The 144179-nt window shown below is 43.7% G+C and overlaps 1 protein-coding gene and 35 non-coding genes across 36 annotated transcripts; all 36 read left to right on the top strand.

The window, feature by feature from the left end:
* Window positions 1-9963: 9963 nt before the first annotated feature.
* Trnal-caa lies at window positions 9964-10079 on the top strand. The gene is made up of 2 exons: window positions 9964-10001; window positions 10034-10079. It is a non-coding gene; the product is annotated as a tRNA-Leu (tRNA).
* A 702-nt stretch (window positions 10080-10781) lies between these two features.
* Window positions 10782-10897, top strand: Trnal-caa. The gene is made up of 2 exons: window positions 10782-10819; window positions 10852-10897. It is a non-coding gene; the product is annotated as a tRNA-Leu (tRNA).
* Window positions 10898-11599: 702 nt separating this feature from the next.
* Window positions 11600-11715, top strand: Trnal-caa. Its single transcript has 2 exons — window positions 11600-11637; window positions 11670-11715. It is a non-coding gene; the product is annotated as a tRNA-Leu (tRNA).
* A 702-nt stretch (window positions 11716-12417) lies between these two features.
* Trnal-caa lies at window positions 12418-12533 on the top strand. Its single transcript has 2 exons — window positions 12418-12455; window positions 12488-12533. It is a non-coding gene; the product is annotated as a tRNA-Leu (tRNA).
* Window positions 12534-13235: 702 nt separating this feature from the next.
* On the top strand, window positions 13236-13351 carry Trnal-caa. Its single transcript has 2 exons — window positions 13236-13273; window positions 13306-13351. It is a non-coding gene; the product is annotated as a tRNA-Leu (tRNA).
* A 702-nt stretch (window positions 13352-14053) lies between these two features.
* Window positions 14054-14169, top strand: Trnal-caa. Its single transcript has 2 exons — window positions 14054-14091; window positions 14124-14169. It is a non-coding gene; the product is annotated as a tRNA-Leu (tRNA).
* Window positions 14170-14871: 702 nt separating this feature from the next.
* On the top strand, window positions 14872-14987 carry Trnal-caa. Its single transcript has 2 exons — window positions 14872-14909; window positions 14942-14987. It is a non-coding gene; the product is annotated as a tRNA-Leu (tRNA).
* A 702-nt stretch (window positions 14988-15689) lies between these two features.
* Window positions 15690-15805, top strand: Trnal-caa. The gene is made up of 2 exons: window positions 15690-15727; window positions 15760-15805. It is a non-coding gene; the product is annotated as a tRNA-Leu (tRNA).
* Window positions 15806-16507: 702 nt separating this feature from the next.
* Trnal-caa lies at window positions 16508-16623 on the top strand. The gene is made up of 2 exons: window positions 16508-16545; window positions 16578-16623. It is a non-coding gene; the product is annotated as a tRNA-Leu (tRNA).
* Window positions 16624-17325: 702 nt separating this feature from the next.
* Window positions 17326-17441, top strand: Trnal-caa. The gene is made up of 2 exons: window positions 17326-17363; window positions 17396-17441. It is a non-coding gene; the product is annotated as a tRNA-Leu (tRNA).
* Window positions 17442-18143: 702 nt separating this feature from the next.
* Trnal-caa lies at window positions 18144-18259 on the top strand. Its single transcript has 2 exons — window positions 18144-18181; window positions 18214-18259. It is a non-coding gene; the product is annotated as a tRNA-Leu (tRNA).
* Window positions 18260-18961: 702 nt separating this feature from the next.
* Trnal-caa lies at window positions 18962-19077 on the top strand. The gene is made up of 2 exons: window positions 18962-18999; window positions 19032-19077. It is a non-coding gene; the product is annotated as a tRNA-Leu (tRNA).
* A 702-nt stretch (window positions 19078-19779) lies between these two features.
* On the top strand, window positions 19780-19895 carry Trnal-caa. Its single transcript has 2 exons — window positions 19780-19817; window positions 19850-19895. It is a non-coding gene; the product is annotated as a tRNA-Leu (tRNA).
* Window positions 19896-20597: 702 nt separating this feature from the next.
* On the top strand, window positions 20598-20713 carry Trnal-caa. The gene is made up of 2 exons: window positions 20598-20635; window positions 20668-20713. It is a non-coding gene; the product is annotated as a tRNA-Leu (tRNA).
* Window positions 20714-21415: 702 nt separating this feature from the next.
* Window positions 21416-21531, top strand: Trnal-caa. The gene is made up of 2 exons: window positions 21416-21453; window positions 21486-21531. It is a non-coding gene; the product is annotated as a tRNA-Leu (tRNA).
* Window positions 21532-22233: 702 nt separating this feature from the next.
* Window positions 22234-22349, top strand: Trnal-caa. The gene is made up of 2 exons: window positions 22234-22271; window positions 22304-22349. It is a non-coding gene; the product is annotated as a tRNA-Leu (tRNA).
* Window positions 22350-23051: 702 nt separating this feature from the next.
* On the top strand, window positions 23052-23167 carry Trnal-caa. The gene is made up of 2 exons: window positions 23052-23089; window positions 23122-23167. It is a non-coding gene; the product is annotated as a tRNA-Leu (tRNA).
* Window positions 23168-23869: 702 nt separating this feature from the next.
* On the top strand, window positions 23870-23985 carry Trnal-caa. Its single transcript has 2 exons — window positions 23870-23907; window positions 23940-23985. It is a non-coding gene; the product is annotated as a tRNA-Leu (tRNA).
* A 702-nt stretch (window positions 23986-24687) lies between these two features.
* Trnal-caa lies at window positions 24688-24803 on the top strand. Its single transcript has 2 exons — window positions 24688-24725; window positions 24758-24803. It is a non-coding gene; the product is annotated as a tRNA-Leu (tRNA).
* Window positions 24804-25505: 702 nt separating this feature from the next.
* Window positions 25506-25621, top strand: Trnal-caa. The gene is made up of 2 exons: window positions 25506-25543; window positions 25576-25621. It is a non-coding gene; the product is annotated as a tRNA-Leu (tRNA).
* A 702-nt stretch (window positions 25622-26323) lies between these two features.
* Window positions 26324-26439, top strand: Trnal-caa. The gene is made up of 2 exons: window positions 26324-26361; window positions 26394-26439. It is a non-coding gene; the product is annotated as a tRNA-Leu (tRNA).
* A 702-nt stretch (window positions 26440-27141) lies between these two features.
* On the top strand, window positions 27142-27257 carry Trnal-caa. Its single transcript has 2 exons — window positions 27142-27179; window positions 27212-27257. It is a non-coding gene; the product is annotated as a tRNA-Leu (tRNA).
* Window positions 27258-27959: 702 nt separating this feature from the next.
* Window positions 27960-28075, top strand: Trnal-caa. The gene is made up of 2 exons: window positions 27960-27997; window positions 28030-28075. It is a non-coding gene; the product is annotated as a tRNA-Leu (tRNA).
* Window positions 28076-28777: 702 nt separating this feature from the next.
* Window positions 28778-28893, top strand: Trnal-caa. Its single transcript has 2 exons — window positions 28778-28815; window positions 28848-28893. It is a non-coding gene; the product is annotated as a tRNA-Leu (tRNA).
* Window positions 28894-29595: 702 nt separating this feature from the next.
* On the top strand, window positions 29596-29711 carry Trnal-caa. Its single transcript has 2 exons — window positions 29596-29633; window positions 29666-29711. It is a non-coding gene; the product is annotated as a tRNA-Leu (tRNA).
* A 702-nt stretch (window positions 29712-30413) lies between these two features.
* On the top strand, window positions 30414-30529 carry Trnal-caa. Its single transcript has 2 exons — window positions 30414-30451; window positions 30484-30529. It is a non-coding gene; the product is annotated as a tRNA-Leu (tRNA).
* A 702-nt stretch (window positions 30530-31231) lies between these two features.
* On the top strand, window positions 31232-31347 carry Trnal-caa. The gene is made up of 2 exons: window positions 31232-31269; window positions 31302-31347. It is a non-coding gene; the product is annotated as a tRNA-Leu (tRNA).
* A 702-nt stretch (window positions 31348-32049) lies between these two features.
* On the top strand, window positions 32050-32165 carry Trnal-caa. Its single transcript has 2 exons — window positions 32050-32087; window positions 32120-32165. It is a non-coding gene; the product is annotated as a tRNA-Leu (tRNA).
* A 702-nt stretch (window positions 32166-32867) lies between these two features.
* Trnal-caa lies at window positions 32868-32983 on the top strand. The gene is made up of 2 exons: window positions 32868-32905; window positions 32938-32983. It is a non-coding gene; the product is annotated as a tRNA-Leu (tRNA).
* Window positions 32984-39781: 6798 nt separating this feature from the next.
* Window positions 39782-39897, top strand: Trnal-caa. Its single transcript has 2 exons — window positions 39782-39819; window positions 39852-39897. It is a non-coding gene; the product is annotated as a tRNA-Leu (tRNA).
* A 701-nt stretch (window positions 39898-40598) lies between these two features.
* Window positions 40599-40714, top strand: Trnal-caa. The gene is made up of 2 exons: window positions 40599-40636; window positions 40669-40714. It is a non-coding gene; the product is annotated as a tRNA-Leu (tRNA).
* A 701-nt stretch (window positions 40715-41415) lies between these two features.
* On the top strand, window positions 41416-41531 carry Trnal-caa. The gene is made up of 2 exons: window positions 41416-41453; window positions 41486-41531. It is a non-coding gene; the product is annotated as a tRNA-Leu (tRNA).
* Window positions 41532-52982: 11451 nt separating this feature from the next.
* Window positions 52983-53098, top strand: Trnal-caa. Its single transcript has 2 exons — window positions 52983-53020; window positions 53053-53098. It is a non-coding gene; the product is annotated as a tRNA-Leu (tRNA).
* A 701-nt stretch (window positions 53099-53799) lies between these two features.
* On the top strand, window positions 53800-53915 carry Trnal-caa. The gene is made up of 2 exons: window positions 53800-53837; window positions 53870-53915. It is a non-coding gene; the product is annotated as a tRNA-Leu (tRNA).
* Window positions 53916-54616: 701 nt separating this feature from the next.
* Trnal-caa lies at window positions 54617-54732 on the top strand. Its single transcript has 2 exons — window positions 54617-54654; window positions 54687-54732. It is a non-coding gene; the product is annotated as a tRNA-Leu (tRNA).
* A 32900-nt stretch (window positions 54733-87632) lies between these two features.
* Window positions 87633-138654, top strand: LOC124777923 (hemolymph lipopolysaccharide-binding protein-like). Its single transcript, XM_047253475.1, has 5 exons — window positions 87633-87665; window positions 113645-113808; window positions 113884-114019; window positions 124664-124918; window positions 138166-138654. The coding sequence occupies exons 2-5, from the start codon at window positions 113653-113655 to the stop codon at window positions 138336-138338; spliced, it is 720 nt and encodes a 239-aa protein (XP_047109431.1). The 5' UTR covers window positions 87633-87665; window positions 113645-113652; the 3' UTR covers window positions 138339-138654.
* The last annotated feature ends 5525 nt before the right edge of the window (window positions 138655-144179 follow it).

Genomic DNA, 144179 nt, shown 5'->3' with positions numbered 1-144179 from the left:
TGCTACACCACGAAGATGACGTGCTACATACGCGAAATTTAACCGACAGAAATAAGATGCTGTGGTATATGCAAATGATTACCTTTTCAGAGCTTTCACACAAGGTTGGCACTGCTGGCTACACCTACAACATGCTGACATGAGGAATGTTTCCAACCGATTTCCCATACACAAACAGCAGTTGATCGGCGTTGCCTGGTGAAACGTTGTTGTGATGCCTCGTGTAAGGAGGAGAAATGCGTACCATCACGTTTCCGACTTTAATAAAGGTCGGATTGTAGCCCATCGCGACTGCGGTTTATCGTATGGCTACATTGCAGCTCGCGTTGGTCGAGATCCAATGACTGTTAGCAGAATATGGAATCGGTGGGTTCAGGAGGGTAATACGGAACGCCGTGCTGCATCCCAACGGCCTGGTATCACAAGCAGTCGAGATCAGAGGCATCTTATCCGTATGGCTGTAACGGATCGTGCTGCCACGTCTCGATCCATGAGTCAACAAAAAGATGGGGACGTTTGCAAGACAACAACCATCTGCACGAATAGATCAACGACGTTTGCAGCAGCATGGACTATCAGCGCGCAGACCATGGCTGCGGTTACCCTTGACACCGCATCGCAGACAGGAGCGCCTGCGATGGTGTACTCAATGACGAACCTGGGTGAACGAATGGAAAAACGTCATTTTTTCGGATGAATTCAGGTTCTGTTTACAGCATCATGATGGTCGCATCAGTGTTTGGCGACATCGCGTTGAACGAACATTGGAAGCGTGTATTCGTCATCGCCATACTGGCGTATCAGCCGACGTGATGGTATGTGGTGCCATTGGTTACTAGTCTTGGTCACCTCTTGTTGGCATTGACGGCACTTTGAACAGTGGAAGTTACATTTCAGTGGCTCTACCCTTCATTCGATCCCTGCAAAACCCTAAATTTCATCAGGATAATGCACGACCGCATGTTGCAGGTCCTGTACGGCCCTTTGTGGATACAGAAAATGTTCGACTGCTGCCCTGGCCAGCACATTCTCCAGATTTCTCGCCAATTGAAAAGGTCTGGTCAATGGTGGCCGAGCAACTGGCTCGTCACAATACGCCAGTCCCTACTTTTGATGAATTGTGGTATCGTGTTGAAGCTGCATGGATGGTTGTACCTGTACACACTATCCAAGCTCTGTTTGACTCAATGTCCAGGCGTATCAAGGCCGTTATTACGGCCAGAAGTGGTTGTTCTGGGTACTGATTTCTCAAGATCTATGCACCCAAATTACGTGAAAATGTAATCACATATCATTTCTAGTATAGTATATGTGTCCAATTAATACCCGTTTATCATCTGCATTTCTTCTTGGTATAGCAATTTTAATGGCCAGTAGTGTAACAACGATTCGTATCTAGAAATACGGAATGATAAAGACAACGTGGAGAAAATAAAACAATACAACCTGCCCAGTATTTGAGATATATCTCGATAGAAAGATCCCTGCTCTCTGCCTCATCACTGATGTCCTTAACTGAAAATGACCAGGCCTATTCGGAAAGTTGGGTAGGATCGGGAGCTAAATGGAAACCGCAGTGGACATCCGATTCAGCTTTTCACAGATGTGTTGGGCACTGTCTCTAGTACGCCCGTCGATCTCGTGACGTCCCTCTTTTCAATTCCGAGAGCACAGAGTTCACGTGAAGGTGCCTAGAAAATAGTGCCTCCCGCCAAGTATAAGGGCCTAGTGAGAGATTTCGCCTGATGTCATGCAGCCCACATAACACTAATGTCATGCGTCTCCTTTTTGATGACAGTTCTCCATTTTGGCACAGACAACGAGCTGCAGACCAGCATAGAGAATTCGCGGTAAGCACAGGCGGCTACCTTCTATGACGAGAGTATTGGAAAGTTGATACAATACTACGACAAATGTCAAAGTCGGAGAGGTGACTATGTAGAGAGGTAGCTGGAAGGTGTAGCAAACTGTTGTAAATAAAACATTTTCGATTTTCGCAATTGTTTCCATTTCGTGACCGATCGGACCTTACTTTCTGAATATCCCTTCTAATTTAGAACAAAATGTATTGATTGTTGTGACTGTATGGACTAGACAGTCTGATCTGGTGGTACATTCTGCGCTACATTCGTGCGGCTGCGTCTGGCGAAGGTCGAAAGTCTGCGGAGCTCACGCCTGCTTACTGTTGTATGGATGCGACAACGATATGAACTGTAAGTACAGTAAATGTGGTAAATAAGAAGACCGTAATGGGGTGTCATGATAGTCGACCAGTTCCGCTTGAAAAGTGGTAGACTAAGGAGCTTCCTGACCGCTCCGAAACAGCTGCATTTATTTATTTAGTATGCGTGGTGTTATTGTGTTTCGTGCGATGTTGTTCAACCGTGAGCTGGCGTTAATGCTCGTCTGAGTCCTAAGAAATTAGCCCACGTGGGTTAATCTACACTATGTCCCGTATGTTTCCCACAAAAAGACAGGCTGGAATTTAAGTTTGACAAGGATACAAGTTCCGTTCAAGCCAACTCTCTACAAGTACACCCTTGGCTAGTAGACACCACTGTATTAACCATTGATTAAGGTCAAAATCTGGAACAATACCGATTCTTCGTCAAGCTATCGAACCCTGTATTGAGGTAAAATACTACTGCTATAGTATCCATAAAAGGCTGAATTCCACTGCCGAAACGGAACGGAACGGTGAGTACTGTTGACATTTCGAATACTGACGTTGAATATGATAATGTCCGTAATTTCAGTCAGACTCCTGAAAGTGGAAAACTATTTTTTGTTAAAGGAACCTTGTTGCAGTACGGTGACGTCAGGAGTATTACGCACGAAACGTACCTATTCAGCTTACATTACAATGTTTTAGTAGAGTAAAGTAAGTTGAAATCAAATTAAGTTATATATTCCTTCGGATATTACGGTTCCCGGTTACAGGGTGTAAGAAAGGTATTAAGCAACAAGACTGTCGAAAACGGGTAACAGTACTCAGAACAGCCCTCCAGCAACGTTAACTGTTCCGCACATGGTCACTCAGAATCAAACAGTAGCCAGCACGCTACCAGGTCCCGCAGTTACCCAAACCAAGGAGGGTAGACAGAAATTCCCCAATTGCCTTGTAAAACGGAGGCGGATCGCAAACCCTTTAAATGTTTCTTACCTGTAGCAAGAAACAAGAGACGCAAGAACTGTGATGGAAGTAGCACTCTTTACTAAGCAATAAACTGGACCAGTTTAAAAAGACAGACTTAATAGAACGGAGAGTGACATACCTTTGGCCAGTAATACCGCCTGGAATCACACGACATAAGGCCAAAGTTCACAGCCCGAACAGCAGAATGTAGTGTCCCATTTATCGTGCGTACTGCAATCAAACCCTCAGTGGCAGGTACCACATCAAACTGAACAACACGCAACGCCAGTAGTAAACATACACAACAGGGAAGTGAGAGAGCGTCAGTAATCTGTGTCATGGCAATACGAGACAGAAGACAAACTCAGCAAAGCTGAAGCTATACACAACCAACCAGTTGTCATAAGTTCTTATTCTGAAAGTTTAAGAGTAAAATTATAGAAGAATTCATTTTTTAATTATTAAAAGTATAAGACTATAACAAGGGAAATATAAACAGTATAACACCCCTTGGCCCACACTTGCTGCCCGAAAAGAATGGAGGGAAGCGGCAATAAACGACCTGAAATCGAGAGTGTACAAGCAACAAATGCGAGAGTAAACGCAGGAACTCACAGAAATAGAAACACGATAAGGCGGGCAAACAAGACGCTGCGAAAGGGAAGCCGAAAGGAAAGTGAGTCAAAGAATTCTACAGAGAAAGTGACCAACCATGGGAGAACGAAATGAAGATGCAACCAAATGTAAAACGTAATAAGAAACAAAGTAAAGAATCGACGAAGATAACGAAAGCCAAGAAATTGACTCTGAAGTTGAAACAAAAATGGACTAGTGTTGAGAGAGTGAAGGCCCGTTATGCTTAAAATAAGCACTGTAAGTGCGTGAATCAAGAATATAAACTGCTGATCGTAAATTAGCAAGCTGAAACCTAACTTCAGACCAGTAAGACTACGGCAAACGAGGACGGGTTTGAGGCTGACGTACCCATTACTACTGGAAGTCATAACTTCCAACCTTGTCTTACCCGGTTTCCAATCGATAGTAAACGTATCCCACGAAGTAAATGCAGGCAAGGCTGTGGTGTCACCGCCAGACACCACACTTGCTAGGTGGTAGCCTTTAAATCGGCCGCGGTCCGTTAGTATACGTCGGACCCGAGTGTCGCCACTAACAGTGATTGCAGACCGAGCGCCCCAGTTGTACAGCCGACTTTACTAGCGACGGTTTACTGCCTACATGCGCTCTCATTTGCAGAGACGACAGTTTAGTATAGCCTTCAGCTACGTCATTTGCTACGACCTAGCAAGGCGCCATATTCAGTTACTATTGATATTAATATTGTGAATCATGTACCTTCAAGAGCGACGTTCATCATTAATGGATTAAAGTTAAGTATCAAAGTAATTACGTCCGCTTTCTGAACTCTAATTCCCTGTCATGTTCTAGACCTCACGTCAGTATAGTCCTCCCTCCTCATACCAGCCTGCGTGAGCTAAACGCGTGCATTTCGGCCTCCAATAGTAACCCGGTGTTGGCTCTTCAGCCAACACAACAAAGGCCATTTTGTTCATGAAGGCCTTCCCATAGCAGAAGAGGAAAAACTAGAATCCGTTGTAAATGTGTACGCATCTTTAAAAAAGACATCATCCAACGTCGTGATAGGAGGGGATTTTTATTGTGCTGTTCGCCAGAAAGATCAGAGGCCATATTTCAGTTACTGTAAAGAACTATACGACCTTGTTAAAAATTAGACTCATGAACAAGTGGAAATTGTTTCACGTTACTGATATGAAATTTACATTTTTTGCCCTCCGTATCAAGTACCTGCCTCGACAGATTTTTTGCAGCGTCTCACATAAGCGAACGTGTCATCTACCACTGTGCCTATGCCGTGACAGTAAATCTAGTTAAGCAGCCAACAAAACGGCTCAGAGGGATAGTGCATGCTAAATATTATACACTTCCAAACCACAGACTTTGATGAAGTCGTTAGAACAGCTTGCACCGTTTGTTTGCCCTCTATAATCATACACCGGACTAAAATTGAGTGCTGGACCACCGACGCTAAAAAAATTGAGATTATTTAATCACACACTATAGCCAGAAAGCGAATTGTCAAAAAGGGACAACAGAATTTTGTTACGCCGTCTTCAGAAAATTATATGAAATTCAATGATAGAAATGTATGAAAGCACAAATAAAGATGATAAAGGAAAAACTGATTAAAATTAAGCCAGACCACTAGACGCCTAAAACGTAAATCGAAAGTTAAATCTGTTAATGAAGCAGAAACAGATCGTAGTTCCACCTAATCAAAGCTCGTCCAGCCATGCACGTACTTTCATTAGAAAATTAAATACGACGAAAGGTGACCAATTTATTGCAAAAAAAAAAAAAAAAGCCGTCGTGCAAGAATTTCATTGTTACTATGACAACATGAACTCCGCGCACCCAACTGACAAAAGTCTGGCGTCTGAAATAATTCAGGTGCCAATTGCAGACGACACTGCAGAAGAAAGCGACGAAATCTTGGCGGACTTTGCAAGTGAAGAAATTTTATGATTAATCACCGAAGCCCAGCAAAAATATCCCTTCAAAAAAATGGCTCTAAGCACTATGGGACTTAACATCTATGTTCATCAGTCCCCTAGAACTTAGAACTACTTAAACCTAACTAACCTAAGGACATCACACAACACCCAGTCATCACGAGGCAGAGAAAAATATCCCTTCAGCCGGACGGTCTTCCTACAGCATTCTTTTTCAAATTCTTTTATATCATTGTGCCCATCCTTACGAAATCTTGAGAGGCACAGACTATCAGAAAAACTGAAATAAGGTAAAGTAGTCCAAGTACCAAAAACGCGAGGCCAACACATAAACTACAGCTTCCGGCATATAACACTGTTAAAATTTTGATTACAACATCATAACTAGGGCAATAAATACTGGAATGACGCTGATAGGTTGTAAGGTAATAAAAAATCACTGCCGCGCGAGGTAGCAGTGCGGTCTTAGGCGCCTTGTCACGGTTCGCGCGGCTCCCCTCGTCGGAGGTTCGAGTCCTCCCTCGGGCATGGGTGTGTGTGTTGCCAATATCGCAAGTTCGTTTAAGTAGTGTGTAGGCTTAGGGACCGATGACCTAACAAGAGAACCTCCCCATCGCAACCCCCTCAGATTTAGATATAAGTTGGCACAGTGGATAGGCCTTGAAAAACTGAACACAGGTCAATCGAGAAAACAGGAAGAAGTTGTGTGGAACTATGAAAAGAATAAGCAAAATATACAAACTGAGTAGTCTATGTGAAGATAGGCAACATCTGGAGAATGTGAGCTCACGAGCGCCGTGGTCCTGTGGTTAGCGTGAGTAACTGCGGAACGAGAGATCCTTCGTTCAAGTCATCCCTAGAGTATGAAGTTTACTTTATTTATTTTTGATCTGTCCGTTCGTTCACTGTAGTAAGTTTAGTGTCTGTGTTTTGCGACCGCACCGCAAAACCGTGAGATTGGTAGACGAAAGGACCTGCCTCTCCAATGGGAACCGAAAACATTTGATCGCAAGTTCATAGGTCAACCGATTCCTCCACAGGAAAACAAGTCTGATATATTCTTGTACACTTGGCGAATGGGTAAAAGGATTCTTCTACCTTGCCCGATTCAGGTTTTCTCGTGGATGTGATAATCACTCCCAAAAAAGTGATGAAAACATAAGAGTTTGTCACATAAACTGCAACAAATGAATGCAACAGTTAACAGTCGCACAGTTTTCCCTGTGCTCTGTCAAAACATATGTTTCTTTAGGTGGAGCGTCCCCATACTAAGGCGCAGTTACCTCGCATCGGACGGACGGACGGACGGACGGACGGACAGATAATAATTGTCTGAAAATAAAAAATTAAACTTTTCACTCAAGGGAAGACTTGAACCAAGGACCTCTCGCTCCGCAGTTGCCCACGCTAACTGTCTTTGATCTTGCCTGTCTCATGCATGGACTCCTCAGTTTGTATATTTTGCTTACTTTTTTCATAGTTCCACACAACTTCTTCCTGTTTTCTCGATTGATCTGTGTTCAGTTTTTCAAGGCCTATCCACTGTGCCAACTTATAACTAAATATGAGGGGGGTGCGATGGGGAGGTTCCCTTGTAAGTAGTTTGGTTCCATTAGACCTTAGTACAAATTTCCAAAAATTGCCTGTCACGTATCACATTTAGAAGCATCATGACCACAAACACATAAATCAGGGGCATAAAAGCCATCGCTGCATCAATCAAAACCACATGTTCGTCGACTTTCCTAAGACCTTCGATCTAGTCAGTCATTAGTACACGAAACGGATTGTTCTAGATTACAGAGCAGTTAAAGTGATCCGAAACATCATCACATGTATTACTCCAAGATTCTTTATCAACGGGCAAATGACGGAAGCAATCAACCTCAGCAGAGTGGTAGCATACAGCAGCACTCTTCCAATGTTGATCTTTGCGTGTTGGCTACTCTAAAAAGTGGAGTGTAAATTACCAGGTGTATCTGTATCAGGCGCAGCTTTGCACTAGGAAATTATAAAATGATGATGTCACCGGAGTCCTACGAGTGACGATGAAACACAAAGGTCCAAATGGAGATCAACATGTACACTAACATGTTTCCTGCGGTGTAGTCGCGCGGTCTTTGGCGCCTTGTCACGGTTCGCGCGGCTTCCTCCGTCGGACGTTCGAGTCCTACTTCAGGCATGGGTATGTCTGTTGTCCTTAGCGTAAGTTAGTTTAAGTTACATTAATTAGTGTGTACGCCTAGGGACCGATGACTGATGGTCCCACGCAACCTTAACCCAAAATTTCAAGGAATCTGTGAAGGATAAACAGTAAATTAACATGCGAAGGTTCCAATATCGAACAATACCATAGGCCCACAAAGTGGACAAAATAAAACGCTTCTCATCATCCCTAAAAATGCCCATTTAAAATGGCGGCAACAAAATTGGAAGGAAGTAACGAACAGTACACAGCGACTCGTAGTAGAAATAATCCGGCGAGCCGTGAACGTAACACGAAAAATCAAAACTGTTAACATATGCATCTTTTACAAAGCCTGCTACCAGAAACGAGTATTCTAAAATGATAATGAAAGGCGAAAAAGCCGGCCGCAATGGACGAGCGGTTCTAGGCGCTTCAGTCTGTAACCGCGTGACCGCTACGGTCACAGGTTCGAATCCTGCCTCAGGCAAGGATGTGTGTGACGTCCTTAGGTTAGTTACGTTTAAGTAGTTCTGAGTTTTTGGGGACTGATGACCCCAGATGTTAAGTCCCATAGTGCTCAGAGGCATTTACAGGCGAGAAAGATGATGCAACTAGCCAATAGATTTGTGTGGAAATGGAACTTAATTTAGCTGGTTGTAAACGCTAACAAAATCAAGGACGAACGGCGGCCTGACCCTAACTGACGTCCAATGAAAGGCTACTGCACTTCTCCTGAAATGAACCTCCAGACTCATACCCAACCACCCACAAAACATAACCGCATGACTTTTCCATCTAGTTTTCTTCGAACGTATTCATCGCCCGACTGACACAAATAATATAAACTTCCAAGTAAAGTATATAACCAACGTGAATCTTACATCTTAGCAAGTTATGTAAGCGAAGCCAGGTTGAGAAAAACGCTTTTAACAACCAGTGATTTATTGCTGAAATGCCATTAAACGGATAAATCCAACAATGCTGAATCAAAATTCCCATCTTGTAACTGAAAGTTTATTTGGGAGAATGTAAGCACAAAAAAACAAACAACGTGGCATACGGTGGAGAACAATACGGTAGCCACTATTAAAAATTACGTCCAATTTCGTTGCATGCTACTGATAAATGTCTTCAGTGTGGTCTAGTCGACAAATTTCATCACGGATTCACCGGGTGCGGTAATTTGTACAACAGGAGATGGGGGAGGGATTGACATCCATTTTTAAGCGGTATAGGGATGCTTTCTGACGGACGTCGTGAAATTCTATCAAACTGGCGTGTTAGATCCTTACGATATTACATGGCTCTTATTGCTAATCAAAACGATGGAAAGTACTTTGGACGTAAATGAATTTCAGAAAGAACAGGTACTGCGGCATATACAGCCGAACCATAAAACAAGAATAAAAAATTTTTACGACGACAGATTCTCACAGTCATTTCTTACACAAACCAAGTACATAAAAGGCGAAATGAAAGCGTCACCTTTCGCGTCAGTCGAGCTAAGTCGGCCAAGTCGAAACACAGAGGAACACGAAGCGTAGCATAATAGGATGGATGCCGAAGGAGAATTTAAACAAAGATATTACAACGTCATAACTCTCGAAATAGTACCAACTGCGAAACAGGGACACTTGTGGTATGAAAACGACTCTTGTCTGGAGATGCAGAGTGCTAACGACAGTGTGAGGAAACAGTGCAGGCTGACCAGTACATCCTCTGTACAATAACAGTCGCTGATGAAATACAGAGAGCTCGAAATAAATTCATATACTCAAAATATTACTTTATGGAGATTACAACGTGACCAAAACTTGAGATATTATTCGACAGATAGACCTTTGCATTCTGTCTAATCTCTGATGTCTGTAACAGACGACTAAGTTTCGAACAAAATGTATTGAGTGCCGTGATTATACGGATTTGAGAAACTCTTTTGGTGGTACATTCTGCGCTATATTTGTGCGGCTGCACCTGGCGAACGTGTAACGGGTGCAGAACTCATGCCGGTGTACTGTGGCAACGTGGATGCGACAATTACATCAACTGTAAGTTCTCTAATAGAACAAACGAGGAGCATCAAATCAAGTGTCAGGATGGCCGAGCGGTCTAAGGCGCCAGACTCAAGGAAAAACCTTGGCTGCAGTAGCAGCTAGAGCCTTCTGGTCCTCGAATGAGGGCGTGGGTTCGAATCCCACTCCTGACACAGATTTTGTCGCTTCTCTGGAGCACCCTGTGTATCATTGAGATCCTTTGTAAAGTGCAACAGCACGATTCTGGCCGTGTTCTCCTAAGTGAAACCAAAAATTTGTATCAAACACAAGCGCACCTACGGCAACCAAACTGTTTCTTCGGTAGTGTGAGCTACAAACAGAGAGTGTTGGTTGTAAATACGACGTTCCCTCGTGAGGTTACTTCCGCGCCACAGCCGCAAACACGTCAAAAGGGACACTTGTGGTATGAAAACGACTCTTGTCTGGAGATGCAGAGTGCTAACGACAGTGTGAGGAAACAGTGCAGGCTGACCAGTACATCCTCTGTACAATAACAGTCGCTGATGAAATACAGAGAGCTCGAAATAAATTCATATACTCAAAATATTACTTTATGGAGATTACAACGTGACCAAAACTTGAGATATTATTCGACAGATAGACCTTTGCATTCTGTCTAATCTCTGATGTCTGTAACAGACGACTAAGTTTCGAACAAAATGTATTGAGTGCCGTGATTATACGGATTTGAGAAACTCTTTTGGTGGTACATTCTGCGCTATATTTGTGCGGCTGCACCTGGCGAACGTGTAACGGGTGCAGAACTCATGCCGGTGTACTGTGGCAACGTGGATGCGACAATTACATCAACTGTAAGTTCTCTAATAGAACAAACGAGGAGCATCAAATCAAGTGTCAGGATGGCCGAGCGGTCTAAGGCGCCAGACTCAAGGAAAAACCTTGGCTGCAGTAGCAGCTAGAGCCTTCTGGTCCTCGAATGAGGGCGTGGGTTCGAATCCCACTCCTGACACAGATTTTGTCGCTTCTCTGGAGCACCCTGTGTATCATTGAGATCCTTTGTAAAGTGCAACAGCACGATTCTGGCCGTGTTCTCCTAAGTGAAACCAAAAATTTGTATCAAACACAAGCGCACCTACGGCAACCAAACTGTTTCTTCGGTAGTGTGAGCTACAAACAGAGAGTGTTGGTTGTAAATACGACGTTCCCTCGTGAGGTTACTTCCGCGCCACAGCCGCAAACACGTCAAAAGGGACACTTGTGGTATGAAAACGACTCTTGTCTGGAGATGCAGAGTGCTAACGACAGTGTGAGGAAACAGTGCAGGCTGACCAGTACATCCTCTGTACAATAACAGTCGCTGATGAAATACAGAGAGCTCGAAATAAATTCATATACTCAAAATATTACTTTATGGAGATTACAACGTGACCAAAACTTGAGATATTATTCGACAGATAGACCTTTGCATTCTGTCTAATCTCTGATGTCTGTAACAGACGACTAAGTTTCGAACAAAATGTATTGAGTGCCGTGATTATACGGATTTGAGAAACTCTTTTGGTGGTACATTCTGCGCTATATTTGTGCGGCTGCACCTGGCGAACGTGTAACGGGTGCAGAACTCATGCCGGTGTACTGTGGCAACGTGGATGCGACAATTACATCAACTGTAAGTTCTCTAATAGAACAAACGAGGAGCATCAAATCAAGTGTCAGGATGGCCGAGCGGTCTAAGGCGCCAGACTCAAGGAAAAACCTTGGCTGCAGTAGCAGCTAGAGCCTTCTGGTCCTCGAATGAGGGCGTGGGTTCGAATCCCACTCCTGACACAGATTTTGTCGCTTCTCTGGAGCACCCTGTGTATCATTGAGATCCTTTGTAAAGTGCAACAGCACGATTCTGGCCGTGTTCTCCTAAGTGAAACCAAAAATTTGTATCAAACACAAGCGCACCTACGGCAACCAAACTGTTTCTTCGGTAGTGTGAGCTACAAACAGAGAGTGTTGGTTGTAAATACGACGTTCCCTCGTGAGGTTACTTCCGCGCCACAGCCGCAAACACGTCAAAAGGGACACTTGTGGTATGAAAACGACTCTTGTCTGGAGATGCAGAGTGCTAACGACAGTGTGAGGAAACAGTGCAGGCTGACCAGTACATCCTCTGTACAATAACAGTCGCTGATGAAATACAGAGAGCTCGAAATAAATTCATATACTCAAAATATTACTTTATGGAGATTACAACGTGACCAAAACTTGAGATATTATTCGACAGATAGACCTTTGCATTCTGTCTAATCTCTGATGTCTGTAACAGACGACTAAGTTTCGAACAAAATGTATTGAGTGCCGTGATTATACGGATTTGAGAAACTCTTTTGGTGGTACATTCTGCGCTATATTTGTGCGGCTGCACCTGGCGAACGTGTAACGGGTGCAGAACTCATGCCGGTGTACTGTGGCAACGTGGATGCGACAATTACATCAACTGTAAGTTCTCTAATAGAACAAACGAGGAACATCAAATCAAGTGTCAGGATGGCCGAGCGGTCTAAGGCGCCAGACTCAAGGAAAAACCTTGGCTGCAGTAGCAGCTAGAGCCTTCTGGTCCTCGAATGAGGGCGTGGGTTCGAATCCCACTCCTGACACAGATTTTGTCGCTTCTCTGGAGCACCCTGTGTATCATTGAGATCCTTTGTAAAGTGCAACAGCACGATTCTGGCCGTGTTCTCCTAAGTGAAACCAAAAATTTGTATCAAACACAAGCGCACCTACGGCAACCAAACTGTTTCTTCGGTAGTGTGAGCTACAAACAGAGAGTGTTGGTTGTAAATACGACGTTCCCTCGTGAGGTTACTTCCGCGCCACAGCCGCAAACACGTCAAAAGGGACACTTGTGGTATGAAAACGACTCTTGTCTGGAGATGCAGAGTGCTAACGACAGTGTGAGGAAACAGTGCAGGCTGACCAGTACATCCTCTGTACAATAACAGTCGCTGATGAAATACAGAGAGCTCGAAATAAATTCATATACTCAAAATATTACTTTATGGAGATTACAACGTGACCAAAACTTGAGATATTATTCGACAGATAGACCTTTGCATTCTGTCTAATCTCTGATGTCTGTAACAGACGACTTAGTTTCGAACAAAATGTATTGAGTGCCGTGATTATACGGATTTGAGAAACTCTTTTGGTGGTACATTCTGCGCTATATTTGTGCGGCTGCACCTGGCGAACGTGTAACGGGTGCAGAACTCATGCCGGTGTACTGTGGCAACGTGGATGCGACAATTACATCAACTGTAAGTTCTCTAATAGAACAAACGAGGAGCATCAAATCAAGTGTCAGGATGGCCGAGCGGTCTAAGGCGCCAGACTCAAGGAAAAACCTTGGCTGCAGTAGCAGCTAGAGCCTTCTGGTCCTCGAATGAGGGCGTGGGTTCGAATCCCACTCCTGACACAGATTTTGTCGCTTCTCTGGAGCACCCTGTGTATCATTGAGATCCTTTGTAAAGTGCAACAGCACGATTCTGGCCGTGTTCTCCTAAGTGAAACCAAAAATTTGTATCAAACACAAGCGCACCTACGGCAACCAAACTGTTTCTTCGGTAGTGTGAGCTACAAACAGAGAGTGTTGGTTGTAAATACGACGTTCCCTCGTGAGGTTACTTCCGCGCCACAGCCGCAAACACGTCAAAAGGGACACTTGTGGTATGAAAACGACTCTTGTCTGGAGATGCAGAGTGCTAACGACAGTGTGAGGAAACAGTGCAGGCTGACCAGTACATCCTCTGTACAATAACAGTCGCTGATGAAATACAGAGAGCTCGAAATAAATTCATATACTCAAAATATTACTTTATGGAGATTACAACGTGACCAAAACTTGAGATATTATTCGACAGATAGACCTTTGCATTCTGTCTAATCTCTGATGTCTGTAACAGACGACTTAGTTTCGAACAAAATGTATTGAGTGCCGTGATTATACGGATTTGAGAAACTCTTTTGGTGGTACATTCTGCGCTATATTTGTGCGGCTGCACCTGGCGAACGTGTAACGGGTGCAGAACTCATGCCGGTGTACTGTGGCAACGTGGATGCGACAATTACATCAACTGTAAGTTCTCTAATAGAACAAACGAGGAGCATCAAATCAAGTGTCAGGATGGCCGAGCGGTCTAAGGCGCCAGACTCAAGGAAAAACCTTGGCTGCAGTAGCAGCTAGAGCCTTCTGGTCCTCGAATGAGGGCGTGGGTTCGAATCCCACTCCTGACACAGATTTTGTCGCTTCTCTGGAGCACCCTGTGTATCATTGAGATCCTTTGTAAAGTGCAACAGCACGATTCTGGCCGTGTTCTCCTAAGTGAAACCAAAAATTTGTATCAAACACAAGCGCACCTACGGCAACCAAACTGTTTCTTCGGTAGTGTGAGCTACAAACAGAGAGTGTTGGTTGAAAATACGACGTTCCCTCGTGAGGTTACTTCCGCGCCACAGCCGCAAACACGTCAAAAGGGACACTTGTGGTATGAAAACGACTCTTGTCTGGAGATGCAGAGTGCTAACGACAGTGTGAGGAAACAGTGCAGGCTGACCAGTACATCCTCTGTACAATAACAGTCGCTGATGAAATACAGAGAGCTCGAAATAAATTCATATACTCAAAATATTACTTTATGGAGATTACAACGTGACCAAAACTTGAGATATTATTCGACAGATAGACCTTTGCATTCTGTCTAATCTCTGATGTCTGTAACAGACGACTAAGTTTCGAACAAAATGTATTGAGTGCCGTGATTATACGGATTTGAGAAACTCTTTTGGTGGTACATTCTGCGCTATATTTGTGCGGCTGCACCTGGCGAACGTGTAACGGGTGCAGAACTCATGCCGGTGTACTGTGGCAACGTGGATGCGACAATTACATCAACTGTAAGTTCTCTAATAGAACAAACGAGGAGCATCAAATCAAGTGTCAGGATGGCCGAGCGGTCTAAGGCGCCAGACTCAAGGAAAAACCTTGGCTGCAGTAGCAGCTAGAGCCTTCTGGTCCTCGAATGAGGGCGTGGGTTCGAATCCCACTCCTGACACAGATTTTGTCGCTTCTCTGGAGCACCCTGTGTATCATTGAGATCCTTTGTAAAGTGCAACAGCACGATTCTGGCCGTGTTCTCCTAAGTGAAACCAAAAATTTGTATCAAACACAAGCGCACCTACGGCAACCAAACTGTTTCTTCGGTAGTGTGAGCTACAAACAGAGAGTGTTGGTTGTAAATACGACGTTCCCTCGTGAGGTTACTTCCGCGCCACAGCCGCAAACACGTCAAAAGGGACACTTGTGGTATGAAAACGACTCTTGTCCGGAGATGCAGAGTGCTAACGACAGTGTGAGGAAACAGTGCAGGCTGACCAGTACATCCTCTGTACAATAACAGTCGCTGATGAAATACAGAGAGCTCGAAATAAATTCATATACTCAAAATATTACTTTATGGAGATTACAACGTGACCAAAACTTGAGATATTATTCGACAGATAGACCTTTGCATTCTGTCTAATCTCTGATGTCTGTAACAGACGACTTAGTTTCGAACAAAATGTATTGAGTGCCGTGATTATACGGATTTGAGAAACTCTTTTGGTGGTACATTCTGCGCTATATTTGTGCGGCTGCACCTGGCGAACGTGTAACGGGTGCAGAACTCATGCCGGTGTACTGTGGCAACGTGGATGCGACAATTACATCAACTGTAAGTTCTCTAATAGAACAAACGAGGAGCATCAAATCAAGTGTCAGGATGGCCGAGCGGTCTAAGGCGCCAGACTCAAGGAAAAACCTTGGCTGCAGTAGCAGCTAGAGCCTTCTGGTCCTCGAATGAGGGCGTGGGTTCGAATCCCACTCCTGACACAGATTTTGTCGCTTCTCTGGAGCACCCTGTGTATCATTGAGATCCTTTGTAAAGTGCAACAGCACGATTCTGGCCGTGTTCTCCTAAGTGAAACCAAAAATTTGTATCAAACACAAGCGCACCTACGGCAACCAAACTGTTTCTTCGGTAGTGTGAGCTACAAACAGAGAGTGTTGGTTGTAAATACGACGTTCCCTCGTGAGGTTACTTCCGCGCCACAGCCGCAAACACGTCAAAAGGGACACTTGTGGTATGAAAACGACTCTTGTCTGGAGATGCAGAGTGCTAACGACAGTGTGAGGAAACAGTGCAGGCTGACCAGTACATCCTCTGTACAATAACAGTCGCTGATGAAATACAGAGAGCTCGAAATAAATTCATATACTCAAAATATTACTTTATGGAGATTACAACGTGACCAAAACTTGAGATATTATTCGACAGATAGACCTTTGCATTCTGTCTAATCTCTGATGTCTGTAACAGACGACTTAGTTTCGAACAAAATGTATTGAGTGCCGTGATTATACGGATTTGAGAAACTCTTTTGGTGGTACATTCTGCGCTATATTTGTGCGGCTGCACCTGGCGAACGTGTAACGGGTGCAGAACTCATGCCGGTGTACTGTGGCAACGTGGATGCGACAATTACATCAACTGTAAGTTCTCTAATAGAACAAACGAGGAGCATCAAATCAAGTGTCAGGATGGCCGAGCGGTCTAAGGCGCCAGACTCAAGGAAAAACCTTGGCTGCAGTAGCAGCTAGAGCCTTCTGGTCCTCGAATGAGGGCGTGGGTTCGAATCCCACTCCTGACACAGATTTTGTCGCTTCTCTGGAGCACCCTGTGTATCATTGAGATCCTTTGTAAAGTGCAACAGCACGATTCTGGCCGTGTTCTCCTAAGTGAAACCAAAAATTTGTATCAAACACAAGCGCACCTACGGCAACCAAACTGTTTCTTCGGTAGTGTGAGCTACAAACAGAGAGTGTTGGTTGTAAATACGACGTTCCCTCGTGAGGTTACTTCCGCGCCACAGCCGCAAACACGTCAAAAGGGACACTTGTGGTATGAAAACGACTCTTGTCTGGAGATGCAGAGTGCTAACGACAGTGTGAGGAAACAGTGCAGGCTGACCAGTACATCCTCTGTACAATAACAGTCGCTGATGAAATACAGAGAGCTCGAAATAAATTCATATACTCAAAATATTACTTTATGGAGATTACAACGTGACCAAAACTTGAGATATTATTCGACAGATAGACCTTTGCATTCTGTCTAATCTCTGATGTCTGTAACAGACGACTAAGTTTCGAACAAAATGTATTGAGTGCCGTGATTATACGGATTTGAGAAACTCTTTTGGTGGTACATTCTGCGCTATATTTGTGCGGCTGCACCTGGCGAACGTGTAACGGGTGCAGAACTCATGCCGGTGTACTGTGGCAACGTGGATGCGACAATTACATCAACTGTAAGTTCTCTAATAGAACAAACGAGGAGCATCAAATCAAGTGTCAGGATGGCCGAGCGGTCTAAGGCGCCAGACTCAAGGAAAAACCTTGGCTGCAGTAGCAGCTAGAGCCTTCTGGTCCTCGAATGAGGGCGTGGGTTCGAATCCCACTCCTGACACAGATTTTGTCGCTTCTCTGGAGCACCCTGTGTATCATTGAGATCCTTTGTAAAGTGCAACAGCACGATTCTGGCCGTGTTCTCCTAAGTGAAACCAAAAATTTGTATCAAACACAAGCGCACCTACGGCAACCAAACTGTTTCTTCGGTAGTGTGAGCTACAAACAGAGAGTGTTGGTTGTAAATACGACGTTCCCTCGTGAGGTTACTTCCGCGCCACAGCCGCAAACACGTCAAAAGGGACACTTGTGGTATGAAAACGACTCTTGTCTGGAGATGCAGAGTGCTAACGACAGTGTGAGGAAACAGTGCAGGCTGACCAGTACATCCTCTGTACAATAACAGTCGCTGATGAAATACAGAGAGCTCGAAATAAATTCATATACTCAAAATATTACTTTATGGAGATTACAACGTGACCAAAACTTGAGATATTATTCGACAGATAGACCTTTGCATTCTGTCTAATCTCTGATGTCTGTAACAGACGACTTAGTTTCGAACAAAATGTATTGAGTGCCGTGATTATACGGATTTGAGAAACTCTTTTGGTGGTACATTCTGCGCTATATTTGTGCGGCTGCACCTGGCGAACGTGTAACGGGTGCAGAACTCATGCCGGTGTACTGTGGCAACGTGGATGCGACAATTACATCAACTGTAAGTTCTCTAATAGAACAAACGAGGAGCATCAAATCAAGTGTCAGGATGGCCGAGCGGTCTAAGGCGCCAGACTCAAGGAAAAACCTTGGCTGCAGTAGCAGCTAGAGCCTTCTGGTCCTCGAATGAGGGCGTGGGTTCGAATCCCACTCCTGACACAGATTTTGTCGCTTCTCTGGAGCACCCTGTGTATCATTGAGATCCTTTGTAAAGTGCAACAGCACGATTCTGGCCGTGTTCTCCTAAGTGAAACCAAAAATTTGTATCAAACACAAGCGCACCTACGGCAACCAAACTGTTTCTTCGGTAGTGTGAGCTACAAACAGAGAGTGTTGGTTGTAAATACGACGTTCCCTCGTGAGGTTACTTCCGCGCCACAGCCGCAAACACGTCAAAAGGGACACTTGTGGTATGAAAACGACTCTTGTCTGGAGATGCAGAGTGCTAACGACAGTGTGAGGAAACAGTGCAGGCTGACCAGTACATCCTCTGTACAATAACAGTCGCTGATGAAATACAGAGAGCTCGAAATAAATTCATATACTCAAAATATTACTTTATGGAGATTACAACGTGACCAAAACTTGAGATATTATTCGACAGATAGACCTCTGCATTCTGTCTAATCTCTGATGTCTGTAACAGACGACTAAGTTTCGAACAAAATGTATTGAGTGCCGTGATTATACGGATTTGAGAAACTCTTTTGGTGGTACATTCTGCGCTATATTTGTGCGGCTGCACCTGGCGAACGTGTAACGGGTGCAGAACTCATGCCGGTGTACTGTGGCAACGTGGATGCGACAATTACATCAACTGTAAGTTCTCTAATAGAACAAACGAGGAGCATCAAATCAAGTGTCAGGATGGCCGAGCGGTCTAAGGCGCCAGACTCAAGGAAAAACCTTGGCTGCAGTAGCAGCTAGAGCCTTCTGGTCCTCGAATGAGGGCGTGGGTTCGAATCCCACTCCTGACACAGATTTTGTCGCTTCTCTGGAGCACCCTGTGTATCATTGAGATCCTTTGTAAAGTGCAACAGCACGATTCTGGCCGTGTTCTCCTAAGTGAAACCAAAAATTTGTATCAAACACAAGCGCACCTACGGCAACCAAACTGTTTCTTCGGTAGTGTGAGCTACAAACAGAGAGTGTTGGTTGTAAATACGACGTTCCCTCGTGAGGTTACTTCCGCGCCACAGCCGCAAACACGTCAAAAGGGACACTTGTGGTATGAAAACGACTCTTGTCTGGAGATGCAGAGTGCTAACGACAGTGTGAGGAAACAGTGCAGGCTGACCAGTACATCCTCTGTACAATACCAGTCGCTGATGAAATACAGAGAGCTCGAAATAAATTCATATACTCAAAATATTACTTTATGGAGATTACAACGTGACCAAAACTTGAGATATTATTCGACAGATAGACCTTTGCATTCTGTCTAATCTCTGATGTCTGTAACAGACGACTTAGTTTCGAACAAAATGTATTGAGTGCCGTGATTATACGGATTTGAGAAACTCTTTTGGTGGTACATTCTGCGCTATATTTGTGCGGCTGCACCTGGCGAACGTGTAACGGGTGCAGAACTCATGCCGGTGTACTGTGGCAACGTGGATGCGACAATTACATCAACTGTAAGTTCTCTAATAGAACAAACGAGGAGCATCAAATCAAGTGTCAGGATGGCCGAGCGGTCTAAGGCGCCAGACTCAAGGAAAAACCTTGGCTGCAGTAGCAGCTAGAGCCTTCTGGTCCTCGAATGAGGGCGTGGGTTCCAATCCCACTCCTGACACAGATTTTGTCGCTTCTCTGGAGCACCCTGTGTATCATTGAGATCCTTTGTAAAGTGCAACAGCACGATTCTGGCCGTGTTCTCCTAAGTGAAACCAAAAATTTGTATCAAACACAAGCGCACCTACGGCAACCAAACTGTTTCTTCGGTAGTGTGAGCTACAAACAGAGAGTGTTGGTTGTAAATACGACGTTCCCTCGTGAGGTTACTTCCGCGCCACAGCCGCAAACACGTCAAAAGGGACACTTGTGGTATGAAAACGACTCTTGTCTGGAGATGCAGAGTGCTAACGACAGTGTGAGGAAACAGTGCAGGCTGACCAGTACATCCTCTGTACAATACCAGTCGCTGATGAAATACAGAGAGCTCGAAATAAATTCATATACTCAAAATATTACTTTATGGAGATTACAACGTGACCAAAACTTGAGATATTATTCGACAGATAGACCTTTGCATTCTGTCTAATCTCTGATGTCTGTAACAGACGACTTAGTTTCGAACAAAATGTATTGAGTGCCGTGATTATACGGATTTGAGAAACTCTTTTGGTGGTACATTCTGCGCTATATTTGTGCGGCTGCACCTGGCGAACGTGTAACGGGTGCAGAACTCATGCCGGTGTACTGTGGCAACGTGGATGCGACAATTACATCAACTGTAAGTTCTCTAATAGAACAAACGAGGAGCATCAAATCAAGTGTCAGGATGGCCGAGCGGTCTAAGGCGCCAGACTCAAGGAAAAACCTTGGCTGCAGTAGCAGCTAGAGCCTTCTGGTCCTCGAATGAGGGCGTGGGTTCCAATCCCACTCCTGACACAGATTTTGTCGCTTCTCTGGAGCACCCTGTGTATCATTGAGATCCTTTGTAAAGTGCAACAGCACGATTCTGGCCGTGTTCTCCTAAGTGAAACCAAAAATTTGTATCAAACACAAGCGCACCTACGGCAACCAAACTGTTTCTTCGGTAGTGTGAGCTACAAACAGAGAGTGTTGGTTGTAAATACGACGTTCCCTCGTGAGGTTACTTCCGCGCCACAGCCGCAAACACGTCAAAAGGGACACTTGTGGTATGAAAACGACTCTTGTCTGGAGATGCAGAGTGCTAACGACAGTGTGAGGAAACAGTGCAGGCTGACCAGTACATCCTCTGTACAATAACAGTCGCTGATGAAATACAGAGAGCTCGAAATAAATTCATATACTCAAAATATTACTTTATGGAGATTACAACGTGACCAAAACTTGAGATATTATTCGACAGATAGACCTCTGCATTCTGTCTAATCTCTGATGTCTGTAACAGACGACTTAGTTTCGAACAAAATGTATTGAGTGCCGTGATTATACGGATTTGAGAAACTCTTTTGGTGGTACATTCTGCGCTATATTTGTGCGGCTGCACCTGGCGAACGTGTAACGGGTGCAGAACTCATGCCGGTGTACTGTGGCAACGTGGATGCGACAATTACATCAACTGTAAGTTCTCTAATAGAACAAACGAGGAGCATCAAATCAAGTGTCAGGATGGCCGAGCGGTCTAAGGCGCCAGACTCAAGGAAAAACCTTGGCTGCAGTAGCAGCTAGAGCCTTCTGGTCCTCGAATGAGGGCGTGGGTTCGAATCCCACTCCTGACACAGATTTTGTCGCTTCTCTGGAGCACCCTGTGTATCATTGAGATCCTTTGTAAAGTGCAACAGCACGATTCTGGCCGTGTTCTCCTAAGTGAAACCAAAAATTTGTATCAAACACAAGCGCACCTACGGCAACCAAACTGTTTCTTCGGTAGTGTGAGCTACAAACAGAGAGGGTTGGTTGTAAATACGACGTTCCCTCGTGAGGTTACTTCCGCGCCACAGCCGCAAACACGTCAAAAGGGACACTTGTGGTATGAAAACGACTCTTGTCTGGAGATGCAGAGTGCTAACGACAGTGTGAGGAAACAGTGCAGGCTGACCAGTACATCCTCTGTACAATAACAGTCGCTGATGAAATACAGAGAGCTCGAAATAAATTCATATACTCAAAATATTACTTTATGGAGATTACAACGTGACCAAAACTTGAGATATTATTCGACAGATAGACCTTTGCATTCTGTCTAATCTCTGATGTCTGTAACAGACGACTAAGTTTCGAACAAAATGTATTGAGTGCCGTGATTATACGGATTTGAGAAACTCTTTTGGTGGTACATTCTGCGCTATATTTGTGCGGCTGCACCTGGCGAACGTGTAACGGGTGCAGAACTCATGCCGGTGTACTGTGGCAACGTGGATGCGACAATTACATCAACTGTAAGTTCTCTAATAGAACAAACGAGGAGCATCAAATCAAGTGTCAGGATGGCCGAGCGGTCTAAGGCGCCAGACTCAAGGAAAAACCTTGGCTGCAGTAGCAGCTAGAGCCTTCTGGTCCTCGAATGAGGGCGTGGGTTCGAATCCCACTCCTGACACAGATTTTGTCGCTTCTCTGGAGCACCCTGTGTATCATTGAGATCCTTTGTAAAGTGCAACAGCACGATTCTGGCCGTGTTCTCCTAAGTGAAACCAAAAATTTGTATCAAACACAAGCGCACCTACGGCAACCAAACTGTTTCTTCGGTAGTGTGAGCTACAAACAGAGAGTGTTGGTTGTAAATACGACGTTCCCTCGTGAGGTTACTTCCGCGCCACAGCCGCAAACACGTCAAAAGGGACACTTGTGGTATGAAAACGACTCTTGTCTGGAGATGCAGAGTGCTAACGACAGTGTGAGGAAACAGTGCAGGCTGACCAGTACATCCTCTGTACAATAACAGTCGCTGATGAAATACAGAGAGCTCGAAATAAATTCATATACTCAAAATATTACTTTATGGAGATTACAACGTGACCAAAACTTGAGATATTATTCGACAGATAGACCTCTGCATTCTGTCTAATCTCTGATGTCTGTAACAGACGACTTAGTTTCGAACAAAATGTATTGAGTGCCGTGATTATACGGATTTGAGAAACTCTTTTGGTGGTACATTCTGCGCTATATTTGTGCGGCTGCACCTGGCGAACGTGTAACGGGTGCAGAACTCATGCCGGTGTACTGTGGCAACGTGGATGCGACAATTACATCAACTGTAAGTTCTCTAATAGAACAAACGAGGAGCATCAAATCAAGTGTCAGGATGGCCGAGCGGTCTAAGGCGCCAGACTCAAGGAAAAACCTTGGCTGCAGTAGCAGCTAGAGCCTTCTGGTCCTCGAATGAGGGCGTGGGTTCGAATCCCACTCCTGACACAGATTTTGTCGCTTCTCTGGAGCACCCTGTGTATCATTGAGATCCTTTGTAAAGTGCAACAGCACGATTCTGGCCGTGTTCTCCTAAGTGAAACCAAAAATTTGTATCAAACACAAGCGCACCTACGGCAACCAAACTGTTTCTTCGGTAGTGTGAGCTACAAACAGAGAGTGTTGGTTGTAAATACGACGTTCCCTCGTGAGGTTACTTCCGCGCCACAGCCGCAAACACGTCAAAAGGGACACTTGTGGTATGAAAACGACTCTTGTCTGGAGATGCAGAGTGCTAACGACAGTGTGAGGAAACAGTGCAGGCTGACCAGTACATCCTCTGTACAATAACAGTGGCTGATGAAATACAGAGAGCTCGAAATAAATTCATATACTCAAAATATTACTTTATGGAGATTACAACGTGACCAAAACTTGAGATATTATTCGACAGATAGACCTCTGCATTCTGTCTAATCTCTGATGTCTGTAACAGACGACTTAGTTTCGAACAAAATGTATTGAGTGCCGTGATTATACGGATTTGAGAAACTCTTTTGGTGGTACATTCTGCGCTATATTTGTGCGGCTGCACCTGGCGAACGTGTAACGGGTGCAGAACTCATGCCGGTGTACTGTGGCAACGTGGATGCGACAATTACATCAACTGTAAGTTCTCTAATAGAACAAACGAGGAGCATCAAATCAAGTGTCAGGATGGCCGAGCGGTCTAAGGCGCCAGACTCAAGGAAAAACCTTGGCTGCAGTAGCAGCTAGAGCCTTCTGGTCCTCGAATGAGGGCGTGGGTTCGAATCCCACTCCTGACACAGATTTTGTCGCTTCTCTGGAGCACCCTGTGTATCATTGAGATCCTTTGTAAAGTGCAACAGCACGATTCTGGCCGTGTTCTCCTAAGTGAAACCAAAAATTTGTATCAAACACAAGCGCACCTACGGCAACCAAACTGTTTCTTCGGTAGTGTGAGCTACAAACAGAGAGGGTTGGTTGTAAATACGACGTTCCCTCGTGAGGTTACTTCCGCGCCACAGCCGCAAACACGTCAAAAGGGACACTTGTGGTATGAAAACGACTCTTGTCTGGAGATGCAGAGTGCTAACGACAGTGTGAGGAAACAGTGCAGGCTGACCAGTACATCCTCTGTACAATAACAGTCGCTGATGAAATACAGAGAGCTCGAAATAAATTCATATACTCAAAATATTACTTTATGGAGATTACAACGTGACCAAAACTTGAGATATTATTCGACAGATAGACCTCTGCATTCTGTCTAATCTCTGATGTCTGTAACAGACGACTTAGTTTCGAACAAAATGTATTGAGTGCCGTGATTATACGGATTTGAGAAACTCTTTTGGTGGTACATTCTGCGCTATATTTGTGCGGCTGCACCTGGCGAACGTGTAACGGGTGCAGAACTCATGCCGGTGTACTGTTGCAACATGGATGCGACAATTACATCAACTGTAAGTTCTCTAATAGAACAAACGAGGAGCATCAACTCAAGTGTCAGGATGGCCGAGCGGTCTAAGGCGCCAGACTCAAGGAAAAATCTTGGCTGCAGTAGCAGCTAGAGCCTTCTGGTCCTCGAATCAGGGCGTGGGTTCGAATCCCACTTCTGACACAGATTTTGTCGCTTCTCTGGAGCACCCTGTGTATCATTGAGATCCTTTGTAAAGTGCAACAGCACGATTCTGGCCGTGTTCTCCTAAGTGAAACCAAAAATTTGTATCAAACACAAGCGCACCTACGGCAACCAAACTGTTTCTTCGGTAGTGTGAGCTACAAACAGAGAGTGTTGGTTGTAAATACGACGTTCCCTCGTGAGGTTACTTCCGCGCCACAGCCGCAAACACGTCAAAAGGGACACTTGTGGTATGAAAACGACTCTTGTCTGGAGATGCAGAGTGCTAACGACAGTGTGAGGAAACAGTGCAGGCTGACCAGTACATCCTCTGTACAATAACAGTCGCTGATGGAATACAGAGAGCTCGAAATAAATTCATATACTCAAAATGTTACTTTATGGAGATTACAACGTGACCAAAACTTGAGATATTATTCGACAGATAGACCTCTGCATTCTGTCTAATCTCTGATGTCTGTAACAGACGACTTAGTTTCGAACAAAATGTATTGAGTGCCGTGATTATACGGATTTGAGAAACTCTTTTGGTGGTACATTCTGCGCTATATTTGTGCGGCTGCACCTGGCGAACGTGTAACGGGTGCAGAACTCATGCCGGTGTACTGTGGCAACGTGGATGCGACAATTACATCAACTGTAAGTTCTCTAATAGAACAAACGAGGAGCATCAAATCAAGTGTCAGGATGGCCGAGCGGTCTAAGGCGCCAGACTCAAGGAAAAACCTTGGCTGCAGTAGCAGCTAGAGCCTTCTGGTCCTCGAATGAGGGCGTGGGTTCGAATCCCACTCCTGACACAGATTTTGTCGCTTCTCTGGAGCACCCTGTGTATCATTGAGATCCTTTGTAAAGTGCAACAGCACGATTCTGGCCGTGTTCCCCTAAGTGAAACCAAAAATTTGTATCAAACACAAGCGCACCTACGGCAACCAAACTGTTTCTTCGGTAGTGTGAGCTACAAACAGAGAGTGTTGGTTGTAAATACGACGTTCCCTCGTGAGGTTACTTCCGCGCCACAGCCGCAAACACGTCAAAAGGGACACTTGTGGTATGAAAACGACTCTTGTCTGGAGATGCAGAGTGCTAACGACAGTGTGAGGAAACAGTGCAGGCTGACCAGTACATCCTCTGTACAATAACAGTCGCTGATGAAATACAGAGAGCTCGAAATAAATTCATATACTCAAAATATTACTTTATGGAGATTACAACGTGACCAAAACTTGAGATATTATTCGACAGATAGACCTCTGCATTCTGTGTAATCACTGATGTCTGTAACAGACGACTTAGTTTCGAACAAAATGTATTGAGTGCCGTGATTATACGGATTTGAGAAACTCTTTTGGTGGTACATTCTGCGCTATATTTGTGCGGCTGCACCTGGCGAACGTGTAACGGGTGCAGAACTCATGCCGGTGTACTGTGGCAACGTGGATGCGACAATTACATCAACTGTAAGTTCTCTAATAGAACAAACGAGGAGCATCAAATCAAGTGTCAGGATGGCCGAGCGGTCTAAGGCGCCAGACTCAAGGAAAAACCTTGGCTGCAGTAGCAGCTAGAGCCTTCTGGTCCTCGAATGAGGGCGTGGGTTCGAATCCCACTCCTGACACAGATTTCGTCGCTTCTCTGGAGCACCCTGTGTATCATTGAGATCCTTTGTAAAGTGCAACAGCACGATTCTGGCCGTGTTCTCCTAAGTGAAACCAAAAATTTGCATCAAACACAAGCGCACCTACGGCAACCAAACTGTTTCTTCGGTAGTGTGAGCTACAAACAGAGAGTGTTGGTTGTAAATACGACGTTCCCTCGTGAGGTTACTTCCGCGCCACAGCCACAAACACGTCAAAAGGGACACTTGTGGTATGAAAACGACTCTTGTCTGGAGATGCAGAGTGCTAACGACAGTGTGAGGAAACAGTGCAGGCTGACCAGTACATCCTCTGTACAATAACAGTCGCTGATGAAATACAGAGAGCTCGAAATAAATTCATATACTCAAAATATTACTTTATGGAGATTACAACGTGACCAAAACTTGAGATATTATTCGACAGATAGACCTCTGCATTCTGTCTAATCTCTGATGTCTGTAACAGACGACTTAGTTTCGAACAAAATGTATTGAGTGCCGTGATTATACGGATTTGAGAAACTCTTTTGGTGGTACATTCTGCGCTATATTTGTGCGGCTGCACCTGGCGAACGTGTAACGGGTGCAGAACTCATGCCGGTGTACTGTGGCAACATGGATGCGACAATTACATCAACTGTAAGTTCTCTAATAGAACAAACGAGGAGCATCAAATCAAGTGTCAGGATGGCCGAGCGGTCTAAGGCGCCAGACTCAAGGAAAAACCTTGGCTGCAGTAGCAGCTAGAGCCTTCTGGTCCTCGAATCAGGGCGTGGGTTCGAATCCCACTTCTGACACAGATTTTGTCGCTTCTCTGGAGCACCCTGTGTATCATTGAGATCCTTTGTAAAGTGCAACAGCACGATTCTGGCCGTGTTCTCCTAAGTGAAACCAAAAATTTGTGTCAAACACAAGCGCACCTACGGCAACCAAGCTGTTTCTTCGGTAGTGTGAGCTACAAACAGAGAGTGTTGGTTGTAAATACGACGTTCCCTCGTGAGGTTACTTCCGCGCCACAGCCGCAAACACGTCAAAAGGGACACTTGTGGTATGAAAACGACTCTTGTCTGGAGATGCAGAGTGCTAACGACAGTGTGAGGAAACAGTGCAGGCTGACCAGTACATCCTCTGTACAATAACAGTCGCTGATGGAATACAGAGAGCTCGAAATAAATTCATATACTCAAAATGTTACTTTATGGAGATTACAACGTGACCAAAACTTGAGATATTATTCGACAGATAGACCTTTGCATTCTGTCTAATCTCTGATGTCTGTAACAGACGACTTAGTTTCGAACAAAATGTATTGAGTGCCGTGATTATACGGATTTGAGAAACTCTTTTGGTGGTACATTCTACGCTATATTTGTGCGGCTGCACCTGGCGAACGTGTAACGGGTGCAGAACTCATGCCGGTGTACTGTGGCAACGTGGATGCGACAATTACATCAACTGTAAGTTCTCTAATAGAACAAACGAGGAGCATCAAATCAAGTGTCAGGATGGCCGAGCGGTCTAAGGCGCCAGACTCAAGGAAAAACCTTGGCTGCAGTAGCAGCTAGAGCCTTCTGGTCCTCGAATGAGGGCGTGGGTTCGAATCCCACTCCTGACACAGATTTCGTCGCTTCTCTGCAACACCCTGTGTATCATTGAGATCCTTTGTAAAGTGCAACAGCACGATTCTGGCCGTGTTCTCCTAAGTGAAACCAAAAATTTGTATCAAACACAAGCGCACCTACGGCAACCAAACTGTTTCTTCGGTAGTGTGAGCTACAAACAGAGAGTGTTGGTTGTAAATACGACGTTCCCTCGTGAGGTTACTTCCGCGCCACAGCCGCAAACACGTCAAAAGGGACACTTGTGGTATGAAAACGACTCTTGTCTGGAGATGCAGAGTGCTAACGACAGTGTGAGGAAACAGTGCAGGCTGACCAGTACATCCTCTGTACAATAACAGTCGCTGATGAAATACAGAGAGCTCGAAATAAATTCATATACTCAAAATATTACTTTATGGAGATTACAACGTGACCAAAACTTGAGATATTATTCGACAGATAGACCTCTGCATTCTGTCTAATCTCTGATGTCTGTAACAGACGACTTAGTTTCGAACAAAATGTATTGAGTGCCGTGATTATACGGATTTGAGAAACTCTTTTGGTGGTACATTCTGCGCTATATTTGTGCGGCTGCACCTGGCGAACGTGTAACGGGTGCAGAACTCATGCCGGTGTACTGTGGCAACATGGATGCGACAATTACATCAACTGTAAGTTCTCTAATAGAACAAACGAGGAGCATCAAATCAAGTGTCAGGATGGCCGAGCGGTCTAAGGCGCCAGACTCAAGGAAAAACCTTGGCTGCAGTAGCAGCTAGAGCCTTCTGGTCCTCGAATCAGGGCGTGGGTTCGAATCCCACTTCTGACACAGATTTTGTCGCTTCTCTGGAGCACCCTGTGTATCATTGAGATCCTTTGTAAAGTGCAACAGCACGATTCTGGCCGTGTTCTCCTAAGTGAAACCAAAAATTTGTATCAAACACAAGCGCACCTACGGCAACCAAACTGTTTCTTCGGTAGTGTGAGCTACAAACAGAGAGTGTTGGTTGTAAATACGACGTTCCCTCGTGAGGTTACTTCCGCGCCACAGCCGCAAACACGTCAAAAGGGACACTTGTGGTATGAAAACGACTCTTGTCTGGAGATGCAGAGTGCTAACGACATTGTGACTAAACAGTGCAGGCTGACCAGTACATCCTCTGTACAATAACAGTCGCTGATGGAATACAGAGAGCTCGAAATAAATTCATATACTCAAAATGTTACTTTATGGAGATTACAACGTGACCAAAACTTGAGATATTATTCGACAGATAGACCTCTGCATTCTGTCTAATCTCTGATGTCTGTAACAGACGACTTAGTTTCGAACAAAATGTATTGAGTGCCGTGATTATACGGATTTGAGAAACTCTTTTGGTGGTACATTCTGCGCTATATTTGTGCGGCTGCACCTGGCGAACGTGTAACGGGTGCAGAACTCATGCCGGTGTACTGTGGCAACGTGGATGCGACAATTACATCAACTGTAAGTTCTCTAATAGAACAAACGAGGAGCATCAAATCAAGTGTCAGGATGGCCGAGCGGTCTAAGGCGCCAGACTCAAGGAAAAACCTTGGCTGCAGTAGCAGCTAGAGCCTTCTGGTCCTCGAATGAGGGCGTGGGTTCGAATCCCACTCCTGACACAGATTTCGTCGCTTCTCTGCAACACCCTGTGTATCATTGAGATCCTTTGTAAAGTGCAACAGCACGATTCTGGCCGTGTTCCCCTAAGTGAAACCAAAAATTTGTATCAAACACAAGCGCACCTACGGCAACCAAACTGTTTCTTCGGTAGTGTGAGCTACAAACAGAGAGTGTTGGTTGTAAATACGACGTTCCCTCGTGAGGTTACTTCCGCGCCACAGCCGCAAACACGTCAAAAGGGACACTTGTGGTATGAAAACGACTCTTGTCTGGAGATGCAGAGTGCTAACGACAGTGTGAGGAAACAGTGCAGGCTGACCAGTACATCCTCTGTACAATAACAGTCGCTGATGAAATACAGAGAGCTCGAAATAAATTCATATACTCAAAATATTACTTTATGGAGATTACAACGTGACCAAAACTTGAGATATTATTCGACAGATAGACCTCTGCATTCTGTCTAATCTCTGATGTCTGTAACAGACGACTTAGTTTCGAACAAAATGTATTGAGTGCCGTGATTATACGGATTTGAGAAACTCTTTTGGTGGTACATTCTGCGCTATATTTGTGCGGCTGCACCTGGCGAACGTGTAACGGGTGCAGAACTCATGCCGGTGTACTGTGGCAACGTGGATGCGACAATTACATCAACTGTAAGTTCTCTAATAGAACAAACGAGGAGCATCAAATCAAGTGTCAGGATGGCCGAGCGGTCTAAGGCGCCAGACTCAAGGAAAAACCTTGGCTGCAGTAGCAGCTAGAGCCTTCTGGTCCTCGAATGAGGGCGTGGGTTCGAATCCCACTCCTGACACAGATTCCGTCGCTTCTCTGCAACACCCTGTGTATCATTGAGATCCTTTGTAAAGTGCAACAGCACGATTCTGGCCGTGTTCTCCTAAGTGAAACCAAAAATTTGTATCAAACACAAGCGCACCTACGGCAACCAAACTGTTTCTTCGGTAGTGTGAGCTACAAACAGAGAGTGTTGGTTGTAAATACGACGTTCCCTCGTGAGGTTACTTCCGCGCCACAGCCGCAAACACGTCAAAAGGGACACTTGTGGTATGAAAACGACTCTTGTCTGGAGATGCAGAGTGCTAACGACAGTGTGAGGAAACAGTGCAGGCTGACCAGTACATCCTCTGTACAATAACAGTCGCTGATGGAATACAGAGAGCTCGAAATAAATTCATATACTCAAAATGTTACTTTATGGAGATTACAACGTGACCAAAACTTGAGATATTATTCGACAGATAGACCTCTGCATTCTGTCTAATCTCTGATGTCTGTAACAGACGACTTAGTTTCGAACAAAATGTATTGAGTGCCGTGATTATACGGATTTGAGAAACTCTTTTGGTGGTACATTCTGCGCTATATTTGTGCGGCTGCACCTGGCGAACGTGTAACGGGTGCAGAACTCATGCCGGTGTACTGTGGCAACGTGGATGCGACAATTACATCAACTGTAAGTTCTCTAATAGAACAAACGAGGAGCATCAAATCAAGTGTCAGGATGGCCGAGCGGTCTAAGGCGCCAGACTCAAGGAAAAACCTTGGCTGCACTAGCAGCTAGAGCCTTCTGGTCCTCGAATGAGGGCGTGGGTTCGAATCCCACTCCTCACACAGATTTTGTCGCTTCTCTGGAGCACCCTGTGTATCATTGAGATCCTTTGTAAAGTGCAACAGCACGATTCTGGCCGTGTTCCCCTAAGTGAAACCAAAAATTTGTATCAAACACAAGCGCACCTACGGCAACCAAACTGTTTCTTCGGTAGTGTGAGCTACAAACAGAGAGTGTTGGTTGTAAATACGACGTTCCCTCGTGAGGTTACTTCCGCGCCACAGCCGCAAACACGTCAAAAGGGACACTTGTGGTATGAAAACGACTCTTGTCTGGAGATGCAGAGTGCTAACGACAGTGTGAGGAAACAGTGCAGGCTGACCAGTACATCCTCTGTACAATAACAGTCGCTGATGAAATACAGAGAGCTCGAAATAAATTCATATACTCAAAATATTACTTTATGGAGATTACAACGTGACCAAAACTTGAGATATTATTCGACAGATAGACCTCTGCATTCTGTCTAATCTCTGATGTCTGTAATAGACGACTTAGTTTCGAACAAAATGTATTGAGTGCCGTGATTATACGGATTTGAGAAACTCTTTTGGTGGTACATTCTGCGCTATATTTGTGCGGCTGCACCTGGCGAACGTGTAACGGGTGCAGAACTCATGCCGGTGTACTGTGGCAACGTGGATGCGACAATTACATCAACTGTAAGTTCTCTAATAGAACAAACGAGGAGCATCAAATCAAGTGTCAGGATGGCCGAGCGGTCTAAGGCGCCAGACTCAAGGAAAAACCTTGGCTGCAGTAGCAGCTAGAGCCTTCTGGTCCTCGAATGAGGGCGTGGGTTCGAATCCCACTCCTGACACAGATTTCGTCGCTTCTCTGCAACACCCTGTGTATCATTGAGATCCTTTGTAAAGTGCAACAGCACGATTCTGGCCGTGTTCTCCTAAGTGAAACCAAAAATTTGTATCAAACACAAGCGCACCTACGGCAACCAAACTGTTTCTTCGGTAGTGTGAGCTACAAACAGAGAGTGTTGGTTGTAAATACGACGTTCCCTCGTGAGGTTACTTCCGCGCCACAGCCGCAAACACGTCAAAAGGGACACTTGTGGTATGAAAACGACTCTTGTCTGGAGATGCAGAGTGCTAACGACAGTGTGAGGAAACAGTGCAGGCTGACCAGTACATCCTCTGTACAATAACAGTCGCTGATGAAATACAGAGAGCTCGAAATAAATTCATATACTCAAAATATTACTTTATGGAGATTACAACGTGACCAAAACTTGAGATATTATTCGACAGATAGACCTCTGCATTCTGTCTAATCTCTGATGTCTATAACAGACGACTTAGTTTCGAACAAAATGTATTGAGTGCCGTGATTATACGGATTTGAGAAACTCTTTTGGTGGTACATTCTGCGCTACATTTGTGCGGCTGCACCTGGCGAACGTGTAACGGGTGCAGAACTCATGCCGGTGTACTGTGGCAACGTGGATGCGACAATTACATCAACTGTAAGTTCTCTAATAGAACAAACGAGGAGCATCAAATCAAGTGTCAGGATGGCCGAGCGGTCTAAGGCGCCAGACTCAAGGAAAAACCTTGGCTGCAGTAGCAGCTAGAGCCTTCTGGTCCTCGAATGAGGGCGTGGGTTCGAATCCCACTCCTGACACAGATTTTGTCGCTTCTCTGGAGCACCCTGTGTATCATTGAGATCCTTTGTAAAGTGCAACAGCACGATTCTGGCCGTGTTCTCCTAAGTGAAACCAAAAATTTGTATCAAACACAAGCGCACCTACGGCAACCAAACTGTTTCTTTGGTAGTGTGAGCTACAAACAGAGAGTGTTGGTTGTAAATACGACGTTCCCTCGTGAGGTTACTTCCGCGCCACAGCCGCAAACACGTCAAAAGGGACACTTGTGGTATGAAAACGACTCTTGTCTGGAGATGCAGAGTGCTAACGACAGTGTGAGGAAACAGTGCAGGCTGACCAGTACGTCCTCTGTACAATAACAGTCGCTGATGAAATACAGAGAGCTCGAAATAAATTCATATACTCAAAATATTACTTTATGGAGATTACAACGTGACCAAAACTTGAGATATTATTCGACAGATAGACCTCTGCATTCTGTCTAATCTCTGATGTCTGTAACAGACGACTTAGTTTCGAACAAAATGTATTGAGTGCCGTGATTATACGGATTTGAGAAACTCTTTTGGTGGTACATTCTGCGCTATATTTGTGCGGCTGCACCTGGCGAACGTGTAGCGGGTGCAGAACTCATGCCGGTGTACTGTGGCAACGTGGATGCGACAATTACATCAACTGTAAGTTCTCTAATAGAACAAACGAGGAGCATCAAATCAAGTGTCAGGATGGCCGAGCGGTCAGTTCCGCTTTAGACGCCGTGCAGTGTGGACGTGCCTAGTCTTCCGCTCCGCCGTAGCGTTACGTATAGTGGACTATCGTTTTTGTTTACGTGTTGTGTTGCAACTTCTGTGAGTGTTTCTCCGTCGTTGTTTCGTACCTTGTGTTACTTTCTGTCCTTATTTCCGTGTTTTTTGTGTAGCGGTTTCGACCGCATATTTTGAAAATGTCGTCCCAGGTTATTCCTCGTCAGGCTACAGTTAGTTTTGCTTTTGACAAGTCAACCCGCCATGTGGAACCTAGTTCTCTTGAGATTCATGATTGGTTGGTAGATACCTTTGGTGTTCATTCGGTTCAGGTGCACACTGCTTATTTTGATACCGAACTGTATGTTTTCTTTGTTAAGTTTATGGACCCACTTCAGGTTGATAAAATTCTTTCTAAATACGGTCATCAAGTTCTCTTTCGGCATCGGGATGATTCTGTAAGTACTGTGCTGCTTTCCAATGCTTCCATTACGTACACCAGTGTTCGTGTTTACAACCTTCCACCGGAGGTGGATAATGTCTATCTTAAGGAGGGTCTACAGAAGTATGGTGATGTAAAGAGCATTCGCCTTGAACGCTGGTCAAGCCAACATCGCCTGCAATGTTACAGTGGTATTCGTTCAGTCGAAATGCACGTTAAGCAGAATATTCCATCTCACCTGCAGATCGGTGGATATCGTGTCCATGTAACATATAGTGGTCAGGTTGGCACCTGTTTTTTGTGCAATGAAAGTGGTCACGTGCGTACCGACTGTCCGCGGAGAGTTTTTGTTTTAAAAAATTCTCTCGAACAGCGTCGCAAGTTAACGGTCGCTGACCTCGTTGCAGGTGGTTCTGCTCTTGGTGTAGCACAGTCCAGTGGTAGTAGCGCTCCGCCACAGGTTTTGCGCACCCCTGACACAGAATTTCCTCCTTTGCGTGCTAAATCTGATGTTGTTCCGTCTGTCCCTCAGGTGGGTGTGCCACTTTTGAATAATAAGAGGCGTCGCCCACACGATGGAAATAGTACGGATGAGGATCTCCCTGAGATGCCCCAGTCCGAGCGACCGGCATCCTCCGAGCCACTGTGTACTGTAGCTGCTCCCTGCCCTCCTGAGGTAGCGGTTCCGGTGGCGGCTGCTGGCGCCCCTCCGGCCTCCGACGCAGCTTCTCTCGAGTCGGGTCGTCGGTCGGACCTGTTGGCGCCGTCTTCCGAACCGACTTCGATGTCACAACAAGTGGAGCCGCGACAACTTCCTGCTTCGCTGCCCCATACCTCTGCCAGCGGAGCTGCTCCGCTTCCTTCCAACTCTGCGGCCTCCGACCTTCCTGCTCACGTTTCGCCTCCGTGCAGTCCATGTTTGCCGGAAGCTAGTGCAGGTGTTGACCATTCCGTTTTGTCGGATGTTTCCCCCGCGACCCCGGATCCCGCATGTGGACCGGCGCGGGTGGTGTCGGATACAGAACTTGACCCTCCTACGTCACCGGCGGCTGAAGCTTCCTTGCCCGTCAGCCGACGCAAGTTACGCGTTCAGCCGAACGTTAATGCTGTTCTTAAAAAACCGAAACGTAAGGGATCCGCGGAACGGGGTAGCAGTCCCCCTCCCTCGGAAGCCTCCGTCACCCCTGCTATGGACTGTGACGCTGGTGCGTCGGTGTAGGTGATTTGTTTTCTCGCTTTTCTCTCTATGGTTCAAGCATACACCTTTCTTACCTTAAATGTTAACCGTATTGAGTCCGACGTTCGCATTGCCTCTTTGCGGCAGTTTATTTACGACGCCTGTGCGGACGTAGTGTTTTTGCAGGAAGTGTTGTTTTCTGATCTCTCTCTACCTGGATTTCAAACTGTTTTTAATGTCGCGCCGGAATATTCAACAGGAACTGCTCTTTTCTTTCGAGAGGGCATTCCTATTACTGACATTGAATTCCGTGACTCTTGCCGTGGGATTGGTTGTCGTCTTTTTGATCTCCGCCTCGTTGTTTTGGATGCCCCCTCTGGTTCGGGTCACACTGTGGCTCGATCGCGCTTTTATAAAGAAGAGCTTATTTATCTTTTGCGCCAGAGTCCTCGGAGTCTCCTGCTCGGAGGCGATTTTAATTGTGTTTTACGCCCTGAAGACCAGTCCCCCAATTTTAATTATTGCCGTGATTTACATGACATAGTACGTACGATGCATCTGCGTGATGTTTGGGAACACAAATATCCAACCCTGGTGAAATATACGTTTTTTACCGCGTCCTCATGCAGTAGACTCGACAGATTCTATTTATCTGATTTTTTATGTGATAAAATTCTTTCTGTCGATGTTATTCCTACTAGTTTTTCTGACCATTGTGCTTTTACTGCGACTGTAAATCTTAGTCACCAACCTGCAAAACTTTATCGTTCCCAGTGGATGTTAAATGTTTCCCACCTTGCCGACAGTGATATGGATGATGTTATAAGCGGCGTGTGGGAGCGATGTCTTCGCTCTGTCCCGCGATACCCCTCCTTGCTGGTTTGGTGGACTGCGTTTGCCAAGCCCAAGATTCGTCAGACTTTGATTTTTTACTGTTCTGCAAGGGCGCGTGATTTTAAGAACACGCATGAATATTACTACTCTGTCCTGCGTGAACTGTATGACGCGGCGGGTACCTCTCCTCTGCGGATCCATGATGTTCGTCGTATTAAAGCCAAGCTCTTGAGCCTTAAACGACGACAGATGGATGGTCTGCGAGTTAAGTCGAAACCTCACTCTCTTGTTGAAGGTGAACTGACATCCTTGTACCACCTGCTACGGCATCAGACTCGTCGTCGTCGCTCCTTCATCTCTTCTCTTACGGTGGATGATGGACGACAGCTTATTGCACAGGAGGAAATGATTCGTACTCTTCACCAATATTACACTAGTCTCTATTCTGCCGATGATTCTGGTGAGTCTCTTTCGGAAGATGTCTTTGGGGATCTAACTGCGACGATCGCGCCTGACGCGAACGGCGAATTTCTCCGGGAATTCCAGGTAGATGATGTTTTCGATTTTATTGCTCGCTCTCCGTCCAGTAAATCGCCGGGTCCAGACGGCCTGCCTAAAGCATTTTATCTCCGTTTTTGGCCTCTTTTGGGTGGCATTTTTACGCAGATTTTAAATGAGATTGTCAGGGGGATGGATGTGCCTGCCGATTTTAAAGTAGGGAAAATTGTTTTAATTCCGAAGTCCTCTGGTCGTTTATCTGCTGCCAATCTTCGTCCGCTCACATTGCTGAATTTTGACTACAAGACAGCTGCTAGAGCGCTCAACAGCCGGTTGTCTTCTCTGCTTCGGGGTGTGATTGGTGCACATCAATGTTGTTTTCATGATAGATCTATTCTGACACCAGTAGCCGAATATCGGGATGTTGTCTCGGTTGCGGCGGTTACAAACGTACATTGTGCCTTTGCCTTCCTTGATTTTTATAAGGCTTTTGATCACGTCAGTCATGTGTTTTTAGATCGTGTTTTAGGTACAATAGGTTTTAACGCTTCATCACGTGGTGTTCTTGGCAATTTGTATAGGGGAATAACAGCTCGGGTGTCAGTCAATGGGCAGCTGACGCCGCCCATTGCTATCCGCCGCGGAGTGCCTCAGGGTAGTCCGCTCTCTATGTCTTTATTCGTATTGTCCCTGGAACCGCTGCTTCGGACTATTGCTCTCAAGCTTCAGGATATGTCCCTCTCTGGTGGGAAGCTCTCTGTTAAGGCATATGCGGATGATGTCGTTGTTCTCCTCCGTCAACGTGATGATATCCCGTTGTTAAAAGGGGCAGTTGATGCATACTGTCGTGTCTCTGGAGCGCGTCTCAATCAGGGTAAATGTAAGTTCCTTGATATTCGAGGATTTCGCGATGCTGACGTCCCTTGGGCCACTTTTGTCGATCGCCATACGTCCTTGGGGATTATCATTGATCGGTGTCCTCTAAAAATGGCGGCTCTCAATTGGAAATCTGTCACCGAGAAGATACAGGGGGCTCTGATGGTCCATGAGCAGCGCTCTGCTACCATTTTGCACAAAGTCAGAATTTTAGACACCTACGTTTTATGTAAAGCTTATTATGTTGCTCAGCTGTTCCCACTTCCCATGATGGTGGCGAAAAGGTTGCGCCAATTGTCTAGCAGGTTTATATGGAAGGGCCATCTATTCAAGATGCGTTACGAGGTAATGACGAAACCGCGTATCTCCGGAGGCTTGGGCCTCTCTGACATTACTCGCAAGGCGTCTGCTTTGTACGTCCGCCGAACGACTCTAATTGTTACGCAAGAAATGACTTCAATTACATCCAGGCTTTTTACTGTTGTGCGTCCGGCGAGCCTTGCTCCACCTGTCGATGTCGGACGCCTAAATTTTAAGTTGAAACACATTCGGGAATTTTACATTGCGGTGAGTTACCTCGGTGACGTTTTCTTGCGGTGACCGGTGCCAACGACCAAGGGCTTGATTGCCCGCTGGGAGGGGCTGGCCGGTCCCAATCCAATAGAACTGGCGTCTCCACCTGTGTCCTGGAGGAACGTCTGGAAGAATGTTAGTCTGCCGATCCACTCTATGGCCGTGGCGTCCACGTGGTATAGGGTAATAAATAATTTGGTTCCCACCAATGTACGACTGCACCGTATTGGTCTTTCTGACACGGACACCTGTACTCGGTGCGGTCTCGTGGATACCCTTGAACATCGATTCACCTGCTGTGGGCACCTTGCTAATTGGCGTTGGCTCAGGAAACAACTTGCTTTTGTCACTAGGTCTGCTGAAGCCGCGTATACTATTGACATCATCGTCCGGCCCGATTCTTCCTTTTTTCCGCGAACGAAGCTCCATACCGTCATGTGGTTGATTGGCCATTTCGTACATTTTGTCAACAGTTGTCATGAAGCGGATGGACACCTAGCGTTTCGGCAGTACATGCTTACTGCTTACTGGCAGCGCTTGCGATTGCCAGGCCTCCGAGATGATTTTGCCAATATGCTTTGCCTGACATTTGAAAGAGAGGGTGTTGGCTAAGGTCATCTGTGTGAGCCATTTTCTTTTATACTGTTTCTGGATTTGCCGCCTTTACGTATGTTTCTTCTCTACACCAGGACTGAAGTTTTTCGTGTTTTAATCTTTATTTCAGTAAGCAGTCTACATTATATAGTCATGCTTTAGGATTTTAATTTCAGTAGTGTACTTCTTTTGAAGTGGCTGTGTTGTGGATGTTCCTTAATATTTTTTCAATAGATATATTTGTTAGATAGAAAAAAAAAAAAAAAAAAAAAAAAGCGGTCTAAGGCGCCAGACTCAAGGAAAAACCTTGGCTGCAGTAGCAGCTAGAGCCTTCTGGTCCTCGAATGAGGGCGTGGGTTCGAATCCCACTCCTGACACAGATTTTGTCGCTTCTCTGGAACACCCTGTGTATCATTGAGATCCTTTGTAAAGTGCAACAGCACGATTCTGGCCGTGTTCTCCTAAGTGAAACCAAAAATTTGTATCAAACACAAGCGCACCTACGGCAACCAAACTGTTTCTTCGGTAGTGTGAGCTACAAACAGAGAGTGTTGGTTGTAAATACGACGTTCCCTCGTGAGGTTACTTCCGCGCCACAGCCGCAAACACGTCAAAAGGGACACTTGTGGTATGAAAACGACTCTTGTCTGGAGATGCAGAGTGCTAACGACAGTGTGAGGAAACAGTGCAGGCTGACCAGTACATCCTCTGTACAATAACAGTCGCTGATGAAATACAGAGAGCTCGAAATAAATTCATATACTCAAAATATTACTTTATGGAGATTACAACGTGACCAAAACTTGAGATATTATTCGACAGATAGACCTCTGCATTCGTCTAATCTCTGATGTCTGTAACAGACGACTTAGTTTCGAACAAAATGTATTGAGTGCCGTGATTATACGGATTTGAGAAACTCTTTTGGTGGTACATTCTGCGCTATATTTGTGCGGCTGCACCTGGCGAACGTGTAACGGGTGCAGAACTCATGCCGGTGTACTGTGGCAACGTGGATGCGACAATTACATCAACTGTAAGTTCTCTAATAGAACAAACGAGGAGCATCAAATCAAGTGTCAGGATGGCCGAGCGGTCTAAGGCGCCAGACTCAAGGAAAAACCTTGGCTGCAGTAGCAGCTAGAGCCTTCTGGTCCTCGAATGAGGGCGTGGGTTCGAATCCCACTCCTGACACAGATTTTGTCGCTTCTCTGGAACACCCTGTGTATCATTGAGATCCTTTGTAAAGTGCAACAGCACGATTCTGGCCGTGTTCTCCTAAGTGAAACCAAAAATTTGTATCAAACACAAGCGCACCTACGGCAACCAAACTGTTTCTTCGGTAGTGTGAGCTACAAACAGAGAGTGTTGGTTGTAAATACGACGTTCCCTCGTGAGGTTACTTCCGCGCCACAGCCGCAAACACGTCAAAAGGGACACTTGTGGTATGAAAACGACTCTTGTCTGGAGATGCAGAGTGCTAACGACAGTGTGAGGAAACAGTGCAGGCTGACCAGTACATCCTCTGTACAATAACAGTCGCTGATGAAATACAGAGAGCTCGAAATAAATTCATATACTCAAAATATTACTTTATGGAGATTACAACGTGACCAAAACTTGAGATATTATTCGACAGATAGACCTCTGCATTCGTCTAATCTCTGATGTCTGTAACAGACGACTTAGTTTCGAACAAAATGTATTGAGTGCCGTGATTATACGGATTTGAGAAACTCTTTTGGTGGTACATTCTGCGCTATATTTGTGCGGCTGCACCTGGCGAACGTGTAACGGGTGCAGAACTCATGCCGGTGTACTGTGGCAACGTGGATGCGACAATTACATCAACTGTAAGTTCTCTAATAGAACAAACGAGGAGCATCAAATCAAGTGTCAGGATGGCCGAGCGGTCTAAGGCGCCAGACTCAAGGAAAAACCTTGGCTGCAGTAGCAGCTAGAGCCTTCTGCTCCTCGAATGAGGGCGTGGGTTCGAATCCCACTCCTGACACAGATTTTGTCGCTTCTCTGGAACACCCTGTGGATCATTGAGATCCTTTGTAAAGTGCAACAGCACGATTCTGGCCGTGTTCTCCTAAGTGAAACCAAAAATTTGTATCAAACACAAGCGCACCTACGGCAACCAAACTGTTTCTTCGGTAGTGTGAGCTACAAACAGAGAGTGTTGGTTGTAAATACGACGTTCCCTCGTGAGGTTACTTCCGCGCCACAGCCGCAAACACGTCAAAAGGGACACTTGTGGTATGAAAACGACTCTTGTCTGGAGATGCAGAGTGCTAACGACAGTGTGAGGAAACAGTGCAGGCTGACCAGTACATCCTCTGTACAATAACAGTCGCTGATGAAATACAGAGAGCTCGAAATAAATTCATATACTCAAAATATTACTTTATGGAGATTACAACGTGACCAAAACTTGAGATATTATTCGACAGATAGACCTCTGCATTCGTCTAATCTCTGATGTCTGTAACAGACGACTTAGTTTCGAACAAAATGTATTGAGTGCCGTGATTATACGGATTTGAGAAACTCTTTTGGTGGTACATTCTGCGCTATATTTGTGCGGCTGCACCTGGCGAACGTGTAACGGGTGCAGAACTCATGCCGGTGTACTGTGGCAACGTGGATGCGACAATTACATCAACTGTAAGTTCGCTAATAGAACAAACGAGGAGCATCAAATCAAGTGTCAGGATGGCCGAGCGGTCTAAGGCGCCAGACTCAAGGAAAAACCTTGGCTGCAATAGCAGCTAGAGCCTTCTGGTCATCGAATGAGGGCGTGGGTTCGAATCCCACTCCTGACACAGATTTTGTCGCTTCTCTGGAACACCCTGTGTATCATTGAGATCCTTTGTAAAGTGCAACAGCACGATTCTGGCCGTGTTCTCCTAAGTGAAACCAAAAATTTGTATCAAACACAAGCGCACCTACGGCAACCAAACTGTTTCTTCGGTAGTGTGAGCTACAAACAGAGAGTGTTGGTTGTAAATACGACGTTCCCTCGTGAGGTTACTTCCGCGCCACAGCCGCAAACACGTCAAAAGGGACACTTGTGGTATGAAAACGACTCTTGTCTGGAGATGCAGAGTGCTAACGACAGTGTGAGGAAACAGTGCAGGCTGACCAGTACATCCTCTGTACAATAACAGTCGCTGATGAAATACAGAGAGCTCGAAATAAATTCATATACTCAAAATATTACTTTATGGAGATCACAACGTGACCAAAACTTGAGATATTATTCGACAGATAGACCTCTGCATTCGTCTAATCTCTGATGTCTGTAACAGACGACTTAGTTTCGAACAAAATGTATTGAGTGCCGTGATTATACGGATTTGAGAAACTCTTTTGGTGGTACATTCTGCGCTATATTTGTGCGGCTGCACCTGGCGAACGTGTAACGGGTGCAGAACTCATGCCGGTGTACTGTGGCAACGTGGATGCGACAATTACATCAACTGTAAGTTCTCTAATAGAACAAACGAGGAGCATCAAATCAAGTGTCAGGATGGCGGAGCGGTCAGTCTGCCTTCGGCAGTGACACAGTGCGGACCGTGTTGCCTGCCGGCCGCGCTGTGGTGCGCGCGCCTGTTTGTTTACGCCGGAGCAGCTTCGCGTGTGCGGTGTTGTGAGTTTAGAACGAGATGGCACACTCGTACAGAAAAACGACTTTGAAGTTCAGTTTTGCGAACGACTATACACGACCAAAGGCACACGAGATTGAACGTTTCTTCAGAGAAGAGGTAAAAATCGATCCACAGGAAATCGTGGGAATCAATTTATCGCTCGTTTCAAGCGTCGTCTATGTCAAGCTTGTTGACGAGGCTGCTTGCGAAAGACTTCTACAACGATCACCGAACGGGTATCGTTTCTGTCATGCCGAGGGGAATGTTGGTGCGGTTACAGTCGATCACGCGGGAATGGGGATCCGCACTATACGAGTCTTCGAACTTCCGTTTGAGGTCCCGTCTGAACTTGTTACCGACGCCTTTCGACCATATGGTACAGTTCTATCCCATGTGGCCGAAAAATGGACGAGTTTTACCACGTATCCCGTTTTAAATGGGGTGAGACAAATACGGATAGAACTGCGCAAGCACGTCCCCTCTTATTTGTACATAGGAGGTTGTCGAGCGATTATAATCTATGATGGGCAACCTCGCACTTGCTCGGGGTGCGGGAAAGAAGGTCACGTCCGCTCGGAATGCCTCCAGCGACGTTTAGTGCAAACTCCACGGGATGACGTTCAGGCGCCACAACCGACGACTGTCTTACCGTTGACCTTTGTGGAAGCCCTGAGAGGCGACGTGAGGGAGACTTCCGATGGGCACCAGCAGCTGCCCCCTATAGAGAACATGGACGCCAACGGGCTGGAACTCCGACCACCGGTTCCACCACAGCAGACACAGGACACCACAGAAGAGATGCAGCTGACGGCCGCTCCAGGCTCATCCGTGGTGGCTGCCAGTGCTTCCACCGAGAGCGTGATAGGCCAGGCCCAAGACGGAGGATACGCAACCCCAACGGCCGATGCGGAAGCAAGGCAACGGAAACAGCGTTCGCCGAAGAGAAGAAAGAAGCGTCGACTGACTTCTGCTGACGATAGCCATAGTCCCGAGGGGACAGTGGACGACAACGACAGTATCGACCTGAGACCAGTGGATTCAACAGATACCGAGATGACGATGCAGGAACTACAAAGCGACGATAACTTGAACTCTCCTTCTGGTAACCGGAAGGCGGAAGTGGAGATGACAACTGTCCAACACCAGAGCGATGACAACGTTACCTCCCATCCTTCGACCAGTTCCGGAAATATGCTGGGGGACTGGGCGCAAGAAATGGACCAACAGGAACAGGATGAAAATACGAACGCGACGATTGAGGACAGTCCTGGCCAGAGGCCGGGAGGGGTCGGGAAATGTTGACCAACTTAGTGTGTTGAGGAGCGCCGGGGGTACAGATGGACGCTTAATGACACCGCCCTACAACTGATGAACACAAGCCAGGCGTACCGCATTGCCACGATAAACATTAATGGCATACGGACACCGCTTAAAATTCAAATGCTGAAAGATATGTTACGCGCTGCGGACGTGGATATTGTACTCCTACAAGAAGTGCGTTTCACATCGCCGCCAGAGTTCTACGGTTACGAGGCACATTATTCAGTGCACGATGAAAGTGGATGCGGTGTGGCGATTCTCACCAGGGAAGGAATAGGAGTGGAGGACGTCAGGTCTCTCCCTTCGGCACGCGGCATAGCGATCACTGTCGACGGCGTTCGTTTCATCAATTTATACGCACCATCTGGCTCCACAAAACGAAGAGAAAGGGCGACTTTTTACACCGAAGAGATAGCACCGTTGTTCGCTGGACGCTTTGATAACTATATAGTGGGCGGCGACTTTAATTGTGTCGTCGACAAAAAGGACCAAGTACCGCATTATGTGCCATGCATGGAACTGCGTGCGTTGCTCACCGAAATGGCGCTTCTGGATACCTGGGAACTGCAGCATGGTGACAGACCGGGTTATACGTTTGTCACGGGACACTCGGCGAGTAGACTTGATAGAGTGTACGTGACACGCGCTCTACGGACGACGATACTGGATGCCGAAATCTGGCCAGCGGCTTTTACGGATCATATGGCGTACGTCTGTACGATTTCACTAACGCGTCAGAAGAAATGGCGGAGTAAAGGTCACTGGAAAATGAATTGTGCACTTTTACGTGACACTGAATGTCACCGGTCGATAGAGGCGGCCTGGGAGACCTGCGTTCGCCGCCAACGAGCATACACCTCGGTTCTCCAGTGGTGGATTAAATGCGCAAAACCAACGTTACGGCGAACGTTGATACGATACGGGCAGGACAAATCGCAGTGGAACCGCACAACGGCTGATTTTTATTTTACAGCCCTGAGGGAGCTGATGACCCAACAACCATCGCCGGAAAGGCACACCGCCATGCGCAGGATAAAAGCCAAGTTATTACAGCTGACGAGACTAAGAATGGATGGTATAATGGTCCGGGCGAGACTGGCGGACACAGTTGCTGCCGAAACCCCCTCCATGCACCACGTGGTACGTGAACGCCAACGACGACGCAGGACTTTGATCAGGGAACTAATCTCTGAAACTGGCCAGCAAGTTGTGCACCAGCGTGATATTGCGCATGTGTTTACCGACTATTTCCGCCAGTTATATGGACCTGTACATGTGAACCACGAGACACTACATGATGTCATCTCGGAAATGCCAGATAGAGGACCACCACTGGATGCAGAGACTTTCATCACAGCGATAACAGAGGACGAGCTGACAGACGCAATTGCCAGGGGGGCTCCGAACAAGTCCCCAGGACAGGACGGTTTCCCAATTGAATTTTACCGCGCCTTTGCATACCTCATGGGACGGACCTGGATTCAGATGTACAACGAACTCCTGTTACCGCAGACTGAGATACCTGCCGAATTCACGGAGGGTATCATCATCCCAATACCCAAACCACGCGGTGGCAGAAATCCAGGAGATTATAGACCACTCACTCTCTTGAACTGCGACTATAAGATTTTCGCGCGCATCCTTGGGGCTCGCCTGCGGTCTTCACTTTCTGATAGACTCCTCATAGATCAAACTTGCCTCGGCGGTAAGAGCAACGTACATACATCGCTCAGTGACTACCGAGATATCATCGCGTTAGCAGCGGCATGCCGAGTGCGTGGGGCACTCGTCGCTATTGACTTCGATCATGCATTCGACAGAGTGGATCATACCTTTTTGCATGCGGTGATGGGCAGATTGGGAATCCCACAGGCCTTCATCCTAGTGATCATGCGACTGTTACACGGCGTACGATCCAAGGTCTCGGTGAATGGGCGGGGCACTGACTACATCGTTATTTCAAGGTCAGTTCGTCAAGGTTGCCCCCTTTCGATATTTCTGTATGCAATGGCTTTGGAACCCTGTCTATATGGTCTCCGAAGACGGTTGGAGGGAGTGCCGTTGCCACAACTGACCTTTCATTGCCGCGCTTATGCTGACGATATGATGCTGGTGGCACGGACAGGCGAAGAAGTACGTACGGCGTTGGCATGGATACAGCGATATGGGATGGCGGCAGGAAGCGTGCTTAATCTACAAAAAACACGCTGCATGAATGTCGGTCGAGGATTACAACCGGGGGAGGAAGGCCCGCTCATCTTGGTTAAGACCATAAAATGCCTAGGTATTACGTTCCACACGGATGTGCAGCGGACAGCAGCGGATAACTACCGACGCATATTGAAGCTGACGCGGACAATGGTGCTGTTACAGAAATTAAGAGCGTTGGATATGATTCAGAGGGTGACCTATGTTAACGTATACCTAGCACCGAGACTCACTCACGTAGCGCATGTCCTGCCTTTAACGCGCACAATGGCATCACGGATACAAGAAACTTTCGGAACCTACGTGAGTGTGGGACACCTGTTTAAGATCCGATACACAACGCTTACGCTACCACCTGGAGAGGGTGGACTTGGTCTAGTGAACGTATATGAAAAGGCACGGGCGTTATTCGTCAGTACGATTTTCCGACAGTGGCGCGGTCAATTTCGCAATATCTCGGGTGCGTTGGCTGACGTACTAGCGCCCACTTCAATGCTGCCCCCAGTCGATGTGGGCCATATTTCACCGAAGCTGTCACATTTCAAGTCTTTTTTTTTGGAGCTTAGCTATGTCAGAGATTCCTTCCCAACAACACGACTACCGACGACGCGAGACGTATACCAACTCTTACTGCGCCGGTGCCCCAGGAATACCCTGGAAAAGAAGTACCCAGACAAGAACTGGCGACAGATATGGCGCGTTATACGGAACGTTTACCTCCCAACGTCGGTACGCTCAACATGGTATGTGGTGATAAATAGGAAGTCGCAACGAATCAACGGCGGCACGCGATTCATTTGGCAGACACTCCACTATGTTTAGGCTGCGCAACAGTGGACACTGATGAACATCGTTTAACATGTAGTGGGACGGCTCCAGTGTGGCACTTGGCACAACAGATATTGGCGTTCCTGTTACGCTCCGCCCCTCACACAATTTCATCAGAGACGCTTTTTTTCCCCCAAGAATATTATTTCCCGGTCCAAAAAACCAATGCAGTGACATGGGTGCGGGGAATGGTGGTGGGCTACGTGTATAACGAATCGGAAAAGGACAAAATTGATTTTTGGCATTTTCTCCTGGATGGACACACGAAGCTGCAACAGCATAAGAAATATAGACAAGACTTCGCTAATTACTTGCGACTTACATTTACCGACCCGCCGGCCAGATGGGGTGTGACGGGTGAGAGATGAGATAGACGAAGAAGCCGAGATAGACTTCGATCACACTTACGGACCCTTAGTTCATTTCGAGAAGACGACCCAGTCTTACACCAACGTCTGGAGAACGAGTCGATAGATGGCTCTCTTGCTCTATCGAACGTCGGGACGTGAGCAGGTGTCGCCCCCGACACGAATTTCATTTCATTGCTACAGGAGCATGTTTCTTTTGTATTTGTACTATCCGCAATGTCTTCATGTCTTTCATTTGGGAATTTTCAGTTTTATTCATTTCATTAATTAATTAATTTTCTAAGTAGCCACTATTTGTCAACATATGGACTTTGTAGACACTATTTATGCGATGGTACAACAACATGTATGTCAGCAAAGGTGGTAAGCCTGACATTGGATAAAAAAAAAAAAAAAAACGCACAAAGGTGCGTTGCCCCCTGCAAAACTCGATGCCGCGACCAATAAGAGGCGCAGAACTTGTGACAGCAGTGGCTCTGATACCGACACCTCTAGTGCACATGAGACCGCGAAAAAGGACGATCGGGAATCCGGCTCGGAAGCGAAAGCTCCAATCGGTGAGGCTATTGTGGACGCTTCTCCTCCCACACTTTCAAGTGCCGATACTTCCGTGGAAGTTAAGCAGTTGCCGCTGGCTAGTGCCTTAGAACTTCCGCGACAGCCAACTCCGGCCGACCAACCTGTACGTGTGGCTCACATTCCTGCAGGATGTACACACACAGAGGCCTGTGATGGTGGTATACAAACACCTCTGAGCGCCGACGGTACACATCACGTGGCAGCCGCTTCGGTTCAGGACTCACAACAAGGGGAATGTCAACAACTCCAGGAAATAATACAAACACAGCTGTCCGGGTCTGTCGGTGACAACAAACCGTTGCGGGCAGAGAATGTTGCCAAACAGGCTGATAGTGCGAGTGATAGTTCAGCTGCTCGCTCGCCGGCGGTGTCGCCGCGTGCGATCCAATCGAGGGATGTGCCGGGAGAGCAGCTTGACATCACCCACGACCCTCCCACGCCGCCGGCTGCGGAGGTGCTCCACAGTGTCCGCCCCAGGATCCGAGTGCAACCTAATGTAAATGCTGTGCGTAAAAAGAGTAAGAACAAAGACGCAAGAATACAACTCAGTGACGTCACCGACACGAATTTCCCGGCCACAAATATGGAATGGCATGAAGATGTTGCCCTTTAAAGATATTTGCTCCTTCCGCCTCTCCAACGTACTGTCATTATGTCGCAAGCCTATACGATCACGACATTAAATATTAATAAAATCCGGTCGGAGGTGAAACTGAGTGCCTTAAAACAATATCTCTATGAGTCGGGAACAGATATCGCTCTTTTGCAGGAGGTGGCCATGCCACACTTAACTGTTCCTGGTTTTGTTGCTATTACAAATTTTTCCCCCGACTCGAACGTGGGGACTGCCATCTTACTTAGAGAAGGCATTCCCGTCACTCAGGTTGACAAGTTAGATTCCGGTAGAGGTGTGGGTGTCACCGTTTTTGGCGTCACCATCATTAACTTGTACGCGCCTTCTGGCAGTACCTATAGAGCGGAACGAGCAAACTTTTTTAAGGAACAAATCATCTATTTGTTACGGAAAAATCCCGAACGTGTTATCATTGGAGGTGATTTTAATAGTGTATTATCCCAGAAAGATCAGTCCCCGAATTTTAATTATTCGCCTGAATTAAAGCGTCTCGTGACCGACCTCAAACTGAAAGACGCGTGGGAAATTAGGTACCCGACCTTGGTACGATTCACACACATCGTCGCGAATTCCTGCAGCAGAATTGACAGGATTTATGTTTCCGACGTTTTAGAGAAAGTCTTGTTACGAATTGAAACAATACCCTCCAGCTTCTCTGATCACAGTGGTGTCGTTGGGTGCCTGAATTTGCTGCCACAACCAACGCGTTGGTATAAAAATCAATGGAACTTGAACGTCTCCTTATTAACGGATGCTGACCTAGAGGCGGCGGTGCGACGCGCTTGGGAGCAGTGCTTGCGCACTACCACAAACTTTCGTAGCACCATAGCGTGGTGGACTCAGCATGCAAAACCCAAACTGCGAAAAGTTGTTATATTCTTCGGTATTGAAAGAGCAGCCGCGATAAAGAAGACGATGGAGTTCTACTACACTGTCTTACGCGACCTCTGTGATACAGCTGACGCCGCGAACACCAGAATAGACGACATTCGACAAGTAAAGGCGAAATTAATCAATCTTAAGAGGATGCAACTGGAAGGTCTTAAGATCAAATCTAAAGTGAAGTCGGTCAGGGACGATGAAACAGCCGCTCTATACCACCTTGTCAAACATGCTAAGAACAGAAGGAGGACTTTTATTGAGGCCCTGAAACTCGGTGATGGCACGACTGTCGGCACCCAGCGAGAGATTATCAAGGCACTACACGACTATTTTGTTGACACCTACACGTCAGCGGCTACTCATGACGACTGCTATGACGAATTGTTTAGTGCCATTTCCTCTACTATAACTAGAGAAGACAATGACACCATTTCTTTGGAATTTAGTAATAAAGATGTTTTGGAGATTGTCTGCCACACGCCGATCAGGAAGTCCCCTGGTCCTGACGGATTACCCATTGAATTTTACAGGAGGTATTGGCACATCATCGGGGACAAAATCACCCAATTAGTGAACGAAGTTTTTCAAGGGAAGCCTATACCACTTGCCTTTAAGGAATGCACAATTGTGCTTATCCCTAAAAGCAGAGGTACCAATAATATCGCCAACTTCCGCCCCATTTCATTGTTAAACTCCGATTATAAAATAGTCGCCCGTGCAATCAACACGCGAATGATGCCCCTCACTGCAAAATTCATTGGACGTCAGCAGACATGTGCCTTCGGGAGAACTGTATTGCAAACGGCGGCTTTTTATCGGGATATCATTGCTTTAACGAACGCCAGTAACGTGAAGTGTGGGCTGATGTTTCTGGACTTTTTTAAAGCCTTTGACCTCGTCGCTCACGAGTACCTCCTTGAAACCATGAAAAGATTCGGTTTCTTGCAGAACGCGATTGGCATGATCACAAACATGGCACTGGGGATCAACGCAAGACTTTCTGTCAACTCGCAACTAACCCAACCGATTCAAATCAACAGAGGGATTCCACAAGGCAGCCCTTTGTCCATGTTACTTTTTGTTCTTTCACTCGAACCTCTGTTACTCCAACTGCAGGCGAAACTCACAGGGCTAACACTTTCAGGATAAAAAACTGTCGTAGGCGCCTATGCCGACGATGTGGGTGTGGTTGTCCGCAATGAGAATGATGTCACCACTTTAGCGGCTCACCTCCAGCAATACTGTTTGGCGTCGGGGGCTAAATTGAATGACAAGAAAAGTAAATTTATTAACCTCTGCGGCCTCCAGCATTTGCGAGTTGGCTACGCTCAGGAAGTCAGCGTCCACAAGGCTCTCGGCATCATATTGACGGCGTCCTCTTTAAAGATGGCGGCGGCAAACTGGAGGGAAATAGTGCGTAAACTTAACGGTGCTCTCATTGACAATTCCCACAGAAGCCTCAATCATTTTGATCGGATTCATCTGGTCAACTCCTGTATTTTATCCAAAGCCTTCTACACGGCGCAGCTCCTGCCACTGCCTGCAGTCATTGCTAAGCAAATTATGTCGAAGGTGACCAATTTTATTTGGAGAGGGGAAATTTTTCGCGTGTCTGCCAAAACCGCGACACTCCACCCCCAGAATGGATGGATGGGATTAGTAGATATCAAGGTGAAAGCGATGGCTCTCTATGTTACAAGGACGACCGCTATAATTAACAATGATCCTTCCGGCATTACAGCGCAATTATTCACTGCCGTCAGGCCGCAAAGTCTTGACCCACCGCTGAATATTCAGCCCATCTGTTATCGGCTAAAACATATCAGAGATTATTACCTTTCACGGAGCTACATCAGTAAAGAGGTCATAAACTCTCAACGTTTAACTGCACAAGCCATAATAGCGGACTGGAGACAACACGAAGGAACGAATCCTTTGGCAACGAAGCTCGGTGGCATGAACTGGGATATTGTATGGCGCAATGTCAGTTCCCGTGTCCTCAGTTCCGATGCTCGCACTGCCTGGTACAAAGCCATCAATGATGTGGTTAGCACGAACGAGAGGTTACATAAAATCGGGCTCAGTGACACCCCTCTCTGTCGTCGCTGCCAACTGACGGATACAGTTATCCACCGTTACACCTGCGGGGACCGTCTCCAGAACTGGGTTTGGCTTCGACAAAAAATAGCTCTTATTACCAGGACTACAACCGCCAATGTTTCGTCAGCACTACTGTCTCGTCCTGATGTGCATTTTTATCCGCAGACGAAAAACAATGCAGTTTTGTGGTTGCTGGGTACCTATTCCAGCTACGTCTTTAATAATTTTGGCGGTGACAATTATTTGGAATTCAAGATGTTTATGGATATCGAATTCGCCAAAACATGTACGTACCCGAATCATGGAAAACTCTTCGGCAATATGCTTAAAATAGCGTTTCATCGCATGGGTATCGGATAGGTCAACTGAGTGTGAAGGGGTGAGGCCGGGCCGCGGGACACCAGTAGTGCCGCGAAGAGGCCCCACTGCTTCTGTGTCGCGTTCGGACTCCCCCTCACACTGCGGCTTTCACTGACTCGCTGGACACTGGCTACAGGAACTTTCATTAAGTGAGATAAGAAGCTGTGTTTATGTTACGTTTATTCTTCGAGCAGCACTTCTACTATGCCCAAGGGCGAAGTCTTTTCGTTGTCTTTTTCACCATTCCAATTTATTTTCCTAGAAGGTTACGGGTTTCGTTTTTCATAAAAAAAAAAAAAAAAAAAAAAAAAAGTGGCGCAATTGGTTAGCGCACGGTACTTATAAAGCAGTAGCCGTGAGCAATGCCGGGGTTGTGAGTTCGAGCCTCACATGGGGCATACTTTTACCAATTGTTCCTTTTTTTATGTGCTCTCGTTGTGTCTTTACATCCACTTTTTTTTTTACTGCTGTGTGGAAATGACCGAGGTGGTCAATCGGCGTTTTCAGTTTCAAGTTGGTTGAAAAAAAAAAAAAAAAAAAAAAAGCGGTGTAAGGCGCCAGACTCAAGGAAAAACCTTGGCTGCAGTAGCAGCTAGAGCCTTCTGGTCCTCGAATGAGGGCGTGGGTTCGAATCCCACTCCTGACACAGATTTTGTCCCTTCTCTGGAGCACCCTGTGTATCATTGAGATCCTTTGTAAAGTGCAACAGCACGATTCTGGCCGTGTTCTCCTAAGTGAAACCAAAAACTTGTATCAAACACAAGCGCACCTACGGCAACCAAACTGTTTCTTCGGTAGTGTGAGCTACAAACAGAGAGTGTGGGTTGTAAATTCGACGTTCCCTCGTGAGGTTACTTCCGCGCCACAGCCGCAAACACGTCAAAAGGGACACTTGTGGTATGAAAACGACTCTTGTCTGGAGATGCAGAGTGCTAACGACAGTGTGAGGAAACAGTGCAGGCTGACCAGTACATCCTCTGTACAATAACAGTCGCTGATGAAATACAGAGAGCTCGAAATAAATTCATATACTCAAAATATTACTTTATGGAGATTACAACGTGACCAAAACTTGAGATATTATTCGACAGATAGACCTCTGCATTCGTCTAATCTCTGATGTCTGTAACAGACGACTTAGTTTCGAACAAAATGTATTGAGTGCCGTGATTATACGGATTTGAGAAACTCTTTTGGCGGTACATTCTGCGCTATATTTGTGCGGCTGCACCTGGCGAACGTGTAACGGGTGCAGAACTCATGCCGGTGTACTGTGGCAACGTGGATGCGACAATTACATCAACTGTAAGTTCTCTAATAGAACAAACGAGGAGCATCAAATCAGGTGTCAGGATGGCCGAGCGGTCTAAGGCGCCAGACTCAAGGAAAAATCTTGGCTGCAGTAGCAGCTAGAGCCTTCTGGTCCTCGAATGAGGGCGTGGGTTCGAATCCCACTCCTGACACAGATTTTGTCGCTTCTCTGGAGCACCCTGTGTATGATTGAGATCCTTTGGAAAGTGCAACAGCACGATTCTGGCCGTGTTCTCCTAAGTGAAACCAAAAATTTGTATCAAACACAAGCGCACCTACGGCAACCAAACTGTTTCTTCGGTAGTGTGAGCTACAAACAGAGAGTGTTGGTTGTAAATACGACGTTCCCTCGTGAGGTTACTTCCGCGCCACAGCCGCAAACACGTCAAAAGGGACACTTGTGGTATGAAAACGACTCTTGTCTGGAGATGCAGAGTGCTAACGACAGTGTGAGGAAACAGTGCAGGCTGACCAGTACATCCTCTGTACAATAACAGTCGCTGATGAAATACAGAGAGCTCGAAATAAATTCATATACTCAAAATATTACTTTATGGAGATTACAACGTGACCAAAACTTGAGATATTATTCGACTGATAGACCTCTGCATTCGTCTAATCTCTGATGTCTGTAACAGACGACTTAGTTTCGAACAAAATGTATTGAGTGCCGTGATTATACGGATTTGAGAAACTCTTTTGGTGGTACATTCTGCGCTATATTTGTGCGGCTGCACCTGGCGAACGTGTAACGGGTGCAGAACTCATGCCGGTGTACTGTGGCAACGTGGATGCGACAATTACATCAACTGTAAGTTCTCTAATAGAACAAACGAGGAGCATCAATTCAAGTGTCAGGATGGCCGAGCGGTCTATGGCGCCAGACTCAAGGAAAATCCTTGGCTGCAGTAGCAGCTAGAGCCTTCTGGTCCTCGAATGAGGGCGTGGGTTCGAATCCCACTCCTGACACAGATTTTGTCGCTTCTCTGGAACACCCTGTGTATGATTGAGATCCTTTGTAAAGTGCAACAGCACGATTCTGGCCGTGTTCTCCTAAGTGAAACCAAAAATTTGTATCAAACACAAGCGCACCTACGGCAACCAAACTGTTTCTTCGGTAGTGTGAGCTACAAACAGAGAGTGTTGGCTGTAAATACGACGTTCCCTCGTGAGGTTACTTCCGCGCCACAGCCGCAAACACGTCAAAAGGGACACTTGTGGTATGAAAACGACTCTTGTCTGGAGATGCAGAGTGCTAACGACAGTGTGAGGAAACAGTGCAGGCTGACCAGTACATCCTCTGTACAATAACAGTCGCTGATGAAATACAGAGAGCTCGAAATAAATTCATATACTCAAAATATTACTTTATGGAGATTACAACGTGACCAAAACTTGAGATATTATTCGACAGATAGACCTCTGCATTCGTCTAATCTCTGATGTCTGTAACAGACGACTTAGTTTCGAACAAAATGTATTGAGTGCCGTGATTATACGGATTTGAGAAACTCTTTTGGTGGTACATTCTGCGCTATATTTGTGCGGCTGCACCTGGCGAACGTGTAACGGGTGCAGAACTCATGCCGGTGTACTGTGGCAACGTGGATGCGACAATTACATCAACTGTAAGTTCTCTAATAGAACAAACGAGGATCATCAAATTAAGTGTCGGGATGGCCGAGCGGTCTAAGGCGCCAGACTCAAGGAAAAACCTTGGCTGCAGTAGCAGCTAGAGCCTTCTGGTCCTCGAATGAGGGCGTGGGTTCGAATCCCACTCCTGACACAGATTTTGTCGCTTCTCTGGAACACCCTGTGTATCATTGAGATCCTTTGTAAAGTGCAACAGCACGATTCTGGCCGTGTTCTCCTAAGTGAAACCAAACATTTGTATCAAACACAAGCGCACCTACGGCAACCAAACTGTTTCTTCGGTAGTGTGAGCTACAAACAGAGAGTGTTGGTTGTAAATACGACGTTCCCTCGTAAGGTTACTTCCGCGCCACAGCCGCAAACACGTCAAAAGGGACACTTGTGGTATGAAAACGACTCTTGTCTGGAGATGCAGAGTGCTAACGACAGTGTGAGGAAACAGTGCAGGCTGACCAGTACATCCTCTGTACAATAACAGTCGCTGATGAAATACAGAGAGCTCGAAATAAATTCATATACTCAAAATATTACTTTATGGAGATTACAACGTGACCAAAACTTGAGATATTATTCGACAGCTAGACCTCTGCATTCGTCTAATCTCTGATGTCTGTAACAGACGACTTAGTTTCGAACAAAATGTATTGAGTGCCGTGATTATACGGATTTGAGAAACTCTTTTGGTGGTACATTCTGCGCTATATTTGTGCGGCTGCACCTGGCGAACGTGTAACGGGTGCAGAACTCATGCCGGTGTACTGTGGCAACGTGGATGCGACAATTACATCAACTGTAAGTTCTCTAATAGAACAAACGAGGAGCATCAAATCAAGTGTCAGGATGGCCGAGCGGTCTGTTCCGCTTGCGACGCCGTGCAGGTCGCACGTGTTGTGCCTTCGCTCCGCAATAGCGTGTGCAAGCCGTGACTACTTTCCTTGTTTACGTTGTTTGCTAGATTTGCTGTATTGTGCTTGCGTCAGTTCACTTTTAGTGTTTTGTGACGTTTTGTGTTAGCGGTCTCGACCGTTTAATAAGTGGATATGTCGTCCAGGTTGTTCCCAATGAAATGTACTCTGTGTTTCGAATTTGACAAGTCTACACGTCATGTTCAACCGAGTTCCATGGAAGTTCACGATTTCATAGTGGATGTCATTGGTATTACGTCTGACCAGGTTCATACTGCCTATTACGACACAGATCTCTACTGTTTCTTCGTCAAGTTGTTAAACCCTGTGTTACTGGAGAGGATTCTGTTAAAACATGGTAGCAGAGCTGAGTTCCGTCATCGTGACGCCTCGGTGAGTACTGTTCTCATATCCAATGCTGATGTAGAATACAAAAATGTCCGTGTGTACAACCTGCCGCCGGAAGTTGAAAACTGTTATTTACGTGAGATTTTGACGAAGTATGGGGAGGTCAAGCAAATCCGTAACGAACGTTGGTCTAGTCAACATCGGTTACAGTGTTTTAGTGGCGTCCGGTCAGTCGAAATGCACGTCAAGCAAGATATCCCCTCCCATCTTATTGTTTGTGGGTATAAAGTTCATGTCACGTACAGTGGGCAACCAGGCACATGCTTTATTTGTAATGAAACTGGCCACTTGCGTACGAACTGCCCTAAACGTGTATTTGTTCTCAAAAGTACTTTGGAACAGCGTAAAAAGTTGACATTGGCCGATCTTGTTAGGGAGGCACCAATCACGGACATCGAACGCCCTCGTGATAGTGAAATATTGCCCCCGGAGCCTGGTTTGCCTGTTGCCGACTTTCCACCCTTTCCTTCAAAACCGGTTACAGATACGCCTGCCTCCAAATCTGACGTGCAGCTGCTGAGCCACAAACGGCGAAGAACGTGTGATGATGATAGTCCGGACGAGGCTCTCCAGGAATTAGAACTCGACGTCCCAAAAGAGATGCCGGTTACGGTTACTGACTCAAGTTTTTCTGAACCGTCGCACGCAGCTGTCGACGCTGCGGCTATTGACGTCATTCCGAGTGACGTACAGGCAGCTTTGGCACCACAACAGCCGAGCACGCCGCCTGAAGTCGGGACGTCACCACAGGCCGACTCACAACAAGCGCGTGCTTCCGATAAGCATAACGAGGAAGGCAGTACTTGTGTACAAACTGCAGGAAGTCAAAGTCCGTCTACAAACAAACACGAAGTTCGTGCTAGTGACAACAAACAAACTTGTCCACCTTCTGAGTCAGTTCTTTCTGCAGATCAGATGGCTGAGGCGTCACATCACGTTATGGATTGCGAAGTCACTCAGGACCCTCCCACACCTCCGTCTGCCGATGTGTTCCCCAGCAGAGCACGTAGTAGGACCAAAGTTCAACCGAACGTCAACGCAGTACGGAAGAAAAACAAACCCAACGACACACAAGTGACTGTTCGTGATCCTCCCGACAATGCAGCCCATTCCGAAGTTTCTCTGACATTGTAATGCGACCAGTGTTGTTTAGTGACCCTTTACGTACCTCACTGTAATAATGGCACAAGCGTACAAATTCGTCTCCCTGAACATAATTAAGATTCGATCTGATCTCAAAATTGCGGCCCTACAGCAGTTTCTATACGAATCTGACGCTGATATTGTGTTGTTGCAGGAAGTTACTGTTTTAAATCTCTTCATCTCTGGTTTTAAAACCATATCAAACGTTGCTCCTGAGGAAAGTACAGGTACCGCACTTTTATTACGGGAAGGTATTCCAGTTGGGGAGATCGAGTTTTTAGATTCCGGTCGAGGAGTGAGCTGTAAAATTTTTGATGTAACCCTTGTTAATTTATATGCCCCATCAGGCAACAGCAACAAATTCGAACGGTCACGTTTTTATAAGGAGGATGTTACATATCTGTTGAGGAGCAGTCCTCAAAACCTGATAATAGGAGGTGACTTCAACTGTGTTCTACGTAAAAACGATCAGTCCCCTAATTTTAATTACTGTAAAGAACTGCACGAGCTCGTTAAGAATATTAAGCTGAAAGATGCTTGGGAACTTAAGTATCCTACTTTAGTTAAATTCACTTTTTTCACCGTTACTTCATGCAGCCGTCTGGATAGGATTTATCTATCGGACTGTATCAGTGACAGACTCCTAGCGGTTGACGTAATCCCGGCTAGTTTTACCGACCATTGCGCTTTTACGGCAACGGTTCACTTAAATCGACAGCCTACCAAATTATTTCGTTCCCCGTGAATGTTAAACATATCGCATCTGGCGGACGCTGAGTTATTTGACGTTATCAGGCATGTGTGGGAAACTTGTTTGCGTTCCATCACTTTTTATCCGACTAAAGCGATGTGGTGGACCACTGTTGCCAAACCAAAGCTTCGAAAAAGTCTCATTTATTATAGTGCTCAGAAAGCACGCGCCTTCAAGAGGACCTTTGAGTTTTACTACACTGTGCTGCGACAACTGTATGATTCATCCACTGCGACCAATACTAACTTTCCGTCAATTCAACGTGTCAAGGCTAAACTTGTCAGCTTGAAGCGTCAACAATTGGAAGGTCTGAAAGTTAAATCCAAACCTAAATCTGTTTTAGCCGACGAAATGACATCTATGTACCATTTATTCAAGCATTTATCACGCCGCCGCCGGGCTTTCATTGATGTTTTGGAAAGAGATAGTGGGGAATTACTCTCTACTCAAGCGGCCATTATTAGTGAAATTCACCAACATTTCCAACGACTGTATTCCAGTGAAATTGTCAATGAACCTGCTGTCAGTGCAGTGGTCAATGTTTTTGATAGGGCGATTAGTCCTGCTGACAATGTCGACTTTTTATCGGATTTCACTCCCGAGGAAGTTTTAGCCTTGATCTCTGAGTCGCCTTCCTTTAAATCGCCTGGTCCTGATGGTTTGCCCAAGGAATTTTATATCAAATTCTGGAATGTCCTTGGTGGTACTTTTACTGAAATTGTTAATGAAGTCATGAGTGGTGGTCCTCTTCCTGCCGACTTCAAAGTGGGTCGAATTGTTTTAGTCCCGAAGAGAACTGGTCACAAGCGAGTTGATAATCTCCGTCCAATCACATTATTGAACTTTGATTATAAAACGATTGCCCGAGCGATTAATAGCAGAATGACCCCCATCCTTGGGAAAGTTATTCATTCACATCAGTCTTGCCTTCCAGGGAGATCCATTATGACTCCGGTTGCAGAGTACAGAGACGTTATTTCAGTAGCGGCCGTAACCAACATCAAATGTGCTTTCCTTTTTCTTGACTTTTGCAAAGCTTTTGACCGCGTTAGTCATCACTATTTAGAACGCATCCTGCAACGAATTGGACTCGAAGAACGAGCTGTTGCAGTCATTCGGAATATGATAACCGGCATTACTGCTAGGATCACAGTTAACGGTCAGCTGACACAAGCTGTTAGCATACGACGCGGTGTACCGCAAGGCAGTCCGTTGTCGATGTCGCTCTTTGTTTTGTCGCTCGAGCCATTTCTGAAGAGATTGTGTATCACATTAACTGGCCTTTCTGTCTTAGGGAGCAATCTTACTGTGAGGGCTTACGCCGATGATGTTGCTGTTATCCTACGTCATGAGTCTGAAGTGGCCCAATTGCGGGCTGAGATTGATACTTACAGCACTGCTTCTGGGGCGAAACTCAGTGAGGGTAAATGTAAGGTTCTACGCTTACGGGGCTTCGAATCTCTTGCTATACCGTGGGCGCAGATCGTCGAACAACATGTTGCTCTGGGTATCATCATCGATAGGTGTCCCTTACGTATGGCAGCTAAAAACTGGAAACTTACTGCCAATCGAATACAGGGAGCTATAGTGGAAAACACATGGCGATCGACAAATATCCTCCAGAAGATCAGGATTTTGAATACATACATACTCTGTAAAGCTTATTATGTCGCTCAGGTGTTCCCTCTTCCCAAAATGCAAGCCCATAAGATCATGCGTTTGTCCAGCAGGTTTGTGTGGCTCGGTCATATTTTTAAGTTAACCTATACCACACTGTCTAAGTCAGTGCAAGCTGGGGGCCTGCAACTCAATGATATCCGTCGAAAGGCGACAGCACTCTATATAAAACGAACAACTGTGATAATTACCACGATGCCCCATACTATCACATCGAAGCTGTTTCGCATTGTTCGCCCTAAATGTATGAAACCGCCAATTGACAACGGTAAACTCAACTTTCAATTGCAACATGTCGGTGTTTATTACCTCGAAATTAGTTACTTAGGTGACAGTGTTTCCACAAGTCCTTGTCTCACGACAGTGTTCTTACTTGCTCAGTGGCAGAAGTACGAGGCTCCAACTACAATTGAAATGCACTACCCAAGAATCGTCTGGACGGCAGTGTCGACCAATATTACTCTAAAAATTCATTCCTCCGATGTGATTTCCGCCTGGTATAAAGTTGTCCACAATCTTGTTCCAACCAACGAAAAACTCAACCGCATTGGCTTAAGTGCTACTGACAACTGCCTCAAATGTGGATTCGTTGACACTCTGAGGCACAGGTTTACTTGCTGCGGGCATCAGTTCAACTGGCATTGGGTGCGGAAACGATTGGCGCTGCTCACACGGAGCACTGAAAGTCTTTATACGACTGATATCCTCCTGTGGCCTGATACACGGCATTACCCCAAAACGAAAAACAATACTGTTATGTGGATGCTGGGTCATTTTGTCAATTACGTCATCACTAACCACGGAGAAGACAATATTACTGCCTTTACTGCTTATATGGAAACGGCATATTGGCGAAGAAACCAGTTCCCGCACATTAAAAGGGATTTTGGAAACATGTTAAAAATACTGTTTGAGAAACAGGGAATTGGGTGATTCTAAAGTCAATCCGCCATTACTGTTAACATTTCCACGATGAAGTTCCCAAGTACAAGCGAACACTGAATACTATTTTCGTTATCGTTTCGCCTATGGCGCTTGAAGAACCTGAAGTTTTCTTTTCTTTCTTATTCCTCATTATTTGTTTTTTGCGGGAAGAGACATTTTTTTTCCCCTTGGTTTTGAGAGAGATTTCTATTTTTCGTTGCCCTTATATTACAAAGAAGACGAGGCAATGAACTCCTTGTAATCCGGAAGAACCAGTATTCTTTTTGTGTACTGTTGTACGACGCCAGTGAATCTGGAGACTTTGATTTCTTTTGACTATAGCTGATGAAGCTCGCCAAGGACGGCGTTCATGGAGAGCGCAAGGAGGGCTGTAAGGGGAAAAGGGAGGCCCTAAAAAAAAAAAATGAAAAAGGAAAAAAAATAAATAAAAAAAAAAAGCGGTCTAAGGCGCCAGACTCAAGGAAAAACCTTGGCTGCAGTAGCAGCTAGAGCCTTCTGGTCCTCGAATGAGGGCGTGGGTTCGAATCCCACTCCTGACACAGATTTTGTCGCTTCTCTGGAGCACCCTGTGTATCATTGAGATCCTTTGTAAAGTGCAACAGCACGATTCTGGCCGTGTTCTCCTAAGTGAAACCAAAAATTTGTATCAAACACAAGCGCACCTACGGCAACCAAACTGTTTCTTCGGTAGTGTGAGCTACAAACAGAGAGTGTTGGTTGTAAATACGACGTTCCCTCGTGAGGTTACTTCCGCGCCACAGCCGCAAACACGTCAAAAGGGACACTTGTGGTATGAAAACGACTCTTGTCTGGAGATGCAGAGTGCTAACGACAGTGTGAGGAAACAGTGCAGGCTGACCAGTACATCCTCTGTACAATAACAGTCGCTGATGAAATACAGAGAGCTCGAAATAAATTCATATACTCAAAATATTACTTTATGGAGATTACAACGTGACCAAAACTTGAGATATTATTCGACAGCTAGACCTCTGCATTCTGTCTAATCTCTGATGTCTGTAACAGACGACTTAGTTTCGAACAAAATGTATTGAGTGCCGTGATTATACGGATTTGAGAAACTCTTTTGGTGGTACATTCTGCGCTATATTTGTGCGGCTGCACCTGGCGAACGTGTAACGGGTGCAGAACTCATGCCGGTGTACTGTGGCAACGTGGATGCGACAATTACATCAACTGTAAGTTCTCTAATAGAACAAACGAGGAGCATCAAATGAAGTGTCAGGATGGCGAGCGGGCAGTCGCGCTTGCGACACCGTGCTGGTCGGACGTGTCAGAGCTCCGCTCCACCGCGTGTTCACAAGGCGTGTTATCAACTTATATTTCTGTTTGCAAGTGTTGTGTTATTCTGCAGTTTATATCGTTTTCCATTTGTATTTTTGTTGCGGTCTTATTGTAGCGGGTTTACCGCTCGCTATCTGCTGCAATGTCCAGGTTATTTCCGCGAAAGTGTACACTCCGTTTTGATTTCGACAAGTCCACCCGATCTGTGCAACCGAGTTCACTGGAGATACATGACTGGATCGTTGATGTTATTGGGATTACATTTGACCAAGTGCACACCGCCTATTATGATACCGAGCAGTATTGTTTCTTTGTTAAGTTACTGAATCCTGTATTACTGGAGAAGATCATGACGAAGCACGGAGGAAGTGCTATTTTCCGACACCGGGACGACTCTGTAAGTACAGTGCTCATTTCCAATGCCGATGTAGACTACACGAACGTGCGTATTTTCAACTTACCCCCTGAAGTAGAAAATTGTTATCTAAAGGAGGTACTGTCCAAATTCGGTGACGTTAAACAGATTCGACTCGAACGGTGGTCAAGTCAACATAGGTTGCAATGTTACAGTGGCGTTCGATCTGTAGAAATGCATGTCAAGCAGAATATTCCATCCCATATACTTGTTTGTGACTATAAGGCTCACGTTACTTATATTGGCCAAACACCGACCTGTCATATCTGTAATGAGAGTGGTCACTTGCGTCAAGACTGCCCCAGGCGCATGTTTGTGTTAAAGAATTCCCTCCAGCAGCGTAAAAGGCTTACTTTGGCGGATGTAGTGGCAGCCAAGCCGATGACGGAGATTGGGCTCCCTAGTTCTGAAATGCCTTCGGAACAGCAACAAGAAATTCGTTCTGATGAGTTTCCGGTTCTGGTTCGGAGAGACAAAGGTGCGTTGGCCCCTGCAAAACTCGATGCCGCGACCAATAAGAGGCGCAGAACTTGTGACAGCAGCGGCTCTGATACCGACACCTCTAGTGCGCATGCGACCGCGAAAAAGGACGATCGGGAATCCGGCTCGGAAGCGAAAGCTCCGATCGGTGAGGCTATTGTGGACGCTTCTCCTCCCACAATTTCAAGTGCCGATACTTCCGTGGAAGTTAAGCAGTTGCCGCTGGCTAGTGCCTTAGAACTTCCGCTACAGCCAACTCAGGCCGACCAACCTGTACGTGTGGCTCACATTCCTGCAGGAAGTACACACACAGAGGCCTGTGATGGTGGTATACAAACATCTCTGAGCGCAAACGGTACACATCACGTGGCAGCCGCTTCGGTTCAGGACTCACAACAAGGGGAATGTCAACAACTCCAGGAAATAATACAAACACAGCTGTCCGGGTCTGTCGGTGACAACAAACAGCTGCGGGCAGAGAATGTTGCCAAACAGGCTGATAGTGCGAGTGATAGTTCAGCTGCTCGCTCGCCGGCGGTGTCGCCGCGTGCCATCCCTTCGCGGGATGTGCCGGGAGAGCAGCTTGACATCACCCACGACCCTCCCACGCCGCCAGCTGCAGAGGTGCTCCACAGTGTCCGCCACAGGATTCGGGTGCAACCTAATGTAAATGCTGTGCGTAAAAAGAGTAAGAACAAAGACGCACGAATACAACTCAGTGACGTCACAGACACGAATTTCCCGGCCACAAATATGGAATGGCATGAAGATGTTGCCCTTTAAAGATATTTGCTCCTTCCGCCTCTTCCACGTACTGTCATAATGTCGCAGGCCTATACGATCACGACATTAAATATTAATAAAATCCGGTCGGAGGTGAAACTGAGTGCCTTAAAACAATATCTCTATGAGTCGGGAACAGATATCGCTCTTTTGCAGGAGGTGGCCATGCCACACTTAACTCTTCCTGGTTTTGTTGCTATTACAAATTTTTCCCCCGACTCGAACGTGGGGACTGCCATCTTACTTAGAGAAGGCATTCCCGCCACTCAGGTTGACAAGTTAGATTCCGGTAGAGGTGTGGGTGTCACCGTCTTTGGCGTCACCATCATTAACTTGTACGCGCCTTCTGGCAGTACCTATAGAGCGGAACGAGCAAACTTTTTTAAGGAACAAATCATCTATTTGTTACGGAAAAATCCCGAACGTGTTATCATTGGAGGTGATTTTAATTGTGTTTTATCCCAGAAAGATCAGTCCCCGAATTTTAATTATTCGCCTGAATTAAAGCGTCTCGTGACCGAACTCAAACTGAAAGCCGCGTGGGAAATTAGGTACCCGACCTTGGTACGATTCACACACATCGTCGCGAATTCCTGCAGCAGAATTGACAGGATTTATGTTTCCGACGTTTTAGAGAATGTCTTGTTACAAATTGAAACAATACCCTCCAGCTTCTCTGATCACAGTGGTGTCGTTGCGTGCCTGAATTTGCTGCCACAACCAACGCGTTGGTATAAAAATCAATGGAACTTGAACGTCTCCTTATTAACGGATGCTGACCTAGAGGCGGCGGTGCGACGCGCTTGGGAGCAGTGCTTGCGCACTACCGCAAACTTTCGTAGCACCATAGCGTGGTGGACTCAGCATGCAAAACCCAAACTGCGAAAAGTTGTTATATTCTTCGGTATTGAAAGAGCAGCCGCGATAAAGAAGACGATGGAGTTCTACTACACTGTCTTACGCGACCTCTGTGATACAGCCGACGCCGCGAACACCAGAATAGACGACATTCGAAAAGTAAAGGCGAAATTAATCAATCTTAAGAGGATGCAACTGGAAGGTCTTAAGATCAAATCTAAAGTGAAGTCGGTCAGGGACGATGAAACAGCCGCTCTATACCACCTTGTCAAACATGCTAAGAACAGAAGGAGGACTTTCATTGAGGCCCTGAAACTCGGTGATGGCACGACTGTCGGCACCCAGCGAGAGATTATCAAGGCACTACACGACTATTTTGTTGACACCTACACGTCAGCGGCTACTCATGACGACTGCTATGCCGAACTGTTTAGTGCCATTTCCTCTACTATAACTAGAGAAGACAATGACACCATTTCTTTGGAATTTAGTAATAAAGATGTTTTGGAGATTGTCTGCCACTCGCCGATCAGGAAGTCCCCTGGTCCTGACGGATTACCCATTGAATTTTACAGGAGGTATTGGCACATCATCGGGGACAAAATCAACCCAATTAGTGAACGAAGTTTTTCAAGGGAAGCCTATAGCACTTGCCTTTAAGGAATGCACAATTGTGCTTATCCCTAAAAGCAGAGGTACCAAAAATATCCCCAACTTCCGCCCCATTTCATTGTTAAACTCCGATTATAAAATAGTCGCCCGTGCAATCAACACGCGAATGATGCCCCTCACTGCTAAATTCATTGGACGTCAGCAGACATGTGCCTTCGGGAGAACTGTATTGCAAACGGCAGCTTTTTACCGGGATATCATTGCTTTAACGGACGCCAGTAACGTGAAGTGTGGGCTGATCTTTCTGGACTTTTTTAAAGCCTTCGACCTCGTCACTCACGAGTACCTCCTTGAAACCATGAAAAGATTCGGTTTCTTGCAGAACGCGATTGACATGATCAAAAACATGGCAATGGGGATCAACGCAAGACTTTCTGTCAACTCGCAACTAACCCAACCGATTCAAATCAACAGAGGGATTCCACAAGGCAGCCCTTTGTCCATGTTACTTTTTGTTCTTTCACTCGAACCTCTGTTACTCCAACTGCAGGCGAAACTCACGGGGCTAACACTTTCAGGAGAAAAAACTGTCGTAGGCGCCTATGCCGACGATGTGGGTGTGGTTGTCCGCAATGAGAATGACGTCACCACTTTAGCGGCTCACCTCCAGCAATACTGTTTGGCGTCGGGGGCTAAATTGAATGACAAGAAAAGTAAATTTATTAACCTCTGTGGCCTCCAGCATTTGCGAGTTGGCTACGCTCAGGAAGTCAGCGTCCACAAGGCTCTCGGCATCATATTGACGGCGTCCTCTTTAAAGATGGCGGCGGCAAACTGGAGGGAAATTGTGCGTAAACTTAACGGTGCTCTCATTGCCAATTCCCACAGAAGCCTCAATCAATTTGATCGGATTCATCTGGTCAACTCCTGTATTTTATCCAAAGCCTTCTACACGGCGCAGCTCCTGCCACTGCCTGCAGTCATTGCTAAGCAAATTATGTCGAAGGTAACCAATTTTATTTGGAGAGGGGAAATTTTTCGCGTGTCTGCCAAAACTGCGACACTCCACCCCCAGAATGGAGGGATGGGATTAGTAGATATCAAGGTGAAAGCGATGGCTCTCTATGTTACAAGGACGACCGCTATAATTAACAATGATCCTTCCGGCATTACAGCGCAATTATTCACTGCCGTCAGGCCGCAAAGTCTTGACCACCGCTGAATATTCAGCCCATCAGTTATCGGCTAAAACATATCAGAGATTATTACCTTTCACGGAGCTACATCAGTAAAGAGGTCATAAACTCTCAACGTTTAACTGCACAAGCCATAATAGCGGACTGGAGACAACACGAAGGAACGAATCCTTTGGCAACGAAGCTCGGTGGCATGAACTGGGATATTGTATGGCGCAATGTCAGTTCCCGTGCCCTCAGTTCCGATGCTCGCACTGCCTGGTACAAAGCCATCAATGATGTGGTTAGCACGAACGAGAGGTTACATAAAATCGGGCTCAGTGACACCCCTCTCTGTCGTCGCTGCCAACTGACGGATACAGTTATTCACCGTTACACCTGCGGGGACCGTCTCCAGAACTGGGTTTGGCTTCGACAACAAATAGCTCTTATTACCAGGACTACAACCGCCAATGTTTCGTCAGCACTACTGTCTCGTCCCGATGTGCATTTTTATCCGCAGACGAAAAACAATGCAGTTTTGTGGTTGCTGGGTACCTATTCCAGCTACGTCTTTAATAATTTTGGCAGTGACGATTATTTGGAATTCAAGATGTTTATGGATATCGAATTCGCCAAAACATGTACGTACCCGAATCATGGAAAACTCTTCGGCAATATGCTTAAAATAGCGTTTCATCGCATGGGTATCGGATAGGTCAACTGAGTGTGAAGGGGTGAGGCCGGGCCGCGGGACACCAGTAGTGCCGCGAAGAGGCCCCACTGCTTCTGTGTCGCGTTCGGACTCCCCCTCACACTGCGGCCTTCACTCACTCGCTGGACACTGGCTACAGGAACTTTCATTGAGTGAGATAAGAAGCTGTGTTTATGTTACGTTTATTCTTCGAGCAGCACATCTACTAAGCCCAAGGGCGAAGTCTTTTCGTTGTCATTTTCACCATTCCAATTTATTTTCATAGAAGGTTAAGGGTTTCGTTTTTCATAAAAAACCAAATAAAAAAAATAAAAAAAAATAAAAAATAAAAAAAAATAAAACAAAAAAAACGTGGTTAAGGCGTCAAAAGAAACAGGGACAAATAAAAAGAAAGTGGCGCAATTGAAAAAAAAAAAGATAGCTCAGGCGGTAGAGCATTAGGCTTTTAAAAATAAAAAAAAGCCGTCTAAGGCGCCAGACTCAAGGAAAAACCTTGGCTGCAGTAGCAGCTAGAGCCTTCTGGTCCTCGAATAAGGGCGTGGGTTCGAATCCCACTCCTGACACAGATTTTGTCGCTTCTCTGGAGCACCCTGTGTATCATTGAGATCCTTTGTAAAGTGCAACAGCACGATACTGGCCGTGTTCTCCTAAGTGAAATCAAAAATTTGTATCAAACACAAGCGCACCTACGGCAACCAAACTGTTTCTTCGGTAGTGTGAGCTACAAACAGAGAGTGTTGGTAGTAAATACGACGTTCCCTCGTGAGGTTACTTCCGCGCCACAGCCGCAAACACGTCAAAAGGGACACTTGTGGTATGAAAACGACTCTTGTCTGGAGATGCAGAGTGCCAACGACAGTGTGAGGAAACAGTGCAGGCTGACCAGTGCATCCTCTGTACAATTACAGCCGATGATGAAATACAGAGAACTCGAAATAAATTCATATACTCAAAATATTACTTTATGGAGATTACAACGTGACCAAAACTTGAGATATTACTCGACAGATAGACCTCTGCATTCTGTCTAATCTACCAATCCGGGTGACGCAGTGGTTACACACTGGACTCGCATTCGGGAGGACGACGGTTCAATCCCGCGTCCGGCCATCCTGATTTAGGTTTTACGTGATTTCCCTAAATCACTCCAGGCAAATGCCGGGATGGTTCCACTGAAAGGGCACGGCCGACGTCCTTCCCAATCCTTCCCTAATCCGATGACACCCATGACCACGCTGTCTGGTCTCCTTCCCCAAACCAACCAACCAACCAATCTGTCTAATCTCTGATGTCTGTAACAGACGACTTAGTTTCGAACAAAATGTATTGAATGCTGTGATTATACGGATTTAAGAAACTCTTTTGGTGGTACATTCTGCGCTATATTTGTGCGGCTGCACCTGGCGAATGTGTAACGGGTGCAGAACTCATGCCGGTGTACTGTGGCAACGCGGATGCGACAACTACATCAACTGTAAGTTCTCTAATAGAACAAACGAGGAGAATCAAATCAAGTGTCAGGATGGCCGAGCGGCCTAAGGCGCCAGACTCAAGGAAAAACCTTGGCTGCAGTAGCAGCTAGAGCCTTCTCGTCCTCGAATGTCAGTTGCGCTTGAGACGCGCTAGTGTGAGGAGGTACCGTCCGCTCCGCCAAGCTAGCGATTGTTTACAAGTGGTGTTTGTGTCCGTCGCGTGTCGTGTTACTGTTCTGTGCCTGCGTGTTGTTGTGTCTTTCGTGTCAACGTTCGATGCTGTTAGCCCGTTAAGTGTTCATTAGCGATATGTCTCGTCAGTGTCCCAGGAAGAATACCCTGAAATTTGAATTTGATAAGTCAACCCGTGCTCTGCAACCAAGCTCACTAGAGATCCACGTGTGGATTGTGGACGTCTTCGGGATAACTACAGAACAGGTCCACACTGCCTATTACGATTTGGAACAATACTGTTTCTTCGTCAAGCTGCACAATCCTGTTATTATGGAGCGACTGCTGCTGAAATTCGGGGGATGCATTGAATTTCGCCATCGGAACGGAACTGTGAGTATCGTTACGCTTTCAAATGCTGATGTAGAGTTGAAAAATGTCCGTGTTTTCAATCTCCCACCTGAAGTTGAAATGGAAGTAAAGGTTAATATCCCGTCGCACATAATGGTGAGTGGATACGAGGGGCTAGTTACCTATACCGGACAAATTCCCACGTGCCATATTTGTAACGAGAGTGGTCACCTGAGGCAGGATTGTCCCCGTCGCATGTTTGTTTTAAAAAACAATTTGCAACAGCGACAACGGCTTACATTTAGTGATGTCCTGATGCGAAGTAATGTAGAACAGCCCGTTGTCTCTCTGAATTCTGATACCGTGCAATATCCCACTTTAGTGAATGACAGTGCAATGATAATGACTATTGTAGAGGAGCAATCTGCCCCTGCTGCTAGTGACCGTAGTGCCTCCGGCAATAAGCGCCCTCGGGACTCAGCCGATATTTCTTCAGATGAGGATGGTTCCGGTCACACCCACTCTGTGCAAAAGCAAAAAGCCAGTAATGAACCAGCACTAGAATCAGCCATTGCACTGGAGGCGGAATCAACAGGCCACCCTAATGCCAATGTTCCATTATCAGCTAATGATGCAGTCGCTGACATGGAACCGCTCGAGGGAACCATGCAGGCATCAATTCCAGAGGGACCCGAAAATACGAATCAGGAATGTGCTCAACATACTGAAGGCACTTCCTCGCCTACGGTAGAACAAGGCACTAAGGTGCAACTTGTTGATCAAGTCGGTAGTAGTGATCATGTTCATGTCTTAAATGACCCCCACAGTGCTGCCCAAAAACAAGAGGGACCTGCACAAGGGACAGGCTTTCCAAATACAGCCGGAACCGCGCAAGACACACAGCGGCGCCGCCTGAAGCCGCAGCCAAACGTCAACGTCGGCAGGGCGCAGGCGAAACGCAACGGGAGCACACAACGGCAAAAATCACCTGACAGTAAAGGAGTTGGAAATCCTGAAGTGTCAGTCAGTGTAGATCAAGACACTCGCAAAGATAGACATACAGCCTCCGCAGCTTCACAAACAGTAGTGAAATAGCAGCGGATTTCCGACTGGATCTTCTTCCCCTAAAATACATTGTACACATTGGGCGAAGTGTAAATCTCGGATTTTGTACTCACTCTACTTTGACGCCCATACATGACCATTAACCTTCTCGGATGAGTCAAGCTTATAAAATATTAACTATTAACGTTAACAGGATAGCGTCAGATTTGAAAAAAGTTGTGTTAAAACAATTTATCTATGAAACAGAGGCGGATGTTGCTTTGTTGCAAGAAGTGTTATTCACTGATTTCACCGTGCCCGGTTTTCAAATATTTTATAATGTCCTACCGGACGCAAATACAGGAACCGCAATTTTAACTCGTGAAGGTATACCGGTAATGTTGTTGGATAAACTTGTTACAGGAAGAGGCCTCAGTTGTAAGATATTTGATGTCACTGTTGTAAATGTTTATGCACCGTCCGGTACCACCAACAGAGCTGCGAGAGCTCAATTCTTCAAGGAAGACATAATCTACTTGCTGAGGAAAAATCCTGCGTCTGTAATAATTGGTGGCGACTCCAATTGTGTTGTTAACAGGAAAGATCAGGTACCGCATTTTATCTACTCCAAGGAGCTGCATGACTTAATCAAAAACATGAAGTACAAAGATGCATGGGAAGTCAAATTCCCTACGCTAGTCAAATTCACGCATTTCACTTCGACATCATGCAGTCGGATAGATAGGCAGTATGTGTCGGAGAATCTAAGTCATAACGTGTTGGCTGTGGAAGTAATCCCGACATACTGCTCGGATCACTGTGGGTTTTCTGTGACTATCAATTTAGCAAAGCAACCTACAAAATTTTACCGCAATCAGTGGATGCTTAACATTGCCCATCTCAATGATGACGAACTAGAAGAGTGGGTCAAAGCCACATGGACGGCATGTTTGAAATCAGTGCATAAATACGGATCTAAAATCGAATGGTGGATCAAGTTTGCCAAACCTAAACTTAGGCAAACCTTAAAATCATACAGTTTTCAAAAACCTAGAGATGGCAAAAAGACCATCGACTTTTACTATACGGTATTGCGAGAACTACATGACAAACACAACGTAGCTACTACTCATCTAGAGCAAATTCGCAAAATAAAAGCGAAGCTTCTAAGCATCACACGACAGCAGTTAGAGGGGTTAAAGCTTAAATCAAAGGCAAAGTCTCTACTACAAGAAGAAACTACTTCAATGTTTCACCTGATCACACACCAACTTAATAGGCGACGCAGTTTTATTGAAGACCTCAAACTCGAAGACGGGACTGTAATTACAGACCAAAATGACATAGTGCGCGCAATCCAACAACATTTCGCTCACCTCTACACTAAAGACCAGACTGACGAGACTGCAAGTACTGAAATGTTGCACTTATTAACGGAACGGATCACTAATGAAGAAAACAACTGTCTGATTGCTGCATTTGCAGAGGACGAAATATTTAATCTCGTAAAGACGTCACCTTCCAACAAATCGGCGGGTCCAGATGGATTACCAAAAGCATTTTATCAAAAGTTTTGGCATATAATTGGGTCAACATTCACGGGTGTAATAAACGACACCTTACATGGAGGAGACTTACCAACTGAACTTAAGGAAGGAAAACTGGTCTTGATTCCGAAAAGTACAGGACAAAAGAAAATCGATAATTTTCGCCCATTAATGTTGATGAACTATGATTACAAGACCATTGCCCGAGCACTTAAGGAGAGACTCACACAACTTCTCAGAACAGTAATAAAAGGCCATCAAGCCTGCTTCCCGGGCAGGACAATCATGTCAGTCATCTCCGAATACAGAGACCTTGTTTCTATCGTAGCAGTCACCGACATCAGGTGTGCGCTATATTTCATCGATTTCTGCAAGGCATTTGACCATGTCAGCCACCGGTACGTGGATCTCATATTTAAACACCTGGCTTTTGACGATCGAGCAGTTAGAGTCATCCATCAGATGATGACCGGCATAACTGCAAAGGCTTACGTAAACGGGCAGCCGACGAAAACTATTCATATACAGAGGGGCGTTCCACAAGGGAGCCCATTATCAATGCTTTTGTATGTTCTTGCACTTGAGCCTTTGCTACGGCAATTCAGAGACAAATTAAGTGGCGTCACAATATCCGGGGTCACGCTTACAGCAAAAGCATATGCCGATGACGTGGGCGTCGTCCTTCGTCACGGAGGTGACATTACAATTCTGGAAGAGAAGATACGTCAATATAGTCGCGCCTCTGGTGCAAAGGTGAACATATGTAAGAGTAAAATCTGAAACCTAAGAGGATTTGACAGGGTACGCAGCCAATGGGCTACACTAGTTGATTCCCACAAAACACTAGGTATTACAATAAACAATTGTCCTATGAAGATGGCTGCAGTAAATTGGCGGGACACGGCGAACAAAATACAGGGTGCGTTCAACGAACTTTGTTGGCGATCCGCGAATTTATTGCAGAAAGTTCAATTAATTAACACCTACATGTTTTCTAAAGCCTGTTTTGTAGCACAAATATTCCCAGCACCGAAATTACAGGTGAAAAAGGTAATGCGACTTGCCCATAGTTACTTGTGGAAAGGCAACATTTTTAAAGTTAGACTCGACAGTGTGACCAAAGCAAGACTGATGGGCGGTTTAGGGCTAACTAATTTGGTTAAAAAATCATCTGCACTTTACGTCAAAAGAACGCGGTTTATGATTAATAAGGACAGAAATAACATTACCTCCAGACTCTTCACAATTGTCCAGCCAGGTTCCCTGCAACCCCCGGTGAATGTGGGCCGACTAAACAACAAACTCACGTATGTCAAGGAATTTTATATTGAGGTCAGCTACTTAGAGGCAGGCACGGTGTACAAGTCACATATAACTACAAGAGAGATTCTAAATACATGGCACAAATCGGATACACAAAATACCATAGAAATCAAATATCCGAACCTCATATGGCGTACTGTATGGAAAAATATTAGCCTCAAAATCCATTTAACAGACGTGGCTTCCACTTGGTACAAGGTAGTCAGCGACACTGTACCAACCAATGAAAATCTTTATCGAATAGGACTCAGTGATACACATCACTGCACTAAGTGTGGATTAGTGGACACACTTCAACACAGATTCAAGTGCAGTGGACTAGTTCACAATTGGACATGGATCAGAAGAAAGATAGCATTCCTCACCAGAAGTGATGGCCGCAATTATACGCCACAAATGCTGTTACAACCTGAAGAGATATTTTTCCCAGAACGGAAAAATTACACTGTCATGTGGCTCATGGGTCACTACACACATTACGTAATTGGTAGAAATGGATCTGACAATTCAACTGATTTCATGGCCTACATGGAATCAGCTTATTGGGAATCCAAAAAATTCAGTAACCATAAAAACCTCTACGGCAACATGTTGAATATAGTCTTCGAGAAAACAGGCATAGGATCACAACGAACCACAACACGATAGAAACTATAAGGACGTAACAGGCAAACAGTGACTCAGTAAACTATTATTGATCATTGAGAAGTGACTACGGCCACTACACGGTATTATATACGAAAATAACAAAACCAACAGAAAAAAATAAAAAAAAGGTAACGCGTCTGACAAAAAAAACAAAAAAAGAGTGGTTAAGGAAGAAAAAAAAGTGGTTAAAAAAAGCGGTCTAAGGCGCCAGACTCACGGAAAAACCTTAGCTGCAGTATCAGCTAGGGCCTTCTGGTCCTCGAATGAGGGCGTGGGTTCGAATCCCACTCCTGACACAGATTTTGTCGCTTCTCTGGAGCACCCTGTGTATCATTGAGATCCTTTGTAAAGTGCAACAGCACGATTCTGGCCGTGTTCTCCTAAGTGAAATCAAAAATTTGTATCAAACACAAGCGCACCTACGGCAACCAAACTGTTTCTTCGGTAGTGTGAGCTACAAACAGAGAGTGTTGGTTGTAAATACGACGTTCCCTCGTGAGGTTACTTCCGCGCCACAGCCGCAAACAAGTCAAAAGGGACACTTGTGGTATGAAAACGACTCTTGTCTGGAGATGCAGAGTGCCAACGACAGTGTGAGGAAACAGTGCAGGCTGACCAGTACATCCTCTGTACAACAACAGTCGCTGATGAAATACAGAGAACTCGAAATAATTTCATATACTCAAAATATTACTTTATGGAGATTACAACGTGACCAAAACTTGAGATATTACTCGACAGATAGACCTCTGCATTCTGTCTAATCTCAGATGTCTGTAACAGACGACTTATTTTCGAACAAAATGTATTGAGTGCTGTGATTATACGGATTCGAGAAACTCTTTTGGTGGTACATTCTGCGCTATATTTGTGCGGCTGCACCTGGCGAACGCGTAACGGGTGCAGAACTCATGCCGGTGTACTGTGGCAACGCGGATGCGACAACTACATCAACTGTAAGTTCTCTAATAGAACAAACGAGGAGAATCAAATCAAGTTTCAGGAAGGCCGGGCGGTCGTCTGCCTTCAGCGGTGCTACGGCACGGACGTCTGTTTACGTCCCTGCCGGAGAAGTTCGCGCTCGCGCAGTTGTTTACCTCTTCGGCGTACTCGTGCGATTAGGCGACTCGATATAGAATGGCACATGCATACCGAAAGTCGACTCTCAAGATTAGTTTTTCGAATGAATATGCGAGTTTGAAAGTCTACGAAATAGAAAGGTTCCTACGAGACGAAGTTAAACTTGACTACAAGGAACTTATCGGAATCCACCTTTCCATAGTGAGCAGTGTCGTTTACGTCAAGCTGATTAACGATGCAGTATGTGACAGAATCATCCGAGATACTAAACATGGACTCAAATTTCGTCACTCTGATGGACATGTTGAAGAAGTAACTATTGATCATGCAGGACTGGGCTTACGAAACACACGTATTTTCGAACCTCCCTTCGAGGTTCCGTCTGACTTGGTCGTTGACGCCTTACGTCCATATGGAAGAGTGCTTAGCCACGTTGAGGAAAAATGGTCCAACTTCACGACTTACCCCGTTCTCAATGGGGTGTGTCAAATCAGAATAGAACTGACACAACATGTACCCTCGTACTTGTTCATCGGCGGATGCAGAGCTATAGTCATATACGATGGACAACCCAAAACATGCTCAGGCTGCGGGAAAGAGGGCCACGTCCGTTCCGAATGTATGCAGCGGAGGATAGTGCAAGTTCCAAACGGCGAACCCGTACCTCCGTCCACGTTGACGCCGCTGCCACTAACGTATGCGGACGCGTTTCGAACGGATCCCATCCCGAAGAATGACCAGCTACAGAATCCTGACAGTTTACGGCAACCGACTGCGGCAGAGACCGCCTGCAGTGACGAAACGACGCACACCTCTGCCGCTCCGGCGCTGACGACGCACTTAACCGAGCGGAAAGGATCGGTAGGAGAAATGGAAATTGATACTGCTGTTGTGCCGACAGCTGCTTTCGTCCCTGAGCCCCGGGAGTCACTTCCGCACTCGGATACGGAGACGCACACGCGCAAACAACGATCGCCGAAGCGCCACAAGAAACGACGGCTAGCGCCGTCGGATACCTGCTTACTGCAGTCCACGGCAGACGAACTTGGGTGTAACGTCGATACAGTGCATCGGGATGCGCAACGGGAGGTTCTACCTCCCACACAGCAGTACGACGCGAATCATGCCACACAGGGGTTAAATACAGACACACCGGACGGAAAGCCGACGGAAGGAGTCCCTCCACCCACCGCAGCAACGCCACAGCCTTCAGTCAGCCCGGCCGGAGATACACGACGGGAGCTGGACCTCCAGCACAGGAACTGGGCCGACAAATCCGATACTGACCCCCACACCGACGATGCACCCGCCATGGCGAGTGCTGCGTCCACCGGTTGTTAACCGCACAGAAGATGCAGACTGACGCACGGACCGCATGTCACCGGGCAGCAGCACACAAATTAACATAAGCGTTCATGTACGCTTTACGCACTGAGGAACAGCGGCAGGCATATCGAACAGCCTCTATTAATATTAATACGATCAGAACGCCTGTCAAATTGCAATTATTACGAGACATGTTGCATGCGTCAGACGTCGACATCGTTCTGCTGCAGGAAGTATGTGTTGAGAGCTTCCCCGACCTCTATGAGTACGATACGTACATTACACCTACTACCGATGGCGGCAGCGGAACAGCGATACTTTTACGTAGCGGGATAGTAGCCGAGGACGTGGTGTACCTGCCGTCAGCGCGAGGACTGGCGCTCACAGCGCTGGGAGTACGGGTAGTTAACATTTACGCACCGTCGGGGTCAGACAGACGGCGCGACCGATCCCGATTTTACGCAGAGGAGATTGCAACACTATTCTTAGGTGGGTATGAACATGTCTTATTTGGAGGCGACTTCAACTGCGTGCTCGCACCAAAAGATCAACACCCACGTTATACTTCGTGCCCGGAGCTGCGCCAACTCATACAGGACATGAATCTCATTGATACATGGGAGAAGATACATGGCGACAGACGTGGATACACCTACGTCACGAGTCACTCTGCAAGTCGTCTCGATCGCATTTACGTAACACGTCGTCTCGAACCTGCGATCCTCGATGCGGAATTGTGGCCTGTCGCTTTTTCAGATCACATAGCATATATATGCACGGTCTCCCCGAGTCGTCAACAAGTGTGGAGGAGTCGCAGTGTTTGGAAACTGAATACAGCACACCTTAGGGAACCTGAGTGCAGACGCTTAGTCGAAGACACTTGGCACGTGTGTGAACGACGCCTCCCGACATATCCGACGACGTTGCAGTGGTGGCTGGAATGCGTTAAGCCTGCATTGCGCCGAGCATTAAATGCATACGGAAGAGAGCAGATGATGTGGAGGCGATACACGACGGAATTTTATTTCACGATGCTCAGCGAACTTTCTGTACAAGCACCTTCACAGGAGCGTCGTGCCGGTATAAATCGAGCACAGGCCCAAATAATTTCCATAACGCGCCGCCGACTGGGGGGTGTCGCAATCCGTGCAAGGGCCTTTGAACGAGTCCGTGGAGAATCCCCGTCGATGTATCGTTATCAGAGAAAAACAACGTAGCCGCAGAACATTAATACAGACGGTCGTACTGCCAGATGGTCGCCGCGTGACAACGCAAAAACACATTGCCAACGCTTTCGTGGAGCACTACGGTCATCTCTATCAAGAAGCGGAACACGATCAGGCAGCCTTTCATGAGGTCCGACGAACGCTCTCCGCGTGCCTCGACGAGTCGGCCAACCTGGAGTTAACAGGTGAAATCACAGTTGACGACGTAATGGAAGCGATTGATAAGGGAGCGTCGCACAAATCGCCGGGGCCCGACGGGTTTCCGTTAGAGTTCTATCGTACATTTAAAGATCTCATGATTCCACGATGGACTGCCATGTACTGCGAATTGATGTCTCCCAACGTTACTCTTCCACCCTCCTTCGTGGAAGGAATGATCATCCCCATCCACAAACCATCTGGCGGCACAGGGATACAGGCCTACCGGCCACTGACCCTTCTTAATTGCGACTACAAGATCTACGCCAGGATACTTGCAGCACGCTTTAAACGCGTGATACGCCAAGTGATTTCACTCGACCAAACCCAGCTAGGAGGAGCTAGCAATATACAAACGGCACTCAGCGACTACCGCGATGTTATCGCACTGGCCTCAACATGTCGTCTCCGGGGTGTATTGGTCTCGATAGACTTCGATCGCGCATTTGACAGGCTGAGTCATGCTTATCTCACAGACGTGATGACGAAAATGAAGTTTCCGGAAAGTTTTGTCACCGTCGTCATGAGACTACTCCACGGAGCCGCATCCAAAGTGCTCATCAATGGACGCTTGGTGGGGCCCATCACCATCTCACGATCGGTCAGACAAGGGTGCCCGCTGTCAACGATATTGTATGCCATCGCTGTCGAGCCGCTGCTTTGCGGGCTCCGGAATCGACTCCAAGGAATGACGATAAGGCACAACACGTTTATATGCCGAACATACGCAGATGACCTAGTGTTTTTAGCACGGTCAGGCGACGAGGCAAGAGTGGCCTTGCATTGGATTAATTTGTATTGTACGGCTACGGGAAGTCGCCTGAACATGGCAAAGTCAGGAGCGATGAACATCGGGAGAGGACTCCCGGCTGGAAGTGTAGCACCATTACAGCCGATCAACAAGATGAAATGCCTAGGAATTATCTTCACTACAGACGTTCGACGCACGGCGGCACTGAGTTACAGACATCTTCTGCAAACAATTCGTGCGAGTGTCCGAAGTCACAGGTTAAGGGCACTGGATATGGTACAACGGGTCACCTTTGCCAACACTTATCTAGCCTCTCGCATCCCCCACCTGGCACAAGTTCTTCCTATGCCGGTGGTGTTGGCCCGCCGAATCCTGGCGGCACTAGGATATTTTGTGAGCACAGGTCTGCTTTTTAAGGTAGGATACGAAACCCTCACCCTTCCTCGTAGTCGTGGAGGTCTTGGACTCGTCCACGTACGCGACCGAGCAGTGGCTATTTATGTAACCACAATGATAAAGCTGTGGACACGACACCAGACAAGTCTGACGGGCAGCTTGATAGACGAACTCGCTCCACCTTCTCTTTCGGCTACGGTAGCGGTGGCTCACATCTCACCATCGCTTGCCCATATGCGAACCTTCTTTGTGGAACACAGTTACGTACATATGGAACTACCGACTACCAGGACGGCGACGGCACGTGATATATATCACATCTTGACTCGACGACGGCCGAATAATGCCGTAGAGCGCCGCCAACCAACAGTTACGTGGTCAGTGGTATGGCGTACAGTGCACTACCCACACCTTGATACGGGAACGCGCGCACTGTGGTATCAGGTAATAAATGGGAAATACGTGACTCGTTCCAGGTTGCATACAATTCATATGGCGGACGAGCCACTGTGTCCGTAGTGCAATGTTATAGACACTGAGGAGCATCGCCTGATATGCGGTCCTTCGGCGGACGTATGGTGTTTGGTCAAAAAAATGATCGCCTTCCTCCTTCGGGTGGGGCCGCAAACAATAGAACCAGCACACTACTTCTCCCAGATAGGACATATTATCCCCGAAAGAAGACAAACGCAGTGACTTGGATTCGAGGTTTGACTGTGAGTTATCTTTCCCGAGACGGCAGTAAGAATGTACTTGACTTTTGGGCCTTACTACAGGAACATCACTCACAGCTTATGAGACATCCGAGATATCGAACGTATTACGCAAATTTTTTTGGGAGTGCTTGATACCCCACCCAGTTGGGGTGTCCCGGGTAGGTGAATGTCATTATTGTCTATAAGTATCAGAACAAGAACGGACCAGGACAGTGGAGAGGATCCACAAATACACCTGAAGACGTACCCGACACCAACGCGAGGTATGACGGGATTAGGGAGGTACGCGCCTAAAAGAGGAACGTAGAATGTTATTGTTTTGTACTGACAGAAGCAGGATATTTTATTTTCTTTTTTTAACTATTATGTAAAAAAAAGTCCACTTATTTACGTTTCCCAGAAGAATTTAATTTTATAAAGTCATTGTCTTATATATTTAAAACAAATGCTAGAAGCAGTTTATGTTTGTTACTGTTATACCGAAAAAAAGCGGTCTAAGGCGCCAGACTCAAGGAAAAACCTTGGCTGCAGTAGCAGCTAGAGCCTTCTGGTCCTCGAATGAGGGCGTGGGTTCGAATCCTACTCCTGACACAGATTTTGTCGATTCTCTGGAGCACACTGTGTATCATTGAGATCCTTTGTAAAGTGCAACAGCACGATACTGGCCGTGTTCTCCTAAGTGAAATCAAAAATTTGTATCAAACACAAGCGCACCTACGGCAACCATACTGTTTCTTCGGTAGTGTGAGCTACAAACAGAGAGTGTTGGTTGTAAATACGACGTTCCCTCGTGAGGTTACTTCCGCGCCACAGCCGCAAACACGTCAAAAGGGACACTTGTGGTATGAAAACGACTCTTGTCTGGAGATGCAGAGTGCCAACGACAGTGTGAGGAAACAGTGCAGGCTGACCAGTACATCCTCTGTACAACAACAGTCGCTGATGAAATACTGGGAACTCGAAATAAATTCATATACTCAAAATATTACTTTATGGAGATTACAACGTGACCGAAACTTGAGATATTACTCGACAGAAAGACCTCTGCATTCTGTCTAATCTCTGATGTCTGTAACAGACATCTTAGTTTCGAACAAAATGTATTGAGTGCTGTGATTATACGGATTTGAGAAACTCTTTTGGTGGTACATTCTGCGCTATATTTGTGCGGCTGCACCTGGCGAACGTGTAACGGGTGCAGAACACATGCCGGTGTACTGTGGCAACGCGGATGCGACAACTACATCAACTGTAAGTTTTCTAATAGAACAAACGAGGAGAATCAAATCAAGTGTCAGGATGGCCGAGCGGTCAGTTCCGTTCCAGCCGCGCTCGCGAGTGGCCGCTGTTAACTGTTGCGCTGCACTTCAGTGTTTACATCGCTGTACTTCGCCGAGTGCCGTCCGTCCGTTAATCTCCGTGTTCGTTCCTGTTGCTTGTGATCTGATCGCTCTTTCTGGTCTTGCTGCTACTACTTGGAATTTCTTTTGTTTAACCGAAATTGCTTCGCTGGATTAACCATGGCTACAAACCTCAGGAAGAATACTCTGGTATTTGCTTTTGACAAAGAATCCCGTCCTGTTCAGCCGACATCCCTGGAAATAGATGACTGGATTACACAGGTAATTGGTCTATATTCTGAAACCGTTCATACCTGGCAACTGGATCAGGAAAAATACTGTGTTTTAGTCAAGTTAATCAGTGCTTCGACTGTTGATAAAGTGTTACGAAAGTGGGGCTATGAAGTAGATTTTGTGCATAGAAATGGTTATAAAAGTAAGGTTTCCATCTATAGAGCGGACATTCATTACAAAACCGTTCGTGTCTTGAATCTCCCCATTGAAATTGAAAATGATAACATTAAGGAAGCTCTTTTAAACTACGGAGACGTTAAATCAATTGCAAATGAAAGATGGTCGCCTCGCTTTAAACTGCAGTGTTTTAACGGGGTCCGCTGTGTAGAGATGGACGTTAAGACGAATATTCCGTCTCACATAACTGTTTGTGGGTATAAGGCATAAATTGTTTATACAGGTCAGGAAGTTACATGTCATATATATAACGAAACCCGCCACTTCAGACAGGAATGTCCGCGGCGAACTGTTGTGCTTAACAGTAATTTGATACAGCGTCAGAAGCTTACCTTAAATGATCTGTTACCAAAGAATAGCCCGGAACAACTGGTTGAGGATGTTAACGCAGCGGGACAAGCTGATGTCTCCCTTCACGATAACAGTCAATTTCCCCCGTTAACAACAAAAGGAAACCCCGTTGCCACTACTCGTGAAACTGAAATGCAACCGAAAAAACGACCTCTGGGGATAACTGATAGTTGTTCAGAGGACGAGCTGTCTTGTCCTACTCCCTCACTTCGCAAGCAAAAACAGTGCGATGAGAAGGCTGAGGAACCTGAAGGCAAAATGCGAATGGAAACTAATGAACAGATAGATAATACACATACGGTACCAGAAAATGAAAGGGGTGTAAGCAGCATTAATTTGCAAGAAACAACAGGTGCAGTAACCGATTGCAAAGATCAGAATCTATCTGTTAATAAACAAATTCAGGGAGAGGATCCAAAACTGCAGTCTTCATTTGTTTCCCTCGATCAGAAAGTGAGTGAAATTAATAAAGAACGAGGAAGTGGTGGCCAACAAGAAATCACGGTCAACACCTCAGGGCAGGCGCCGGCAACCGAAATTGCTAAAGCGTCTGCTGCTGCTCCAGATAAGCCGCGAAGTAAAATACCGACACAACCAAATGAGAATGTAGCTCGTAACCAAGGGAAGGGAAAATCCAGTAGGGGCGACCCAAGCCCAAAGAATGTTCAGTCCGAAACGGTCGTACACGAATCACTGGAGGAAAAATCAGAAAGTTTACCAGGAAATCAGTCTGCTTGCGGTACAAGAGAAAACATCAGAAGTAGAAAAAAACGGGACAGTAACTAATAAACTGATTGAAGTGTTATTCCATGTTCAGCCTTCCGAGAAAACTGTTACAGCTTAACTGAACCCTGAACCACAGTAAACTAAATTAGTTCAACAAAACAACTACATAGTGACAGCACAATGACGCAATCTTATTCTGTCACCACTATAGACATAAATAAAATCACGACTGGTTTGAAATTATCGGCCCTTAAGGAATTTTTGTACGAATCTGCGACTGATATTGCCCTGTTACAAGAAGTTCTAATTTCGGATTTGGTAATTCCCGGTTTTGTCAGTTACATAAATGTGTCTCCCGAAACAAGTGTTGGAACAGCTATTTTGGTAAGGGAAGGGATTACAGTAAGCGAGGTGGAAGGACTGGAATCCGGAAGGGGAATAGGACTAAATACCTATGATGTGACTATCATCAACTTGTACGCCCCTTCAGGAAGTTCTCATCGAGCTGACAGGGCACGTTTCTTCAAAGATGACTTGATATAATTGTTAAGGAAATCACCAAGACAGTTATTACTTGGAGGTGATTTTAATTGTGTTTTAAATCGAAAAGATCAGTTACCTAATTTTAATTTCTCAGGTGAACTAAAACAACTAGTTACTGGTTTAAAGTTAAAGGATATATGGGAAATCAAATACCCCTCCACTGTTGAGTTCACTTATGTCGCGGCAGCATCACGTAGCAGGATTGATAGACTATATATTTCTAAAAGTCTTGTAACTTCCGTGACAAAAGTAGAAACCATTCCTACGTACTTTTCAGACCATTCAAGTGTCTTAGCTTGATAAATCTAACAAGACAGCCGGTTCGCCGATTCAAGAATCAGTGGAATTTGAACACTTCCTTGTTAGTTAATCATGATTTAGAAGATATGATTAAAGAAACATGGGCAATATGCCTGCGAGCCCGTAGTAGATATGCCACTGCTATTGACTGGTGGGTTAAAATGGCAAAGCCAAAGTTGAGGAACGTGCTTATTCAATACAGTGCCCAGAGCGCAAGGGAAATGAAATGCACTATAGAGTATTACTATTCCGTTTTGAGAGATCTATATGATCAAGTCTCAGCAGGTTCCTCACTTCGGATAGCAGACATAAAAAAAGTCAAAGACAAGTTACTTAATATCAAGAGAAGTCAAATGGAAGGGTTGAAAATAAAATCGAAGGCAAATTCGGTGTCAGCAGATGAAATTGCTTCCCTATATCATTTAGTGAAGCATACGAAAAACGGGAGAAGGACTTTTATTGAAGAAATTCGAACAAAACACGTCACGATGCTCAGAACCCAGCAGGATATCATGGACGAGATTTATCGCTATTATTGCGAGCTATATTCTGTACATCAAAGTAGTGATGCTTCCTTGGAAGAATTCCTTGACATCCTAGCCCCACAGCTGACAGAAGATGACAACGAAAATTTTCTCGAGGTTGCCAGTGAAGAAGACGTGTATGAGACTCTGTGCGCCTCGCCACCAAAAAAATCCCCAGGACCGGATGGTCTGCCAGCAGAGTTTTACATCCGTTACTGGCCAATAGTAGGTGCGAAAATCACGGACATTGTAAATGAGGTTATTCAGGGTAAAATGATTCCGGCTGAGTTTAAGGAGAGAAAAATTGTTCTGGTGCCAAAAATTAATGGAAACAAAGATTTAAATAATTTTCGTCCAATTTCACTGCTGAATTCTGATTATAAATTAATGGCTAGAATAATAAACAAGAGAATTTCATGCCTTACAGATAAAATTATTAGTCAACATCAGAATTGTGCGCAAGGCAGAACCATTTTTCAAAATCTAGCGGAATTCAGGGATATCATTGCAATAACTTCTGTAACAAACATAAAGTGTGCTTTATTGTTTTTAGATTTTTATAAGGCGTTCGATGTAGTAAACCATGAATATCTTCTACAGACACTGAAGAAAATAGGTTTCAACGATAGGGTTATACAGTTGATTAAGAACATAGCAACTGGAATAAATGCTAAAATAGCGGTGAATTGTCAACAATCCAGGCCGATGAAAATACAACGAGGTGTTCCTCAAGGAAGTCCTCTGTCCATGTCGCTCTTCGCAATTTCGCTGGAACCTTTCCTCCGACATGTCCATGCTACATTAAAAGGCTTAACATTATCAGGAATCAAAACAGTTATAAGAGCCTATGCTGACGATATAGGGGTCACTATAAGGAATAATGACGAGGTAACCACGCTAGCAACAGTGATTGATTCGTACTGTAGAGCATCTGGAGCCAATGCAAACGGAAAAAAAAGTAAGATGTTAAATCTCAGAGGTTTTGATAATATCAACGTCGAGTGGGCAAAATTAGTCCGACAACATAAAACACTTGGGATCACCCTGACAGCATGCCCTATGAAAATGACGGCTTTAAATTGGAAAGTAGCAGCAGATAAAGTGCAAGGAGCCATTGTAGAGAATTTAACTCGATATATGAACCAAGTTCAAAGAACACAGTATATCAACTCATGCATCTTTGCTAAGGCTTATTATACTGCCCAGCTGTTTCCAATGCCGAGAATGATAGCGAGGAGAATAATGTCCAAAATCACAAACTTTTTGTGGAGAGGTGAAGTGTTCAGAGTACCTGCTAAAGTAGCGACTTTAGATCCTAAAAATGGTGGACTAGGATTAACTGATATAACGGATAAAGCCTCTGCTCTTTTTATCAAAAGGCAAGTTAATTTAATAAGAGACTCGCGAGAAAGCATAACCAGCCAACTTTTCGAGATCATTAAACCTCCAAGCCTGCTTCCCCCGATCGACGTGCAGAATATCAACAGTCGCTTACAGCACTTGAGGATTTTCTATGTTGAGTTTAGTTATGTCAGTGTCGAACTCAGGCAGTCCCGACACTTAACATCGAGAGCCATAATGCGGGAACGAAAGAAAAGCGAAGGAAGAAACAAAATAGAACGACAGTTTCCAAACATTGAGTGGACTGAGATTCGGATAAACATTAGTTCTAATGTGCTCACGTCTAATATAAAAACGTCATTGTACAAGACAGTTAACAACATAATTAGCACCAATGAAAGACTGCACGCAATCGGACTCTGTGAAACAAATTTATGTCAACAATGCCATCTAGTTGACACAGTAATTCATCGATATACTTGCAGTGGTCACATGAATAGTTGGAAGTGGATCCGGGAGCAAATAGCTCTGATTACAAGAACATCCCCTGAGTACATATCGCTGTCATTGATACACAGGCCTGAAGCACGCTATTTCCCAGAAGAAAAAGTAACGCTGTGTACTGGTTGCTGGGAAATTATGTTAACTACGTCCTTAACAAATTAGGATCCGATAGCATCATAGAGTTCAAGGTACACATGCTGTGTGAGTTCCACAAAATTAGAAGCTATTCGAATCACAAGAAAAAGTTCGGTAATATGCTAAAAATTGTATTTGAAAGAATGGGCATTGGTTAATATAAAAAAGAAGACTGTGTTGACAGTGATGTAATGTAGTTACCTTAAGGATACTATTTTTAAGATTTTACAGTATATTTATGATGTGTGCTTTCTCTATTTCAGAAAGTAGTTTTTTGAAATTTATAAGCTAATGTACAGAACTTATGTGACATTGAGATTGTGTGTCTAATAGTGCCAAACACAAAACATTAAAGGTGCATTATTGGCTTATACTAGAAATTTGGAAATAGACAGTTTTTATATAAATCTTCTTATCGATTGGTTAAAACCATATTCAATGGCTGGCACATTGCCCTCTTCATTTTTGCAGTGAAAGACTGATTATATAGATCTGATCACTTCAAATACTTAGATTCAATTAATGTCCAGAAAGTGTAGTTGGAAGGCTAGTCAACTTCATTATATATCTCCTTTCCGCCATTCTCAAGTATTTATGTTTAATTTAATTCTTTCTGGTGATTTAGTCAGTAACACAATCTTCTGTTGTCTTTCCTTAATGTCAGCGCAATTGAAATGATCAAACCGCTTTCTTTAAATAACTGCATGTATGTTTAACTTAGTATGTATTTGCAATGTGTAACATTGTTTATTTTTTAATAAAGGTTTTATAAAAAAAAAGCGGTCTAAGGCCCCAGACTCAAGGAAAAACCTTGGCTGCAGTAGCAGCTAGAGCCTTCTGGTCCTCGAATGAGGGCGTGGGTTCGAATCCCACTCCTGACACAGATTTTGTCGCTTCTCTGGAGAACCCTGTGTATCATTGAGATCCTTTGTAAAGTGCAACAGCACGATACTGGCCGTGTTCTCCTAAGTGAAATCAAAAATTAGTCTACGGCAACCAAACTGTTTCTTCGGTAGCGTGAGCTAAAAACAGAGAGTTTTGGTTGTAAATACGACGTTCCCTCGTGAGGTTACTTCCGCGCCACAGCCGCAAACACGTCAAAAGGGACACTTGTCGTATGAAAACGACTCTTGTCTGGAGATGCAGAGTGCTAACGACAGTGTGAGGAAACAGTGCAGGCTGACCAGTACATCCTCTGTACAATAACAGTCGCTGATGAAATACAGAGAACTCGAAATAAATTCATATACTCAAAATATTACTTTATGGAGATTACAACGTGACCAAAACTGGTTGAAACAATGTAGTACTTCCGAATCCAACACTATGAAATGTATTACTATTATTCCGTGATCTTGGCCTCGTAATACCTTAAAACATGACGAGAAAAGAAACTAACAAAAAAAAAAGGTTCAAATGGCTCTGAACACTATGGGACTTAACAGCTGAGGTCATCAGTCCCCTAGAACTTAGAACTACTAAAACCTAAGTAACGTAAGGGCATCACACACACCCATGCCCGAGGCAGGATTCGAACCTGCGACAGTAGCGGTCGCGGGGATCCAGACTGAAGCGCCTAGAACCGCTCGGCCACCCCGGCTGGCCAGAAACTTACAGAATATGAATATCGACCAACGCCGCATTAACATATTCTCATCATTTTGAGCGGATTGCGAGGTCAAGTTACATTAGTACGTTTCACGTTCAAATATACTGTTTGATAATATGCGATAACTGACGCAGCGATCTCTTTTCTGGCAAATTGTTCATAATTCTTTGTTTTCTATTGTCTACTTCAGCATCCGAAAGTGACAGACTGATCAAATAATTACGTCTCAGAATTGCGAGTGAAACACTTTGAGTCCATGAAAGGAAGAAAGTACTAAAGCATTTATAGGAAAACGTGAAACACTTTTTCGCTTTCGGAACTACGTAACTTTATGTAAACTACGTTGCGTCTAAGTAATATGCCAGTAAAAGTCAAAGAATAGACTCCAAGGCATGGACGCCTAAGTATAAAGATGTACACCGTCAGGTAGCAACGCTTGTGTGACAGGAACGTAGATGGAGGGATCCGCAGATGGAGTTCGACTCTGTTCTCATGTCCGATGCAACAGTACTATGTTCACCAGGCGTGTACCAAGCAGACAGCTTTCCGGACTAACTATTGGTAGTAGGATTACTCTTTCGGTTGCTAAAAAAATAAAAGTAATTCTGAACAACCAGGAATCTCGTTTATCGTCCTTATCCTTATCTGTGTATATTTGTATTTTTCAGTGTACGCAGCTTTTCCTCGAAACGAAGTGGAACTGACCCATGGTGAGGTCACAACGATTAGTTCAACACTTGAATACGGAGATGGCCAGTCTATTCTGTTCTGTAGGAGACAGCGTCGCCGATCTTCGTCATTGTAAGTAAACGTCAGCTTTGTGAGATCGCAGTACTTTTACACACCAAACCTTTATCCAGCAATGAAACAGAAGCAACTAAAGTGTTTGTTTCAATAGAATATGAGGCTAATTTTCTGAGTACATTCTAATTACAGTGTCATCTACTACTATGTACAATTTTTATCCTACTCTAATTTACACTTAACCCGAAATTCGATTATCTTCATATAAAAAAAAATTCAGCTCGCGTATGTTTGCGCTCACAAAACTGAAAAAGTAGTCACTCGATTGGCTTGAATTTGACACAATATTGCACTGGGATACGAGAGTGTTTTATACTCCTATTTTTAATGTAAATATGTAACGTGTACAGGGTAAACATTCTCACCAAAAATTTCGAAAGTTTCTTGGCAGCTTTACTACAGATTTTCGCGCGATACTCTAACAAATATATAGACGTAGTATATATAACAAATAAATATGTAATTAATACGTAAGACAAACTTCCTTTTAGGATGAAAATGAGCTCCGAACGTGGCTCGATGAGTTGTCCAGATGAACGCGACGAACTTCGAGACAATAGTGTAAGACTTCCTACTTCTAAACTCGTGTTTGAGTCTGGTTGATGTCTGAGAAATTGGTAAAATTTATTCTGATTCTAAAATATGTAAATCTCATTGTAGGGCAAAAGAACTACGTGAGAATTACATTTTGAACGGAAGTGTATGGAGCTCACGTTATGCAATGTGAAATCCAGGCTACCCAATGCGTCACACAATTCGCCTGTGAGAGAGCAGTCCATTAAAAAAAAAAAAAAAAAAAAAATACGTTTCCTGTCTGTCTGCAAACCAAAATGATTCATATTAAAATTTTGGACCTGAATATAGGTAATCTCTTGTAAACAACCACTATACCAGAACTGTTATTGTAATTACAGAGAAAATGAACATATAAATTAACACATCTGATTTTGTGATAAACTTCTTGAAAACTTACATGGCAGCACATTTCTGATATCTTTTACTCACATGAAATGTCTGAACTAATATTTTCACAAATACTTTCCCAGAAGCACTATACCATACAGTTGACATGAATTCTGAAATTAAATATATTGGCCTACCTGTGCGCACAGTAAGTTCTCTGTTCTGCTACCCCTCACTTTTAGGACAATGAAGAAACTGCCAACAGTCAAATTTCAATTGCAGTGCTTTCGAAGTGCAGTGCAAGACAGTATCTTATCACTTTTCATGGAAATGCTTCTTCAGCACAAAACTCGCGATGTGCAATGTGAGTATCCAAAGCACATTCATAAAGCCAAAGATCAAAAATGAGAAACTAAACTTAACGATTCTTAAATGAAAAAAATGATTTCAAGTATAACTACGCATCATTAACAACAATACACTCCTTAATAGTTTTCTCACTACAAGACAAATTACTTTAGGTATAAAATCGTTTGATTATATACAGTCTACTTTTCTTTAATGAAATATGAAGTTTTATTTTTTAAAAATAATCTATGTTCCTTTTTCTCAGAATGTTGTAAGCTTCTCTCATGAGGTTTTTGGAATAGGTCAAATAGGACAATTTTAATAATTTTTTAATTATAATTCCACAAGTACAATTTTAAAGTCATGAAAAATTCCAAGCACTTTGTCCCGTATCTCAGCTTGCAATCAGAATTTCAAATTTTGCTCTTGAGACAACGTTTATTCGGTTTACATAAATATGTGTACAAAATTTCATATTTCTAACATTCATAGAATCTAGAGAAAAGGTACATAAACATTAAAAAACAAACTTTTCAAGAAATGCAATTTAAAGCTCAACCCAACTTTTTTTATGTCACTTCTTCAGAAGGCACCATATTTGTACTCTGTGTCGTCTTTCCCTTCAAGGCTTCTCTTCTGATTTCTTGTTGTGTCTTCTTTCCTTTACCAGGTCTTCAGCTGACTTTTCAGCTGCAGGGACGCGCTGTAAATCTATTTTTCTCAGGATGTCTTAAGTAAAATTTCCTATCTTGAAGCCCATTCTCTCTAATACCTTCATCCTTCCGACGTTCCCATCATTAAATACAATAACTGCATCATACGTTGCAATTCTGACAACTGCAGCAGATGCAAATGTGTTTTTAAGGTATCGTATTAATATGAGTGGATTTGAGGCTCATCTGGATTTTGGGTTTTGCCATGAACACTCTTTTTGAGACGTGCAGGATTGGCCAGGAACCTGTAAGTGTGCTTGACTAGATCCAGGATACAATTTGGAAGCCTCTCCTTGTGAATGTAGGTGTTGTTATCCCTCTGAGCTCGTAGATGCTTACACCAGCTAATGTGGCACAGATTATGAATAGTGTGTTCATCTGTTGACAACATTTGGCAATATGTAGCCCATACTGCACGTTTCATGTCATTTACACTGGATAGGTTCTGTCTGATAGCCTTGCCATAATACACTTGAAGAGAGTCTATCATCTTCTTTGTGAGTCTGCTATGTCCACCAGTGCCCCTTCCATCTTCCAACTTTCTGCCCTTCATGTCACTGACAAGTTTCCTCAATCTTGAGCCCATTCTCTTCTAGATGTGACCTATGCATTCAAGTTTCTCAATTGAAAGTTCTCCATAAGGTTTGCTCTCATTCACAGACTTGAATGCACTGGAGTCACCATCCTCAAGATATTTCACATATCTGACACCACATTCGTTGACAGATCTCTTAATAATAATTTGCATACCAGCTATTTCCATTCCACCACTAGAACCAGAAAATGTTTGGTGCAGTTATGTCCTTTTACATCTTATTCACATTCTCCACCAAGTTCACAGTTATGGCAGAATTTGCTTATAACTCTGACATCCAGTTCCTTCCCTGTGTCAATACTCATGACACTTGACACACCATATAAAGACGTATGCCCCCTTTTCATGAATGTACCATCACATGACACAACAAGATCTGTTCTAACATGACCAGAATCGTTCTCATCTAATGGGTCGTTGCCTGCTATAGCTTCTACTGTGGCTGCTATCATACTGTCCCCACACACATCAGAAATAATGTTTTCCAGTACACAGTTTCTTTGTGTAAATCTCAGACATGGCGCTTGCGTATTCATTATTCCACACAATACATTTCCCCTTCTCTCCCAACTCCAATGCACCTCAGTCTACAGATAAACATCATATTAGCTTCATTTACATTTAGAAGTTTTGAATGAGCTATCAGCATCGAATTTTTCGCCCACAATATGTAGATTGGCTGCCAAGCCTACTCCATTACCATCACCTATAATCTGAATGTTCTCACTAACACAAAAGAATTGCTTCGTCATAAACGAATTAGATAGTTTTTTATTGTTTATAAGATGCGGAACAGAATCAAAGACGATCTGTAAAACCAAATAGTATGTGCCACGGCCTTCTAGGTGTATCCCGCACGCGTTTGGTTGAAAGTAATACACATAATCGTTGTTCACTGAGCTGGTATTGAAGTGCTGCTTCAAAATATGGGAGTGGCAGGGAGGCCACATCACACTTTTAACTAATTTTCAGGCACTTCAGATGCGATTTCAACATTTAAACTTTGGGAACTTATTGGCCATGAGTTGTACTAACAAATAAAAAATAAATCGAAAATTGACATTCATTGACAATTTCATCAACGCCCCCCTTAAAATGATACAAAGGTTTACAAAGTAGTTATAATTATCTGTTCAAATGTGTAACGTAGTGTTATGAAAACAAGTGAATATTGTTATCAACTGCAATAGAGCAAGAAAGATACACACATTTACAGTATGATACAAAAATGTGTAGAATTGTCTGTTCAAAATTATGTGGAAAACCTATGAGCAAAACAACATGCAATGGGAGGAAAATATAACATGAAAATGCCTCAGGCATCACAGTCTTGTTGCACACACGCTTATTGCAATTGTACCAGAATGGTAGCATGAGCACATTCCTGGGACAGACTCAGGGAGCACAGTACTCTTCCTTCAGTCAGTCCACTGACAGTCCAGGGGGCTCAAAATAAGTATGTTATCCAGGCAGACTCAGGGAGAATGAAGTGTCCTGCCACACCTGCCGCAACAACCTCCACAGACAACCCAGAATTTCATAAGCTACAATCAGTGCTGCGTAACTGCCATATTGGGAAATGTTTCTATTGGTTAATCTTTCATAAGCTGTGAGATCTTGTGGTACTCGACTTAGTGCCACAGTAAATTGCATAAAACCATCCAGTGCACTCTATCCATTAAGTGCTGTGTGTGTGTACTAACCAAGATCATCTTCCATGCATATCTGGAATACATGACACACATTTACAAAGGAATTAGATAACTAGATCTTAATGCCATAATGAATTGTCCTGAAAACCGTGTAACTTTATACACTAGTGTCTCATTCAAAATCCTTATCTAAGTATATCACAGAATTGGTTATATTATAACCTGGGTATCATATGAATCGTATATATAAGTCCTGTCAGTAAAGTCCTGATGATATTTTTAAACACATTGGTTAAACAAGTGTACAGTTGATCATCATTTTGGTACATTAAGTGTTCATCTGTGTTGTTAAAGTACACTACATAAAAGAATAGATTTGTATCCAGTTTTGTAGTTACATCCAAGCATCTGCCTGGCAAGAATGCTAACTGTCATATGTATTATATATTACAACATTAGGAATAACTATGGCGATCACCAAAAACGGACAGTTATCATGTACATCCTCTTAAATAGTGCACTATTAATGTCAGTCATGCATCAGTCAACATGCTATACTAATGGAGCAAAAATCTTGGGTGTAATAGAATTTCAGAATTTGCAAAATTCGCTGGTATCATAACAACTACAAAACCATTGTCATTTCTGGTGATAAGAGAGTTTAACATATTAGTTTGTAGCAAGTCCCTGAAAATTAGAAGTTCAGTTGTCAACCACAAAGTTGCTCTATCCTCTGTTGAGTGAAGTCTTCATAAAGACATACATACAGAGCACAGTTCTGGAAGAAAATGTTCATGTTAAGTATATCTTGGTTCTCGTTTCCACAGCTACACAGCGTACCTGTGAATTTAATATTAAACCACATACATCAGTACTGAGATAAAATCTTCCTATGCCTTTCACTGGCTACCTCAAACAACAACCCATACAAAATCCATAGACATCATCACTCCCAAAATAACCTCACCTGATACTCCTCATTGCCTCCCTAAAATACCTATTCTTGAAAACATCTTTCCACTTACATATCCATCATAATTTAGTACATGTTATTCCTCCATTACTGCTCAGCATACCTATCAGTTACTTTATAGCATAAAACAATAGCCAATCATCACATAATTATGGCTAGAAGACTGGCACATGTTTCTTATCTATTGATTTCAATATTTTTTTTTACCTTAATGCCATACTTTACCCTTCATCTATCATTCTTTACATTGTCTCCAGTTTCTCACAATATGCATATTCAGGTGGAATTTGCAATTCATATCTCCATATTACTAGTAGTCAATAGCTGACGATTGTTAGTGTCATGAAACTATTTTCAGACATTTCAAGATGGCATCAGTACAATAGGCTTCTGAAAGATTATTCACAAACTACAAAAAGTTCATAGCTAATTACATTTATCACCAGCTACGAACATAGGATTGGACTCCTCTAATACATCTTGCTAGATCTGACCAGTTTTCTCATTTACATCAGCCAAAAGAGCGTGTCTAAATTTTTTATTAATGTCTTCTAGATTTCTGGCAAAGTCCTCTAACATTTTGTCCTGTTCTTCCAAGACCTCTGATAATAGCTTCAGGATATTTTGGAACAAAATTGTTCCGATCTTTGGCACTACTACAGGAAGGGGTAGGGACTGTGTCAGCTTGGTAAACAGTTGTGGATGCAAAACCTGAGTCTTTATCTACGGAACCTCACTGTTGTGACAAGGTACAAGCTACAACCTCTGCTTTCAAAGCAGAATCCCCAATTGCACTCTCTTGTTCTTTGTCTGATACCAAAAAATTACTTTGATCAATACTGTCAGACATTGTCCTCTCTGTTTCAGTTAAATTAGTGTTGTGAGAGGATTCCTGTTCAGTTGTCCCTTCTCTTGCTGCAGGATCACCAAAAGTTACATCATCTGCAGCTTAGCATTTGTCCTAGCTCTGGTAGACTTTGACAGTTTAAAGTAATTACAGTAACATAGCAAACAAAAGGGAAAACTGTCACACACAGAAGACTAATACTACACAGATAACTACTAAAAATAACTTCCTATAAATGTTAATCAAAACAGAAAAATATTTAAATTATCACTGACAGGTTTCACTGAACAAATGCAAAACTAAGCTTCTCACAATGTCACTACCCTTTGAAACACCTTCCCCTCAGTAAGGGACACAATGTTACATTTACCATAAAAATCACTGTCTGTTGAGCCATATAACACTTCAAGATTCAGCACATAAGAATGTCACAAATCGGTATTCAGAATCGCAGAAATTACACAAAACTCTAATTGTGCTCAAACAAACTTTGACTGTTCTCCAGAAAATCTGTCTAAATTATTCACTGGTACTAATTATGCAAAACAGCTATGTTGCTGCAATGGTGTGCTGCATATAATCACTTTTAATTGTTGCTTCACAAATCTTGAAAGCAGTTGCCTAGTTAAAGTCTCTTATTGGAATTTTAATTTGCAGTTGCAACACAAAACATCATGTAACTGCTAAAATCAGCAGACTACCGTATAACTACACATCCTAGTAGGGTCGCCAGGTGAAAAGACAGAGTAAAAACTTTTGCTTCTAAACTCGTGTTCAGGTCAGGTTGATATCTGAAAAACTAGTAAAACTTATTTTGATATTTAAATACGTAAATCTCAGTGCAGGACTATAGAACTTTGTGAAAATTAGATTTTGAACGGAAGTGTATGGAGCTCACGCTACACAATGCAAAATCCAGGCTACCCAGTACAACAAACAATTTGCCTGCGAGAGAGAAATCTGTTTCCAAAGAAATTTGCATGTGCTGTCTGACTACAAAAAAGTCAGAGCTGAATATAGGTAATCTCTTGTAAACAATCACAATACCAGAATTGTTACTGTAATTACAGAGAAAATGAATGTACAAATTAAAGCATCTGATAAACTGCCTGATAACTTACAAGACTGGACTTTTCTGATATCTTTTATTTGTGTGAAATCTCTGAACTGGTATTTTCACAAATAATTTCCGACATTCATTGCACTTTTCATTCGACATCAATTTTGATAATTAAATGTGTTGGAGTACCTGTGTGCACAATACGTTCATCTGTTCTGCAACTTGTCACTATTATTATAAACTGTCAATAATCAAGTTTCATTTACCATACTTGCGAAGTGCAGTGCAAGATGATATCTTGTCACTTTTCATAAAAAAGGCTTCTTCATCTCACAACTCGCGATGTGCAATGTGAGTATACAAGACACATTCATGAACTAAAGATGAAAAAGAGAAAGTGAATTTGACGACTCTCAAACGAAACCAAAGATATCAAGTATAACTATGCTTCATTAACAACAATACACTGTTCCGTAAATTTCTCACAGTTAGACAAGTTATAAAAAATCTTTCTCAATAATTTTCCTGTGTTCCTTGACACGAATAATTATAAGACAAATCCAAGTGTTTCACTGTAAGACTTCTTACAGTAAATTTTAACCATTCACAATGTTCTAACGATAAGAAACTACACAATTACGAATATATAAAAAAAACTAGATTGCCTTAGAAAACTTCCCTTCTGTTACTGTTGCACTGACATCAACTCAGTTCCAAAATTATTCCTCAGAGTAAATTAATTCAAAATGCTTTTCAAACAACGCTGCCTCCACCACAAGGCAGGCCAGCCTCCAGCCTTCTCAATAGAGTACATAGCCAGACCGTCTAACGCACGCTGACTGTTACTCTGACAAAGTAAAACTAACCTCTCTGCCAAGATATGTGGTCTCAGGAAAAGACTTACGAAGAAATGGTTATATCGATACTACGGAGGTTGAGTACATTTATCAAATCCACAAATTGTTTTACGTTTATAGTCAAAAACTCATGAAATCCATAATGGCAAATAAAACAGTTGGCTTTCAACTTACGCACCAACTCAATATTATTGCTTGAGAATAATTAAAAGATAGTTTTGATGTGAATGTTTATACCTATAAAAATTAATTTATACTGTATAACATTCGGAATATATTATGTATTTCACTAACACTTTCCACTACGAAGTACAGAAAATTAATTCTCCTGTCACAAAAAGAAAGAAAAAAGAGAAACATGTTCAACGCCGCTCTAATTTATGCTGCAGGTTCATAGCGAGAGCCTGGCACAACTGAGTTACTTTTACCCGTTCTCTCGCTTATCCCGGCAAAACCAAATTACTGTTGCACTATAGCACAGTGTTACGCATAGGTTCCACCTTTATAAAATTACGAATTATTATATATGAGATTAAGAACTTCGCTTCCCTGATTTTTGCCGACGTCTTTGGGAATGTGTGCAATTGTGCACTAGTTCTCCTGTAAGGCAAACAAGCCTATGAGCATATGCGCTGACCTTTACTAATCCAGTGTGATATTTATCCAACAAAATCGAGCGCAGATACGACATACACCTTAAACGATTTTTGTAAATTTATCCGTCTGTCGATGTTCTCGTAACAGTTATTTTGCGGATATATTTTATTTTGATAGCTGCATTTGTGAAATTTCACTTAAGTCTCAATGAAAGACCTCAGGCGTGATTACACATTTCTTTATGTTTAGAATACGACATACAAGAACGTAAATCGGAAATCTACGAGATTTGCAGTAACATAATACGCTGGGAGATTAAAATGTAATTGTAGTAGTTTTATTGATCTTGGGACCCTTTTCATAACGATATTGGACATGACGTGGTATTAAAGCTTCAGAACGACACAAAGATTCTCATGAGCAGGTATTCAAGTACCTAACGGTCTACTCTGACAATATCGACACACGTAGCTGTCCGTGACCTTATAGTTGGAACTATCCCGATATTTGCCTGAAGTAATTTGGGAAATGGCTGAAAATCTGAATCAGAAAGCTCTAGCAATGATTAGAGCCTCCATACTCTCGAGGACAGACCAAAGCAATTAAGACATAGGAACACTCTTCGGTTTGTCCCTGGTGAACAACAGTGTTTCGTATATACATTACTGCAAAGAAGTCTTTTCGTAACATAAGAAGCTAATGTTACACGGTTCATTCATTTCTCAACACTAGTCTCTGCACACGACATACAGACATCATTTCTTAGCTCCAAGCACTGCACCCAACACACACACACACACACACAAACACACACACACACTATCGGATGGCAGAAGGACCATGATGATGATGTTTTCTGCTTTGTAAACCGTAGCTACCCACTTGTTTGCCTGAAAAATTGAATCTGCATCCCTCCATAACGAATAAGCTACTTATCTCAGAATGAGGATTAGACGTCAGTATTATCATGTATATCGCTACATGTAGGGCTTTCCAGATAATAACATCTAGCACATTAAAAGTATACTACATTAACGACAATACGCCTGCCACATGGTGATGCGATACACGCATCATTTTTTGGGATAACTCTTGATCCAGGGAAACGGCATAATGGGATCTATCGGGAATCCTAATCGTAAATTTTGCTTTTTGTCCAGTGAGACAGATTTTCTCTAATAAACTTCCATGCGGTTCTAAATTCCCAGTTGTATCAATGTGTATACAAATCGACTGAACGTAACCATGACCCTTATACGGGTGTGATACTACATGTAGAGAAGAGAGACTTATCAGAACACCACGAGTGCCGTAACCCTGCTTCCCAGAAATTTCACTCTGTGGAATAAACGAACACGTGTATCGGCTTACCCGTTGGTGCTCGACGTTTCTGAGGAAACGACTGTCAAAGTTTTCGACGTGCTACAGACGACTTCTATGACAGGAAATTTTCAGCTGGAATGTTGGTGCACTGGATAGCGCCCTTTGTTCGCAAACCAATTACTTTTTTGTTTTATTTTATTTCCTTTATTTATTTATTTTCTCATTTATCTACGTATGCGTGTAGAATTTACTAGACGAAAGTCTCTTATCGAGCTGGGGGATACACGGGCGTTACATTAATTGTAAAATTACAACAGCGTTTTACGATAAGTGTCATTCATACATCTATTACATCTTATTTGTGTGTATGTTATTTTCAACTCCACAGTCTTTTTAAATTTTCGTATTCATATATTTCATTCTTATGTGAATTCTTACATTTCATTCTTATGTGAATTATTATATTAATTCTAGTAGTTCTACTCTGTTCTTATCTTTATTCCTGAGGAATAATTGGTCCATTCCCGTGGATGATGCCGCTTGCAGAAACATTCGAGACAGAAATTCCGAACACGTCGACCATCGCACGTCGGCAGTTTTGCCATAGCAAAATTCCTTCATATGAATCTCAGTCGGGGAGGAAACGTCGTTAATATTGCTGAAGATTTCACACATTGGCAATAATCTGGTGACAAACCGTACATAGCGGATCAATTTAACGAGAACAGGCGCTTGCAGTTAGCTGTGAACCAAGATACACTACAGGAATCTCACTGAAACTAATTTAAAATAATATTCTCATTCATTCATTAATCATTGTTTAATTACAATTAGTAGATGCATAAGGGCAACGTTATTTCACTGCACATTTGAAAACATTCATGCAGTAAACATATACTGACTTGGTTAGATAAATGAAAAACAAAAATTACGTCGCCAACTTTGACCGCTGTTTTTCAGAAACGCTTGAGTACCTACGGATAAGCCGAGACACGCTTATCTTGACCCCTCTTGCACTGAGTGGCGTTTCTGTGAAATCGGCTGGTGGCATTTGCTGTGTTTTCGTCGTTAGTTCTGCTTCACATGATCACTATTTTCCCGAGTCTGTGTACATTTACATCGTGCAAGTAACTTTGGGTACGTAATGTTTCACATAGATGAGACATGTGATGCCACTACCAGTAGGAATGGCTCTTTGCTAAAGGGATCTTTTGTAAATCATGGTCACAGCCAAGTTAATTGTGCTGCAAACTCGCTACGGCTTATTATACGGGCCCCATTGGTCACTGGAGCCTTCTAGAACTAGAGCGATTTGAGTTCGATTTCTATATCCCTAGTATATACATTTACATCCCTCGTATTTGAAATTAAATTGTAGTAACATTTTTACCTTTTTCTTGGTGAAAAATATTCCATTACATATTATAAATTTTTAGCTTTCGCTTTACTACCGTACTTTTCGTATCACTAACAGTCATATGACCACATAAGACTGTTCCACATCACTTTGGCTTGGCATCCTAAAGAACGATGATAACTTTGATGCTAGATGGAAGTAATACACGTAGAGGCTGTCTTGTTCCAAAAGACCCATCTGCTTAGGCAACCAAAAATCATACGAACAACCTATCCTAAAATAATACAAGCAGCAATGGAAAACAAGGAAAACTGAGGTTTAACGTATCGACGACGACGGGCTTATTTCACATAAGGAAACGATGTGCAGCAATGTCAGCCTGTTCTCTACGAATGAATCTTTGGTTTAAGATAAATCTGGATGTGTGGATGCGGCACTGAACTGCTTCCTCGACAAAACGAGTCTCGGATCTTACCATTACGTCTGTCCACTCGGCATCACCAATTCAAAATATTTTTAGAATCTACTCGTATTGTACTTTTTGTCTCAGAATAGCAAATATGTACAAGAAAGATTGAATGACGTAAATATTTTGCAGGGTCTGACAGGTGTTGTCAAGGGGTAGAGCGTTTGGCTAGCAATTAAACGTTCTACTTCCCAGAATCGAACATCCTCACTGCTTACATTCTGTATAAAAATCGTGAGCAATGGGAACCTTGTCAAAGTGGGCGGAGGAGTAGTCAGAATTTAAGGCCACTGGCTTGCCCTTGGATTGGCAAAATGCCTCTAAAATGCGGAAGAGCTAGCTATGATCAACGGCACGAGAATGCAGAAGGCAATGGAAACCATTGCGTTAAAGACACATTCGGTGATTTGACAAAATACTTAGGATAGCGATGTGCACATATTCAGAGGCCGGTAGTGTCGCGTACACAAGGTATAAAAGGGCAGTGGTATGCAGAGCTGTCATTTGTACGCAGGTGATCCATGTGAAAAGGTTTCCGACGTGGTTGTGGCCACACGACGGGAATTAAGACTTTGAACGCGCAGTGGTAGTTGGAGCTAGCTGAATGGGACACTCCACTTCGGAAGTCGTTAGGGAATTCAGTATTCCAAGATCTGCAGTGTGAAGAGTGTGCCAAGAGTAAAAAATTTCAGGCATTACCCCTCGTCACCGATAACGCACCACCTTTACTTAACGTCCGTTTGCGTAGAGTTGTCAGTGCTACCAGAAAAGTAGCACTCCTTAAAATAACCGTAGAAATCAGTGCGGCACGTATGACGAATGTATCCGTTAGGACGGCGCGGCGAAATTTCGGGATAATGGGCTGTGCCAGCAGCCGATAGACGAGAGTGCCTTTGTTTACAACACGATAACCCCTTCAGCGCTTCTCCCTGGCTCGTGACTTTATCGGTTGGACTTTTTTCTTTGGAGTCATGAGTCTTCTGATCGCCACGAATTCCTCTTTTGTGCCATCCTTTTCATCTCAGAGTAGCATCTGCAAACTTCGTCCTCAATTACTTGCTAGACGTGTTCCAATCTCTGTCTTTCTCTAGAGTTTTTGCCCTCTACGGTCCCTCTAGTACAATGGACGTTTTCCCTGATGGCTTAACATATGTCCTATCATCCTGTCCCATCTACTTGTCAGTATTTTACACATATTCCTCTCCTCTCCAATTTAGCGCAGAACATTCTCATCCCTTACCTTCCCACTACAACTTATTCTCAACATACGTCTGTAACACCACATCTCAGATTCTTCGATTCCCTTCTGTTCTGATTTTCCCACAGTCCATGTTCACTATCATACAATGCTATGTTCCAAACGTACATTCTCAGAAATTTCTTCCTCAAATTAAGGTCTATGTTTGATACCAGGAGACTTTGCTTGGCTAGGAATGCTCTGTTTGGCAGTGCTACTCTGCTTTTGACGTCCTCCTTGCTCCGTCCATCATTGGTTAATTTGCCGCCTAGGTAGCAGAATTCCTAACGTCCACCTAATTCGTGACTATAGATCCTACAGTTAAGTTTCTCGTTGTTGTCATTTATATTACTTCTCATTACGTCCGTCGTTCTTCGACTTTCTTATTCTCGGTTCATATTCTGTACTCATTAGATGGTCCATTCCATTCAGCAGATCCTGCAATTTTTCTTTACTTTCACTCAGAATAGCAATGTAATCAGCAAAATATATCTTTTCACCTAAAATTCTCTTAAACTCCTGAACCTTTTTTCTATTTCCATCATTGTTTCTTCGATGTACAGATTGAACAGTAGGGGGGAAAGATTGCATACCTGTCTTACACCCTTTTTAATTCGAGCTCTTCGTTCCTAGTCGTCCACTCTTCTCATTGCCTTTTGGCTCTTGTACATATTGTATATTACCCGTCTCTCCCTATAGGTTACCCATATTTCCCCCAGAATTTCCAACACATTACATCATTTTACACTGTCGAACGCTTTTACCAAATCGACAAATCCTATGAAAGTGTCTTGAATTTTCTTCAGCCTTGCTTCCATTATCAACTGCAACCTCAGAATTGCCGCTCTAGTGTCTCTGGATCCTAGACAAATGGAAATCCGTGGTCTGGTCAGATGAGTCCCTGTTTGGTTGGTAAGAGCCTATGGCAGGGCTTTAGTGTGGCACAGACCCCACGAGGCCATGGACCAAAGTTTTCAACAAGGCACTGCGTAAGTGGTTACATAATGCTGAGGGCAATTTTCACATGGAATGGACTGAGTCCTGTGATCAAACTGAACAGATCATTGACTGGAATTGGTAGAGTTCGGCTACTTGGAGACTCTTTGCAGCTATTCATGAACTTAATGTTCCCAAAGAACGATGACATTTTCATGGATGATATCGAGCTACATCACCAGGCCACAGTTTTTCGCTATTGGTTTGAAGAACATTCTGGATAATCGGAGTCCATGATTTTGTCACCTAGCTCGCCCGACATGGCACATAATCGAGAGGTCAGTTCGTGCACAAAATCCTACACTGGCAACACTTCTTCAGTTATGGACGACTGTGAAGTCCACATGGCTCCATATTTCTGGAGGGGACTTCCAAACATTTGTTGAGTCAATACTGCTGGCCGCGGTGGCCGTGCGGTTCTAGGCGCTATAGTCCGGAACCGCGGGACTGCTACGGTCGCAGGTTCGAATCCTGCCTTGGGCATGGATGTGTGTGGTGTCCTTAGGTTAGTTAGGTTTAAGTAGTTCTAAGTTCTAGGGGACTGATGACCTAAGATGTTAAGTCCCATAGTGCTCAGAGCCATTTTTTTGAGTGAATACTACGTCGTGTTCCTACACTACGCCGGGTAAGAAGACGTCAGACGCGATATTAGGAGGTATCCCAAGAGATCTCTCACCTCAGTGTAATGTGTGCCCGCAGGACATATGCCTTTCGAGTCATCTATATTAGTGTAAACGAGGAGAGGTTCTACCGATCAGGAAAACACTTACTTGTATTGTAACTTCCACAAGGTAACCGTAGCCTAGTACCCTGTGTTGGAAGGGCGATATATATCCACAAACAAATCTATCTTAGCGATTGCAGTCTAAATTACGGGAGACATCCACCATTTGAAGAATTATATACACAAAGCCTTTTGCCTTCGTTTGTGGTGAAAATATAAATTTTCTGATAAAGATTTGATACAAAGATCATGCAGATTCTGTCGTCTTGTCTAGCTCTAGTGCCTAAAAACGCAAATGAATGATTAACGTTGACATTACTCGTGTTTACGAGCTTAACTTGGAGTCCGCTTTTCTTGCTCGTTCTTCCGCCCTTTCTTATAGTCAAGATCCTAATGCTTTGTGACGTAAGAATGAATAAAAGTCAGCAAACTGCAAAATCATTCATGAGCAGAGGCTGTTTAATGAGGATGCTTAGATATTTACGGGACAGAACTGCGCTTAAAATGCTGAGAGGGTATAAGCGACAGACACTCGTCCGAAAAAAGAAGGTTCAGACTCTCATCCAGCAATTCAGAACTGTTGTTTTTTGTCATTACCTTGTACAAACGAATATAAACACCCGTATGGTTTCTTTGGAAAGGTAGGAACAAATGTTTGCTCCTTTACATGCATTGTATACTTGAGTTCCTCTTAAATGAACTTAGCGTCACGCGATTCTGACACCTCAGTCTTCCTACGCACCTTAACCGTGGCAGTTACAACCCATTTTCCATAACGCTTAATACCAACGGAGGGGTATGGGCTACTATGTACTCAGTACCAAATAAACCTAAAGAGACAAAGTGTCATTAAATGTATTTCTATAAGTAGGATGCAGAACACGAAAATATCTTTTAGCACAGTGATAGCAACACTACCGCGTTTTGCACAATGTTTTCACCGTATTGTGGGGCACTTTGTGAACACCATACAAAAATTTATAAAAATACAAATTTCGCTGATTGTCATTGACATTCATTCGCAGCATAATTTTCAAAATGATATACGGCGTGTTCGCCCCTTTGCAAACTTCTAGGGCTTGTAGAGGAGAATGAGTACATAATATTTTGAATCTGAATCCATGCTCGGAAATGTACCGTTTTCGTTATACGATGGTTTCGGTTCAGATGTGCAACGCGTCCACGACTGCTGAGATAAAGAGAAAACTCTCTGAATTGCTTGTCCTGGTATGCAACAGGGTAGACAGGTTCACGTGTACTACGTCAGAAGATGACCTGATTTCATTTAATGTCGTGTGCAAAGATTGATTTACGATACTTCTGTAGAGGCAGAAGTAGGTCTGCTGGTACTAGTTCTGGCCGCTCTGCTAGAAACTGAAGACACCAGGTTCTCATTCAAAATATTATGTATGAGGGTGAGTCAAATGAAAACCTTAAATATTTTTTTAAAATTTTTTTGTTGTGCAGAAGTGGTACAAAGCCGTATTGCTTTTCACGCTCAATGCAAGTCCTCCAGCGCTTACAAAGTGCATTAACTCCTTTATAAAAAATTATTTTGGGAGTCCGCGGAACCACTCATGCACCGCGGGGCGTACCTCTTCATCACAACGGGACTTCTTTCCTCCCCTTGTGTCTTTGAGTGGTCCAAACATATGGAAATCACTTGGGGCAAAATCTGATGAGTATGGTGGATAAGGAAGACACTCAAACTGAAGGTATGTGATTGTTACAAATGTTGTACGGGCAGTGTGGGGCCTTGCATTGTCATGTTGTAAAAGGACACCTGCTGACAGCAATCCACGTCGCTTTGGTTTGATTGCAGGCCGCAGATTGCCGGCACGGTAACTCAGCGTGTTCAGTCAGGGGGTTTGCTGCCCCCTGTAATAAAAAAAAAACTGAGTTAATGGATCAGCGACGAACGGAAACGGGTGTCTTTTGACGTCCGCCCCGAGCAGATACAACGAATGAAAACGAACAAAATGAGATATATATATAAATAAAGGCTGGATGTTGCGCTGTTGTATTTAAGCACGAACGGCACGATACGATGCAAGCGTCAGTTGTGATCAGAACAGCGATCTGTGTAGAGCTATGTCACAATTTAAAGAATTCGAACGCGAGCAAAGCGTTGGTTCTCGTATGGCAGGTGGTTCCGTAACCAAGGGAGCCGAAGCGTTTGGTGTTTCAAGGCGCACCACAATGAAGATTTATACAGCACACGGAGAAAGCGGAAAAACATCATCCGTTAAGTCTAAATGGTGGTGATAATTTGTGATAAGTATCGTGACAGACGGTCATCGCAGCCAATAGTGTTGAAAAATAAGAGGACGACAGCAGTAAAAGTCGTTACAGAACTGAATGTCGGCCTCGTGATCCTTGCCAGCACTAAAACGAAACGAACAGGGCTCCACCAGAGGGAATTGCAAAGTGATCTGGAATTTCTAAACCACGTATCACCGATCCAAATTCCCGTAACTGGAAAACGTAGTGCTGAAACCATTAAAACCAAAAATGACATTTGGACGGATCAGTCTTTTATAACTCTCTCAGCTTCCCATCCAGCGTCCCAAGAGTGAAACATGGCGGGGATTCGGTAATTATCTGATCAGCAACATCGTGGAACTCCACGGGCCCTATGGTTACTTCGGAAGGCACATTACTACCGAGGATTGTGTGTCCATAACGAAATAATAACCAACTAGATGCATAAAAGGAGTTTAATTTTGTTACCGGTTTCGGGCACTTGGTTCCCTTCTACAGGAGGTTATACTAATCGCATTACTTCCGAGTGTCAACAATAAAGTGCATACAGGTCCTAAAAATATTCAGGAGCAGAATCCGCTATTGGATTCAGTGTTACGATCATTGCTTTTACTTCACAGAAGGTTGCTTTGACTTTTCTATATACTGAGGCTGTCCTCACAATCGTTTCCTTTTCCATTTCTTCACATTTGTCTGGCAGCCATTTTGCATTAGCTTACTTGAACTGCCCATTTATTTCATTCCTAAGTAACATGTATTTGCGCACTCCTGAATTTCCCTTAACATCTTTGTTCTTCTTTCATCAACCAACTGAAGTATTTCTCGTGTTACCCATGGTTACCTCCTATGTACCTATGTTTTTCTTTTCAACTTCCGTGACTGTAATTTTTAAGAGACTCCCGTCCCTTTTAACTGAACTTCCTACTGAACATTTCCTTATCTCAGTATCTACAGCCGCAGAGAACTTCAAGCATACCTCCTTATTCCTTAGTACTTTCGTACTCCATTTCCTTGCGCGTTGATTCTTTCCTGACTAGTCTATTAAGCTCCAGCCTCCTCTTCATCATTACTCAGTTGCTGAGTTTATATCTGCTCCTGGGGACTCCTTACAATCCAGTATCTGATTTCGGAAGCTCTACCTGAAGTCTTTCCGTGTCTCCCGCTATTTTCCAAGTACACCTCATGCTCCTGTGATTCCTGAGCGGAGTATTGGCTATTACTAGCTGACATTTATAGCAAAACTCAATTACCCTTCTCCTCTCTCATTCCCCATACCGAATCCACATTCTTTAATGGTGGCTTTTTTATTATAATTTATTGTTATTGGGTGTATTCATTATTCTAGCTTTTAAAATGTTTGAACTCAAATACAAAAGTAAACCAGGTTAAAATTATCTTTGGCGAAATGAGTCGTCAATTAAAGCAACAAAATTACGTACTTGAAAAATTATGTAATAAATATTTTTAATATTGAAATTTGAATGCAATTCGCCAGACATTACCGTCATATTTTTTAGGTAGGCTCCTCTGCCGGGATTGTCTGTTGGCGAGTATAATTTTGGGACGTGATTTACGCCTAAAAGTTAGCGGACTTCGTTTTGTGAAAAGTTAATTTTTAGATACAGGTTCCATTCTGAAAGCAAGCCAAACGTGTTACACTGATTGGTGCCGTTAATATGCGACCATTCACTTACAGACATCCCCACACAAAGTAAGCCACATTTAATTATCAAATTAATGAAAAAAGCAGAGGAAAAAAGGTATTATTAGTCGTAATAATAAACACAATGAAATTCAATAGTTATTATTATGCAAAATGAGCACGAATAGCAAAATCTCTACGTGACATAGACCAAGCGAAATATTTTATGACCGTACCAGATAATGGCTGAAAAGGAAGAGAGCGAACAAAAAAGTTGCGAGCCCTTATTCGCTTGAATTACATAGATAATCCAATTACAGAGATATTAATTTCATTGTAATCGCAGTGTGTATTGTCAAAGATAAAATCGTCTCAGCGCTACTGCGCGAAAACACACAGTCACGAAATCCGCTAACACTTGGAGAAACATTACACATCCACCTAAATTTCTTTCTTTTCATTTTTTTACGTAAATATTGCTTCGTTATTTCTATATGTACCATAAGTACTCTATTTAAAATCAGTCAATTGTTTCACATAAATATTGCTTCTTTAGTTGCCTATCATAAGTGCTCATTTATATTCATATTGTCAGTCAAACGGGAATTAACATTCTCCCTTAACAGGAATCTCCTTAAAACCGCCTTTCTATATCTGTTATTTTCATCCTCGTCACTACCACTACTACTATCTTTTTCGTAACCACTACTGCCACTTTCCATCTTTCTTTTCGCTCCCTTCTCCGATACCTCCAGCTTGTCTTTCACCTTTAGCCCACAGACGCTTGAGTCAGTCACGACCTTGGACACACCTGTAAATATGTCTTCCCCCGCGAAATCCAGCTTTTGTCCCTCTTCCGGCCTTAGGTAGACGGAGCGCGCTCGGTCCTACAGGCGGCCACAATGGGACGGACCGGTTCCGGCGGCGAGCTCTTTGTGGCCCACGCGAACGCTCAGTCGCTAACGGCTCACTTCGACGAGTTCTGTGACCTGTTCTGCCAATCGCTGTTCCATATTATCCTCGTCTCTGAAACTTGGTTGAAACCAAAAATTTCTTCCGACACTATCCGAATCACTGGTTACTCTCCCCTAAGGGCAGACCGTGAAACACGACGCGGGGGTGGTGTGGGTGCCTATATTCGCTCTGATCTGAGACCTACTATACTATGCACATCGGATGCAAAGGGCGAAGGAGAAGCAGAGTTCTTGTTTTTCGAAATAAATACATCAAATCAGAAACTGCTAATTGGAGTAATCTATAAACCTCCAAACGTCGGTGCTATGTCCTCCTTTCAGTCTGCCCTGTCCTCGCTCGTGACACTGTATGAGCACATAATCATTATGGGCGACACAAACATCGACTTACAGTTAAAATCTCACTCTGCAGAAAAACTTAGGAGACTGTTCCACTCCAATGATATGAATTTAACACCGCTGGACCCAACTCACCACACGCCACACAGCCATATGCTCATAGATATAATAGCAACAAAGCGACCAGATAAAATAATTCGCGCCAATCAGACATCCGCTCCAGGACTCTCTGCTCATGACGTGATTTTCTTAAATTACTCAGTACATACTACCAAAGAAAAATCTCACCTGGTAACCTACAGAAACCTAAAAAATGTTAACCATGACGCTCTTCAAAAGGATTGCTCAGACATCCCTTGGCATGATATAAGCAATGAACCGACTTTAGACGGAAAAATTCGGGAATTATGTCGCAAAATTATTGCACTGTATGATAAACATGCTCCTCGACGCACTGTCAAGGTAAAGAGAGCTCCCGCTCCGTGGCTCACCACTGCATTACGCCAGTTAATGAATGAACGTGATGCTGCACATAGGGCCTTCAAGCGTAACCCAACTCCCGAGGCGTACGAAGCTGCGCAGTTTCGGTATCGGGAAGCGAAGATCTGACGCTGTTTATCAAGCGTCTGCAGAAGAATTAAACGATTTCTTCTCAACAGCCGTAAACTGCCACGCAGCGACAAATTACCAGCCCCAAGATATCAATCTCTCGAGAGACAAGTTTTTCCTAAAACATGTCACTACCGGCACAGTACACAAGGCAATTATGAGAATCTCTTCCGAGGCAGTAGGAAATGATGGAATGAGCATTGGCATGATTAAGAACGTCGTAAACACTATTACTCCAGTTATCACAGACATCTTCAACCTGTCTCTTGTCAGTAGTACATATCCTACTGAGTGGAAGCAAAGCTTAATTCAACCTATACCAGGTGACTACAGGCCGATCAGCATACTTCCTGCAATATCTAAAGCCCTAGAATACATCGTCCATGAACAGCTGACGGATTACCTCAAAACTCATAACATCCACGACAAATATCAGTCAGGCTTTCGAAAGCACCATAGTACAGCAACTGCATTAATCAAAGTAACTGATGACATTAAACATGCTATGGACAGACGTGAAGCTACCATCCTAACACTGCTTGACTTTAGCAAGGGTTTTGATACAGTTGACTTTGATATATTACTAATTAAAATGAAGCAGATGAATTTCTCAAACAGCGCAATACACTGGTTCGACAGCTACCTCAAAAACAGAAGTCAACAAGTCATTTGTGGGTCGGAAAAGTCATCATGGAAAAACGTGCGCTCTGGAGTTCCCCAAGGCTCCGTCCTTGGTCCATTACTCTTCTCACTGTACATTAATGATATTTCTTCAGTGATTCACTCCTGCAACTACCATCTATATGCCGACGACATCCAACTGTACGTAAGTGCAAGCCCCAAGAACATCGCTGACGCAGTAGCGAGTATGAACGCAGATCTTTGCTCTGTTTCTCGATGGGCACAGAACCTAGGTCTGAAACTAGACCCCAAGAAATCCCAGGTCATACTTATATCTCATCCACAGTTAATCAGTCGGTACTTTCGCGAAACAGTCCCTCAAATACTCCTCAATGGTACCCAACTACCATACCAAAAAACAGTAAAAGACCTTGGAATAATCTTGGGTGAACACCTAAACTGGGAAGAACAAACAGTCACAGCTTGCCGGAAATCGCTCTCCTCCCTACATGCAATTCAAAAATTTAGAAAAATATTTCCAACCCATGTTAAACAAAAATTAGTCCAAACACTAGTCTTGCCTAATCTTTACTACTGTGATGTAGTTCAACATGGCACAAATAATGAAAATTCGAGATGCCTCGAGCTAGTGATGAATGCTTGTGTTAGATACGTATGCAACATACGGTTGTATGATCGTATCAGTCCTTCATACTCCCAGCTAGGTTGGATACGCCCACATAAGGCACGCGATCTCCACACGATGTGCTTACTTCATCGATTTCTTAGCCACTGGTGCCCCCAATACTTATCTTCTCACATTAAACACCTATCATCATTCCACAACCGCAATACCAGATCGGATACGTCTAGCATCTTGGCTGTACCTTTACATAACACAAAATCTTTCTCCATGTCATTCTCCATCTCAGCCATACGACTATGGAACGCGCTCCCCTGTGATCTGCATCTTATCCAAAACCACTCAACATTCAAGAGGGAACTTAAGACTTACATATTAGGGACGGTATAGCCATCATTGTTGTGCCCCCCCTCATCTTTTTCTTTCTCCTCTCCATCATAGCTTCGAATTTTACCATTCTATTTCTCTTCCTCTAACCTATCTACCTCTTCTATATCTCTTTCACCCCATTCCATCGTCTTATGTCTCTGCTTGATGAGAATAACTCACAAGCTACAAGAATATAACTCGAAAATTCCCAACTAGCAATAGGACTGACACTCATAAAAGAAAAATATGTTTACTTTCATATACATAGTCATTATTATTTTTATTATTATCATTATTATTATTATTTTTATTATTCTTGATTGTTATAATTATTTTTTGATTGTTATAATTATCATTGTACTACTTTTATAATTTCTATTTTTTTTCTTTTACATTAATACTGTATAACATGTTATATGTCCTAATTTTCTGTAGACACTGAAATTTGTTGAATCTGAGTATGCCTGGTTAGATGTAAGAGAGGGCCTGAAGGCCCTAATCTTGCCAGGTAAAACAAATGCATAAATAAATAAATAAATAAATTTTTAAAAGTTTGTCAAGTCTTTGTAAGAAGATTTAAAAATTTACATCGCTTCATTAACTTTTACTTTTTAGATTGTCCTTTTTTGCATGAATTCGCCGTATATTGTATTTCGTTTTCGTAGTACTTCATCAGTTTATAGTACATCAGACACATAATAATATTACTTAAATCTCTGTTCATTAGTGTGACAATTAGTGATTTATTCATTGTAGAAGTCTCTGCACCATTCTTGGCGATAATTTGTCTGGGATGTGAAAAGTTTTTTGAGTCAACTGTACACTTTAATGATTTTGATATATTACACCTTGTATCTAGCCAACTCATTTTTAAGAGAATGGTAATTTTAAGGTCTTCGTCACCTCCACCCCCTTCTTGGATAAATTCCTGCATGCTCAGACAGTCCCCAACATGGACGTAATAGGTACATTCCAGAAAAGAAGCGGGAAAGTATTGTCAGGAATTCAATATGTGTCTAGACCACAACACGGATTTGCCATTTGCTTGGCTCTTTAACTCCTGCTTGTCAACGTAGGGGCAATCACGGGACGATACTCCGTCCTGTTCTAAAGTGATTCTACTTACAAAATATTTTCAGATATGCCATTTTGACTGTAAATTAAGTTAATGATTCATGAAGAAACGTACTTTGACAAACATACGGCTTACTCGTGTATGTGACATTTCCTGCTTTAGGAACTTCTTGGCTGCTACACTGTCTAGCGGAAAAAGGGAAGCATCCCGAAGGGGGAGACAGAACAAAATGAAATTTTACGGCGTGAAAGGGCTTGTGCGATTATTTCAGTCAATACAAGGTCGAGCAAAAAACTTTGGCATTACGAGCTTTGTTACCAGTATGATGTCACGCCCTCTCTGACCTAGATGCGTTCTATTATTCGTCTAGAAAGGGTCTCGTAAAGCCATTGTATCGTCTCCTAAGGTTAGCTGTCCTACAAGTGATGAAACATGCATACTGGTCATGGGACGGAATGGACGTCTCAGCTGAGGGGAATGGACGTCTGAGCTGGTCCCAGACATGGTATATTGGAGACATGGAAGTACAAGATCACGCAATATTGCCCTGTTGATAAGTGGCGCCACATTACCGTCGCATGAGAGGTAATACATGAGGACTCAAGATGTCCATGGCTTACAGTTGTGCCATCAGAGTTCCCACAGCTATAGCCAACCGTAACATGAAGTCAAGCCGTATCCTGCAGCCAAACTCGATGGTTTCCACACCATGATGTCTCTCTAAAACGCTACAAGAACGGAATTTCTCCTAAACTCGCCGCAGTACTCGCCAGCGATGGTCGTGCAGAAGCTCGATTCAGTGGAAACACACTACAACGCCATCCATCAGCAGCTTCTCTGGCAGGGCATCACTCCAGACGCAGCCACATGTGTTGTGATGTTAATGGCAGTCTACGCATGGGACGATAAATCCCTGTTTCGGCTGTTGCCAGTATCCAGCCAACGTTTGGGAAGGATACAGTTTACTGCAGGGAGACCATTACTCGTTCTCGGAAGGCACGTGCGGATGTGCTTGGTACAGAATACGGTGATTCTCCCTTCGGGTTGTCAGACGTGTTCGATAAGAACTATGACGACTATTATGCTTGACCTCAAATTGTCATGCAGTCCAGTATCGGGAAACTGTCACATGCGAGTGTCACCGCAATCAGGATATCGCACGATTCGAGCAGCCGATAGAGTTGAGACCCACAATGACACGGCTTTCAAACTCAGTCAGGTGCCGACAACGCTTTCTCACAGGAGTACGCAGTATCTCCGAGTCCTTCAAACTGCTCACGCAGCATCGGACGTTGCTCACGCTCTTTATTCTCCAAGGTGACAAATGACGTAGGACAGCGATATCACACGTAGAGATGGTGGTGTTACCGCGTACACGAGGTGTAATAGGGCAGTGCATTAGCGGAGCTGTCGTTTGTAAACACATGATTCATGTGAAAAAGTTATGATTATGGTCACCCGACGGGAGTTGACAGACTCTGAATCCATAATGGCATTTGGAGCTAGACACATTGTACATCCAATTTCGGAAATCGTTACGGAACTCAGTATTCCGAGATCCACGGAGTCAAGAGTGTGCCGAGAATACCAAATTTCAGGCGTCACCTCTCACCACGGACGACACAGTGGCCGACGGCCTTCACTTAATGACCGAGAACACCGGTGTTTGCGTAGAGTTGTCAGTGCTAAATAACAAGCAAAAGCCGATGGGGATTAGCCGAGCGGTCGGGGGCGGCTGGTCCCGGCGGCGGTTTGAGTCCTCCCTCGGGCATGGGTGTGTGTGTTTGTCCTTAGGATGATTTAGGTTAACCAGTGTATAAGCTTAGGGACTGATGACCTTAGCAGTTAAGTCCCATAATATTTCACATACATTTGAACATTTTTGACAAGCAAAACTGCGTGAAATAACCGCACAGTTCATTGTGGGACGTGCGATAAACATATCCGTGTGGACAATGCGGTGAAATTTGGCGTTAACGGGATATGGCAACAAACGACCGACGTGAGTGCCTTTTCTAACAGCACAGCATCACCTGCAGCATCTGTCCAGGGCTCGTGGCCGTATCATTTGACCCTAGACGACTGGAAAGCCGTGACTTGGTCAAATGAGTCCCGATTTCAGTTGGTGAGAGCTGGTTTTAAGTTTCGAAACTCGCGCAGCTCAATGAAGCCATGGACCCCAATTGTCAACAAGCCGCTGTGAAGCTTGGTGGTGGCTCGATAATGGTGAGGGCTGTGTGTGTACGGAATGGTCTGGGTCCTCTGGATACTTGGAGACCATTTTCAGCTATTCATCGAAGTGATGTTCCCAAACAGTGATGGAAGTTCTCCTGGTGGCAATGCGTCATGTTACCGATTGCCCAGCATGAATCCCATATATCATTTATGGAACACAATCGGAACGTCAGTTCGCAGTTCGTGCACAGAATCCTGCACCGGAAATTATGGACGGCTATAGGGGCAGAATGGCTTCCTGAGATTTGTTGACTCCATGCCACGTCAAGTTGCTGCACTATGTCGGGAAAAATGATGTATCCCATGAATTTTGTCTGCTCAGTGTGTACCCTACTAAGGCTGGTGACAACACTCAACACGAACAACATTTATGCATTCTTGTGACCATTCAATGTGTTGCATTGAAGTACAACATTTTACACATCCAACGATGGAGCGTACATATACAGTTACACTGACATTCGACCATGTTTCAAGTATTTTGTCAGGCATTGTACTTTCGAATCGACCTCTGTATCGTGCCAAGGTACTTCGAAGTGTGTTCTGTCTGGTTTTGTAGAGGGCACTATGGTCTGGGAATGCTTTTGGCAGCTTCCAGCGGCATTTCTCATTATGGCACCGCCTCGAGTACCTCTCGCAGACAACAGTGTGTGTTCCTCTGCAAGCGGTGTTAGCCTCTGGGCGAGCAGCTTCCGCAACCTTACGGGCCACTGGATTACCAAGGTGGGTGTAGACTCCTCTGTCGTTAACACTACGTTTCACACTAGACAAACTCATCAGTTGTGTGGTCTGTTACAGGCGGCTCTCACCCGCAAAAGAAGACGAGATATCAGCGAGCTGCGGTTTGTGCAAAGGCCGCCGCGTTACGGCATCGACATTTCCAGTCAAAACTGTGGTGACGTCGAAAAGCTGACGACAGTTTTCACTGTTGTAGGTCAGTATTAAATATCACCAAAGGGGCTTCCGAGTTCCCGCAAATTTTTGTTTTAGTGAAGTGTAGCTTCACCTCCGAGGGCCTACGAAGACCAATAAATGGAGGAAAACTTTGTTTCGATCAGAATCAAAGACTTATCCAGAGAATCCTTAAATCCTTTCATGCATACGTATCTGTTTCCTATTTCTGCTTCTTTCCTTGCGAATTAGGCTCTGTAGCGAATAATGCTTGTGCTCCTCATTGACGTTGTTGGTTTTCATTTCCTTCCATGCTCATCACAGTGTTATTCGCACTTCTTGATAAACGTATTCGTGGAGACGGCGATTCAAAACTCCGCCCAAAAGGCACGGCCGCTTTCCTTCATTGTACTGCAGAATCACAATTTCTGCAACATCTCTGACGATCTCTTCCTCGAATGCGGGTAAAAACGAAACTTTCTTTCTTCTAAAAACTTCATACATTGCCGCAAATAATTGCAAGACCAAAAGGTATTTAAACCAGAGAAATGAAATTTTGGAAATTGTCTAGGTAACATATTTAAGTGATTAACATCGGAAGATCACAGAGTAACGTAAACTTGAGATAAGCCATTGCAAATGTCAAATGCTGGAACATTAATAACCGGTGTAAGCGTCGAATGTTGAATTCTAGCATGCAAGCAGGTGCTGGATGTCAGTTTATGGGATGGAGTTCCACGTCTGTTGAAGTCGCTAGGCCAATACAGGGACGGTTAAAGCTGTTTGTGTGTGACAGCTGGAGTTGTCGTCCGATTATGTCCCATATGCGCTTGATTGCAGACACATTACGTGATCGAGCAGATCAAGCCAAGATGTTGGCACACTGTAGAGCTTGTTGCGCTACAGCGCCAGTATGTGGGCGAGCGTTATCCTGTTGGAAAATAGTCCCAGGAATGTCGTTCATGAGTGGCAACACAACACGTCGAATCGATAGATTGACGTATAAATTTGCAGTTAGGATGTGTGGGATAACTACGGGACTGTTCCTGATGCCGTATTAAATCGCATCCCAGACTACCAGATGTAGGTCCAATATGCCTAGGATGCAGACAGCATGGTTGCAGGCCATCAACTAGCCTCCTTCTAACCAGCACACAGCATCTCTGTCGGGAAAGAACCAGCTTTCATCGGAAAACACTGCGGATCTTACCCTGCCAATGAGCTCTGGCTTAAGCCATTGATGTTAATGGGTTCAGTGGAATACATACTACTGGGTGCCTGGCTCTGAGCTGTCCTTTAAGTAACCGGTTTGTAACAGTTCGTTGTGTCACTGTGGTGCCACTTGCTGCTCCAGTTGCTGCTGCAATTGTAGCACGATGCGCCAGTGGCATACACTGAACACGACGATCTTCCCTCTAAGTAGTGCCACGTAGCCATCCGGAGCACAGTCTCTTGCGACCGTACATTCTCGTGACAATCGGTGCCGGCAGTCGCGTACAGTGGCTACATAATTGCCAAGTATTTCTGCGGTATCGTAGAAGAAACACCCGTCTTCTCGTAGCCCTATTACGCAGCCTCTTTCAAATCAATAACGACTTCTTCGTCTTCTTCAAGGCGTTCTTGACTAACAACTCATCACATCCAGTGTCAAAGATAATAGACGCTCACAACGGTTACCGTGCGTGTTCAAAAGAGACGTATTTTCACCGTCGTAGTGGCGCTACTAGCATGACTGGCACGAAACAGGAATGGACATCATCTCTGATATGTAGAAAGATATCCACCAACCTTCGTTTATGCCGCACAGCTCCTACTTGGTGTTGCTTTTTTCTCCGTGTCTGCAGTTCACTGCCAAGTCTCAGTTCTCTTACCATCAACAGGTATCGTTATACATGTGAAACAGTTCCTGATTGCATTACGTGTTCCCACTTCTTGCCATATGAATCTATGTAATGCACCCAGGAGCGCTGTCGAACACGATATTTTTGATGGTTCGAGTGTTATTGTGTGGGGAGGCATAGTATCTCACGGGAGCGCTGACCTCCACATCTTTGAACACGGTACATTCACCGGTAAACGTTATTGTGACCCTGAATTCCTACCCCGTGTGCAATTTTCCACCGGTGCCTTCGGTCCTGATTCATGTTTGTGGATGACAATGCGCGACGGCAGAGACAGCGCAGGTGAAGGAGCTCTATCAAGATATTAGCAGCAAATTTTCAGAGTGTTCGGAATAAATTTCCTGAATTTACTGCCCTCCAGGAAGTGTGTGGCGCGCAAATTATTCTCGGGACTGAGACCTGACTGAACCCTGAGATAGGAAGTTCTGAAATATTTAGTGAGGGTTGGAACGTATATCGGAAAGTTAGATTAGACACCGTAGGAGGTGGTGTCTTAATTGCAGTTGGCAAAAATATTGTGTCTACTGGGGTCGAAGTAGAGTGTGATTGTGAAGTTATCTGGACACGTTTAACAGGGCTAGGAGAAATAGTTGGGTGTTATTACCGGCCACCAGGTTCCACCGTGACAGTTCTAGAATCATTCAAAGGGATTCTACATTCTGTATCGCAGAAGTACCCGGATCACGCTATATTAGTTTGAGGCGACTTCAACCTACCTAGTATAGACTGGGATGTCTATGGATTCATTACAGGTGGTGCAGACAAGCCGTCGTGTGAATTACTTTTGAACGCATTATCCGAAAACTGTCTTGAGCAGTTAAATCGTCAGCCAACGCGTAATGGAAATATTTTAGATCTGGTAGCTACGAACAGACCAGACCTCTTCGACGGTGTCAGTGTTGAGACTGGGATTAGTGATCATGACATTGTCTTTACGACTATGGTTACGAAAATTAAAAAGTCGGTCAAGAAGGCTAGGAGAGTATTCTTATTAGAAAGGGCAGATAAGCAGTTGTTAGCATCCCACTTAGTAAATGAATCGACTTCATTTACTTCCGGTACGATGGACGTGGAAGAATTAGGGGCAAATTTTAAACACATTGTAAATCACGCATTGTACAAGTATGTGCCGAAAAAGTGGGTTACGGACGGAAAAGACCCACCGTGGTTTAACAGCGCAATTCGGAGAATGCTCAGGAAGCAAAGACAGTTGCACTCGCGGTACAAGAAAAGATCGGGAGAATGAGGACAGGCAAAAGTTAGTGGAGATTCGTGCTACTGTAAAAAGAGCGATGCGCGAAGCATTCATCCACTACCACCGCCATACCTTAGCAAAAGATCTTGCTGAAAACCCAAGGAAATTCTGGTCTTAGGTAAAATCGGTAAGCGGGTCGAAGGCTTCCATCCAGTCACTCACTGATCAGTCTGGCCTGGCAACGGAAGACAGCAAAACGAAAGCTGAAATTTTAAATTTAGCATTTGAGAAATCTTTCACGCAGGGGGATCGTGCAAACATACCGCCGTTTGAGTCTCGTACAGATTCCCGTATGGAGGACATAGTGATAGACATCCCTGGAGTTGTGAATCAGCTGAATGGGTTGAAAATAAATAAATCTCCAGGTCCTGATGAGATTCCAATTCGGTTTTACAGAGAGTACTCTACTGCGTTGGCTCCTTACTTAGCTAGCATTTACCGCGAATCTCTTGCCCAACGTAAAGTCCCGAGCGACTGGAAAAAGCACAGCTGACGCCTGTATATAAGAAGGGTAGACTTACGGATCCTCAAAATTACAGACCAATATCCTTAACATCAGTTTGTTGCAGGATTCTCGAACATATTCTCAGTTTGAATATAATGAATTTCCTTGAGACGGAGAAGTTGCTGTCCATGCATCAGCACAGCTTTAGAAAGCATCGCTCCTGCGAAAAGCAACTCGCCCTTTATTCACATGATATCTTGCGAACCATGGATGAAGGATATCAGACGGATGCCATATTCCTTGACTTCCGGAAAGCGTTTGACTCGGTGCCCAACTGCAGACGCCTAACTAAGGTACGAGCATATGGGATTGGTTCCCAAATATGTGAGTGGCTCGAAGACTTCTTAAGTAACAGAAACCAGTACGTTTTCCTCGATGGTGAGTGTTCATCGGAGATGAGGGTATCATCTGGAGTGCCCCAGGGAAGTGTGGTATGTCCGCTGTTGTTTACTATCTACATAAATGATCTTTTGGATAGGGTGGATAGCAATGTGCGGCTGATTGCTGATGATGCTGTGGTGTGCGGGAAAGTGTCGTCGTTGAGTGACTGTAGGAGGATACAAGATGACTTGGACAGGATATGTGATTGGTTTAAAGAATGGCAGCTAACTCTAAATATAGATAAATGTAAATTAATGCAGATGAATAGGAAAAAGAATCCTGTAATGTTTGGATACTCCATAAGTAGTGTAGCGCTTGACACAGTCACGTCGATTAAATATTTGGGCGTAAGATTGCAGAGCGATATGAAGTGGGACAAGCTTGTAATGGCAGTTGTGGGGGAGGCGGATAGTCGTCTTCGGTTCATTGGTAGAATTTTGGGAATATATGGTTCATCTGTAAAGGAGACCGTTTATAAAACACTAATACGACCTATTCTTAAGTACTGCTCGAGCGTTTGGGATCCCTATCAGGTCGGATTGAGGGAGGACATAGAAGCAATTCAGAGGTGGGCTGCTAGATTTGTTACTGGTAGGTTGGATCATCACGCGAGTGTTACGGAAATGCTTCAGGAACTTGGGTGGGAGTCTCTAAAGGAAAGGAGGCGTTCTTTTCGTGAATCACTACTGAGGAAATTTAGAGAACCAGCATTTGAGGCTGACTGCAATACAATTTTACTGCCGCCAACTTATATTTCGCGGAAACACCACAAAGATAAGATAAGAGAGATTCGGGCTCGTACCGAGTCATATAGGCAATCATTTTTCCCTCGTTCTGTTTGGGAGTGGAACGGGCAGAGAAGATGCTAGTTGTGGTACGAGGTGCCCTCCGCCACGCACCGTATGGTGGATTGAAGAATATTTACGTAGATGTAGATATAGAAATGATATTTGGCGGGTAGACTGATCTGCCCATTCCCCCGACTCTAATCTGATGGAGCAAATGCGATGGGTGATGTACTGCTGAAGCACGTAAACTTGCACCAACGAGCACCCCGCAGTTGTCAAACCGCAGTTGTCAACCGCACTGGTGGTGGAATGCAACGTCATACCGTAAGAACTCCTTACCAACCATGTTCCCAGAATGGAGACACGATGCAGAGCTTGTATTGTCGTGCGTGGTGATTACAAACGCTTTACAGAACCATGTCCCACTTTTTGTAATGTACAGGGACCCATTATAGATCGTAATGGCTTCATTGTAATTATTGTATTGGAATGGAAGTGTCATTTTTGTTCGTCTCATTTCGAATTTCTTTCAGTGCCTTTGTTCTATGTTGCGCAGTTCATTCTATCTATAGTCCAACTTTCACCGAGCTATGTTCCTTGGCAGTGTTACATAGCGCAGGTTACTTTCGTCCGTAACTTTTACACGCCATTGCTATTTCACACTTTTCTTCCACGGCTGCACTTAAATCTGTGCGGTGCCTCTCATTGACTAACCATAATAGTTCTTCACGCAGAGTGAAATGTAATCCATTAAATAAACAAATAAACAAATGCAAATATGCTAATTGATGTCTTAAACGTTTCTCAGTACTGAGGATTTTTTAAAGGATATCAATGTCGAAAGTCAGCGGTCCAACAACATCTACATATTCTTATGCCTTTTTTTTTTTTTTTAAAAAAAAAACCTTGATTTAGGCTGGTACAAGTAGCTGAGCAACTACTGTTTGGGTTGCCGGTTTCTTTTTAGCCAATAGTGAAGTAGTGTAGCTCATAAAAAAGGTAAATATACTTCCAAAATAGCTCTCATGAAAGAAAAGAGTGAAAATTTCTCTAGTTGACACAAAAATGATATTCATATTATGAATTATTACGAGGTATGTTATGTTGTACATATAGAGAAAGTATGTGAGGCGAGTGTCAACTTTTCTGCGACGAATTGGCTTTTACTTAAGTAGTAGTGTTCTAGTAATTTTGTTTAATGAATAAACTGTAAAACCGTGTCTTCGTATACTTCTGTTTTTTATAATTTATCGGCAAATGATATTTATCTCTAGTTGGTGAAGATTTGTGTGTTATCTTCTACTTCAGAATGCCAACGTGCTACAGTTTTGTGTAAGAGGGACAAGATGAATGGGATCCCAAAGCTTACATGACAGCTGATTACGTCGAGCTGGTGGGTGCACAAATTAACATTTCTAACATTCTAGCGGTGTCTGTTTGTTCTATATCGTGTCTCCCTACCACTTTCGCGCAACGACGCTCTGAGCGTGTTTTTTTTTAGGGAACTGACTAGTTTGAACCTGGGACCCGTTGCTGGTAAGGAGACGCCAGACCACACATGACATGTAGAATTCAGAAGAGTTCAGTGAGACTAGCGATGATATAACCAAATACTTAATGATTTCAGCGTCAGCTCCACTGCACTCCCTGTAAAAGAATCTTAATACTAACTAAATTTAGTGGAAGGGGTTCAAGGCTTTCCTATTTTTAGTTAGCTGGTAAAATAACGTCGAAGAAGCAGTTAAGTGTACCATTGGAAATTTTATTCTACTCACAAAACATTGTTTATAAATTGCACTATTGATGAAAGGAAATGTTTTAATATAGGATGGTAAAAACCAACTGCGTTCAACAAAAATGTGAACGAATATTCCCTGAGTGGGTTTCCAAGTTCTACAATGGATCGAAGGATGGCCTATGCCATATCACATCTATAATCTAGGTTTAACTTAAGTTTCACAAGAGAGAAAACTATCAAAATGGTCTACAGTGACCCTCAATTATCTTTAATTACTTATCTAACTTGTCGTAAATTACAGTGGCTGATGTGGCTTCTCAATAACTATGTAACAGAAAAATCATCGTGTTTCAGATTTTTACTTCAAGTGGCAAATGTGAACACCATGAGCTTTAATTGACGATCGACACTAGTATTACGCAAAAAAAGGGGGTGTAACAGATGAGACTTCTGCAGTTCTGAGTGAAGCTTTATGCGCTGTTATGCGATATCACGTGCGTTCATTACCTTGTCGGTGTTCGCCAGGGGGCGGCGGACAGCACAGTTCCGCTCACCTCGCCGTCTCAGAAGCAACTCCATCCTAACTTCTCCTTACTACAATTTACCAAAGTTGGTTAAAAAAACTATCTGGCTGTGTTTTCATCTGACCAATCAGGGTCTCAATGTTAACCTTAAGCTCTGCCTTCAAAAATTCTGTCTATCCAATGAGAAACGTTATACTTTTCGTGGTGGGGCAATCTTTTTAAAGTTTGGAACGTAACAGAGACGCGAAAAAGTCTCACGCTAAAACTTGCGGGTGGTGTGGCCCTTTTTGTGTTATCGTAAGATCTATACTGTTCTTCTGGAGGGCTCTAGCTTTTAACATGGGCTGGGGGTGGTCCTAGCGTAACAGAGACGCGAAAAAGTCTCACGCTAAGGCTCTAGCTTTTAACATGGGCTGGGAGGTGGTCCTAACGGTTAGCTGGTGACGTGGGTGTCCGTCCCTTATCGTAGGGCCTTCTAACTTAACACGGTTCTGCTCTCGGCCTCTGTTCTCGTTTCTCCCCTTGGAACTGCTTCTGTCTCACGATGGGGAGGTATGACATGCATTTAGGCATTCTTGTGTTAGTCTGTGGTATTCCATTTGCTCACTCGTTACTCGTATTACTTTGGTTAATGTAATGTCACGATTTATTCGGAGCTATGTGACATACTACTGGATTTGCTTATCATGTCAGGGTTTTCATGGAAGGTGTTGGATTTGCCTGACACCTTACACATTGGACCACTGAAGTGTAAAGGTGTATGACGTATCTGACACTATAGGAATAAGGAAAGGGCAGTACCTGTAAAAGGACGAGGAAATACTCGAGTGAGAAAGATTTACATAAGATAGGTGACATCCTCCATGTTGACAAAACGAAAATTCTAGACGAGTTTCTCAGAATAGTTTCACAGTGTCAAGAAACTTTCAGCTGGTTATTACTATTTCCACTATTTTAATCCAGACGCCAAACAGCATACACAACAGGGGAACAAAATTGCAAAAAACGAAGTGAATCCAACTGCATTTCCCAGTGGTGTTTATAGTTATTGATTATCTCTCCGATTATAAAAACGTAACTAGGGGAGAATGAATTTTCTGCACCAAATGAATAGAAAAGTCTTCATGGGAACAGCAGTGCTGCACCAAATGGGACACATTATACATGATAGTACTTTCTGCAGTACGTGTCAGAGAATTACTATATAGTGTGGAGACGGTGATCATACTTTAGTTGTGTTTCGGTCTTCTTCTATGAGATCAGTGAGAAGAGACTTAGAGATAGAAATGATACATGGGTACTTCGCCTGCAACATCAAGTATTCAATTCTCTTCCGCTTCTCTGTCTACTGATGATTAACTTCAGGAACGACTATAATCCTTTTTACCTTACGTTTTGGGTTGTAATAATGAAGCAATTATATGTTGTTTTGGGAAAGTTTAATTAACACATTCAGTGTTTTAACAAATATCACAGTGCTCTGTCTGAAAATATTGCATTGTAGTCAAATTCAAAACAACAGGAAGAAGGACTGAAGGCTTCTTCTATGACCATCTCCATGCCGATTTCCATGCCGATCTCCATGTAATTAAACAAGCTCTTGGTTCTCTTTGAGTCCGGCAAAACCAATAAAATCTACACACACCGTCTCGCTGAGACATGATGTTTGTACTGTTTGTATGCCTCTACACCTGGCTGGAGTCTTATGGAATGAGTGTACCTCGCAGGTGATATTCTCACGCTAAGAAATCACTTACATGCCTAGTGTTCTATTAATGAAGATATATCGAATACTATAAACTTTTACACGAACTTATTAACTCTTTTTTTGTTATATTTGAAGAGAATTTATATCTTCCGCTCAATATTCAGTTTTACGATTTTTCCAACCATACCATCTTTTACAGGCTGGTCTGAAGCAATCTGAAGAACTTGTGACAGCGCTGCAGTGTATTCTCTACTGACAAATAATTATTAAGAAAAGAATATCGATATGTTGCGCCGTTCCGTACTTAATTCCATTGCAGTCAGTCAGTTAGGCCGTTAGATGAGCAGATTTAAACGGCCCACCAGAGACAGTGTCGCCAAACATGTTCTTCATTCAGGTTCCTAAAACCGAACAAGTGAGGGACGCAGAAACTGGTCATAGGACGGTAGTATGGAACGAACCCGGGCTAAAAGCTGAGGACTCTCGTGCGCTATCATCTACGCAATGGGAGCAATTGTTCCTAATTGTACCTGGCATAGAGTTGCGCTATAGGAAATCTAAGGTATGATGCTTTTGGTGAAGTGCATAAATGGAGTAGTAAATGGTAGGAGTAGCGATAGTATTGGCAGCAAAGGTAGGAAAAGAAAAATAAGTGTGTAAGAGAGAAACCAGGAGCGACAATTTCTCTTTTTTTTTCTTGTTCGTTTGGTTGTTAATTTTGCACGTAATTAGAACCGCACATTGTTTAGTGTTAGTACATTTTGTATTTCAAATCCTTACAGAACAAAAAAATTATTTTATAAGCAATATAAATTGGTTGATCGTGTAACTTATGTGTTTTTACGTAACTGAACATATTACTTTTGATACAAGTACAGTTTACATGCAGAAATATGAACTATATATAAATAATTATTGTTATTTTGTACTAAATAGAATGTTCTCCATCATTATCGAAGGCTAGACTTTGCTGTTGTTACTGATAAAAGTGAAATTTTTTTATCGATAACAGAAACATGGTTTATGTAAGATCGACGAAGTACTGGAGCGATGTTTGATACAGTTTTCTTTTGCGCTTTTTTCATTGTACTACCTTTTTTTAGGAAAGTGCGTATCCTAGTGCGATATGATATATTTGCATTTTTTTAAATTTTTGCCACAATTTCTCTCTGCTTGACGGTAAAGGTCAATAAATTTAGAAATAAATCTGAATTAAACATTGCCAGATTCAGTTTTACTGTAAATACTGCTTATTTTTAAGTAACAAACGGGATAACTATGTAGCACAGATTTCCCATAGGTTAAGCGGCTATTTATATATCCTCATTCAATTTTTAGACGGTTCACCGCTTCCGCTTTCTTGGGGACTCTACTAAGGCACTGATCGCATGCATACGGAAAACGATCCTTAAGAGGTAACGCCCAATAGGTATTCAACACCTCTAACATGCCACATTAACTGACCAAAGGTAATATGAAAACCGTAGAGGTCTACGCTTACTTATGATGATATACGGTAGGCCTACCACAGTTTTACAACTGTACTCTGGAGGGTTGCATGAATTTGTGCGCACAATGGCCTGATTCAACAAATTCAGTGCTGACTCATTATCAGCAAAACGTATAGAAATTTTTGATTAACAGTTATTTCTTAGTGAAACCTACCCTGAAACATCATTACAAGCTTTTCAGACAGCTTCTGACCACACTGTATATTAATTTATTTAGCCACATCCCAGAGTTATTCGATAGCAACATTCTCTGGTCTACCTGAAAGAGTGCACACTATCATTGTTCTAGCCTGTTGTTGACATATATTTGTATGTTTAGCTTTATTTTTGTTGTTGTTTCATGAACCTGATGTATCATTTGGTATATCACGGACAGAACCACCTGCCCGTGTTGGTGCCGACTACAAATTCTTTCCAAATGTTGGATACTACAAGCTGCACACTGACAAAATGAACTGGGAAAATGCTCGGAGAACGTGCGCAAAGGAAGGAGCGCACCTCGCCATCGTGAACTCTGAAGCGGAAGAAAATGCTATACGGAAAGTCATGAGAGCTCACTCGACAGAAAAATTCATTGCTTTCATCGGTTTCCACGACATGTTCAAGGAAGGAGAGTACCTCACGGTCTTGGGTGAGTACCACTCCTATGTAAGTGACAAATTGAGGCTGGCTGGAAAGATTCGTACGTACATGAAAGTTTTTCGTACGTAATTTCCAAAGTAGGGCCAATATTTGAGCAAATTTCTACTCCCTCTTTCCACGGCATTATTTCTTCTGCTAATAATACTTGGAGTAGCTAAGCGTATGGCGAACACAGCAGGAGTTAATATTAGGAGTTGACGTCCTGTTGATGGCTTCAGGTGTGGTTCTTACAGTATGAGGAAACATCCAAACATCAGGACTTCTGATTTTCTCTTTCATCAGACAGGATGGTCAGAAACAGTACAGAAAGCTCGGAAGCCTGACTATGTGTTACTGCTGGTCTGAGTCAATGGCAATATGCCTATCTCGCGATGAGCGAATGTGGACTACTTTTCTGGGTTCACCACTAGTCTTGACCATTCCTCTATTTCACAAAATGGTAATATGCCTATCTGGCGATCAGCGAATGGGGACTACTTTTCTGGGTTCACCACTAGTCTTGACCATCGCTCTATTTCACAAGAATCAGCGTTCTTGTGACAATACTTTTTCTTGCTAAATCAAGTTGTGCTGTTAGAATGAATGACGTCTTCTCCTTGCTGAGGACATACTGCTGAGTTTACAACTTCGGCGTCCCACTCGCGCAAACTGAGGCAATATTTTACCGATTTGTTCTGCTTTCCACAATGTTGGCTTTCTGCCTCTTTATCCTTTTGATTGCGACAGGGGATGCTGGCCTGCTTTGCCTTGGCTTATCACTGGCTGGAGAGGACTTTGAGATAACGCTACATTTGTCCGTAATAAATTTCTGCTGTTTAACACTTGCAACATATTGACACGAATTATTTACAGAAAAATGAAAAAAATACTGGATTTAACCCACGTCAGGGAGATCACGATTACAGCGTTTGTAGATTTAGAGTCAGCTTTTGACAATGTTGATAGAAATACATTCTTTGAAATTCTGAAGGCAACAATGATAAAAGGTTTTTTGCAACATGCACACAAATCAGACTGCAGTTATAAGAGTGGAAGGTCATCAACCTCATCCACGGTGGAAAAGGAGTGAGTCTGGGTTATAGTATTTCCCTAATGATATACAACATGCACTTTGAGCAAGTAATAAGGGTAACTAAGGAAATATTTGGAGAGGGAATTACAGTTCTGACCTTTGCCAATGATATTGTCACTATCTCAGACACAGCAAAGGATGTGAAGGAGCAGTTGGGTGAAATTGATAGATTTTTGAAACGAGAGTATAAGGTGAATATTAACCAACAATAGTAACTGAGTGTAGTCGACTTAATTCAGGTGATTCAGAAGAAATCTGATTACTAAATGTGAAAATAGCATGCATAGCGAACACTACGAATGTTGACAACTAACTAGTGGCCTAAGTTTTACAGTAACTCGCAATAAAAGATATCATTAGTTTCATTTGTATCCCTGAACAGGTTGGCATTATCACAGTGAACTTAATAACTAAAAAATTCAAATCCTGTTTAAGGAGGGCGAGTCCGTAAAGATGTCATTGGGAGGATAAAGCACTCCTAACACAACCTATCTATAGAAGCCAAACCATCTAAATACTAAGACTAACAAGATGTGCAGCGATAAGGTAGGTGGATATGGAAAAGATTAGAAGGTAAATAAAAGAAAAGAATAAATAGTTGTCAATATTCGTAGAGTTCGCTATGCATGCTATTTTCCCTTAATATATTGATTGCCATTGGGTTTTGTGTCAAGTTATTTTTGATAGTGTAACAACTACTTGTGTTACCATCCGTGATATTGCCTAGGCTGTAAATATGCGAACTGTTATAATTCATACCTTATTATGTCACATTTTGCTTTAAATGAATTATTGGGACTCATATACACTAGGAGGTCCTTCATCTAAAAGAATTTTATAGGATTTCATTATTTAAAAATAAATGACGTGCTTCATTTGGATGAAGCTCTAGAATGTACGCTGTCTAGTGCTGATCTTTTTAATGATTTTACATGCCCCTTAGTAAATCTGTCATGTAAAATAGTTTTATGAATAACAAATGTGTACACATGTTGTAATCTATTGTCCTAGACATACAGAGAGGTTCGGTTTAATGCTATTAACAATATATACATATGTTCTAACATATTTGTGCTGGATGTACACATAGATTGGACTTGAAGTTAATATTTCCATTATTTTGAAGTTTAAGAGCTATTATGAATACCTGTCACTTGTAAACTTGAACTGTACACCTTTATATCACTGCATGTATACCCTTGTTATGCAGGGGCCAGAAGATGGCAAATTGAGCTGCCGAAACTGGTAGCATTTGAGGTACAAAATAAAATAAACCGAAATATACGGTTGTTGGTGAAGTTTTTTGGATCGAGAAATACATTCCAGCCGATGTCCCCCGGCCATAATGGACCGACAGAGATTTTGTATGAGGTTGGTGTTGGAGAATGGCTATGAAAACGCAGACAAGCATAAGACCCAATAACTTATTTCGAGGACACCGCCATCCAACAATGTCCAGGCTGTATTTTTAGGTTCAGAATCAAAATGTCAAACTCCACTTGGTACACCACGAAAAGCACTTGACAGTAGTTTTGGTACAATAAGAATTCTCACACGTACGCTGTGCTATCATGCGACAACATAGTGAATCCAGAGGATTTCCCTATCCGGCTGCGCATTGCCACACTGTGTCCGCCCCGGTAGCTGGGTGGTCAGTGCGACGGGATGATAAGCAAGGGGGCCCGGGTTCAATTCCCGGCTGGGTCGGAGTTAGTGAATCCAGAGGATTTCCCTATCCGGCTGCTCATTGCCACACTGTGTCCGCCCCGGTAGGTGAGTGGTCAGTGCGATGGGATGATAAGCAGGGGGGCCCGGGTTCAATTCCCGGCTGGGTCGGAGATTTTCTCCGTGGAGTGTACTGTTATCGTTTACATGGCATTTCATTTCATTTCATCACACTGTCATCTAGCTGCGAGAATTACCATTCCTTGCCAGTATCAAATACACTGAATGACAAAAACATACGATACCAGTAAATATCGTGTTGGACCTCTTTTTGCCAGGCGTAGTGCAGCAACTCCACGTGGCATGGACTTAACATCTCGTTGGAAGTCCCCTGTAGAAATATTGAGCCATGCTGCCTCTATAGACCTACATAAATTCATAAGTGTTGCCGTTCTAGTATTTGGTGCACGAACTGACTTCTTGATTATGTACAATAAATATTCGATGAGATTCATTTCGAGTGATATCAGTAGCCATATGATTAGTTCGATTTGTCCAGAACGCTCTTCAGTCCAATTTCAAACACTTGTCATTAAATGACATGGCGCATTGCTATGCAAAAAACATGAAATCCGTGAGTGGTTGCAACTGGTCTCCAACTAGCCGAACATAATCATTTTCAGTCAATTATCGGTTCAGTTGGACCAGAGGACTCAGTGCACTCCATGTAAACCCAACCCACATCAATTTGGAGCCACCACCAGTTTGCACAGTGCCTTGTTGACAACTTGGGCCCATGGCTTCGTGGGGTCCGTGCCACACTCGAACCCGACCATCAGCTCTTACGATTTTCTGATCATCTAGGATACGGGCGATATTTTCATGAGCCCAGCAGAGATGCTGTACGCAGTGTTGTGCTGTCAGAAAAGGCTCTCGCGTCGATTGTCTGCTGTCACAGCCCATTAGTGCCAAATTTCGCCTCACTGTCCAAGCGGATACTATTTCCATACATCCCACATTGTTCTCTGTGGTTATTTAACACCGTGTTGATTGTCGTGTAGCAATGACAACTTAATACAAAAGCCACTGCTCTCGGTCGTTAAGTGAAGACCACTGTACTGTCCTTCGTGAGGAGTAATGGCTGAAATTCTTTGTTCCTAACTCACCCTCGTCACTGTGGGTCTTGGAATATTGAATTTCCTAACGTTTTCCGAAATGGAATGTCCCATGCCTCTGGTTCCAACTATAATTCCGCGTCCAAAGCCTGTTAATGCCCGTCGTGCGGCCATAATCACGTCCGAAAGCTTCACTGACTTCATGTTTCCGAACACTGATAGAATTTTTACAGATGACAATGCGTCATATCACAGGCCCATAATTACTAGCGATTGGTTTGAAGAACATTCTGGATAGTTCAAGCTACAGTATCAGCTACCCAGATCGACCGATGTGATTCCCATCGGACATTTATGGGCTGTAATCGAGAGATCGGTTCGTGCACAAATTCCTGATCAGGCAACACTTTCGCAATGGATGGTTGTGTAAGCAGCATGACAGTATTTCTGCAGAGGACTTCCAACGACTTGTTGAGTCAGTGTGGCGTCGAGATGCGGTAATACACAGGGCAAAAGAAGGTCTGACACGATATCAGGAGGTATCTTACGACTTTTGTCTCCTCAGCAAGCAAGTGTATGTATACACGAAGAAGATTCTCGTTATAAATCGTTCTAAATATTTCAGCTTACAACCGCTATCAAGAACATAATCAATAGTAGTGCTTTTCGTCAGCCAAGCTTGCATCACCTAGCTGTCTAAATTAATCCTAAATAAAATGTGCTCAAAAAACAAAAAGTCAATGTTACCATACATCATCCAAGATGGTCCTTCCATAAGTCGATATCTCCAGTCACTTCAGCTGCCTCACCTTGCACCAGTAGTACCTAAATAAATGTAGCGGTCTGACAGACTGCACTTATCCATCAGCATTTCCAAAATATTCCAAAGGTGTAGAGAGAAACGATACTAATTTTTATCTGTGCCATATCGCTCACATTTATCATACTGATGCCAACGTTAAAAAAAAAAGAAGATCTAAAATATCATTGGACAACAGTATAAGTGTCAGGAAGTCATTTCTTTTTATTTGTGTGGAGTGTAGCCATGTATGAAAGTGAAACGTGGACGATAAATAGTTTAGACAAAAAGAGAACAGAAGCTTTCGAAATGTGGTGCTACAGAAGAATGCTGAAGATTAGATGGGTAAATCACGTAACTAATGAGGAGGTATTGAATAGAATAGGGGAGAAGAGAAATTTGTGGCACAACTTGACTAGAAGAAGGGATCGGTTGGTAGGACATGTTCTGAAGCATCAAGGGATCACCAATTTAGTATTGGAGGCGAGCACGGAGGGTAAAAAATCGTAGAGGGAGACCAAGAGCTGAATACACTAAACATATTCAGAAGGCTGTAGGTTGCTGTAGGTACTGGGAGATGAAGAAGCTTGCACAGGATAGAGTAGCATGGAGAGCTACATCAAACCAGTCTCTGGACTGAAGACCAAAACAACAACAGCCAGTGTATAGGTATTTTAAGTTTCTCAAGCAGGTGGCGTTTCTCCTCTTTCTTATCAGTATGTGTCACTGCTGAGTCTATGTCTTTCTGGAGGTAGCTAGAGTCACTGCATGGCAACTACCGTTTGCCGTAGTTGGCCAGTCTAAATGCTTCTGCACGCTGACTTTGACTTGTTGACTTGGGCGGATGAACGTGACATTACGGAGTAATTTTACTCATTTTTATATTTTGAACGTGAGTGCTTTTAAAATGTATTTTGTGTAGGATTAACTTCCACAGTCAAATGATTTGAGCTTGCTATGGATTATATTCCCAATATTTATGATTTTATGCAAAAGTGCACTGAGGGAACAAAAATCACAACAACAAAACGGAGTTTTGTGACGTAAACGAAAGAGATCACAAGTGGTGAGTTGACGTTAATCAAGAATGTCTTTAAGACGCCATAATCAACAACTCACTGAGTCTGGAGGAGGTCGCACAACAGGCTACGAGGATCTGGATGTTTCTTCCGCGATATTGCAGAAAGACTTATCAGTAGCGTTGCCATTGTAAATGATTGCCGGCGGTGTTGGTCACGAGGATGTACGGTCGCAAGAAGACAGGCATCAGGATAGCCACGTCGCACTACCAGAGGGAAGACCATCGTGGTTCTTGGGCACCGTACTACATCTGCAGCAACAACTTGACCAGCAGTTGGCACCGTGGTGACACAACTAACTCTTACAAATCGGTTATTTCAAGGACGTCTACGAACCAGACGCCCTGTAGCGTACATTCCATTGACGCCAAACCACCGCCATTTTTGACTACAGTGGTGTCAAGCGAGCGTTCATTGGAGGGTATGGTGGACATCTGTTGCTTTTTCTGGTGGATGTCGATTCTGCCTTGGTGCCAGTGATGGCCGTGTGTTGATTAGGAGGAAGTCACTGAGGTCGTCTGTGTGCTAGACATACTGGACCTTCACCTGGAGTTATGGTGTACGGTGCGATGTTGCAAAAATTAAATGTTGTGTGACACCGGAGTACTCTCATAGTTATCCCATGCACCCTGACTGCACAGTAATCTGGTGATACCTGTTGTGCTGCCATTCATGAACAGCATCTCAGGTGGAGATCTGTAACAGGATAACGTTCGCCCACATACAGCTGTTGTAACCGAACAGGCTCTACACAGTGTTGACATCTTTCCTTGGCCTGCTCGATCTTAAGATCTGTCTCCAATCGAGCACACATGGCACGTCACCAGACGACAACTCCAGTGTCATCCACAAACAGCACTGGCTGACCAAGTGCAACAGGCATGGAACTCCATCCCACAAACACACATCTGCCACCTCCACAACACGATGCAAGCACGTTCGTGTCCTTGAATTGTACATTCTGGTCCTTATACCAGTTATTAATGTACTAGCATTTCACATATACAATAGCTATCTCGCGCTTACATAAACCTGTGATCTTGAAACGTTAATCGTGTAGATATATTAGCTACACAAATATATTACCGACATTTCATTACTCTATATTTATTTATTTGTTTATTTTTCGTGTTGCGATTTTTACCATCAGTGTATATTAAGATACTATTTCGTTACATTTTTCGTAATATGTCTACAACAAGTGTGCTACTGTGTAAGATGTCGTGGTCTCCTGACCTTCATTGCTAACATATTCCTACCTCACGATCATATTCCACACATCAAGACGCTTCATTCGAACCCAAAGTCGATAAGATAAAGTCAATGTTGTATGAATTCATGTAAACGATATGCAAATAACAAGCAAGGGAACCGAGATTGAAATACTCGAGGCTGGCGCATACACACACACTCTAGACACGACAGTCACAGGAGCTTTTAGTTCGGGAGAGCAACCGCACACCAGGAGGCCGGTCCCAACCTATCTACGTCGGCCGGTGACCGCCCATAGAGCAGACAGCGTTTGCCCGGGTGAAAGGACGACCCCGTGTTCGGCTTAAAAACAAATTCCGCTACATTGTGTGGGAGAGCCCAACCTACGCATTCTTTACAAATATAGCACGCAATTTCAGAGATTTTCACAGGGAGACAGCAAACGCCAAACGCTGGTGCTACAGATTTCCGGATTGGTCGCCTTAAACGAAACGTCTTTCTCCCGTTTTAGAAGAGCAATGCTGATTGGCAGACGATATTCCTGACGGCTTGAGCTGAAGGAGTAATGGAAGAGACCGAAAGATATATCCCTTCACGTCTGGCGTGGAGAGGGGTCGTTCTGTTGTTGCTCTTGGAGCGAGAATACGTAACGAGAGCGTGCGCGCTCGTTCTTGTACTCAAAGAGCGAGGAACAAGTCTCTCCTCAGTATTTCACTGGGGGAGCACCTCTGTCGAGAGCGAATTGGAGTGCGAATCTATATTGAGTCCTTCTGATTAAGCATTGTTCAATGTGTTGGCCGCCACACTTATTGTGCGGTGTGAATGGACAGAGTTATAGTTAAACGCCTGCGAGCGAATTTTTGCTTGGCATCGCGGTGGACTGGTTATCTGACCAGTGTACCACGCCAATAGTTAGACAAGGGGCGAATAGGAGTTCTTGACTTCATCAAGGCGTAGGGAGAGTTTGATTGGCAAAGGTCAATCCAGATAGAACGAGAGTTATCATATTTGCCAGCAGCGAGCGGCGCAGACAGCAGTCATCGCAGCTTACAGTATTGTGCACTACAGCTCTTGTGAGCCCCATGTTTCCTCCACAACAGTACACTTCACTGCATTTCACACACGACAGCCTCGACCGTAACTTGCAACATTCTAATGGATAACTATTGAAGTTGAGTAGGGGTGGCTCTCAGCCATTCTGCCAAGTCAATAATAATCTTAAACTTTGTATAGAAATTACATTAGCGAATCCTATCCTTAAGAGGTAACTTCACATTTCGAAAAGACCCCGGAAATGAAATACCTTGTTAAGTTCATAACTAAAAGTGCCATTTTGATTTCTCAGAATTTTACCAAAATAAATAATAATTTTCGTTAGTTTCATGTTTTTCTTACACTAACTAGCACTACTCCAGTACCCAAGTATCCCACTAGTTACGTAAGAAATTTTGCGAATTTTTGTGTCATTTCCTTACAGCAGACGACTCCAGAAGGTATTTATTGCTGAAAGTTTTTCAGGCATTTCTCTTTAGAACGTTAGGAGGGTCTGTCTGACTTCTGTAGTAGTGTGGGGGTGGAAACTGAATCTTGCAGCAGCCACAGGGTAAAAGATGCATCTCAGATTAATCCGTTGCGCAGAATGACAGAATAGCACCCACATGGTTCACGACTGCTAATACACTTTAGAAGTACATCTACACTGAAGCACCATAGAAACTGGTATAGGCGTGCGTATTCAAATACAGCTATATGTAAACAGGCAGAATATGGTGCTGTGGTCAGCAACGTATAAATAAGACAAGAAGTTTCTTTCGCAGTAGTAGATCGGCTACTGTTGCTACAATGAAGGTTATGAAGATCTGAGTGAGTCCGAACGTAGTGTTATAGTCGGCGCACAAGTGATGGGACACAGCATCGCCGAGGTGGCGATGAAGTGGGGATGTTCCCATACGACCATTTCACGAGTGTATCGTGAATATCACGAATCCGGTGAAACATAAAATCTCCGAAATCTCTGCGGCCGGAAGAGGATCCTGCAAGAACAGGACGAACGACTGCTGGAGAGAATCTTTCAACGTGACAGAAGTGCAACCCTTCCGCAAATTTCTGCAGATTTCAATGCCGCATCATCAACAAGTGTCAGCGTGCGAACCATTCAACGAAACACATCGATATGGGCTTTTGGAGCCGAAGGCCCACTCATATCCCCTTGATGACTACATGACACAAAGCTTTACGCCTCGCCTGGGCCTGTCAACAGCCGACATTGGACTGTTGTTGACTGGGAACATGTTGCCCGTTCGGACGAGTCTCGTTCAAACTTTTATCGAGTGGATGGATTTGTTCGGGTTTGGAGACCACCTCATGATTCCATGGACACTGCATGTCAGCAGGGGCTGTTCAAGCTGGTGGAGGCTCCGTAATGGTGTAGCGCATGTGCAGTTGGACTGAAAAGGGGTCCCTGATGCATCTGGATATGATTCTGACATGTGACACGTATGTAAGCATCCTCTCTAATAACCTGCATCCATTCATGTCCGCTGTGCATTCCTACGGACTTGGACAATTCCAGCAGGACAGTTCGGCGCCCTACATGTACAGAATTACTACAGAGTGGCTCCAGGAACACTCTTTTGAGTTTAAACACTTTCGCTGACCACCAAACTCATCAAATATGAACATTATTGAGCATATCTGTGATGTGTTGCAACGTGCTGTTCACAAGAGATCTCCACCCCCTAGTACTCTTACGGATTTATGAACCGGCCTGCAGGATTCATGGTGTCATTTCCCTTCAGCACTACTTCAGATATTAGTCGAGTCCATGCCACATCGTGTTGCAGCACTTCTGCATTCTTGAGGGTGTCCTACACGATATTAGGCAGGTGTACCAGTTTCTTGGTTTTTCAATGTATAACCTGCATATCATATCTTGTTATCATAATACATCTATAAAATGTAGGTTAGAATTTCAGTTACTACTACCATTACATCTTTTCTGAACATTCAACATACGGATTACATTTTCAGTATTTTACATTAACATCATACTTACTTCACAGCATCAGTTTACGGTATGTAGGAGGCATTTCAGTACATTACGTACAGAATCGGTGGGCTACTGTTCAATAAGTTTTGCACTCTCCTTCCCCCCCCCCCCCCCCCCCACACCCACCCAACTCTCCAGCCCCATCAAAGTATGTGCGTGGCCACGTTGCCCATAAGCAGGTGTAGATTCTGGATGTGATCACCATGTGTACGTCTACAACAGGAGACAGTTCCAGTAAAAGCCTCTGATATGCTGGCCTTCCAGGTCCTATAAATTTCTGACACTTGCGTCATGTCCTGAACCTGAGCCACACTAGCGAGTCCACTGGGATAACTTGACATGCCTGTTGGAATCTGATTCCCATGTGCTCTGTTGGGGCGTTACACGTCTCTTTATGGCTGCACTACCACGACAATGTGTGGTTCAGTAGGAAGCAGTTTCGATCACTTGACATTAGATATTCAGCCGTAACATCTCAATAAAAACTGGGAAGTTCGACTATGCTTTTGAAAAATGCCTGTGAGATGATGAGAGAAAATTGGAAAAGACGTAAGTGAGTACCATTTTCCCGAGCCTGCAAAACGGATTTAGACGATATAACCCTCTTACTTCTCCGGTTAATTAGGCTTTTCTATATGACCATGTACCTAGAGTCCCTTATCTGTGGGGAAAAGGCATCTACTCCGAAGAATAATGCAAAACCGACTGAAGTAGATGAAGTTATAACCGAATCGCCACTGCTCAGTACCTTGGTAATTACGATTAGAAACAAAGTTCGGTTAACTTTATATATTTTTATTACGTACACTAATTTTAAATTGACAGCAGTTAGTGGAAAATGTTTTCAAAGTATGTAATTAATGAAAATAACCAATGGTCGCCAGTTCCACACCGGAACGATAATAATTAAACCTAAACTGAACTTTCTACCCGTAAGAAATGTTACATAACAACAGTAATTGGCGTCATGGCGTAGGAACAGTACCTACTGCAATATTTCGAGTACTTCACACCACACATGTCACAGTAGTCAAATAATAATCAAATAGCAAACACATACCACATATTATATTAATTTCCAAAGATCAGTTAAAGTAAGATTGTTTACTGGTTGTGGACAGAAACTTTTTGTTACGTTACTCACCATAATACTGACTGTCACAATTGTAGCAAGCAGAAAGATTGTTTGAATTTACTCTTTGGTAAGGACTGTCATTTATCTAGAAGTTACTCTGATATTCCTATGTAATAAAAGCGATAAATTATGTCACAACCTCTAAATTAGAGACTGAGCTTTGACAGTGAAATTCAGTGTCCAAGCTACGTAAAGTTTTAAAACCAATTTTCTGTTTTGAAAATTACTCTATTTTTAGCAAATCAGCTTATACTGGCTTTACTGCAGCCAAAGATTTCATTATTACGTAACTGTGGAAAACTATGTTTCGATACTCTAATAAATTAATGTTCACTTCATTTTCAGTTCATTTTCTGATTATACAAAAGAATGCGATGGGTACTTCTTGGCTAACGACTTCGGAAAATTATTTACATGACAATATGCACGAAAACAATGTTATTTAAACAATAAATTTCCAACTACGCTGGTCAGCCTATTACACTTCTAATTATAAAATTTCTAGGTCTTACTTCACTTTATGATGGTGTTGGTTTGTCAAGTGGCTTCATTTAGCTGTAAAATAGTGCACAAGTTGATTTTCTTGCGCTGCTATAGCCAATAACATGTACCCACTGTACTCTTGAAGTTATGTGAATTACTCTTGCTCCATTTGTACTGTACCCAATAAATGCCATACACGCAGCTTGCTCATATTAAACATCCGCCAAAACAACCAATTCAGTTTTCACTGCTCTGCACTTCGGAAACAGACTTTTTATCTCAGCACTTTTGCATAGCCACACGGGCGAATACACACAACCAACGACAACAACGGTCTCCTTGTGACTCAGAACTGCTACTTTCTTGGCGTGCTCGCACGCCCAGCGATAATGTATTTACACTTTATTGTACTCTTTGACAATAGCTTTTCTCTGACTGGACCAGCGTGTCTACTTACAAAATGATAGCATTCCCTGCGTATTCTCTTTCTTAACTAACAAATGGAATTTTTAGCTTGACAACATATTTACAAGGATAATATTAAGCAGAACTAATGAACAAATTTCGTGAAACACGTAGAACATTACAGGATGTTTGAAAACGAACTCTCATGTTTTAAGTATAAATTTAACGGGAAAGTTAATGAAAAATGACGTCAGAGAGTACGTATCATGAAAGAGAGTTCCTTCAAGTTTTTTTTTTTAATGTTAGTAGACTTCAACGGGCGATCCATATGTTGCCCTGCACACGTTGAGAAGATATTCCATTTCTCGCCACGTATTTACCCAATTTCATGTGTAACTGTCCCAAACGCCGCGACGTTTCTTTCCTGTAAATGATTGATGTCTCTCATCTTATCACTGTACACAACATTTTTTGTATGGACGCAAAAGAAAAAGTTCAGAGGGGTTAAGTCTGGGCTCTGTCGTGGAAAGCGAGTGTCAATAGCTGCACACACATGGTTACTGTAATGTGGTGGGGTGCCATCTTGTTAGGAAAACACAAGCCCCTTTTCCACCTCAATATCGTCCATTTAGGGAAAGACGTTCTCTGTGAACATGTCGCAGTAAACGTCCCCGTTCACTGTTTTTTCTACAAAAAAGAAAGGACCAATCACATGATCTTCCATCAAACCGCACCAGATATTAACTTTGGGAGAGTCACGTTGATGCTGAATAACTTCATGTGGATGCTCTGCCCCTCCCCCCCCCCCCCCCAAATTCTGCAGTTATGACGATTAACTGTTCCACTGAGATGAATTGTAGACTCAACGTACACATTGTTGCTGAGTTGCTTTGCACTCCACTGCATGAAAACCTGGACTGAACTGAAAGAACAGAAGAAAGAAACAGCATTGGGGCTGTCTCAAGGTCAATCAGACCTGCCAACTGCAGTGGTGCCAAACTTAGCGAGATGATGAGTCAAACACCACAGACTAGTATGTCACTTTGTACAGATTCTAGGACACATTAAAACTAGGTAGTTCTTTTTCAAACAGACTGTATGATCATCCACAGAGTTGTGTTGTAATAACCAGACATAAGAGTTTTTTCCTGACTGCTCAATTTTAACATTTAACCACATAATACATTTTACATGAATGAAATTATTATTTCCTGTGCTCCAGGTCAACCTTTGATATCGAGTGGCCACGTAAACTGGAAGAAAGGTGAGCCTGATAACTTAAAGTTACCCGATTCTCCAGAAGGCCAGGACTGTGGGGCTATTTTCAACGACGGAACCATCAGCGACGTCAGGTGCAACATAAAGAGGCTATTTCTGTGCGAGCAGAGTCTCTAGTGCTTCTAGAGACTCACTCTTTCGTGTTCTGCCGTCAGCAGTGAAATGGTGAAACTTCGACAACTGTGGCCGGCTGCAAATTATGGAGGAAACAAACAGCGAGTCAGACTTCTTTTGTCACCAATAGGAAGACGTTACAACGCAAAATATAAAATAAAAATGGTTTGTATTTCTGTTGGTATTAATTATTCCTGTAAGGAGCCAATGAGAATGTGTGTGGAACTTGCATTCATTATCACTATAATTTGTATCAAAACTCTCATATTTAAATTGACATTTGGGTGTATTTACCTCCTATGTTAGATTAAAAGTTTTATTCCCATGTTTATTCTTTCATTATCTACGTATTCAAACTCTACTTAGAATTTCAAAACAAGGCAAATTTATGTTATTAAAGCGCTCGGTTCCGTGGATGAGTTGGCAGGAAGTACTTTAACTCACATTCTTGCTAGCAGCCAGTATAATTAATCCTCCAATAACCCATAGAAATATGCATTGTCATGAATTTTTGTTTTTATACATTGGTAATAATTCTGTGTGCCAATAACTACAAACACTCGCAGTTTGAAAGATGCGTACGGGAATTGATGTTAGACTGGATTCCTAGCAAGTATCTTTAGTATCTCCGGTGTGAAAATAGTAAAGAAGATGGCGTCTATTCCAACTCATCATACCCTTTGCCTAATATTAGAAAAATTAGATTTCTACAGTCAGAATAATTCTGAATTTGGTACTGAATGTCTCTAAAGTGGAATGTAGCGGCAATATTTTGTTTAATGCAGTCTGTTACACACAGGAACAAAATATTTATCTTTTTCACCTAAGTATAGATAGCGATAGAAAGCTATTTGTTTACACCTGGTAAAAATTCTACAAATGCTAACACAATAAAGCAATCGCGCACGAGAGGCGGTCGCGATCTGAGCTACTTCGTCCATCTCGGTGCTTGCAGATGTAATCACATGAGCTCGTGTAGCAGAGAATCGAACAAAACTGGGTAGGAGGGTCAAACCGGGTACCTCGCAAATTTTGTTACGGGTGCTTCTGTCTAGCGGTTGAACACTGGTACTAATAGCGGCAGCCAATTCATGCAGTTGCAGGGAACAACAGCAGCAGAGAAGCACGTTTTCTTATTTCTATGAATTTTTAAAGTATTAAGCTGTAAATTTTTCAATTTTGTTCTGTTTGTTTAATGAGTCTGAAGCAGTATAACATTGTCTAAAGATAGAGGCAAGTGTATATCTTGATTAAGTATATTTAACTGCATATTTCGACGTTCTTTTCATACTCCTGCAGCAATACATAACCTAGAGATGCCATTTTCAAGTCAACAAGTCACTGTTGGGTCAAACTGGGTATCTAAGTGTGGGTTAGAACAGGGTAAGAGGTTCCATGCCCTCTTTTGCATGTCACCTCTCAATTTCAACAATTTTATTGATGTTCTACGTCATTGCACGGTGGTATCAGACCGAATAAGGTTATTGTAATGAGAGTATTAGTGCTGAGAGCTCAAAATACTTTTCACTTGATTCCTATGCATGATGGGTTACTTCCCTGGGTGGTCAGTGCGAGGAGAGCATCGGAGGACGCAGCACACTGCGTTTCTGGTTGGGATCTGCATTTCTCTGGATACTGAGAGGGTCGTACAATGGGCTTAAGCGCCTGGCGGAACGACTGACGTAATCGAGTTTCACCCATTTTATACAGGGCGTAACGACTCGCGTGACGTGTGAGTGTCGCTGCAGTTTATGTGTTTAACATTCTGGCGCGTCTGAAACGAAGACTCCTGGCACTGACTGACTGCATTCTCCTCTTGATTCTCAGAATACTTGTGGACCCTGCGCTGCTGGGTGAGACTGTCTGGCGCCGGATGACCGGTGGTCCAGGCATGTTGTTTTCATAGCCGGTCAAACGGCAAGTTCAGTGCCTTCAGCTGAATAGCAGAGGCGTGATTGGTCAACTTAAACTCGGGCTAGTTCACGTCATAAAGCCCTGCTCGAAATTAGAGGCAACGGTCGCTATTGGCGCGTGTATTGTGAGACAGTGTGGGTGAATTTTGGAATCAGAACTGAATGCTGATTCTCGGTTTTCGAGGATAGTAGGGAGTTCAATGTTGGCTTCACTCTTGCATTGTTCGGACGCAGGTATTCGGGATCCGATCTTAGTCGCACCTTTTTTCGGCAGAACTTAAAATTCTCGGACAACCTTCGACGCTAGGGGTTGAAACAGAGTTGCTGCACACTTGAAGTCGGGGCCTACATCATCAGAAAGCTGCCTACCGATGACCTGCTACAAATTTCAGGATTGATAAAGTATTTTGCGGCTCCGGCATTGTAGATCCTATTAATTTTATACTGAAGTCCTCAGTAGCACGCGGGCTCGCTTTGCCACAAGTCCACCTTGCTTGTTTTACGTGAGCTCTCACTACTAATCGCGATACTGCAATATAGTCGAGAGAGTAATATTTGTTTGATTAGGACCTCCAGTCATTATCGTCAAGCTATTGCATCACAGAGAGTAGGAGCCCTTGTTCTCGAGCCAACTCTTATTCGCATAGTAGTACAGAATACCCTATCATTTAACCTACTGTCTGTGTCGATAATCATGTGCCTTTATGTTCTGATTTATAATAAATCTCATTGCAATATTTAAGCTACATATCACTTTGTAGATATATGCAAAATTCCATTTCCTGATGTTTATTATGATAAATTTCTCTTTTATTCTGAGTAGATTACGATTTTTATTAAATTATCGTGAGTGTACACTCCTTATTTTACCAACTAGCAGGGTCCACCATCATTTCCCTTCGTTACCATTGTACGCATAATTAATTAGGTGGTAGGTAAGGAGCGGGTCGAGGTCATGTCTCGTTCTCATGTCAAATTCGTCAGAATTGAAGAGGTACAAACTCTTCTCCTCCCCGGCACCTCACTTAATACGGCGACCCTTGCCTCGGTTATTTCCTGTAATTGCTGAAACGCTGTCAGAACTAGAACGATAACTTTTCTGATTAAAGAGAAACATCATAATTAATTTTCTTTGCTGTAATTAGAGTTCGCGTTAGAAACATTTTGCGGTGGGCATTTAATAGCCATTGATTTTGTTCATTTATTTTGTAGTCTCATGTTGTTTCATTTTGTGTGAAGTGGTTGATGTTTCTGGGTTCTGTACCACATCACATTCCGTTGAAATTGACAGCATTGCTTGAGCGATGAAATTATTTTGGAGGGGTTGTCTTATCGACATTTGTGGGTTAAATTCATTTTTTTTAGTACTAGGAGCGGACTATAGCAATTTTTGTGTCAAGTGTAGTATGGGGTTTTCGGTGTTACATTTTTTGTTGTTGTTGATGTTCCATGAATGAATGTTCACTTTTAGCAGGGCGCGACTGTTGTTGAACGCATCTCAAATAAATAGACTGCACACGTTTGAACAGGATCAGGGTAGTTGCCAGATGAAGAAATGTTGAGTTTTCCTACGGGACGTTGTAACCTCCCCATAGGAAATTTTGTTAAATGAAAATGTAAATGGAACCATGCGTAACCTCGCCACAAAATTTAAAGAATGAAGATTGAGCATAAAACCCACAATAACATTAATTAAATAATGAACCCTGTAGGAAATGTAACTTCCTAACAGAAATAATAATGTCTGATACATTTTATAAGGACAGCAGCGCTGACCTTCGGCCCTGTATTCTGAATAAAAAAGCAAAAACTCTTACCTCAATAAAATCTGCATCTATATCTGCTCTTATTTATCGACACAGCTTCGTGCAATGCTGGCGTATATTTAATTTTGATTCTTGGAGGAAATGCATAGCAAATATTCTTTAAATTGAAATGAATGTTTTCCTTTAAAAGAGTTACTTTATAAAAAATTATTATTGGGACATTTTTTGAACAAATTAATTACAATTAACATACATTACTAGATGTGCGCAATGCTGTTTCATTACCTTCTACAACAATACTCATCGTTCACCACAATCCTGACCAGAGTCGCAAGAAGAACACGCCGTCGACGCATGCCGACGCCCGCTCAGTACAACCGTCCACTCGCTACTACTGTCGACTGACTACTACTACAGACAGAGTGCAACTATCCAACTGTCGACTCGCGCGGTCAAGCGCAGACTAGCAACAGCTAACGATAAACTACTCTCTGGTCAGAGATTCTGTCATGCTTCGCCCATCGCTGGCGAAGCATACGCCTTACATAACCCTCCACTGGGGGGGCAAAAATTTGGCAGCGATGGTGAGTCAATTGGACTTGCCATGAGCAACAAATTTTTCATAATTAATTAACTTTACAATCACAGAATATATACAGATATATAGGTGCAGAACATGAGGTAAATATAGTCCACATGCACTGAGTACAGAACATATCAGGCAATGACAAAATATATACAATGAGTACAAGACATATTCACAAATGGCAAAAGTGCACACGCACAGTAGGACAGAACATATTAGCAAATCACAAAAAATGTATATGCAATGAGTAGAAATCATGTTAACAAAATGACAAAAGTGCACATGCACTGTAGTTCAGAACATATCAGCAAATCACAAAATGTATAGGCCATGAATACAAATCATGATAACAAAATGATTTTTACTATGTTACAAGAATTATGATAGGAAAGGGAAGGATTGCATCATGGTTGTAGCACTTTAAGTTGCATGCAGCTGCACTGAAAGTCCATATCTTTCTACTGAAACACAACACCAAGTGAGGCAATCTAAAGTTCTTTTCCCAGAAGTATTAATCAGCGTAGCCAAGGCACTGAAATGCCATAGTAATATTCCATGTTATCCATTTGGTAGTACATTAGGTACACCAAACAGTGGGAGCATAATCGCATCTCCATCGCTCATGGTGGTGGACAGCATGTCGTGTCAACACCACGTTCTTGTCTGGTACACCAACGTAGAATTAGTGCTAAAACCAAATATAGTGCTCCATGATCATGAGGATATACAGGACAAACGGATATTGCTGTAATTCCATGTAATTAGGTTAGAAGGTGAAGGACATTAAGTCACATACTAGTCTTCATTGAGAATTACACTAGTAATGGGTGGCACTCATTGCCCAGTTATTGAACATTTCTGTACCATGGATGTAGTATTACAGAATAATGTTCATGAGTAGTTTTTCAATGAACATTGGCATTCATTGCTAATTGCAAACCATCAGCAGTCATCATTGAAAACAGGAGCTAATAAATGACATAGTATTACATAATAATATTCATGAGACGTTTTACAGAGAACATTGGCACTCATTGCCTAATTACAAACTATCAGAAGTCATCATTGAAAACAGGAGCTAATAAATGACGTAGTATTACATAATAATATTCATGAGACGTTTTACAGAGAACATTGGCATTCGTTGCCTAATTGCAAACCATCGGAAGTCATCATTGAAAACAGCAGTTAATAAGTGACATAGTATTACAGAATAATGCACATAATTAATCTAATTATAGTAATCACTGGCAGACATTGGCCAGTTACAAAGCATTTTATTATTTTTTTTAATTTTTCTTTTTTTTGCTAGCAATGCATTGTGTTGGGTAATTACTGGGGAATGAAAATATTTGCTTTTGAGTTATTGCTGCAAATGAAGATGTGTAACATCATTCATCATGAGTCAGCTGTAGCAAGGTTATGAAACCAGTAGAGTATATGTGATGACATTCATAAATGACATAGGTTTAATGAACAACTGCTTACAGCACATTAATTTCATGAATAATTTCTCCTGCAAAATATACAAAAATGGATTACTAAACTGAAAGAAGAAACGCATTTTATGCTGAAAAGT

Source organism: Schistocerca piceifrons, chromosome 2 (assembly GCF_021461385.2).
Source record: "Schistocerca piceifrons isolate TAMUIC-IGC-003096 chromosome 2, iqSchPice1.1, whole genome shotgun sequence".
NCBI lineage: Eukaryota > Metazoa > Arthropoda > Insecta > Orthoptera > Acrididae > Schistocerca > Schistocerca piceifrons.
Note: the sequence above shows the minus strand (reverse complement) of the source record. Positions and strands in the feature narration are given on the sequence as shown.

Bases quoted from the DNA above. Each gene is read 5' to 3' on its own strand.
- LOC124777923 (XM_047253475.1), top strand. From the start codon at position 113,653: ATGGTCTGGGAATGCTTTTGGCAGCTTCCAGCGGCATTTCTCATTATG. The intron at 113,809-113,883 runs GTGGGTGTAGAC...GGTCTGTTACAG, and splicing joins CGGGCCACTGGATTACCAAG to GCGGCTCTCACCCGCAAAAG. The intron at 124,919-138,165 runs GTGAGTACCACT...CCTGTGCTCCAG, and splicing joins AGAGTACCTCACGGTCTTGG to GTCAACCTTTGATATCGAGT.